At 43.4% G+C, this 117,500-nt stretch overlaps 11 protein-coding genes across 15 annotated transcripts in view; 7 read left to right on the forward strand and 4 right to left on the reverse strand.

Moving 5' to 3' along the window:
• Positions 1-12,647: 12,647 nt before the first annotated feature.
• On the forward strand, positions 12,648-16,239 carry cfap100 (cilia and flagella associated protein 100). Its single transcript, XM_084010243.1, has 15 exons — positions 12,648-12,698; positions 12,798-12,854; positions 12,932-13,041; positions 13,140-13,332; positions 13,411-13,475; positions 13,703-13,866; positions 13,956-14,036; positions 14,117-14,271; positions 14,371-14,455; positions 14,591-14,627; positions 14,715-14,869; positions 15,294-15,423; positions 15,507-15,709; positions 15,841-15,934; positions 16,009-16,239. The coding sequence occupies exons 1-15, from the start codon at positions 12,662-12,664 to the stop codon at positions 16,132-16,134; spliced, it is 1,692 nt and encodes a 563-aa protein (XP_083866369.1). The 5' UTR covers positions 12,648-12,661; the 3' UTR covers positions 16,135-16,239.
• Positions 16,240-17,063: 824 nt separating this feature from the next.
• ap1ar (adaptor related protein complex 1 associated regulatory protein) lies at positions 17,064-24,317 on the forward strand. The gene is made up of 10 exons (XM_084010383.1): positions 17,064-17,242; positions 18,744-18,792; positions 18,869-18,895; positions 19,296-19,321; positions 19,405-19,501; positions 19,674-19,772; positions 20,830-20,891; positions 21,177-21,250; positions 21,351-21,473; positions 21,886-24,317. The coding sequence occupies exons 1-10, from the start codon at positions 17,172-17,174 to the stop codon at positions 22,155-22,157; spliced, it is 900 nt and encodes a 299-aa protein (XP_083866509.1). The 5' UTR covers positions 17,064-17,171; the 3' UTR covers positions 22,158-24,317.
• A 1,743-nt stretch (positions 24,318-26,060) lies between these two features.
• On the forward strand, positions 26,061-36,616 carry smad5 (SMAD family member 5). Of its 2 annotated transcripts, none has more exons than XM_084008983.1 (7): positions 26,061-26,288; positions 29,470-30,408; positions 31,737-32,036; positions 33,156-33,263; positions 34,378-34,599; positions 34,709-34,965; positions 35,075-36,616. In XM_084008983.1, the coding sequence occupies exons 2-7, from the start codon at positions 30,006-30,008 to the stop codon at positions 35,216-35,218; spliced, it is 1,434 nt and encodes a 477-aa protein (XP_083865109.1). In that variant the 5' UTR covers positions 26,061-26,288; positions 29,470-30,005; the 3' UTR covers positions 35,219-36,616. The 2 variants fall into 2 exon arrangements, with proteins under 2 accessions (XP_083865109.1, XP_083865108.1); XM_084008982.1 differs by lacking the exon at positions 26,061-26,288 and adding an exon at positions 26,691-26,823.
• A 553-nt stretch (positions 36,617-37,169) lies between these two features.
• Positions 37,170-45,904, forward strand: syvn1 (synovial apoptosis inhibitor 1, synoviolin). Its single transcript, XM_084009443.1, has 16 exons — positions 37,170-37,364; positions 39,072-39,217; positions 39,326-39,418; positions 39,514-39,666; positions 40,033-40,081; positions 40,565-40,668; positions 41,331-41,457; positions 41,561-41,660; positions 42,358-42,423; positions 42,633-42,749; positions 42,881-43,032; positions 43,313-43,459; positions 43,568-43,714; positions 44,197-44,380; positions 44,637-44,758; positions 45,072-45,904. Exons 2-16 carry the CDS (start codon positions 39,086-39,088, stop codon positions 45,278-45,280), a joined length of 1,902 nt encoding a protein of 633 aa, XP_083865569.1. The 5' UTR covers positions 37,170-37,364; positions 39,072-39,085; the 3' UTR covers positions 45,281-45,904.
• A 554-nt stretch (positions 45,905-46,458) lies between these two features.
• On the reverse strand, positions 46,459-51,299 carry gpr137 (G protein-coupled receptor 137). Its single transcript, XM_084009450.1, has 8 exons — positions 51,175-51,299; positions 49,617-50,096; positions 49,416-49,465; positions 49,098-49,338; positions 48,583-48,732; positions 48,368-48,493; positions 48,145-48,263; positions 46,459-47,349 (listed from the first exon to the last, which is right to left on the reverse strand). Exons 2-8 carry the CDS (start codon positions 50,010-50,012, stop codon positions 47,253-47,255), a joined length of 1,179 nt encoding a protein of 392 aa, XP_083865576.1. The 5' UTR covers positions 50,013-50,096; positions 51,175-51,299; the 3' UTR covers positions 46,459-47,252.
• A 102-nt stretch (positions 51,300-51,401) lies between these two features.
• pld7 (phospholipase D family, member 7) lies at positions 51,402-58,270 on the forward strand. 2 transcript variants are annotated; one of them, XM_084009440.1, is made up of 12 exons: positions 51,402-51,721; positions 52,271-52,414; positions 53,605-54,570; positions 54,736-54,917; positions 55,003-55,177; positions 55,447-55,561; positions 55,935-56,062; positions 56,172-56,375; positions 56,525-56,664; positions 56,757-56,922; positions 57,017-57,116; positions 57,360-58,270. In XM_084009440.1, exons 1-12 carry the CDS (start codon positions 51,614-51,616, stop codon positions 57,560-57,562), a joined length of 2,631 nt encoding a protein of 876 aa, XP_083865566.1. In that variant the 5' UTR covers positions 51,402-51,613; the 3' UTR covers positions 57,563-58,270. The 2 variants fall into 2 exon arrangements, with proteins under 2 accessions (XP_083865566.1, XP_083865567.1); XM_084009441.1 differs by lacking the exon at positions 51,402-51,721 and adding an exon at positions 51,768-52,062.
• Positions 58,271-58,496: 226 nt separating this feature from the next.
• On the reverse strand, positions 58,497-59,777 carry smim19 (small integral membrane protein 19). The gene is made up of 3 exons (XM_084009453.1): positions 59,540-59,777; positions 59,027-59,151; positions 58,497-58,946 (listed from the first exon to the last, which is right to left on the reverse strand). The coding sequence occupies exons 1-3, from the start codon at positions 59,656-59,658 to the stop codon at positions 58,882-58,884; spliced, it is 309 nt and encodes a 102-aa protein (XP_083865579.1). The 5' UTR covers positions 59,659-59,777; the 3' UTR covers positions 58,497-58,881.
• Positions 59,778-60,843: 1,066 nt separating this feature from the next.
• fam199x (family with sequence similarity 199, X-linked) lies at positions 60,844-66,780 on the reverse strand. Its single transcript, XM_084009043.1, has 8 exons — positions 66,654-66,780; positions 65,388-65,556; positions 64,257-64,476; positions 63,947-64,105; positions 63,657-63,818; positions 63,345-63,528; positions 63,037-63,140; positions 60,844-62,925 (listed from the first exon to the last, which is right to left on the reverse strand). The coding sequence occupies exons 2-8, from the start codon at positions 65,552-65,554 to the stop codon at positions 62,752-62,754; spliced, it is 1,170 nt and encodes a 389-aa protein (XP_083865169.1). The 5' UTR covers positions 65,555-65,556; positions 66,654-66,780; the 3' UTR covers positions 60,844-62,751.
• Positions 66,781-66,800: 20 nt separating this feature from the next.
• commd5 (COMM domain containing 5) lies at positions 66,801-70,932 on the forward strand. Its single transcript, XM_084009044.1, has 7 exons — positions 66,801-67,032; positions 67,565-67,725; positions 67,992-68,020; positions 68,137-68,187; positions 68,371-68,466; positions 68,672-68,747; positions 70,269-70,932. The coding sequence occupies exons 1-7, from the start codon at positions 66,912-66,914 to the stop codon at positions 70,368-70,370; spliced, it is 636 nt and encodes a 211-aa protein (XP_083865170.1). The 5' UTR covers positions 66,801-66,911; the 3' UTR covers positions 70,371-70,932.
• A 3,421-nt stretch (positions 70,933-74,353) lies between these two features.
• LOC311013403 (LON peptidase N-terminal domain and RING finger protein 3-like) lies at positions 74,354-85,987 on the forward strand. Its single transcript, XM_084009442.1, has 12 exons — positions 74,354-75,421; positions 78,149-78,267; positions 78,345-78,467; positions 78,579-78,686; positions 78,778-78,976; positions 79,065-79,143; positions 80,012-80,126; positions 80,801-80,922; positions 81,275-81,433; positions 81,518-81,680; positions 81,768-81,917; positions 82,217-85,987. The coding sequence occupies exons 1-12, from the start codon at positions 74,743-74,745 to the stop codon at positions 82,373-82,375; spliced, it is 2,175 nt and encodes a 724-aa protein (XP_083865568.1). The 5' UTR covers positions 74,354-74,742; the 3' UTR covers positions 82,376-85,987.
• Positions 85,988-91,876: 5,889 nt separating this feature from the next.
• The window catches only part of LOC311013401 (uncharacterized protein), a 36,799-nt gene continuing 11,175 nt past the window's right edge, over positions 91,877-117,500 (reverse strand). For 2 of the 3 annotated variants that reach the window (XM_084009437.1, XM_084009439.1), the window contains exons 2-16: positions 107,927-108,009; positions 104,515-104,689; positions 103,586-103,712; positions 101,201-101,341; positions 101,055-101,120; positions 97,854-98,006; positions 97,707-97,779; positions 97,032-97,281; positions 96,420-96,930; positions 95,123-96,341; positions 94,918-95,015; positions 94,263-94,425; positions 94,063-94,181; positions 93,916-93,985; positions 91,878-93,438 (exon numbers count right to left, since the gene is read on the reverse strand). In XM_084009437.1, the coding sequence (XP_083865563.1) occupies positions 92,966-93,438; positions 93,916-93,985; positions 94,063-94,181; positions 94,263-94,425; positions 94,918-95,015; positions 95,123-96,341; positions 96,420-96,930; positions 97,032-97,281; positions 97,707-97,779; positions 97,854-98,006; positions 101,055-101,120; positions 101,201-101,341; positions 103,586-103,712; positions 104,515-104,689; positions 107,927-108,009 (3,721 nt within the window). In that variant the 3' untranslated portion in view covers positions 91,878-92,965. Of the gene's footprint in view, positions 93,439-93,915; positions 93,986-94,062; positions 94,182-94,262; positions 94,426-94,917; positions 95,016-95,122; positions 96,342-96,419; positions 96,931-97,031; positions 97,282-97,706; positions 97,780-97,853; positions 98,007-101,054; positions 101,121-101,200; positions 101,342-103,585; positions 103,713-104,514; positions 104,690-107,926; positions 108,010-117,500 lie in introns of all 3 variants that reach the window. The other variant, XM_084009438.1, reaches the window with a different exon arrangement.

The raw sequence follows: 117,500 nt of genomic DNA on the forward strand, positions 1-117,500 counted from the left end.
CCAGATTCAGGGTGCCGTGTGAGGGAGGAAGGCTTGGGGAAGGTGGGGCTCTGTGGCCCCGTCACGGAGGATCCGGTCGGGGCCCGACGGCCTCCGTCAGAGCAGCAGAGCTCGTTAGCCGGGGCTCAGACCGCCACGGCGAGATCTCGTTACCTCGGCGGACTCAGAATGGACCGTTAGACGACGCTGCAGAGATTCTGCAACAGTTTCATGGTGTTTGACCAGGATGTGTGCAATATATGTACTGTTGTGATTGCCGTTTGTTTATATGTTGGTTGTCATGACAGCGCATTAGGACAGAAAAAATAAATAAGTGAACGGAGTCGAGAGAAGGGGGCAATATTCAGAGAAAAGAAGTGGCAAATGTGTGAGTTTATAAATATATATAAACAAGTTGCTTGGTTCTGCTATCACCGGATGTTTGCCGTTGCTATGACAACAAGTGAAAGCATCTTAGCTCAACCTCCCCGATCAATAAACAACCATAAAATGACAATTTGTCCTCATATAAATAAAACCAACAATAAGCATCAACATCATCACCCTAAGGAGCTTAACGAATCACAACATTATTTAAAAACTGTGCTGCGTTCAAGAGTACGTGCATTTGTGGAATGGATCTTAATCTAGAACGACAGCAAAACCCAAATTAAGAAGACGTGCAGAGAGAAGTAGGAGGAAGAAGGGATGGCAAGATGAATATGAGGTTATTATATAAGATATATATGATAAACACAGCGTGGACATGATAGATGTTTGTGTTGCATATTTGATTGGAGTTATGGAGAAGAGGCGGGACTAGACAAGTGAAAACTTCTTCCGACTCCTCATCGGACAAGCTGTTGTTTTTGATAACTTCATATATTAAGTTTGGTTTTATGTAAATCAATTTTACATGTTCAAAATAAACTAAACACGTACGAATTGTAAAGTCACAACATTACTGAATAATCAGACGTCTTCTTGCTTCTTGTTGGAGCAGATAAGTCTGTCATATTTCCTGCTTGCTTGACTATCACAATAAAAGCCTCTGGCGACGGATCAGCAGGTCATCTCTGGCCTCGCCGTGATGGATCGCTGTGAAACCACGCGGCTTCAATCCACGCCGTGTGTGCATGAATGCAACATGTGCCTACACCAGAAACCCAAATTTGTTCTCCCGTCTGATGGATCGCCTAAATGAGTGAGTCGCTGTCAACACGCTCTCACTTTTGACAGAATTGATGTAAGAAATAAAATCTTTGTGCTATTTCTGTGCTGCATGGAGCCTCTGGTTTCCAGGCCGAGCTGCTGAGGAGAGAGCGTGATGGCCAGGTAGGGAGGGAAGCAGCTCTCTTGTGCTGCGGGTTACGATTGATGAGGCTCATTGTGGCAGCGCAGGAAGCTAATGAGTCAGAACCACGCGTCAAGCTGTCGGGAAATCAAACCGAAACAACAACAACAGAAAAACCCCAATCTGCAACACCAAGCGAATGCAGAGGGAGACAGACACGCAGCTTATGCCACGGATTCAACTGTAATCCACTTCCTTAACGTTATATTTCAGCTTCGGCACAAACTGAAAGTCAGCACATTTCCACTCAGAAACCAAACATGCCGCCCGGAGAACGAAGGAGCTCCTCTGACGGGAAACGATGCCGACAGAAACACAATGTCTGCTTCTTAATCTGCTTCTCAACTCTCCACAGCTCTGAACCATCCGGGACCAGACTAATGGACTCGCCACATCACAGCAGCGACCACAGAAACATCAATGCTTTCTGCAACATCTCCACTTTGATTGGTCGAAGTTTAAAGCTGCATTCGTTCACTGTTTTTGTCCACTAGGGGCAGCAGAGCAACCCATCAGACCCCATTCAGGTTCAATGTGTCCGTTTACAACCAAAAATCTGCAAAACTAATGACATCACCTGCTTTTTCTTAAAGCTTGTGGGTTTTGTTCAGTCATACGATGCTTCGCCCGACAACTCATACAGGAGCAACGCACACTTTATAGTCGTTTAGCTCGTTTTGTAGTAATTTAGTGTCTCTTTGTCCCTCCTTTGCGTCTCTTTGTAGTTGTTTTGTGTTTCTTTGTATTCCTTTTGTCTCTTTGCACTTCGTGCCGTAGGAAAACACGAGCAGGAAAATCACCCTTCAGCTGCAGGGATGTTGATTTGGAGCAGACCGTGACCTCTGACCCCCCCAGCAGAGGCGGAGGAGGAGTCAACAGGAGAATATAAAAATAACATTGAATTCCACACATGCATGTTCAGAAGAAAGAATATTGACGTAAATCCTTTCCTCCGGGGATGGCAGCCCACCTCGCTGTCCTCCAGCTCCTTTCTTTATTACGACTCCATGGAGACGAGGGGAGATGAGAATACAACACACGACTTCTTCACATCGAGGCCATAACCGGAGTGTGATTGACAAACGAACAAGCAGTCTGAAGGCTCTCCTTTAGCCAGAAGGTTTCAAAGTGTGATGATACCGAGGAGTCCTCCAGGAAGAAACAGCTTAATATCTTAAATCTCAGTTAGTACCGTCTCTTCAGTGCCGCTGCTGCCCACCATCCAAAGGAAGCATCATCCGGAACCATTATCCACTTGTGAGTCTGATTGGGAGTCATTTATTCTCTGCATCGCCCTGCGGGCCTCTCATCTACTTCGGTGAGCCTGCCCACCCGTTACAGGAAAGCACTCCACAACATTCGAGTGCCACTGTAATGCACAGATGACAACTTTTCCCCTCTTTCTCGACAATTCTGTCACTCTCACATGAAGGTCAGGGCTGTTTGTGATCTGGAAACCAGCCGGAGAGAAGCACGGAGGTCATCTTCATGGAGAGGCGACTTCAAAACTACTTCAGGAAAGGTAGAATCATAGACTGTTTATAAAAAGAGGATGAAGTCATCGTGATGTCACCCATTTTTAAAGCCTCAAATTCGGCGTTTTGGCCGTCGATTCCGATTTCCGTCCTGATCTTGGAATTTTTGCATCCAGTGAAGGAAGTGACCATATTTGGACTGTGTAGGAGCGACGGGTGGATCTGATGAACACAAGTGGCAGAGCGGCACCCTTACTGGAGCTGGATCCATGTGGATTCTGGTGTGAAGCTGCTAACAAAGTTAGCTTCATAATTAAAAATGTCCCTTTGTGTCCAGTCTTTATGCTAAGCTAGGCTAGTCTACTTAACGCACAAACATGAGAGTGGTTTAAAATCTAAGGGCAGAGAAAAAGCACTTTCAAAAATGCTTAAATTATTATCAGTTTTGATGTACGATATGCCAAATTAAACTTTTCTGAAAATAACTGTCAATCATTGATTTGTTTAATTTTAGCAACAACAGAGACACGTGACGTGATCCAGCATGCAGCTGTTGTAGGCGGTAGGCTTTTCTTTTTTCTTCTTCTTCTTGTTAAACAGGCGGAAATGAGGCGTTCACACATTTATAGATCATCTCTGGTGATTGTGAACGGCGTCTGTCGGGACGGTGGGAGACGTGAGAGGAGGCGTGCATGTTGGTGAATGTTTGCCCTGCAGCAAAAACGGTGTGTTTCTGTGCACATGTGTGGTTTTCATGAATAAATAACCACGGTGGAAACCTTTAAAGTCATAAAGGTGAAGAAACAGCAACGTGAGGAGGAAGAAAACATGAAGATGTTCTTATAATGATAATCAACCTACTTACTAATGAAAGCAGTGAAACAAGTGAGATATTTAATAAGAAGTAACGGGTTGTTAAATTAACGGAAATGTCTTTTATTTAAATGAACCTGTTTCACTGCAAACGCCAACATCTGAATTCATTCTAACTTTTCTTTTGTTTGGATGATTCATTTCATTTATTAGTCTATTTGTATCACTTTTCTTACATGTATATAACTAAGTATGTATGTACATATATTTAGCACTTCTTATTGTAATATACTCTATTTTAGCATATCATTATTTATTTTTATTTCTAAACTTTAGTTCTTTTTTATAAAAAAAGAAAATTGGGTTTGGGTTTGTTAATCTTCGTTTATCTTTTTATTTTATTTTATTTATTTATTCATGTATTTATTTTCTCAGGACCAATGTCAGGGAATTACGACGGCGTATCAGGAAGGGAAAAAAAACGAGAGAGGTGGGCAATACTCACAGATAAAAAGTTGATTTTGGGATTTGCTACTTTATTATTTTATTTTGGCATTTATTTTTCTAATTAATCCATTCCAACGTGTGACAACACCTCGTTAAGGTCCTTAGGGTGATGATGTTGATGCTTATTATTAAGTCAAGCATCCGGTAAAGCATCTATTATAAAGTAGCAAATCTGCAACTCTTTTTTCTTATAATATCACCCCTCTCTCTCGACTCTGGCCCTGAAACAGGGAATAATAATAATAATAATAATAATAATAATAATAATAATAATAATAATAATAATAATAATAATAGGGAATGCTCCGTTAAAAAAAAAAAGTTTCAAAAAAGAAACAAGTAAGATTAAACTAATTTCATACTGAAACTGTTTTCTTTTATTCTCATTCTTGTATTGAATCCCTTCAAATGACATTTTTTTGCTCACCATGCAAAACCAGAAAAGAATAAGAACTGTGTCGTCGGGACGAGGCTCACAGCGATGTCCCAGCGGCAGACATGTTGGGAACACGATCCCAGTGTGTTCCCGCTCCGCTTCCCCAGTCTTCTTCCCCGGCACCCCCCCCTCGCCCCCGACCGGCAGCAGCAGATGTAGCCACATAACGCTTTACGGAGCCGTTTCTGCTGAGCCATGACAGAAAACAGGGTGACACCAGATAACCTTGGCATCACTTTGACACAAAACACACACACACACACACACACACACACACACACACACACACACACACACACACACACACACACACACACACACACACACACACACACGACGGCATGTGTCACCATGTGTCATCGTTTTAAATCTCTGCAAGCAACGTGAAGTCGTGCGATCGGGACTGGAGGCCAATTTCAGGGTGCTGTGACTTTATGAAAGCAAATGATAGAGAAAATAATCCCTTTAAAAACATCTTCAGCACCAAGCAGACTGTTCCAGAGCCCTCCAGGTATTTTAGCCAGCCGTTAGAGACTTCAGCAGATAACAAAACAAAGAGTGCTTCCCAAATCCCAGAAGATTATTACACCTAATGGATCGTGTTGCTGTGACGAGGATCCTTCCTGTAATGTTCCCACTTTAAACCAGCATCGTCTTATTAAAGGGGGCGACAACATACACTCTTTTTATAAAAGAAGTGCACGTTGGTTTGTGGACCTCGGTGTTGAAGCCTCGAGTTGCAGTCCCAATCTTGGAATTATTGCAACCAGTGAAAGGAAGTGACCATATTTGGACTGTGGAGGAGCGACGGGTGGATCTGACCAACACAAGTCATCCTAGAGGCTAATTGCTCAGTTAGTGACATTCAGTTGTACATTACTTTTCAAGATGAATTGTGAGATACTCCACATAATAGGGAAAAATAATTATCACTAAACAGCATGACATCATAGTAATATTGTTAATTGAGCATTTTTAAAAGATATTAAAAGTTAAACATGATATATTTGTGAGTAAGCTAAAAGAAATTCAGCTCTTTATCAACCCATCATCTCTCCATTTATCTAGACATGAATGTGAAGTCATTAAAAAAGTATATATATATATAATATTATTGTTTAATATGTATTTTGTTTACTGCCTTTTCAGTAAAAGGGACAAAATGAAGGAACTCACTGTCAGACACCTGAAATTGTGACTAATTCAGCAACAATCTTGTGCTGAAATTTAGTTTTTACACTGTGCTCTCTCTCTCTCTCTGAATTATATTCTTATTTATATGTATGTTTTTATAGTTTAATAATGTTAATCTGTATTATTATTTTTAAACAAAAGCCCTACTAGGGACAAAAAATTAAGAAAAAAAATAGCTTTGGCTAAAACATCAGATGACTGTTTCCAGCTTATGTTTTTGTATCGGCCCCTATTCAAATAAACTGTATATATAATAAATAAATAAATATGGGACACTGCTGTGATTCTGGCAAGATAAACGTCCTATATAACATAAAATAAGCAGGCTGTTCCTGTTCTACAGCACTGAATCTGCTGATGGTTCAGTTTCTCCTCAGAGCATCTCCACATCAAGGTTACACTGAAGGATTCAAACCGACGCCTGTGGACAACCTGAGGACCGCCAGCATTACAAGGGAGCCGGTTAACGAGCAAAGCATCATTACCTTCGCTTGCAATCTGATGCTAAACTGGGTTTTCTTTGTCCCACACACACTTCCATACAAAACACTATGATTCTATTGAAACCGGCATGGTTTTTGATCCATCGAAGCTCCGCCTCCGTTTCCTGGCCTGATTGCTGCGAAGATCTTCGCTTCATTTCGCCTCTTTATTGAGGCAGCCGCTGTATAAATAGGCTGGCTGGAAATAGACCGTCACTCTCAGAGGAGCGTCTCAGGAGACGGCCTGGACCGACGGCCAGGTTTCCAACAGCGAGGTAGATGTAGGCCACATGACAGACACACATCTGGACTTCTGTGGAATCCCTTCACACGTCCAGAAGAAGAAGTCGTAGACAGGGAAACAGCCTTTCAGAGGAAACTTTGATGCACCAAAAAATGTTTTCCTTCCCTCCTGCAGCCAAAAAACATTTATTCATTTAATATCCATTTACTCTTCTATGCCTCATTTACCGTGTGCCATGGCGTCCATATGCAGTTATCCTCTGCAGAGTGTGCAGGTCTGTTTATCCCAGATCTGAGTAATGCTAATCATTACGTTGTACATGAGCGGACATGTTTTCCCCAAAGACTTACGTGTTCCTCACGAGGCGCTAAAGGAAAGATCATCTCAACAATATCCATCAGATATATCCGAAGACAATGCAACCCCTGGGAATAACGTCTGAACTTCCTGATTAGATTCATTTTTATTTTTTATTCGGCCTGCAAAGCGCCATCTGTGTATGTACATAAAAATATGTACCGTTTTAATAGGAAGGATGTTATTTTTTATGTTATGGTGGGAGCAGGCTGTATCATTTTATAATGTAAGAAAGGAAAACAGTTGCATATTTGATATTTTCAGCAGACGCAGAGCAAAATTCACATTAAAGTTCCAGTCGGCAACATGTTTTTGATCATATTCACTGAAGCCGACACTACGCTCCGATAGAACAACATAAATCATCAGGTTTTAGAAAAAAAAGTACGTAGAGCCGGTTTGTTTTGCAAAAAATCGACGGATCATCCTGTCCAATCAGCACGCAGGGCTGTGTTCGTGCACACAGAGAGCCCCTCCCCCCTCGGGTCGTACCACTATCACAGGGGGGAGGCGGAGGGAAGTAGCAACAAGCTTCCAATTCCTCGTTAAAAAGCCAAAGGAGGAGGTCCAAAACAACCAAGGAAAAGAAAACACCGGTGGAAAAGAAGGACAAAAAGAAAGATGGCGACGGTGCCCGTGATAAAACCAGAGTCAACATCGGACCCGCGTTTCAAAGGTGGCGTGATCTAAGGGAGTTCAAAGGGCACAAAGTCGAGGGGGAGGAGCTCGGTGGTCGTGGGGGAGGAGCTTGGTGGTCGTGGAGGAGGAGCTCGGTGGTCTTGGGGGAGGAGCTCGGTGGTCGTGGGGGAGGAGCTTGGTGGTCATGGGGGAGGAGCTCGGTGGTCGTGGGGGAGGAGCTCGGTGGTCGTGGGGGAGGAGCTCGTGGTCATGGGGGAGGAGCGTGAGAGTTGTAAACATTCAAAATCTGACAGAGTGCCCTCGATCCGCCAGATTTGCCGACTGGGACTTTAATTTGGAGTCATAGAATCTAATATTCATCTCTTTTAGCTCTATTTTGGTCTCCACCAACTCCCAAGGGAAATATTTTGCTCTTTGGCTGCTAAACATTCAACAATGTTCACCAGTTGCCCACGTCGATGCTGATACCGGTGGTCGGGCTGGAAGATTAATGCATTTACTTACTTACCAGAGACACTATTAATATTAATAACATTTTCACTTCCCACCTCCGTGTAAATGTTCCGGAGTTAGCTAATGAGCTCATTTCCATCCGTACTCCCTGGGTAAATTAGCCTCCGACTTTTCTAAATGGTGCTTTTATGCTGCATTTGCCAAATAAAAACTGCTTTTTGATCGTGGATTGGATTAATTTAGTGGTGGTGTCATGTTGGCACAAAGAGACAGAGATGGAGAGAAATTCTCAGAGGAGTAAAATGGCTGCTGAGAGGAATCTAACCCAAATCTCCTTCATTTTCCGTCCCTCGAGTGGCGCGGCGCATCAAGGGGAACTGATTTTCATGCAATTGTCTTCTGATTAAAATCTAATCTATTCTTACACCTCGGTGATGAGACCGTCTTCGTTAGAAGTGTTCCTTAAAAAATCAGGACTTTCAGCACCAGACGATGCATTTGAAGCATAAACGGTTTCTAAGAAGTGGACGTCGTCATGGTAACATCATCCGTTGGTTTTATGGACTGCGGGTTTGAAAGTTCGCCATCTTGGATTGTTTTGCAACCATGAAAGGAAGTGACCATATTTGGACTGCGGGGTGAGCGACGGGTGGATCTGATGAACACAAGCCTGCAGAGCGCCACCCTTACTGGATCTGGATCCATCTGGATTCTGGGGATTTAGCTCAGGTGCTAGACTGGGTCAGTTATTAATGGAAGAGTTGGCAGTTTGAACCCCAGCCCTACATGCCAAGGTGTCCTTGAGCAAGACACAAATCCCCAAATTGCCTCCGAAATGCAAATCAGGGGACTGTTCCCCTTAGAGATGGTTAAATGTCCACAGGAGCACTTTTTACAAGGTTAATCAGATTTTCTCTTTAATCCCACTGGAAAGAAAACAAATATCAAAGTAAAATCATTAAACACTTTTATTAACCTGAGGCAATTAAACATGGTTTAAATGAAGTAAAAACATTTTGGGCCAAGGTGAAAGAGCTCATTATCCTTCGTCATTAGAGGTTTTTGTCTGTGAGGTGGATCCTCAATAGTCTCAATGGCAGTTCATTTTCCTGAGGTGTGATCCACGTACGACACATTTGTCACCAAAGTGCTTCCTATTAGAGTTGTTCCGATTCTGATACCGGTATCAGAATCGGTATCGGGAGGGGAAAATGGTATCGGAACATCTCTACTTCCTTTTGTTGTAAACTGGAGATGGTAAGAGGAGGGAACTGTTGAACATGCCGAGGCAACGTTCCCACAACACTGCAGCCGGAACACAAAACTCCATTTCATTTCATTTCATTTCACACGTTAAATCCTTTCCCCCTTGAGACGTCCTTCTGCTGCCAAACAGTCACCCGAGTATCCGGATACAGACAGCATTTCCTCCAGACAGGACCGGTCCGCTGTCTGCTAACGAGTTTTTAATTATATGAGGATTAATTCTGTTGGGGATCAAAGCCGACAGGCATGGACGGACCCCCCCCCCAAAAAAAAAATATGCAGTGGTACATTCCCACAACCAGAAGAACTGTCACAAGAACATCTATTTCCAAATGGAAATGTTTAGTCATATTGATTTTAAATTTAGACGGTATCCTCTTTAAAGACTCTGTGTCAAATATGTTTATAAGTAAAGTAAAGTGAAAAGTTCTTTACATAAAAAAAACAAGCACTAACTGAGCTGGCTCTGCCAATAGATAGACATTTGGGGGATTTGAATAATGTCTCTGTTCTATCGGTTCTTTATGTCAAGCAGTAAATAATGATTCAGAGTAAAGCGGCTTCTGAGCGTCTTATATTTAGAACATGCGTTTCCAAATTCCCAATTCATGGTGCTAATAATGAATTCAATTAAACAGATCGTCGTCTTTGAGGACAGCAAAGGAAGAACATAATACCAATTATAATCAATTGGGCACATTCATTGAATTCTGAGGCTTTGCCAATAACAGCTGTTCCAATATTAATTTTCATAATACTTGACAAAAATACCCATGTGAGACAGAAAGTGAAGACTTTTAACAGCTGATGACACAAATGCAAAGGCTTTAGAGGCCAATGAGATGCTGTTAATACAAGAAACAGACGTGTCTCTGCTGGCTGTGAGAAAATATTACACCTGAGAATTTAACTAAATCAATGACAACCCTAAACTGGAGAAAATCAACCTCCACCGCTGCAATAGAACCACAATAGAACTACAATAGAAAGAATGAGTGTGGTGGTCAGCAGCCTTTATTCAAAAAAGGAAGAGGAGCTCAGATTGTCTTCATTGTGGAAGATCAGCAAATTAAACTTGACTTACATGGATGAAAAAGGCAAAAGCAGAAAGTACAGGACAGAAGGCCCCGACCTTTAATCCATCCATTTACAAACACTTTCTTCATGTATGTGAATCTGTTTCTTTTGGGATTATTTTAAATGAAAATCGAGCTGATTACATGCAGGAGGACACCTCCGGTTCTGAAAAGTGAAGCCAACACTGAAGTGCCTTAAACTTGCATTCTCTCTGCTGGCCACCAGGGGGTGACTGCTCTCTGATTGTATAGAAGTATATGAGAAAATGACCATATTCTCTCTTGATTATCTCCGTAAACATGAGTTTAAAATGATCTTTGTCGAGATTACGGTTTAGACTTTACACCTACAACTCAGAATAAGAGCAAACACAAATCACTGACAATCCTCAACTTCCCCTGTGTGACTTTATCCTGTGGCCTTTCGTCAACAGGTGAAACCTGCTTGGGTGTCATCATGTGACCAAAGTATCAGGTCATGTGATTAAAGGCAGTTATTTTTCTTGAAAGCTTGACAGCAAGCGAGCCTTGTGTGAACATTCAATTATCACATTCGCATTTACGGGGATCCCTGAACGGCCGACCGTCTTGTCAAGTCCATAAACGCATCACTTGTAATCAAGATTTAATTAGGACTAATTATTTTTGTATTCACACATGAGCAGACTCAAAACTAGTTGTCTGTTCAGACATGTTTTCTTTTATCTGGTCATATACAGACGTGCATCTTGTGTCTGTTTAAGGTGGTGGCGTTAATTACGTTTAAAGAACGGCTTTCGATGTCATTATGCACATAAGGCTGAATGTTCACCTCTTATATAACGCCGAATATCCACTGTCTTTGAGCTACAACGCGGAGGAGGCAGAGGCAATCTGTAATTCTCTAACAAGCCATGCAACGCTGCAAGAAACCAGCTGCTTACCAGCTTATCTTCATATCGTGACACACTCACACTGTATGCACAACAACTTCATGGGAACCGCCACTCAAAGGGACTGGCTTTAGAAACTTATAGAAAACTAGTCCGGCCACATCGTTCGTGAAGATGGGACAACTATTACGCAAAAGTTGGAAATGTAAAGCACCTAATGAGGTTGATTTATGTCGCTGACAAGCAACGGATTCTTAAAATCTGAATAAAACATCCTCTCTTCCTTACACAACGTGCCCTTTTAGCGATGTGGAGAGAGAGCCAACTCTTCCCCTCAGGTGTGTGTGTGTGTGTGTGTGTGTGTGTGTTACTTTAGCCTGACAATCTGACACCGGGATTTCCTACAAGCAAGTGTAGAGCGTGGGCTGCTTTGTTGAGCTGAGATGTGCAGGGTCATGTGTGGATGCGTGGGAGGGAATGTACAGTATCAGGATCTAAGTATACACACACACACACACACTTAAATCTGAGTTTCTCTACAAAGAAAAGTGAAGAAAAGACAATTCAACACAGCAAATATTGTTTGCCTTTGACAAATTGCATGATGTGTGTCTGCCATCTAGTGGAGAATGACTACGACTGTCCCAAATATTTATGTATGTATGTGTTATTGTGTGCTTGTGATCTCTGTGTGATTTGTTGTTTGACATGTACAGCACCATATATAATAATACCTTAATCACCTAAACGCACACAAACCATGAATTCTAAAGTAAAATAGGCGAATTACCGAGAGACCGTGAAGGCAACGCGGTTACCCAGGCAACAGTACACAAACAGAACAGCCGTCTTGAGTGACCTACATGTTGCATTAACAGCGTTATTACGCGGTAGGTTGAATTAATTAATTATTCTCCTAAAATGATGTTAGTGCGTAATACCGTTAGCTTTATGCTAATAGCTAGCCCTATATCCGTGTATCGCGAGACTAGAGCTAACGTGTAACGGTAGCTAGCTCGGCAAGCTAACGTTTTCGCATACTTCCATCGTAAAATGCGTCTAATGTGTTGTTAAAGTACACAGGAGCTCACGGGAATATCGAGTTAAACTGCTTTTATGCCTGTGCTCAGAATCTGTAGGTTTACAGAATTTGGAGGAACACCGGAAGTAACGTACCGTGACGTTTTACAAGTTTAAACTTTATTATTTATTATTTCTATAGCGCCTTTCATACAAAACTACTGCAATACAAGGTGCCTAAACAATGCAATGAAAATACAACAATATAAAGGAAAAAACAGCCGAACAATGAAAATAAATCAAATATAAATAAAAAAAAAGAGAATGCTAAACTGAAAATGTAAGTTTTAAGGTTCTTTTTAAAATGCATTGACAGATTGAGATGCCTTCAGCTCCCCCTAATTCAATTCAATTCAAAGCTACCATTTGGCTCCAGCTGTTTGTCCTCAAAAACAAATATCCATATATTTTTTTCTTCTCTAACCTGCAGGTAAATGAGCGTTACCTCAGAGATGTCGTCACCACCTCCACGTAAATATTTGCTCTAATGCACAAACGTCAGACAAGAAAGACGCGTTGCAAAAATAAATAAGTAAATCCAAAGTGATTGATTGATCATGTTTTCAACAGAAGGAGCAGAAATGTCTCCAGGCAGCGCTGTGGTTGCTGCCAAATCACCTCAAACAGGTACGGAGAGCAACGAGAGAACAGTGAAAATGTAGTGTTTAATTTAAAAAACACATTTTCTCCATCAGGTCATGCAGGCATGAGGAGGAGGAGGAGGAGGGGGGAGACTCCACAGAGCCCCTTCAAAGTGCCAGACAGTAACAGCATTTTCCTGCAGAGCATGAATGAAAAAGAGGATCGGAAAGAGGTACAAATGTGTTATTTTACACGCTCTGCAAAAAAAAAAGAGAAGAAAAGCCCTTCTTCCTGTGTCAAAGTCCTGCTGCGGTTCTCCTCCGTGCACAGGAGACGCAGAAGTTCCTGGCTTTGCCAATTGATGAGAAGACGGCCCACGCTGCTCGAATGAAGGCCAAGCTGAGGAAAGAGCTGGAAGGAGAAGAGGAGGAGGAGGAGGAGACGAAGAGCCTGAAACAAGGTGGGACGCTTCAGCCTCAACAAACAGGCAGACATGAGCTGAAGATGGCCATGATGAAACGAGGTGAGGGGTGGGGGTTTGCACGCCATCGCCATGGTAAATTTGCTCATGTAAATGTTAACTGTTGTCCTCTGTCTCCAGAAAACGTTACAAAGGAGAGCAAACATGACTTAATCTCCATGCAACGGCAGAAGGCCGTGTTGGAGGTAAATTATTCTGAGAGTCGCTGAGATCTTGATGAAAGTGGAGAAAATCTGGATTCAGTCTGTTTGATTTAATGTGAAAAATCAACCCTAGTCAAGGTCTAACACGGCTGTATAAAACCTTTTGTGGCTTTATTAAAGTCTGTGAAAATGCTTCAAGTGAATTCACTTCATTGGCTAAAGGCCTTCGAGTTCATGTTCTATCTTTGCCCTCGTTCTGCCCTCCTCAGTTATCTCTGATGACGAAGAGGTCGGAGATGTCGAGGATGGACGAAGCCCTGGCGAAAGAGGAGGCGCAGCTGAGAGAGCTCGAGAAGATCCTCGAGACGGACAACCTGAACTTTGAGGCGTTCCTCAGGGAGAACGAGAAGAAGTCGGTGGAGGCGAGGACGCTGTGAGAAGGAGCACCGAGACATCGGACACGTCGGGCGCTTTAAAAAGAGTTGCATTGAAAAAAACACCGGTCTCGTCTCTTGTTTCCAGGTTTGAACGGGAGGCCAAGTCCAAACAGGAGAAGAACGTGGAGATCAAGAAACGGACGGCTGAAATAGGGACGATAAAAAGGTTGCTCAGATAACGCTCTATAACAAACACGAACATGACTGTTATGTCATGTGGAATTTAATCCGTTTTCTTTTTCGTAGGGAACTCGCCAAGTTTGAAGAAATCCTGATCGACTACAAGCGATACAAGGAGCTCCTGCTGGAGTTGTCTCCTCCAGAGTGGCAGGAGGCCCAGAGGAGCAAGGCTTCGAAGGCTGAAGTCCTTTCTGATCCCGAGGAGTCGGCTGTTAGGAACGGCAAGTGGATCGACATGAAATAGATGTCCTGATATCCAACGATCCTGATATTCTAACCGATAACCAGGATGGTGTTTGTGGTGTGATTTGTGGACGCAGGTGTGGAGAGCAAAGTCTCCGGTCCAGGTGAGGAGCTGCCTTCCATCAGAGAGACCCGGATCTCCTCGGCCTGCAGCGACACACAGTAAGGAAACTACTACTATATACACCACTAAGTGTTCAGAATAAGGCCAAAGAACCACCAATATGCTTCAAAAAGACACCTAAAGTATATTTCCTGTGGAATGTCCGACACCAAACCCCTTCTTTGTCCTTTCAGGACCTCCAAACTGGACAGCGACAACTCGGAGTACGAGGTCAGTTTTATTCTGACTCTTTTCTTTTTCATCTCCAGGATTTCTTCGCCGTGCTCTCTTGCCCACGTTTGTTTGTCCTCTCTGCAGGATGAGCCAGTGCTGTACTTCACCCATCCCCAGCAGCTGCTGGAGCTGCTGACGGAGCTGACGGAGCAGAACTTGTCCCTGATCCAGAACACCACGAGGGTGGAGGAGACACTGGAGGAGCTCCGACAGTCCACGGAGAAGACCAGCAAGAAGATGTAAGCATCACGAGACGAGGGTCAACTCGACATTTTACTTTCAGACCTAGTATTGTTACCCTTTTGTCTCTTTAGCACACTATTTACTCTTATCCACTTGGCATGGGATGATGAATATTTCATCATGATTATCTGGCCAAAATAATTGTGATTCACTATATTATCGCGACAATCGTCAAAATGTGCCTAAAACTGTTAAAACGGCATCAAAACAACCAACAACAACAACCTTTTTTTGTGAAAAACAATCAAGTAATCTAAATTAAGATGATCATAAATCATAAGGTCTTTCTGTTTGAATAAAGGAATGATAAACTCTTATATATATTTTTTTTAAATCAAGCTCTATTCTTCACTTTCTTCATATTGTGAGTGTTTTTTTGTCCCAACCCTCCACTCTCCCAAATCTTCGTTCTGTCTGAAGCGAAAAGGACGAAGAGCAGATCACGCTGCAGATCACCGACCTGAACCAGAGAATCGCCGCGGAGAAGGCGAGAGGCACCAAGCTCAGACAGACGGTCCAGCTTCACGACTCGCTGAAGACCGCGGACCAGGTCTGGAAGCAGAACGGGAGTTCATTCAGCGGACGTGTGTTCGGTATCACGACTTCTCGTCATTTAGTTCCTCCTCCTTGCAGGACGCCATGCTGGACGCTCTGGCGGAGAAGGTGGTGGAGGTCCATCGCTGCTGCGTGGATGACAGGGTGACCAACCTCAGCACCTTGGAGAGACTGACCGGCATTGAGAACCACATGGCTCTGCTGCTGCAGGGCCTGGAGAGCATGCCTGAAGGGAGCTTGAAGATCATGAAGAAGATCAAGGACAGTGAGAAGAGGAGCAGGTATGTCTCAGAGAACATATAAAAAGTTGACAGGGCAACAAAGTCAAGCGTCTTCTGAAGGTAATCCCCCCCGGAGTGCTTTGCATTGAATGTTTTTAACATTTACTGTTCATGTCCGCATCACGTTGCAGGCAGCGGGAGGAAAAGCTGAGAGAGCAGACAGAGAAGCAGAAGGAAAGGATGAGGAAGTATATGGAGAGATCTCTGGCCAACTCCAAGAAAGTAGTACGTCCTTTATAATGCGTGGCACCGAGTCCTCTGAAATACATGAGACACTCACGGCCCCCGTTTTCTTTCAGTGTGCGAGGAAGCTCATGCCCAGATGCAAGCCTGTCGGCCAGCAAGTCAGAGTCAGGAACGTGGACGACGCGTCCGCTGAAGACGAGCTGTATGCCTACCTCTTCGGCTCGGAGGACTTTGAGTAGAAACCATCGATGTGTATATGACTGGATGACAAGTGTAGCATTATAGTGTGACATAAAAGACCAGAGCAATACTTTCAGGTGTAAAATAACTAATAAAGTACAACAAAGCAGTCTGATATGTTAAGTACAGAAATGTACTCAAAGTAGAGAGTAAAAAGTATCCATATAAAGCACATTTCTACGAGTGGGAATTGTCATTCACCTCACGATTCAATTCGAGTACGATCCAGAGGGTCACGATTTGATTATTTTACGATTCTCGATGCATCTCTATTTTGGATTTAAATATAATGCAAATTTTCCCTTCAAATCGTTCAAACCAATTCCTATTGTTGAAGACATTATAATAGATTGTAGATAAATTTAATCAAATGCATAAAAACTAAATTAACAAGCCTGATTTTAAAATGTGAGTAGAACATACAGATATTTGTTTTAAATGTAGGGAGAAGTAAAAAGTTGTCCGAAAAATAAATACCGTACTCAGGTTAAAGTACAAGATACCTGAAAATCCTACTTAAGTACAATAACAAAGTACTATTATTATTATTATTATTATTTAAATGTGTAAAGCTTAAAAACTTGTGTAAGGCTTGATGTATGCATCATAGGGTTTTTAGCCGAAGCTAATTAACGACACTTGTCCCCTAGTCGGGCTGTTTAAAATTAATAAAATAAATAAATAAAAATAGTACAGATTAACATTATTAAAAATAGACAAAAAATGGAAATGAAATCAAATGAAAAAGAAAATATGGTCCAGAGAGAGCACAGTGTTCAATATTGTTTTTATGTTCTATATATATATATATAGGTGTAATGAGTTCCTGTAACACATCATTGATCTGGCGTGTTACAGGAACTCGCCGGTAGATGGTGCTGTTGAGCATCGTGTTACTCACCGTCATCACCAGGAAGTGACTGGAACAGGACCCGGACTTGGGACATGTAGCCGCCGACACTTGTGCTCCAGCAGCTGTCGGTGGGGGGAGATTACTATCTTAGGCAGCGAGATAATAGTGATAGCTGACAATGCGATGGGTAACTGCTTCGCACAATGCGTTGGGCTCTTCAGGAGAGAAGCCAACCGGATCCAGAGAGGAGGCGGGTAAGTGAGGGAGGAAAAAAAGCTAGGCTAGTTGCTAGCTAACTAGCTTTAGAAGCATCACCTGAAGCGGCGAATCAGGTTAGCTAAAAGTTGGTTAGCCGCTAACTGACTTCACGGTGTTTGGGGCTTAGTGACAGCGGTGTGCGTCAGCCTGGTACTGATGTTGTCACCCGGAGATGAAGGCCAGTCAGTCGGCTACTAGTTGGGGTATTAAGGACGTCTTGCCCGGAGGGGGGGGCGTCTAACCTGGAGACGGCCGGTGGCAACAGGAGTCAAGACCCCACCCCTATTTGTAGATTGGGTTAGTCCGTTAGCATGGGCAGACCGAGCTACGTCTGTTTTACGAAGCATTTACACACTAAAATGTGTAGTTGAATGTGTCTTTAATATCAACAGTCTGTTTTTTGTTTTTTTGCAGGCCGTCATATTATCAAATTTAAAGTTAATAATTTATGTTTTCTTTTTTTTTAGTCTGGCTTTGCGAAGGACACCTTAAAGCGTCAATCAACCTTACCTTAATAAACAAACCAAAAAAGAGCAATATTCACATTAAACTTTTTTTTAAAATGTTCCACGACAAAACACACGTGATCAATACCAACAGTCTGTTCTTGCGTTTTTGAGGGTTTTTTTTTGCAGGCCGTCATACTATCAAATTTAAGGTAAATAATTAATGCTAAGGACACCTTTAAATGCTTTAATCAACCTAGCCTTAATTAAGGATACAAACCAGAGTCAGAGAAATGTTCACATTTCTCTGCAGATATATATTTTTAAATATCCCACCACAAAACACTTATGTAATAATCTTAATGATATGGCTGTATTTGTTTTCCTGGTTCAGGGTCCTGCTACTGTGCTCGCTGGCATCTTCTACGATCATTGAATCTTAGTTACACTTGTGCTTTTTTTCCCCTCTTGCTGTTGCAAGTCAAATATCTGCTACGATAAAGCTTCTTCATAACATTCATTGATTATTAATCCTTAAATACCTGCATGCGTTACATGCTACGAGTTAAAAGGCCTTTACGTGCACATTTATCGGAACAACAATTAATCCCTAAAGCAGATTATTTGTCATTTATTATTATTAATAATGTGAGAATGTTTCCATGTAGGCTTCTTTTCTCTCTCATCTTTGTATACATATTAGACATGGGGAAATAGGAAAATTCCATGTCGCCACCAATATTAGGAATCGTAATTATATTTGGTATAACCGCATCACTTATGAATCACAATTATGTTTGATGCTAAAGTTTTAGGATGTGATTAAGGTTGTGAAAGCCGCTGAGGTTGTTCCTTTAGACTGTTAGAGATGAGTAATGTATGTATTCACTTTGCAGTGGGTTTAATCTGTACAGTCTAGCACACGTCAGTCTAAATCAGCAAAGACGTCCCACGAAATTACAATTAAATGATCATAACGTTGGCATTAAGGTGAGAAAGCTACCGTGATCTGCCAGGAAGACTCTTCATACTCTCTGAATTGTTCCTGCAGGTCAAAATACTTCCGCAGCAGTACAACAGGGGAACATTATACAATAGAGGTATGAGTTGAACATTACACTAATATAATTGTGTGCTATAGAGATTATTCTGACTGTGTCTTTTTTAATTTTGCAGTTTGAGAATCTTGTAGAGAGCGATGAGGTAAGTCTGCCTGTCTAATATATCTCTAATAGAGCTTTTTAGTGGCTAAATACGTTAAATAAGTCAGTTTTCTCTCCACTCTGTTTAGTGTTCTGCTATTTAGGAACCAATTACATTTTAAAAGACGAGTGGGTCTTTTTATAAGACATATAGTCTAATTAAAAGCTCCATTACGCTGGCGGTCCCGGGATGCTTTTTGACTTCCAGAGTCATACTTGCTTCCTGTTAGCCTTCCTGTAATGATGGACAGATAACGATGGGATGCAGCATCACTGTGGGAGTAACTCGATTACTGTCTGCAGAGTCTCAGACTAGTAGCACTTGAGTCAAACAGCAGGGAAGAAGCATCTGACGCTGATTACTGATATGGTTAACAATCGCTGTGTTTGTTGCATTGCAGGCGGAGAGCCCACAGCCGTGCCCGAGGTAAGAGATCTGCTGCAAAGCTAAGAGATGAATAAATGAGTAAACGAGTGTTCCACGACTATGTTTTGTTGCTCTTCCATCAGGCCAATCAGCGAAGATGAGATCAAGCACCTCAAAGAACACCGCTACACTGCGCTGTCAGACAGCCAGGTCGTCATAGACCAGAAGATCCAGGCGGAGGTGAGACACGCTCTCTCGTCTTTGTTAGATTAACTGCCACCATTATTCCATTTTTACGTTTTAGACCCTTGTTGGCTTAATTTTTTTAAATATAATTTGCAGCACTGTTTTTTCTGTTTTTGTAATTTTCTGTTTGTTTGTGTTTGTTTCATTTGTTTTAATTTCTGCTCAGTTAGAGGCACAAGAGGAGAAGTTAAGGATAGAAGAGGAGGCTAGAAATGCCGCCCAGCGCGAGGCCGCCAGATTGGCGCGTGAGCGAAAATTGAAGGAGGTGAGGCAGCACTGAGCGCTCCCTTCTGCCAGTTTGACTTTCTGCTTGGCTAGAAACCAATTCTCCTCTAACCTGCTCGCCCTGTGCAGAGGCTTCCCAGCGTTTCAAGTCCTCGGCCTTCTGTCTCTAAAAAGGGACACCGTGATGTTTCCTCTGTTCACTCTTTTCTTTTTGTTCCTTGTCCTCGTTTTCCAGTCTGGTAAATTGTTTTCTGTCTCAGTTCTTCTATTACTTGACAAACTAACACTAACTCTGGCTAACACTCTTTATTATCCTTTAGTAGAGCCGATAATTGGCTGATATCAGCCTATCGCTGATATTTAACATACATTTTTTACTCTTTAAAGATATGAAAAAAGCCGCTAGAATGATTCTGAAATGGTGTCATTACATAGTTTGCCACTAGAGATGAAAATAACAAACAAGAAAAAATAGTGATAAAATAAGCAGGTAACATCAGGATATGTTTATGTATATAAATATATAATATATAGAAAAAGGGACATCGTAGCTGCTGTGGTATCAGTATCGTTATTTTATAGTAGAGAGGCAGAAATTGTCACTTTTATTTCCGTTGGAGTAATAGCGGCTAGATGATGTGTAATAAACAGCGAGGTGTGTTAATAGACATTAAACTTACAATGACCCTAAAGGTGTGTTCACCCCTTTTTATTCATGCGTACGAGCAGTGGAATGAGGAAAAGACGGCGAGGTCCATGCTGCAAATAATGCCATTACTTTTGCTAGACTTTTACGGTCATTACAGTCCCCACTTCATCAATAGAGGGATGTGGACCATTTGGAATATAATAGTATTGCGGCACAACGAAATATCATGGCTGTATATTTCCTGTTCTGCTGCAGGAGAATTGGCTTTGTAATGTAATGAAAAGTCCCAGCTGGGATTGAGGTTTCTTTGTTTTTCATGCCACATTCCACTGCTTCTCTGGTGTTGCTTTCATGAAAGCTCACATGTTTAGCACCAAGATGGTTTTTATTATTATTAATATGGTCTTCTTACTCGATCTGCGGGTGTTTTTTCTTTTTTCTTTTGCAGCTGTCAGCTCAGAGGACACGGGGGAAAGCAGATGGCTTCGGCGGTGAAACGCAGCAAAGAAAGTGAGTCGCTTAAGTTCATCAGACAACAGGAATGCTGTGAAGCCGAGGACACGCTGAGGTCATCAGGCTCTGCACATGAAGTCGATGCAAATAATGCAAATAATGCATCACAGAATCAGAAATGGAGACAAAACATATCGTAGCGGTCTGTGGTCCCCCAGAGGTCTAGATAAAACCTCACATTAGTCCAGAGACCAGACCAGACTATGTGGAGAAAGTCCCTTAAGAGTGACTGCTCTTGCTGGTCTGTTGTTGTTGTTTGATTGTTGTCGTGTCGCCTTTCAGACAAAACTCTGGGGAGGATTTTGACGTCTTCATCCAGAATGTAAAAGCCCAGTCGGACGCTTTCAGGGGCAACAGTGAGTGAACCATCTATCCTCGATGACATTAGCTCGTTATAGAGGTGTACGTGCAGGTGAGTTAAACCTGCAGGTGTGATAATTGACTCTTTGTTTCCAGGACTGCCATCTGACACGAATGTGGTGACTCCCAACACGGAGTACAGCTGGGACTTCACCACCAAGACCCGCTCCACCAACGACGACGGGACCTCACTGGATCTGGAGTGGGAAGACGAGGAAGGTGAGGGTTTCATTTGGTTCTCATCCATCTAACATCCTGAATTTACCTTCGAAGCCTTATTTTATGTCCGATCACACCAGAATTGTCAAGATTGATTTTTGTTTCTCAGCATCTGGTCTGAGTTCATAACATCTCCCAGAGGTGCTCGATGAATTTCACTTAGCTGTATTCACTGTGAATAACAAGACACACATCTGCTGGTTTACTACAGCAGTATGAACCCAACATAAACGATTTTCTCCTGATTTGATTGCAATAAACGGATAAAAAGGAAGTTGAAGTAACGTCATAATGACGACAGTTCAAAGAGCAAGTTGCTTGGATTCCCTCCGAGCCACCAGATTACCGCCTGCGGCCGTTTTTTGAATTTCTGCTGACAGAATGAAAAGCTAGTGTCCTCGCGTCTTTGTAGGAATCAATCGTGCGCTTCCAGCCTGGGAGAGGTCTCGGACGGAGGAGGACATCCTGCGAGCCGCCCTGAGGCCCGGCAGCAAGCAGGTGAACAGCGGCCCCACCTCGGTCTCGGAGGACTCCAACGCACTGGAGTGGGAGAATGATTTTGTGAGTACCCATCCAGAGGACAATGCAGACACTGAATTTCAAGGGTTCGTCAATCCCGTCCTCGACACTCCCTCCGAGGACGCGTCGGACTCCGGCCTCAGGACGGACAACCAGGACAGATAGTGTCCCACACCAAAGGAGACGTTGTTTTTTTGTTTCATGTCAAAGCTCACCAGCTTTTTGCCTCATGAAAATGGAACATTTACATATTCTGGTAACAGACCCTGACGCTGCGGGGATAGGTTGTGTGTCTGCACTACGGTACAGTTTAGTAGTGTTTTTAATCCAAAACTCATTTTTTTTCAGTGCCTTCATTTGCCATATTAACCGACCATGTATGCATTGTAATTTTAAAACAGATCGGCTACCATCCAGACACATTGTTCAATGAGTGCTTGTTTTTCAAGGGCACAGTGCCCGAGATGCCGAGATACTGATGGGTACGACATATTTCACTGGTCGGAGGGGGAAATCCCAGCATGGAAAACGTCATCAGACCTCAATATTTATCAGCAGCAGACCGTCACAGTGCAGGTCTGAGGTCAGTGCCTTTGTCAGCGGCAACACCAAGAGTATCCCAGCATGTCTTCTGGTGTGAAGAAGAAGAAAAAAAATCACTGAGTCTCTCTAAAGTTGTTGCATGGCGGCAAATAAAAATAATTCCATGTAAATGAATAAACCCAGAGTCATATTGCCAATGTGGAACCTGTCAAATATCAAACTGTGTAGCTGTTATGTGCATCTTTGGATCTTTGGATGTTTTAATAGATCTACAAAACATCTGATTTAAGGCGTCGACCTCTAACAGCCTCGTTTTCAGCAAAAAGATAAAAAAACAAAAGAAAGTCCGAGCATGAAAACACCGTCAGTTATATAAATATACACGTTTCCGTCCGTCGACATGAGCCAACACGAGTCCTTTTCTAAAAAATGACATAATGAAGCACATACACGAGACTCCTCTCCTTCTGAGGCCCAGCGGTCCTTCACAGGACGTCTGGGTTTTAAACTGCCATTTCTCTTTTTCTTTGTCGACACAGATTTTATTTATTTATTTATTTGATGCCAACAACAATAGCACAGAACAGCGACATCATTGCCAGACACCATGACGTCCACACCACCAACATATTCTGGATTACAAAGGACAGCAGGGTGTTCGTTATTATTTGCATATAATTAACCGTGATTGACTTTTTCATATATGGACAGGATATGATAACATATCTAATCATTAAAATATTCCCCCATTCAAGAAGCTGCAATAATGGATTCTGAATCTTGATCTCAGCATGAATGCACGTTTGTTATACTGGGGTAAAGACAAATTATTAAAAGTTTATTAAAGGTTGGGAGCGTTTTGATTGCCTCTCAATGGCTCTCATATTTGGAGACGGCGCTAATGACACAGAGAATGGAGAAGCTCAGATAACAACACACACGGAGGGAGAGAGCGCCTTAATTCTCTGCTCAGGTTTTTATTACTCCACTTAATCTTTACAAAGCAAACAGGTGTTTGATGCCGTCTTCATGCTCCGGGTGTCATATTTCACTCCTTTAATAATCTAAAATACAGAATATTATATATATATACCGGGAGACAATCGTCGCCTCAACAACAAATCACTTAATTGACCAGCTTTTAACAAACAAAGGCGCTGCCTGTTTCTGATTGGTCGGGGATATACCTGCTTTATACATAATGCATGTCCTGCTGTTTCTACCCATCATGCCGTTGGGACTTTGGGATGTTTTGGTCTGTTTGAATCAAAAGTAGTTGGTGTTTTTCGAGGACATTTTAACCGAAATGAAGAGCAAAGACACATCTGAGTGCACTGCTGTTGAAGTTTATAGACGAGACACGGGTTGATTTCTTTTCTTTTCTTGTATATTTTGAGTGTGTGATTTGTTTTGAACACATTTCAATCATTTCTTGCTGTGATTACATTTCAGATTGTAACTTTATGTATAAAACAACAACCCTGTGACCTAACATTCCCTGTCACACTGAGCCTGAGAGGGAAGAGAATTAAAATAAAATATGGATTAATGTATCACTGTAATGATGGTGGGATTCACACATGTTTAAATCATCGTCACATTAATCGGTCTGTGGATGGAAGTAGATTATGGGTGTGATTTTGTTATTTTCAAGGCTGATATTTTCACTTTTCTCACAAAATGAAGTTGTTGGTTGAAACAGTGAAACATCTTTTAATCAGGAGGTACGACGTGGACGGATTGAAATAAATACGGAGGGGCTGCCTGTTGTTTGTTACATTGCACTGTGTTTTATTTGTCTTTTACTTTGGTTGAACTTGGCACCCACCCCACCCTTTTTAAAATCCACCCTGTTAAAATACTGCTAGCTCATTCTCCGGAGCCTATTTACACTGTACAGCTCATCGTTTTTTATTAAAGATGATACTGGTATCTTATTGGTGAATTTTTTTCCCTCATTATTGTGATTCACAACATCATGTGACGACCAGGAAACCTCCTCAATTTCTGCTGAATGTAAGTTCACCCCAGGTTATTTTTTAAATACCTGACAAACTTTGGGGGTTTTCACAACACAAAGGTCAAAGTTCAAACAGAGATTTTGTTTATTTAAAATAAACCCTTTGAGCCTCTGACTTGGAAGCGAGGCTCGTTGTTTCAACATGTTTATAACCTGCCACTGAATGCCTCATTTCGCTGCTCTGTGTTTTAAAAATCCAGCATGTGATTCAACTTCCTGAGACGGTTGATGATGGAGGTGTTACTCATTGGCTGTTCTGGACACTCTTTGCCTGATGAGGTTGGGAAACAGGAAGTGATTCATTTCATATTTCTATCCATGAAATCATCTTCACAATGCTTTTTATTTAAACTGTCCAAAACGTTACTTCATTGCTGTTTGATCACCAGTTAGTCAAACCAGGTGATCTCTGGGTATTGTGGCGGCTAAATACAACGCAGAGGACGACAAAAATTAACAAAGTGGAATAAAACAGTAGTTAAATTTGTATGTTGGTGTGATAACCTCATCGTTTAACGAGGTGGTTATTTATTAATGTGTGTGATGCTGACTGTAATAAAGAAAATAATATGATTTTATTCAATGTGTTTAAAACATCAGGTTACAGTAAGGAACAGTGACCAGTTGATGCTTTTGGCTTTTCCATAAACGGTTTCTAAAGCTTTTTTTGTTGGTTGAGGACAGAAAAGTGCTTCCGTTTGTAATCGTGTGACTCTGGATGGTGAACAACAACACAACTCTTCTCTTTTACAACTTTGCACCAACTGAACCGCTCGACAAAGACCATATCGTGTGATCACTTGCAGCTCGGACTTCTTTGTAAATGAAAGTATTGTCTTTGCATATTGGCGTCGTGGTGGTGTATTTATTACAAGGGGGTGAGGCAGAGGGGGCTGGATTGCTATGTACTTGAGTAGAATTTTCAAGACAGGCGTGTTACTTTAGTATTGATATTGACCTGCTGCTAGCAAGGTGTGCCTAATGAAGTGGCATATATATATAATTTATTTTTATTTTATCCATTTGAGGGGGAATAATTCGAGGAGCTATGGCTTGCTAAATCAGTTCTTTTAAATTACTTCTTAAAACACATTTTTATAGACTTGCTTCCATATGATGTCGTCTTCTTAATTTTATTTTATTATTTATTCATATTATTTTATCTTATTGTTTTTCTACTCTTTTTTTTTAGCTCATCGTTTCTCTTAGTCGGTTGGTGTTCTGCTTTACTCCGTCAAATTGTGCAGTATAAATAAAGGTATAATTATTATAATTATTGTTTTGCATATTTATATAATGTAAGATTCAGTTAGACTTGCAAAAAAAAAAAAAACAGCCAATAGAAATGTCCTTTATATGGCTGTTTTTTACTGTATATCTTTTTCACAGCGCCCCCTCCCAAATCACTGGGTGTAGTTCGCCCCCTATCGGTTGAACGAAGTCATCGCATCTCATTCTGAATCTGAAGAAGACTGAATGAAGTCCAACATTCTCCGTCCAGAGACAAGCGGAGAGTAGCGGTTCGTCGACGGAAATGGCTGCGTGGAATAGTAATCATTAGTTCGTTTGGTCGCAGATAGATGGGTTGATAAGGCGGGCGGGGAGAGAAGTGTTACAGCTCGGAACGCGTGAGTACGAAGGACAAACAATACAGAAGAAACCGCAGCGCTCCAGACTGAGTGGAGCCGCCGCCAGCAACTTGCGAGACGTCCCAGAGCCGCAGCACGACCACCGTAAGAGCTACAACTTCACACACCGAGACGTCGTTAACGTATAAAAAAAACAATAACTCTACCCTGCCGATGGTTAATTTGTCTCACGCTAATTTGCTGATGTTAGGTTTATGATTGTAATAATCCAGCGGTAACTGTCAAACGTGTTTAAAAAAAAAAAGTTTGTTCACTCGTAACATTCCCTTATCTCTACGCGAGAAAAAGTGAAATTATGTTTTCGGAAGGTCATCCATTGAATGTATTATTTTTTTGTGTAAAATAATGATAGTGGAGTTGTTTCGGTTTGTGTTGTAGTTTTTTTAGGCCGTAATTCTGCTCAGCTGTAACACCCCAAAGCGAGCACTAATTTGTGTCGGTAACAGCGGAGTGATATGCACTCTGCGCCTCCCCACAGTCTCTCTACTTGTGTCCCAGGATCTGGGGAGGACATGGCGCGGGGAGGCGGAGGGAAGAAACGGTGGAAAAACGAGAGAAAAATCGCCTAAAAAAAACAAAAACATTATCATGACCCGTGTTCACTGTTTCTTTAAAACAGGTATGTGCCTATTTGTGTACTTATTTGAACTCCAGTTAGCTAACGTACATCAGCAGCGGTACGCTGGACAGAGAGGGAGAGAGACATAGAGCGACACAGAGAGAGCGAGAGGCTCGCCACTTTCCCTCGGAGGGCTAGGCTAACTGTTAGCATAGCTTAGCTCGCAGTTGCGAGAAGTTAAAAAAAAAGTTTCTGGAATGGAGGAAGGGGAGGAATGGTGAAGTAAACTAACCGTTAAAGTGGTAAAAAAATATCGTGACTAAACAAGTCACGTTTATAAGAGGAGGAAACAACATCCCGATCTGTTTAAACCTCCTAAACTCGATAGTTGTTGTGAGTAAAATGTAAAGTTAAGCTAAACAAGTTGTGTTCTGTAGCTAAGCTAAGCTAGTTAGCTTGCTTCATATGAGCGTTAACGTTTGACCAATGTTTTATTACGAATGTGCGTGTGTCCGTGGTTGTTGAATCAAAATGGAGTTTAATGGTATTTTTTACTGCTGTTTGGGGGTATTTGTGTAACGCTAGATCTACTTTTTTCCTCTTCTCTGGGGGGTGGGGGTGGGGGGGGTCTAACGTTAGTAGGCTACTCACCCGAATCCTCCTTCCATATTGTCTGTTTCCTGTACTTCATACTTGTCAAACATTTCGGGCAGATCTCGCAAAGTATTGTTCAGGAGTTTTTGTAGACTTTGTTCAAGAGAGGAGAATGACGGTGACGGCCTGTTAGCTTAGATTAAACTCTTGACTGTGATAAACAACAGCATGCAATGCCCCCCCCCCCCCCCCCCCCCCACTAAAATAACCAATATGTTGTTTTATAACAGCGATTTCTGTATGATGACTGTTTGCAGTTGGCCCTCTTTTTATCAGTTTGTTTACTTTGGCTTTTGAAAAGGAGTTTACAGTATTTATTATATGTGCACATTATCTTCAGTTGAACATAAACTGATTTAACATATATGAACGTTTAAAGACACTGCGCATGGGGGGGAGAATAGCATTTTGTTTGGTTGTATCAATTTGGAGAATACGTGACTGTTATTTTCAACATATGAAATATGTAGGTCATACATCCTTTTATTGTAAATGTATCTCACACACATGCTCAGGAACTCCAAGGAGGACCGAGACCATTTTTAATCATGCTTAGGCCAAAATTTGGCTTTGTGAAAAAAGTACGTTGGGATCAAGACTTGATTTGATTTTCAGCCTTTTTAATACATCTTTTGATGGTTAAAAACGGCAGAGCCATCAGCTTGAGCGCCTCTCACTTTTGTGGAGATGATCGGCTTTATCTGAAGAGTTAAGCTATTCAGATGCAGATCAGCTCTTTACGGATTGTTTGTCTATTCAGGCGAGGTCCGTCTACGACTCGAGCGATATGTTTCCGTTTGTTTCAGTGAGATCAGACGCGTCCTTATGTTGAAACCTCTTATTTGGCTTTGCTCACTCACTACAATGAACTGATGAATCACTGCCGATCCAGTCTAAAAGAGACCTAGCTTCATCCAGGTGCGACTGATCAGGTTATGTGGAAACCGACATGCTGGACCTTTTTTGTGTGTGTATGCCTACATGTTCCACTTTAGGGTTTCCCTCCGCTTTCAAGTTGATGCAGAACAATGAGTAGTGGAAGTGGGTGCAGTGCTGTTGGACAGCTGTGTGCTGGAAGGGAGGGATCGTGGGCAGAGATGGGATGAGGGAGGAAGCAGCTCTTTGTGGTCACATCCTTTTTGACTAAGGCCGTTTTCACAAGCCCCCAAACAGCTGCTGCAGGCTACATGTGTTTGACTGTCTGCTTGCCTGGGGATGCACGATATGGACAGAAGTGTCGGATATCACAGCATTTCATTAGCGTAGTTGTGCATCATACATTAATATGTGGAAGCAGCAGTTTGTTGTGGCAGCCTGAAGCAATAATACATACATTTTAAAGTGGTGATTCAGTATTATGTTTTTTGTTTTTTTTGTATGTGATTCATGGTTGTGCAATGAGAGATGGCTGATACTTTTATCAGCAATTTATATTATATCAAAGTATAGTTAATATACTGAGCTTGATTTATTTATTTCTCTCTGATTTTAGTCTTATCTGACCTTTTTATACACAGTTTAGTCATTTCCTTTTCCTTGCTGGTAGCAGACTAACCAGGCAGTCGTTTGCCTCTGGCCATGTTAGCATTTGATGATTTCCCCCTCCCCCATATCATCCACAGAAGCTTGGGAGAAAATATTGTTTTACTGTTACTTCATTTTAATTCAATTTAACTAACTGTATGTTTTCAAAAACATCCTTTACACATTTTGATACAACAGTGTTTCATATTCCTGAGTACATAGATATTGTTGGGAGCTGTCAGTGTTTCCCCTCATGTTTGTCTTTTCGTGTGTGACTGTCTGCAAGTCCTAGATATAACACCTATCAGATAATTGCGTCATCCAAGTTTCAGAAAGAGTCTCTTCATGGAAACGATGTGTCAGATCAAAAAGAGGACAAAGGGCTTTTTGATCATCCTGTCTGTCACATGCTGTGCTGAGCTTCAGACTTTATAATCAGATCTTTTAAAATATATTTTAATTGCAATGCCAGACAAATGAGCGTGTTGCTGATCTTTGCATGTATCTGCTGTCTTTCCTTTGTTGCAGAAAGCTTGTGGAGTAGAAGACTGACGCTGGACTGGTTGGAGAAGAAGCTGGGAGTTGTCGTGGTTTAGAAGCGGTGTCCTCTTTATTTCTTAGAAGCTTGCCCCGCTGAGACCTGCTGCAGCGTGTCAGTTCGACAGAGGTCCTGATCTCAGCTCCTGCAGCCTGCACCCCCTCCCTCCATCAGTGGTGGTGACCCAACTCCGGACCGCTTGCTGCAGGGTCCTTCCTGAGCAGCAGCAGCTGCGTCCTGCTTGCTGACTCCCCTCCCTCCCCTGCTTCCTGTCCTTGGTCAGACAAGGCTAAAGCCTCCTCTCCCCTACCCCACCCCTCATCTCTGTTGGCCTCTCATACTTTGACACACTCCCACTGACACATGTAAGTGGTTTCTCTTGTTGACCACACGTTCCAACACTGCTTTTAGACTACGGACACTAAAGAGATCAACAGCAGGGGACCTCCGGACCTCCTCGGTCCCCCTGGATTCATCAACCGCCTTTTAGAGGTCCTCCTTTTTTACCTACAGTACAGCATACAGCATGACCTCCATGTCCAGTCTCTTCTCCTTCACGAGCCCCGCAGTCAAACGCCTGCTCGGCTGGAAGCAGGGTGACGAGGAGGAGAAATGGGCAGAGAAGGCAGTGGATGCGCTCGTGAAAAAGCTGAAGAAGAAGAAAGGTGCAATGGAGGACCTGGAGAAAGCTCTGAGCTGCCCCGGGCAGCCCAGCAAGTGCGTTACCATTCCAAGATCACTGGACGGCCGGTTACAGGTTTCCCACAGGAAAGGTCTGCCTCACGTAATCTACTGCAGAGTGTGGCGCTGGCCGGACCTCCAGTCCCACCACGAGCTCAAGCCCCTGGAGGTGTGCGAGTACCCGTTTGGCTCCAAACAGAAGGAGGTCTGCATCAACCCATATCACTACAAGCGAGTGGAGAGCCCCGGTAGGTGCTCGCGTATTTTTCCGACTAGGGCCGTCAAAAAATATCGACTTGGCTTTGGGGTTATTTTTTAATACTGGAAAGTTAATGTTTAACACACAATCCTTACTACGTTATTTGTCCTGTTGATCAAATTAACATCGTTATCTCTCTAGATATGTTGTTTAAATCTAGTTTTCCCATGCAAATTTTAAACAGGGTGTTCAAAAAGACACAGTCATCACCAAATCTGTTCATTTTGAAATGTAGCATGCGTGTACATCCCTTTGCCCGAGCTCTGAGTAAACTGTGGAGCTGGTAAACAAATCCACAGAGGTCAGGAGGCTGTCATCACACACAGGCCTGTTCAACCCACCCCCTCCCTTTCTTAGAAAATCAATATCACTAGCTCTTTTGGAGTCTTATTAGGTTATATGCTTCTAGGCACTCCAGATTGGGTGTGGCATCAGAGAGTGGCTTACTAAATGCATCAACCACTCAGACTAAATCCCCAGCACTTTCTCATCACTACCGCTCCTCTCACTCTTTCTCTCTTTCTGTCACTCACACACACTCACAGATGACCTTGAGGCGACTGCCTTTTTGACATTAAGCTTGACTGCTCTGCTCTGTGTTGACCAGTTCAAGGATGTGGATCACACAGGGTCAGGACAGAATGCACGTCATAACATTTAAAAAGCAAAACCTCGCTTGTTAGCCTTGGAGGCATGACGCTTAGAATGTCACTTAGAAGATGATAATAAAGGCTGGGGGAAACGCGCTCTATCCTCTTGATGAGATTGAAAATGAAAATAAATGTGGATGGTCTCTGGTTATATCTTTACCAAGGTCTAAAGTGACTTTTGTAGAAATTTTTGTTCAACAAAACGAACTACTACTGATATCGGCTGCTTAAAAATTACGTTATTTGTTGAACTTTTTAGGATCTTGTGAGGGGCCTTTTTTTTTTAAAATATAATATATATCTGACATTTTAGAGGTCAAATGGTGAATCATCAAGAAAATAGTAGTTGCAGCCATAGTGTTATGCATGAGTGTGTACTATGGCTACTTTTCCGAGAACATGCCCATCAAGGGCTTCGCTTTCCAACGGTGTCTGCATTTCCCTGTTAGAAATGGAAAGGATGCATTATTAACAAGGAAACACATTTAAGAACGATATGTCCCATACTTAACTCATGTAGTTAACGACGTGTGTGTGGTAGACATGACTCCTTTACATATAATGATCCATTCGTTTAGAAGTTATTAGAAAATCCACCTTGTGTGCTGCTTTAATTTTCAACAGCCAACTCATTTTCCGCCCCCGCCTTCTTTGTCCCACCATCCAGTGCTCCCTCCTGTCCTGGTACCGCGGCATAGCGAGTTCAACCCCCAGCACAGCTTGCTGGTACAGTTCCGCAACCTCACCCACAACGAGCCACACATGCCCCTGAACGCCACCTTTCCAGAGTCCTTCCAGCAGCCACACAGCGGGGGCGGCAGCAGCAGCGGGGGCGGTGGAGGCGGAGGTGGAGGAGGTTCTTTTCCCATCTCGCCCAACTCTCCGTATCCCCCTTCTCCAGCCAGCAGTGGTACTTATCCAAACTCTCCTGCCAGCTCGGGGCCCTCAAGTCCATTCCAGCTCCCAGGTACGCCAAACACACTCGTGTACCTGACCCTGGGCAAGGTGCCAAACTATTGTCTTTTTCTCCTTGTTTTTTGTTTGTTGCCGTCAAGTATCCAACAACAGTCTTTTTTTAAAAACTTATGTAAGGAACATATTTAACAATTAAGTAACAACCTTCTATCAGAGATCCAGGTGAATTTGTTTTAATATATATTTAATATGGAAAAAACCCAGTCAAGGAAAGTCGTGGGTGGACTTCATTGAAGCATCAATTTGGTATGTGTTTCCTAGACTGTCCAATTCCCAAATAGTTCAAACCTGTGCATGATGCACTTTGTTATTATGCAGTGGAAAATGTTGTTAGTAGTACTCTAACCAGGTCAAGCTATTATATTAATTCAAATCAAGCTACACCCCTAAATGAGAACAAAGGAAATGCCAGCTAAGCAGTGTCCAGCAGAGCCAGGGCTGCTGGCTGCTGTCAAGCCATGAACTCGGTGGACCAGACTGCCTTTCTGTCTGTGAAACTGACTGGAGACAGAGCAGATACACCCAACATTAAGAACTGAGACATTCCTTTCTGCCATTCTCAGTAGTCTTGATATATATGAAAACATTTGGACTATCCAGATGGTGCTTGTGCTTTTAGTGTGTGTGTGTGGACGTCCCTGCTGCTGTATCTGTCTGGTGACTAGCGCTCTATTCTGCTCCAGTCCAGATCTGCTGACACATCCGGTCGCTGCAGGCAGTCAGGCAGAAAAAGTTTTCATGGCATCATAGGATTTTATTTGTGCTGAAAAGCCCATGATGGCTATTTGTCTACATTCTCATAATCATCTAAATGTTCTCAGTGCCATCTAAAGTGGAGTTTTTTTGTTTTCCCCCCTGCATTGTTGTTGTTTTGTTCCCCCCGTGTGCTTCGGTGTGGGCTTGGAAAGCTCATATTGCATCTCTGTTGGGAATGGGTTAGCATGTGGATTTGCATCTGAGGAATATGTGAAATCTGACCCCATTTCCGGGGTACAGATCCTGACATGATTGTCCGAGTCTAGGGAGGTGTGTGTGTTTGTGTGTGTGTGGGGGACTATTAGCCAGCAACAACTGGTCTCTTCCTCACTAACTGCTCTCTTTAATGTCTCAGCTGACACCCCACCCCCAGCCTACATGCCCCCTGACGAGCAGCTGGGCCAGGAGAGCCAATCCATGGAAACAAGCAGCAGCCTGGTGCCACCGAACATGGCCAGAGGAGGTGAGGATTGCTCTCATTGACATACAAGAAGTGCAATATGACGGCTTATCGGCGTCTGAGCGGTTTACAGTACACTTGAGGCACTATTTGATTACTCTGGAAAATTGAAAAATGTCCCCCTCCATCTCTTCATATTTGTTCGTGCTGCTGAATGGCACCGCCTGTAACAATTCACTGCTGCAAAAGTGAAAAGCCAGGCCCCGGCCCTTTTCATTGGCCTGCCCTCTTGCTCTGCGGTGGCATTTGCAGCTGCAGCACTGCAGTGGTCTCACACACCGATTCTGCAATACTGCCATAAAGAAGATCCGCCGTTACGCTGGCTTTGCTTTTTCACGCTGAATAAAAACAACGGCTGCTTAATGCCGCCCCAGTGTGTGTGATTTCAGATGGCATGCTGGCATGGCAGGATCACAAGGCGCTGCATTTAACCCATCGGCGTACAGTGTGATGTATAACATAGGCCGAGCAGTGTTACCGGTTTACATGCCGGTTGATTTGTAAGGATCTCGGCTGCTGTACATTAGCTGCTTTGTTTAAAATCTCGCTGTGGTTGGCACGAATGACAAGTCATCAAAATGTCACACCCATCGTGGCGTCCTTTTCATACAGACGTCGGCTCTGTGATGATTTCACCTCCTCTACCTTTTCACACAGTACAGCAAGCAGAATACAACAGTCCCGCCTTGCATTTTAATGCCACGTGTGCTGTTGTTAATATTGAATATTTGCCAAGTCTGATCAAATATTTATCATAATGTAACCTGACCATCATCTTTTCTTTACACAGTTTACATAATGTTTTGTGTCTGAGGAGAGAAGAGAACTGAATAACTAGTCTTTTCATAACAAATAGTTAACTTATTAATAAATAAATGAATCCTGTCACATACGTTTTAATATACCTGTATATTGAATGGTTTTATGAATGGATGGAGATGGGCAGCATGTGCTTACTGGTAATGGGTCCATAGTGATCACTCACCATATTGCTTTTGTACCACAAATCTTAATCGATGACTTATGCCTCCTAGGAGATGTGTGTGATGATGTCATCAGCTAAGTGTATGACTCATCCTTTATCAATCGAACCGTGTCGTGTTGTGCAATTTGTCAGACGTGCAACCGGTGGAGTACGAGGAGCCGAGTCACTGGTGCTCCATTGTCTACTATGAACTGAACAACCGCGTAGGTGAGGCTTACCACGCCTCGTCAACCAGCGTGCTGGTGGACGGCTTCACCGACCCTTCCAACAACAAGAACCGCTTCTGCCTCGGACTGCTGTCCAACGTCAACCGCAACTCCACCATCGAGAACACCCGCAGACACATCGGCAAAGGTACGGCTCAGTCACCGGGGAGGAGGCGTGGTGTTGTTGTGTTACGTTGTGTGTTTCCTGCAGAGTCCTGACCCCTCGGCTGTCTTGTTTTTTTCCCCCTGTTCACCAGGAGTGCACCTGTATTACGTGGGAGGGGAGGTGTACGCAGAGTGCCTCAGCGACACCAGCATATTTGTCCAGAGCCGTAACTGTAACTACCACCACGGCTTCCACCCCACCACCGTCTGCAAGATCCCCAGCGGATGTAGCCTCAAGATTTTCAACAACCAGGAGTTTGCTCAGCTTCTGGCCCAGTCGGTCAACCACGGCTTCGAGGCCGTCTATGAGCTCACCAAGATGTGCACCATCAGGATGAGCTTCGTCAAGGTAAGGGCCATCAGAAGGCAGAGGGGGGAGGGGAGGCAGTACATGTCTCATCCTTTCTCTGAACAAACGCCATAATCAGTCGTTAAATGTTTGTTCTGCCTCCTCACAGGGCTGGGGAGCCGAATATCACCGACAGGACGTCACCAGCACCCCCTGCTGGATCGAGGTGCACCTGCATGGGCCCCTCCAGTGGCTGGACAAGGTGCTCACACAGATGGGTTCGCCTCTCAACCCAATCTCCTCTGTGTCCTAATGGTGGACTCGTGGGAGATCCTTTCTACTATTTTTTTTATTTTTAACCTGTATTTTCTCCCCCCCACCCCCTAAGTGATTTATAATTTAAGGTGGTCTTAATGGCTGAACTGTTTACACTTAACTTTGGGAAGGGATTTTGAACTCTGGCTGGAAATTCAACAAACAGCAACAGCCGGAGCAATGTTGTTGAAACGGTGACGTGACACAAGCAGATACCCGGAAATCAGATGAGCTTCCATCGGGGCAGTAACGACATGGACACACTACTGCTCCACGATGCCACGACACCTGCAGGAAGCAAGGGCTCCCTTTTTTGTCACATTTGAATCTGTCAAATGTTCTTTTTTTTTTTTTTTTGCATCAAGTTTTTAATGTTTTCCTGAAACGTTTTTATTTCTCTGTATGTGTAGTTTTTAATGTAGCAGAACTGTTTCACTACTCTGCCTTATGTCCGACCAGACAAAATGGAATTTAACTGAACACTTTTTCTTACGTTGTCTCGACATCAGATATTTACAATTTAAGATATAGACACTTTTATGTTTACCGTTAGGCTCAGATATAACAAAATGCTTTCTTTTCATAGTCTCTACTGCTAGAAATGAACACTGAGCTACTGCCTTTTTTTAAAGGTTACGTATGCCAACCTGATAGTTTTTGACATGGGAGATCAATCACTGAACAAGTTTAACATGCCATAAGCTAACAACATTGTGAATGTTACACCTATTGCAACAGAATTAGTCATTTATGATATAATCGGACGACGGATATCATTTTTGATTCTTGTTTGTACTCGAGTTCAAGTAAGTGACTATTTTTTCCATACTCACTGTATTAACAATATTGTGCACTCGTGGATTTTGTGGAGGCATATTCAATTTTGACGTGGGTACCAAGGCATTATGTTGATAGATTATTGACTTCAGTAGCTCAATGAAATAAACAGGTTATGTGGTAACAATGATGTTTTATTCCTGCTTTTCCGTTTCAATTTTAGTAATACATGGCAAGTTGCAAATGAATTAGGATGGACATTTACTTTGATAGAATTTTCTATATTGAATATTGATCTACCTGTGATCACCTTGTTTGAATAGTTGGTATTCGATGTTTAAATTCAGCATGGGGACACATTCTTGAATTTTTTTTTCTGCTTCTCTTGATGCATTAAGGAAGTTGACATTGTTTTGTTTTAACTCCTTTTGAATGAATACAAAATTAAATATTAAATGCACGTTCCAGAAAGCCACACATGGAGCCAGGAGTAGCTATGCTTGGATTAGCTGAAAAAAGCCTTGAAAATGTCTTCAAGATCTAAAGATTATCACTTCTTTATCAGCTAAATTAAGGCCAACTACTGGTTTAATATTCATTAAAGAACTGACTATTTACATTAAGTTTCCTGGTGAAAAGACATAAACTCAACCCGGCAGATATTAAATTATAATGCAACACATCTATGTACTTAAAAAGTTACATTTCTGAAACTCAATGGAGGAATTCTGGGATTAAAGATGGATAAAATGTACTTAAAACATTTTTAACCACTTTTGTAGACTGATTTGTACTCATATTTGTATATTACATAATACCATAATATTTCTACTGGAGGTTTTTTTAACCTTCTACTGGATAATTCCCATTACAGTGCAGTACAGCAATGTGTAATGTAACCTCCAGCCTCTCAACTTCCTATTGGTCCACGTTTGGTATTTACCGTAAATCCCCCAAAAGATGGGCAAGGAGTTTCTTAACATTTACAAATGCGCACTGCAAAGCTTCACAAATACAACTGGGAAATATGTTGAATTAATAAAACGTTTAACAACGTCTCTTTATAACTGATTTATAAAATATTTTTGTTTACCGTTTGTCACAGTGATGTGTGAAATATTTCTTGCGCCATATTATTACCGTCGCAGCCGGATGTGATGTGGCTCCCAAGGAGCAAGCCAAAGATAAACACGTAGCCAGCCACAGCCAAGCAAGCAAAGGGGGTGGCGAGGATAATATATATTAGAGAGAGAGGCTGCCGTGACACGATGGGAATGGAGTAGTTGCCAAGAATAAAAGAGATCCGAGCAGGCAAGGAGACGTACGTCAAAGTGAAACAGGAGCGAGTTTCCGCGGACGTCGAGTCGGTGAGTCCCGCTGAGCGCTGACAGCTGTAGCTACCTGCTAGCTGGCTAGCTAGGTAGCTAACACTTAGCTAACTAAGTCTGGAGTACAGTAACGGCGAATACGCACACACGCAAATAAATGCATCTTTATGAGACGTCTAATCAGCTTATTGGCTTGTTTATATATATCCTGCAAAGCTATTACAAGGTTGTTTGGACTTCTTTAAAGATTTAGTTCTTACAACGTAAGCGTTAAATGTTAGCGAGCTAAGTTAGCTTCCTACAGCAAAGGTACGTGTCGGTGTTGAGCTACTTTTAAATATGCGGACATGAGAGATACGGTGGTTTATCACGTCGCATTCAGTGTGAGGGATGTAGCATTAGTTAGCTGTAGTAGCATCTGTGCAGGAGGAAATGACACAAAGATGCTAACTAAATAGTTGAATGGACATTTTACCGGCATTGCATGTTTAGTTTGGTACAATAGAAGATCAATAACCACATTCACCTCACTGTCCAGCTGTGACTTATGTCATGTAATGTCAGCTGTAAGCTTCATTATTTATTTTAACAAACGTGTATAATAGAATAGTGTACAACTATTGATCAAAGCTCATTTAATATGCTCATCAGATCAGTCTAATTAAGGGTTTAACACTTGTTCACCTGGCAGGTTGACCACTGACACTCAAACAGCCCAACAATAATAATATTTAAATTTTTTAAATGTATATAGCACCTTTCATGAAACCCAAGGGCGCTTTACACAAATAGAAAACAAACAATTTAAGCAGACAAACAAACAAATGAGGCAGGTGACAGGGTTAGGCTTTCTGCTTGAGGGTTTGGTTAATGTGTAAAAAAAGAAATGTTTATTTGACACATACTGACTCCTGCAAATATGCCCCAATCAGTAACAAACACATCACAGGGTTGCGGTCACTGGAGCCAATCCTTTCACTTCTGAAAACACTGCTTTGCATCAGTGACGTCGTGGAGTCAAAATCACATCTTCGTTGTCTTGAGATATGAGAAATGACGCACACGCAGCCAAATGACAAATTGTATTTGTGAGATGTGCAATTTCTCTTGGATTTCTTCAAATCCAGTGATTTGTATCAGCAAACGAAAGGCTAAAATCATTGCCATTGACTATATCATCCAGACAATCATCAAACTATGCTTAAAATTCTTAAAATTATAATAAAATGTACTGGAATTGCTTTACATTTCAGTAGGAATAAAATATTGTTATTGCTTCCCAGATAAGTTGTCTTTTTTTTTTATTACTGAGCATTATCTTTAGTGAAAAATAATCTTGAATGAGATGATCATTAATCTTAAGGTCTCTCTGCATAAACATACACTCCTCAGTAAGGGTGCTTCCGAATGCCCCATAAGCCTCAGATATCGTAATTATTTCCCTTTGATTATTATGTTTAACCTCCTAAAAGGTTAATCTTGCTGCGATGAGAGGCACCATTTATAAACTCACATGGAGTGGCATAATCTTTGCCAAAGCGTTCTTTATTAATGGATAACCACATAGTTTGCAGAGCAGATTTCTAATTATAGATGACTGACGAGGCGTGTGTGAACACACCTTTTTAAATATGTATTTGCAGTTAATTAAAAAAAATATAAATCAGTGTTGCTGTTAGAGTAAACCAAAAAGACGGCCTTCTTATTCTTCTCTTTCTCCCGTCATCTGTTTTTTTCCCGCCACAGTATCTGAGTCCAAAATGGTGCGTGCAGCGCTGGTGACCGCCACCAGTCTGGCTCTGACCGGGGCTGTGGTGGCGCACGCTTATCTCCTCAAACACCAGTTCTACCCGACTGTGGTCTACCTCACCAAGAGCAGCCCCAGCATGGCGGTAAGAGCACGGCTCAAGTCCAAACTATAGTTAAATCAGGTTTTACTAGTCGTATCTATTTTTTCTCAGTGGCATTGTGACCAATCAGCGTTTCCCTTCTGCTATCAGGTGTTGTACATTCAGGCCTTTGTGTTGGTGTTTCTGCTGGGGAAGTTCATGAGGAAGGTCTTCTTTGGACAGCTGAGGGCTGCAGAAATGGAGGTAGGAGCAGCTGTCTTTGTGTTTAATGACCACGGTTCGTCCAATCAGCTGTCATTTTGTTTACATACATTGATGTTTTTCCCGTCAACCATCAGCATCTCATCGAGCGGTCCTGGTACGCCGTGACCGAGACGTGCCTGGCATTCACCGTGTTCAGGGACGACTTCTCGCCCCGCTTCGTCGCCCTCTTCACACTCCTGCTCTTCCTGAAGTGCTTCCACTGGCTGGCCGAGGACCGGGTGGACTTTGTGAGTGACGGGAGAGGCGTCTCCCTTATCTTTACATGTTTACTTAATCCACTGTATTTGTGTTTCCTCCATTGATTACAGGTTTAATAAAAAAGGAGACGCGGGGCAAAGAATGGGCCAGATGGTGTGTAGCGTGTCAGAGCTGAACAAACATTGCTCTTTGGCAGATTGGTATTGATTTACAAATTGAGTGCCTTCCGGAGCCATTCTGTAACTACAACATGTACTCTTTAAGTGTAGTGAAGTGTTGCTGAACAAACTGTTGATATCAAGCAAACTGGAACATCTTAGAGGTTTCTGTGTAATAAATGATCAAAAGGACATAAGTTTACCTTGTAAGTAATGTGCATGTCTGTCTCCTTCCAGATGGAACGGAGTCCAAACATATCTGTGATTTTTCACTTCAGAGTGTTATGTGAGTACACGTTATCAGAGATCCTTCTGTGTTGGCCTTTTCTTTTCTTTAACTTCCGCTTTTATCTCTTTCCGCTGTATCGACTCCACTTATGAAACAAGTGTTCACGCTGAAAGAAACTGTATGCAAACCAGTGCTGCTTGCACGTGAGGCCCAGGTGCACCGCAGCCAGAATAAGTCCCATTAATAGACTTTAATAACAGTTTTCTATACGCTACTCCTAAAGCCTGTCATCTAAGTAGCTTACTGTACTCAAACTCTGGTTGCTCTGTCAACAGGTCCTGGACATATATCTGGTTTAGATTTCCAGAATCAGTCCCCAGCTATTAATCTTTAAATCCATCAGATGCATCTATAAATACTCTATAGATGTACTTGTTTATGTTGGGCCAGAAAGGTGCTCTTTCCTATGTTTCTGTAGAGCTTCTGCATGTAGAACCTGCAACCCCTCACTGATCAGTGAATATTGGTTGTTTCCTGCAGCTCTCATGGGACTGCTGGCTGTCCTGGACTTCCTGTTTGTCAACCACGCCTGTCACAGCATCATCACCCGAGGAGCCTCCGTCCAGCTTGTGTTTGGATTTGAGGTTTGTCATACGAGTATTTCTAAAGGGGCTTATTTAACCAAAATAAAACGGAATAAAATACCCGACATAGGGCTTGACATAATATGGATGAGGCATGGGACGATATGAACATTTAATATCACGATATAAGCCAAAATAATCAGGATTTATGATATTATCCTGATAACCATCAAAATATGCTTAAAACTAAAACATCCTGGTATCACTTTACATTTTACATGAGGTAACAGATAAGACACCTTTTTTATAGCGAACATCCTTTTTAGTGAAACGCAATCAAATACTCTGAACTAAAATGGTCATAAATCATAAGGTCTCTCTGCATAAATGAAGGATAAAGACATTTTAAATTTTTTATTTTGTTTCCTGTATTTTTTTAAAATCAGGCTTCTTGTGGTTTTAAAGGCTGGAAGGATTTTCTGAATTTACCAGACTTTTTTATAGCTGTTTTATTATTTATCCACATTACTGCTGATTATTTAGTAGAATAAAAAGATTTCATATTGTAAATATTGTACGACGGCACCAACAATCAACCCTACAGCATCATCTTAATATGAAGGTGTTGGGTCAGAGATCCTGTGATATTTGATTTTCCCCGTCTAACCAAACAATAACACAGGATTAGTTAAATCCTGCTCGTACCATGTTCTCGTTCTCAGTATGCCATCCTGATGACGATGGTGCTGACCACCTTCATCAAATACCTGCTGCACACGATCGACCTGCAGAGTGAGAATCCCTGGGACAACAAGGCCGTCTATATGCTCTACACCGAGCTCTTCACAGGTAACACGTTCACACACATTCATCCTTTAGATCAATACTTCTCTCTGCTGTTTGCTTCTACACTGTGTGTGAACTTCAAGACAAAAAACTGTTTTTATTTCAGGTTTCATCAAAGTGCTCCTGTACATCGCCTTCATGACCATCATGATAAAGGTCCACACCTTCCCCCTGTTTGCCATTCGGCCCATGTATCTGGCTATGAGGTGAGTTACTTCCACTACTCACAGACAGTAGAGTCCCCAGTGTCCCCCCTTTAAGGCCTTAAGTCCTGAACCCTCAGGGACTTAACTAACCTCACCTGGTATATGGTTTCTATGCAGGCCTACGGCTGATAGACTGAATAGACCGTAGCTTTAACTCAGTGTTTTACTGCCTGATTTGAACCAGTTGAACGCGACCTAATTATCAATTAATCTATTCACTTGTTTTAATTAAAAGTTATTCAAGTGTTGTATGTTCCATATTAAACCATATTTTATGTTACATTTTCTGTGCTAATGTGTTATATTAATTCCTCCGGGGACTTCCCCTGGTAACCTCCCTGTGTGTAACGTCATAACGCTATGAATTGTGGGTAATTTCTTCGGGCAATTTCTGCAGAAATGCAGACTTACAGGAAGTGTGTATGAAGTGCTCTAAATGTCGGGACAGATGGAAACGCTCACGGACTTTGAAGTGAGATCCAATCAGAAGTATTCTTAAAATGTATCCAATATGAGTTTGGTTTAATTTCCAAAATCTAAATTGTTATTTAATCTTTTAAGCCACGTTTCCAATCTGTAAAACTCAAACAAAGGTTTAATATAATATTTAGTCACTTGATGTTTAGGATTCATTTTTAAAGCATGTTTTTATTTATTTATTTATTTATTTTTCTCTCTCTCTCTCTTTTTCTTTCAGGCAGTTCAAGAAAGCCGTAACGGATGCTATAATGTCTCGGAGAGCGATCCGCAACATGAACACGCTGTGAGTTCAGGCTCTCCTGATTACACTGTGAACTCCTTATTTGTTATTTTAGTGATCATGTAATGGTGTAAATGTGTAAATGAATGTCCATTCCCCATGTCGTGTTATTGTTTAGACGAGCTCTTTCTCCGGTTGCAGTAAACCGATATACGTTTGTTTTGAAAGCAGGCAGTACGTTCACCTCTCCTCTGACCTTTGCCCTCGCTCAGATACCCCGATGCTACCCCTGAAGACCTGCTGGCCTCGGACAACGTTTGTATCATCTGCCGAGAGGAAATGGTCACCGGAGCCAAGAAGCTACCTTGTAATCACATTTTCCACTCCAGGTGAGTCTGACTCGGCAGGAAAAGATTCTGGTCCGCAGGACTAAAACGTAGCTGTCTGACGTTGTCGGCATGTAAACGAGTCAGTGTAACGAGAACCTGTATGTCTCATGTAACGTTGCTTCCCCCTCCAGCTGCCTGCGTTCCTGGTTCCAGAGGCAGCAGACCTGCCCGACCTGTCGCATGGACGTCCTCCGCGCATCCAACAACAACCAGGCTCCAGCCCAGGCCCCGCCCCCTGCCCCCGCAGCCCCCGCCAACGCCCCCGCAGCCCCACCCGCCAATGGTGAGAGTCCGGTACTAGATTTGGGGAAACTGCCTCCAGACGATCATGAGAAATTACGTTCACGACGATGAGATGGCCAACAGCGAGGCATAAAAATGGCCTCAAATGTTTGTTTCTAGAAAACTCAGACAAATGCTGATGAATGTTTAAATTCCACCCAGAGGGGCTCCAAGTCTTTACCGACGACTGGTTCAATGATGTTTTAGCGGTCTTTGCCAAATGCACATTTGAGCCCTTTTCCAGGCTGGTTAGGCTCTGTTTTGCTCCGTCTCCTCACCAGTGGCCCCCGGCATGTTACCCGGCTTCCCTCCCGGCGTCTTCCCCTTCTGGGGGCCCTTCCCTGCGGTCCCCCCCCCTGCTGCTGCTCCCGGTGCTCCCGGTGCTGCCGACGCCCCACAAAGCAGCACGGAGGCCTCGCAGGCCGCTGGTAAGGACGGATCACTCAACATGCAAACCCATGTTTGCATGTTCTGGATCATATCTGTATAGTTTTATGTCTCTGGGATAACGTGTGTGTGTGTGTGTGTTTCATCAGGTAGCAGCCAGGCCGCCGCGTCCACTGCGGACGCCGCTGCAGGTGCTGCTGCTCCAGGATCAGCAATGCCAGGCTTCCCCTTCACCTTCCCGCCTCCTCCCTTCCCCTCTGCACCGTGGCTGCCCATGCCTCCACCTCCGCCCTTCGGTAAGCCGTCACGCTTGTAAGACCCGAGGCTCTTATTGTGAAAGGATGAGCTGCTGCAGAGAGAAGCAGAGAGGGGAGGAAGTACGGTGCTGGTTGACTTGTGAACTTTAGATGCATATTGATGGTAATATTGTCTTACTTCTCTGTTTAGCCTTTGTTTTAGGAAGTGACAAAGCAACATATACTATGTGTGAAAGTCACCAGCATTTCCCACTACTAGACGTAAAAACCTGCATTTGTATTTATGATGGGATTCTATCGTGATTGAGTGATGATGAGTTGATCGTTCTGTCATCGGGAGAATCCTGAATAGTCACTAGTGACTTTAAAAAGCTGTCTTGAATACAATTTTGATGAGCATTCACATTAAAAGTGCAAACTTTAGGGTTAAATATTCCACTCAGACAGATGATGATAAGTTGTGGATCTAGTTTCTTTCACCTGGACCCGTTTGTGTTGATGCTCCTCCTCTTCTCCTGCAGTGTCCTCCATGCCTCCTCCCCCTCCCTCTCTATCCCGGCTCTCCGAGGAGGAGCTGAGGGAGCTGGAGGCGGACGGCCGGCGGGGCCTCGAGGCCCGGCTGCAGTGTCTCCAGAACATCCACACCCTGCTGGACGCCGCCATGCTGAACATCCACCACTACCTCAGCACCGTCACCACGCTCACGTAACGGCCTCCTCCTTAAAACGACACTTTAAAGGGATACTTCACCCGTTTGAAGTATAGTAGAAACCCGCTAGTATTTCCTAATGTCGTGCATTATTCCATCTTGCTAACTTGAAAAGTATTTTACATTTCGACTACATATATGACCAACTTTCACCGGTGAAGTATGCCTTTAAGCTCGAACTGATCCCAACATGCAGCTAGCCTGCTCACGCTATTTCCTTATTAATAAGCTAGAACTATTGTTTATCCACAGTCCTCGGGCCGGCGGCGGAGCAGCCAGCGGCGGAGCAGCCAGCGGGACCAACGAGGACGCCTCCCCTCCTGCAGCGGGCAGCAGCTTGGACAGCCCCGGCCAGGAGGAGGACCCTTCCAGCTGTAAGTGATGTCACGTTGACTTGAAATATTGAATTGAAAAAGCTGTCTGGCTTGTTATCGTGGTAGAGACGTGAAAAATAGACATTCTGATCATCTTGTTTAAGATTATTTTATTGTTTTAACAAAAAAAATCTGTGATACAATAAATATATTTGTTTGACAAAATTTAAAGCGACATCAGGATGCTTTGGTGCCATTTTTGAGTTTTATGATTATCGGGATAATATCGGCGAAATCACAATTGTTTTGCCAGGATAATCAACGTCAACCACGAAGACGATGATCCCTGATTCAGATTGATGTTGTTTTTCAGCTGAGCCGGCCGACGCGGCGACCGTCTCCTCTCAGCCGGCCGACTCCACTTCGACCGCCTCGCTCACGGAGCAAAGAGAAGAGTTGGGCGATGGAGCGGCGGCGGGGGAGGAGGAGGACGGAGAGCCTAACGCCGCCGAGCTGAGGCGGCGTCGCCTCCGTAAGCTGGAGACGTCCTCGCCGCCGTCCTCCCCCCCTCCGGACAACTGATGCACGCGCTCGGACTCGGACACATCGCTCTTGGACCGACAGGAACTCTTGGAGCCGACTGGATCGTTTTTTTCGGGGCGTCGGCTCTTCATCGCCGTCCGCAGGCTCGGGGTTCTGACTGCGTCGGGTTGGACTCCGCTCACCCGGACAGTTTCTGTGTCGGACAGCAATAGCACTCTATTTGCCCCCTCCCCCCCCTCCAGAATGACTCCTGCAATAAGAAGCAGCTGTTCAATCAGGTGGAAGACGAACATCAAACCCATGTATCGGCCCGAGAGAGACGATGTTTGGATTTGTGTTTGGTAGTTTTACTGTCGGTGAAGTCTTGATTTATTTTTTTTGTCTAATTCAGCGTTCTTCGGTGCCCCCCCCCCCCCCCCCCTCCACCAACATCAACACCTTACACCTGGATCGGCGTCGGATCCGGTGAATTCAGAATCAAGGGGGGGGGGGGGAGTCTCATCGGCTGCTTTTTTCGGTTTTCCTTCTCACCTTCGCCACTCTTGTTTTGCCGCCGCGGTCGCTGTAACATACTGATTTATTTGAATGTGTACATACTGTATAAAGAGTTTTAATAGGATGATCTGTACATAATGCAGAATAAACTGTTTGACTGATACACGGCAGCGGCACAACGCGTGTGTTGGTGTGTATGTCCGGGTGGAACCAGCACTCTGTCTCTGGATTAGAGAGCTGGAAGATTAAACTCGTTGTCTCTCGTCACGTTTATGATGAAGCCTTTTGAGTCTGTAAGCACTAATCTCAGCCCTCATGTCTGCTAATACAGAAATAATCTTAGCATTATTTATTCAAGAAGATTCAATCATCCAGTATTCCAGTGATTATTTTCTTTTAGACAACTTTCAAAATAATGTTTGATGTTCAGCCGACCTGAGTATCAAGTAAATTATTTCCCATATAATTAGTTCCAAAATGCTGTTCTTCTTTCTGGGAACCTTCCTTGGACAATATTTAGGAAATGATGCAGAGATCACAGAACTGTAAAGTGTAGCCAAATCTAAAATACATAAAATACAAGTAGAGCAAATAATCACCAATAAATGAGATTTAAGTCAATCGTTGAAACTAAACGTATACAGTAGTAGTTCTGTAGTAAATAAAGAGGGTGTACACACAGCAGGTACGTTTTCTGCCTAGCAACAGACCAAACAAGCTAATTTTCCATTTTTTTTATTGGTTTGTTGTTTACATAGTAAATATCAATCATGTGGTAAAATCAAATCTGAGTGACGCGTTATGAGGAAACCTCATAAAAAGGACAATTGATTTTTTTAAAGCTACAATTAGAACCGTAATCGTAAAAATAAGTTAAACGTCCGTCAGAATACAATCATACAGAAAAATGGAAGAAGAAATCAAATGTAACGTTTTAAAATTAAAAAATGATTCAAAACTTTTTAGTTTGCAAAAGTGACGATAGAACGGATGTAGCAGACGAGCAGCTGACGGAGCTGCAAACACACTGAAGGAGCTGGGTCAGTTTCATTTTGGTGTTTTGGCAAGATTGTAGGAGAAATGTCTTTATATGACGACTCTGAGCTGATTTCCTGCCAAACGTCAACACGACAGTGGTCGTCGTAGACACATGACGGAGATCCGTCACCTGTCTAGTTCAATGAGGAATGCTAACGAAGCTTAATGTGCAATCTTTAAGGAATTGTAAGAGCTAGTTTACCTGGTTTCATCAACAACAGAACAGTGACTCGTTTAAAATAACACATTCACTGAGTCTCACCTTTTTCCTTTTCAAGGAGATCGATGAGCACGCCACCAAGTTTGTTCCCTTTTGAGCCACAAATAAAAACAGTCAATACAATTCAAAAGCTACAAGGTGCATATTCACTGTTTGTTGACGACTTCCTGAGGTTTTTCAGTGCAAAAAAAAGTGTTCACGGACTACCGGCTGGTGTCCGACCCTGACGACCCTAATGGGGGGGGTCACAGGTCCAGGTCAGTTCTGGGGGGTGGAGTAGAACGTGTGGTGCTGGTGGCTCTGGTCCGGAGGTTTGCTGGCGAACAGGAGAGGAGCGGTTTCTGATCCGTACCAGCTGAAACAGGAAGTAGGAGCATATATACGTCACAAAAATCACTTTTTCATCTGATCTAGATTCATTAAAATCATGAGACGCCCCCTAAAGCATCCCCTGCTTTCTGGTCTTGTGGACTCTAAATGGACCTGTCAATCAGCAGATAAGCCCCGCCCCCTAAAGCATCCCCTGCTTTCTGGTCTGGTGGACTCTAAATGGACCATAATGTACTAAATGAACATCATGCTGGATTTAAGAAGACTTGAAACTAGAGATTGAGACCATAAACTCATGTTTACAATGTTTACTGAGATAATACATCAAGAGAGAAGTAGGACCATTTTCTCATAGACTTCTATACAACCAGAGAGGAGTCGCCCCCTGGTGGCCAGCAGAGAGAAGTAGGACCATTTTCTCATAGACTTCTATACAACCAGAGAGGAGTCGCCCCCTGGTGGCCAGCAGAGAGAAGTAGGACCATTTTCTCATAGACTTCTATACAACCAGAGAGGAGTCGCCCCCTGGTGGCCAGCAGAGAGAAGTAGGACCATTTTCTCATAGACTTCTATACAACCAGAGAGGAGTCGCCCCCTGGTGGCCAGCAGAGAGAAGTAGGACCATTTTCTCATAGACTTCTATACAAGCAGAGAGGAGTCGCCCCCTGGTGGCCAGCAGAGAGAAGTAGGACCATTTTCTCATAGACTTCTATACAACCAGAGAGGAGTCGCCCCCTGGTGGCCAGCAGAGAGAATGCAACCACCAACTTCCATCAAGTCATGGAATATCTGTGTGTTGTACTGACTAACTGGACGGCACCTTAAGTGTGTATTTGTACTGCGAGCCCACGGGATGGGCGCGTCCTCGTCGCTGCCCTGAGGGTCATCAAAGAAATACGGACGAGGTAGGACTCTGCTGCTAATGGCCGCGCTGCTCGTCTGAGAAAACCAGAAAGAAAGTAAACAAATGTGAAAACGACTTCCACAGTTTCATGTTTCATTTCTCACTTTCTTCACTCAGTTGACGTTTCTGTCTGACGTACCTCTTGAGCAGGCCGGCGGACTCTGAAGATGAGGATGAGCAGACTGGTGGGGAGCAGCTCCCATATGAAGAGGATGGCGCCGAAGGCCAGGTAGCCCCGGTCACCCAGCTCGCTACGCAGGTCGGCCTAAAAAACACACACACACACACATTTTTACATCAACTCTATCATGACGATGTGAAAAGCCACCAACACTAGAAGAGTCGGATGCTCACCTGGTCGGAGACGTTGTACCAGTCGAAGTTGAACGACTCCACCCGGTGGCTCTGGGACAGAATGAGCACCGCCAGGTTGTAGCAGGCTCGACTAGCAAACAGCAAGATCACTGCTGCTCCCAGAGTTGCAGTCCGGCACACCGTGGTCCCCTGATCGGGTCGGAAAGAAAGAAGAAAGACAGCGTTGGCCTGGAGCTCCATCAGAGGAGGCTTCGTGTTTAAAGGGGCATTTACGTGAATTAAGTAAATAATCAAAGTAGATGCAGCAAAATGGGTTAGCCTCACTTTTAGCCCCTGGTTTTGGATCCTACAATTCCCATAATGCAACTCATCTTTTCCTGGAAAATGTCCCATGGTGGTCCACCAGAGGGGGGCGGGACTTAGCCTCTGTTAGACCCTCCCTGACTGGTAAACACCCACAATTCCAGTTTGTGAGATTATCTCAGCAAAGTCTCTCCGAGCGCCATGCTGAGATAAACCCGATGATGTCATAGTGATGTCAACGCGACGCTCACCTTGCTGAGCAGGTAGGGGCTGGTGGAGCGAGAGTGTTTGGCCAGCAGCAACAGCAAGGCGGCCAGCAGCACCGCGTCCAGGATGAAGAGCGAGTCGTTGACCAGAACCCGGACCAGGACCAGACTCCAGGTCCGCTCCCCGGGCCCGCCGCCGGCCCCTCTGCCCCCGAGAACCGCGCAGGCGGCGTTGACGCAGAGGAAGACGGCGCTCAATGCACCATACGCGCACCTCGCCATCCACCTGACGGAGACACGGAAGTTCAAGTCGTGGGCCGAGTCTCAATCAACATAATCTGGGTTTCTTTATGTGTAACTTACACTCCTCTGTCAACGTCGGAGCTGTACGTCTCTCTCACTTTGAGCAACACCTGTGAAACACGAGAGAAGCAGCAGAGTGAAAACACAAACATCTGATGGTGAGAATGACACTGAAAGCAGTCTCTCTAAAGCTCCACACGGTTTTATTTAACAGCTGGTGACCCTGAAGGGAAAACCCCGTCCCGTTCTGTCCCGTCTCACCTGAGTGAAATACAGGTTGATGAGGCTGAGCGTGAAGAACTGCAGGCAGACGGGGAAGCAGTAGAGCAGCCAGTAGACCGCCACGGGCAGGTGGTTGGCCTCCAGGGCGTTACAGAAGTAGAAGGAGAACAGCGTGGTGCGGAGGGCCGCCCACAGCAGGCAGAGGAACAGGAAGACACTCTGGTAGCTCCATCGTTTGTGCCTGTAGAGGTGGAGGAGCCAGAGCTGGACGTAGACCACCAGGAAGAGTCCCGCGTACAGACCTGTGTAGAGGATGGTGAAGCCCAGCTGGACCGATGGGGCGACGGCCGGACGCAGGGGCACCGGGACGGGCCCGGCGGTGGTGGAGTTGGGAGGAGGAGGGGGAGGGGAGGAGGCTATGACTGGAGCTTCCATTGGAGCGACTAACTGTCCATCATCACACAGAGAAACTGACACAAACGTCTCCTCTCAGCCACGACGGCGGTTCACGTGGGAGACCTGAGACAAAAAACCACGAGAAGGTCAGGAGGTCATGAGGCGAACACTGAGCCAGACAGGCGACGTGGAGGGAATGTGTTTACCTCAATGACATCAATATGTTTGGACAATGTGACCTTATCTATGTTTTGCATCACTGCATTTATCGATAAGACCGATACCACGTCATGTTTTTGATGATCAATTCTAGTCTCAACAGGAACCAGTTCCTCTCCTCTACATTTCATTAATCATTTAAGCTGACTGTGCAAATAAATCATATGTTGTGGTGCACTCGCTTCTCCTTCTCCACCGCTGTCGATGCGTCACGTAGACAGTAATTAACAGTCTCACTCACCTTACAATGATTGTAACCCTTTAACAAATAATTAAGCAGTCATAACGTGTTCATAGTTACTCATGTTTTCCCAAACTGGGCCGTGTCATGAAACTATATAAACCTTATATAGTCATGTATCCTAATACACCCTGAAATAACAAGTGGTCATTAAAAAAAACTAGCGAGATCACAAACTACAGATAATTATCAATAACAGGTTATTCAATATCTCAGATGAGGATGAGCTCTTACTTTATCGGTGATGATATGTTGTGGTTTATTTCTTTCTACAAATGTACTTATTGTAAATCACAAGTTTTTTTTTTCTTATTTCAAATTCAAGTAAGAAATCTTAACTTTAAAAACCATGAATGACGTCACAACCGTGTGAACTTTCCCCAGCTGAGACGACCTTAATGTTGATTCACAGACAGTGAATATTATTATTATATCATTATTAAGGCTTTCTCTCTCATTGTTTTCGACGTTAACGCCTAAACTTTCCTTACATTAGTGGGACATTAGGCTGTCACGTGACGGGACATCTGAAGCGCAGTAACCGGCTTCCCTTTGCTCTTTGGAACATAAACAACCAGGCTCGACAAACGGCTAAAGCTAGCGTTGAACTGAAACTAACTTTGGTAACGCGAATCAATAATCACATAATTTCTGTTTTCACTCTGTTATTGTTTGGTTTTATCACAAATAAAATGAATTATATAAACAAGGCTGTCAGCGACCATTTAAGGAAAACAATACCTTTAAGTTAAAGTGAACGCCGAGCTCCCGGATAAACAGTACAGACGACGGCGGAGGGTAAATCCCTTATTTCCGGGTTGTGCGAGCCTCGCTCGTATTGGTCGCTGTGGGCACGTGGCGTGGCCTCACATTTACAGTGGGCGGAGCCTTCACTTTGAATCAAACCGCCAATCAGCGATGACAGGAAATGGCGGTTTCTTCAATTTGTTGTTATTGTTGTCGTCTGAAGAAGAAGAAGAAGGACGTCGCCTTCAAATCGGATTATTTTTTTAAATTATGTTTATAGCTCACCGGGAGAGGATAATTTAACTACAGTAGCAGCTGACCAATGCAAATATTTATTTTTTTATTTTTTAACCGTTAAGTCAGAGTGGACTTCACGTTCCGTCCGTTAATCTCGTTTTTTTGCGTTGTTAATAAAGTAGTCCCTCATCCAAAAATGTCGATGGTACTCCGATCCAGAAGATCCGTCCACCCCACTGAGGCAAGTGAGGTGCCGGCGAGGCGGAGAAGGTCGACCCGCCTGAAGCTGAAAACAACATACGAGGTGGGTTATTTTTTTTTTCATTACACCGCTTTTCCGCCTCCTCTCTTCCTTCCTCCTCCTCCTCCGCCGCCGCTGCTACTGGAAAACTTCACACAGTCGGCCACGTAGCGTGTTGCTAGCTGGTGGGGGTGAACGGCAGCGGCGATAGCAGGAGGCTAACCCGGGAGAAAGCGCTCCGAGGTGGGGAAGGATTATACAGATTTAAAACCCCTCCTTTTAGCACATTTGAGCGTATGTGCTGTTTAGCTTAGCTGGCTAGGAACCAGATAACGTTGGTGAGCGTGAACGCCTGCGCACAGCCGGAACTTATTACCGTTACCAAGCAAAGTTACTGCTTCATGGTGAGTTGTTTTTCTCTTCTTCATTCTGGCAGTTTATATGTGAAGAAGATTACGTCTTTACTTTATTTATATACGTTATATACATATATATACAAAATATTTACAATAATTATATTAAAAATAATTACATTATATTACAAGTGATGCTTCATGACAAGTGTGTCCGCCCTGGAAACTGAATAATTAAATGCGTGTGTCGTCCCATCAGGAGTCAGACGAGTCCGAGCCGGAGTCCGTCCAGAGCCAAGAGATGGAGACACGTGAACGTCTCCCTGCGGAGCTGGAGGAGGAGGAAACTGCGGAGCTGGAGGAGCTGGAGGAGGAGGAGGAGGATGCGGCGGCTCATGTAAAGGTAGTCTGTAATAATTCACCTCACAGAAAATGTATTGTATAATTTATTTATTTTAGTCGGCTACCCATAATGCCCTGGGTTATTATTTACCAGCCACGTGGTGGGTGACGGGCAGCAGCATGTAATCCCGAATAGGAAATATTTGTTCAGGCTGTAGCGGAAGTCTCTTAATCCCTTTTAAAGTAGAGCAGGAAAGAGAGTCCTATATTTAGCCTAGTTAGTGGTTTTCATGGAAACTGCTCGACCAATGCTCTTTTTTTTTTTTTTTTTTTTAGTTATGAGGCCAATATCAAACTTAATATTTGTAACAGGGCTAATATTATAATTGTATTTGTCATTATAACAATGTCACATTTGGTTTTTGTTTTCCATAATATCTTACAGTTGAATAATTACATTCATCACCAAAGCTAATAACATTAGCAATGGCTCTGCTTTGTTGACAGTGAGTGAGTCAGCATGCAGGCCTATTATACCAGCGCAGGTGCTACCAATAACATTAACGGTGCCTCGTTCACCCTGTAAGCCAAGGCTGGTCGGAGGAGACAGCATGCACAAAACCAGAGACCGGGGCAGCTCAGTGGGATCCAGCATTCATTGTTCAGACCAGGGTTTTCCTACTTTGCCTGTGAAAACATCCGTGTCATCAGACAAGAAGACATGAAAACAAATACCAAATACAAACATTGGAGGGGACAAAAGCAAGAGTCACGCTTGTTTGACAACGGAGCAGCTGCAGGAACATCACCAGTAGATTGGCCACGCCTCCATGATCCGTCCAGTTGATCTATTACAGAACGCTGAAAGACGGTTGCCAGGAGATATCCCTGTATTATCAAAGAAGCCAAGCAATATTAATGTAAAGTTACAGAATGTTGTAGCCGTGGTAACACTAAAGTATTCATAAACAAATATGACAGCCTGTGGTGGCCATAATTTGAATAGGTGTGGCTGTTCTAACTACTGCCTCCTGAAGCCTCTCCAGGTAATGCACCGTGTTATCACACTGTTGTCAAACAGCATCGAGGCGAGGAACAAAACACTGCATTGAGTTTGTGAGTCTGCTGGCTTTAAAAACAAGTATTTCAGGTGTTCTGTGCAACTACGCCATCTTGAGACCATCCCATTTTTATATATAAGCTACAAACCAAGAAGCATGACTTTTTCTAACTACGAGCCTTCTTCCTCAGGACCTGAAGTATTGCAGCATCGTGCTGGACCGCCTGCAGTTTGACGAGAAGGCTGCGAGAAGGGAACTCGAGGACAAAGAAGACATGAACCGCAAAGGTGGGAAACCCGTCTCACGGATCCCCACTTTTCATAAACGTCCGACCAACGCAAGCCAGCCCTCGGAGCTGCCTTGCCCCAAAAAAGAGACCCCCGTCCAAGGAGCTCAGCCTCTCGGGAAAAGTGGAAGCGTGGAGGCCTCCAAGACCAAGCCGCCCGATGTCCGAGATACAGCCCTCCCGCTGCCGGTCCGCCCCCCTAAAGTCGGCCTCGACGCCCCCCCTCCGTCCTTCAGCGGCGCCGAACAGGCCACGGTGACAGCCCGTAGTCCTCTTGTTGCAGCACCCAAGAACTGGAGTTTGTCTGAGTCGGTGCAGTTCTCTGCTATGACTGCGAGCCCCAGGCCGGCCCTGAGACCAGAGCAAGGGGCGGAGCAGCATGTGCCAGAGCACGCCCGGGGCCAAACGCTTGAAATCGAAGCTGAGGATGTCCAGGATGCCCCCCTGTCTCACCTTCCAGGCGAGGGCGCCGTCAGCCAAAAGCCCCCCGGAGACATGGATGAGAGGAGGAGCAGCATCAGCCCGTCGGCCTCTGGAGATACAGAGGAGCCAGAGTCTGCAAATCTCCTTCACACGACTGTGAGCCAAGAGGAGGCGATTACCGACGAGCAGCCGCCGTGGGAGACGGAGCCGACGACCGTGCTTGAATACAAGGACAGTAGATCTTCATCAGACGTCGAGTGTGAAGATGAGTTTGCAGATGAAAAGTCTGAGGGCCACGAGTCAGGGGAGGAGACGGAGTGCTGTGAACCACTCGTGAGCCGGTCCGAGGTCCCAGACGTTGCCGAGGAGAGGGCCGACGTCGACGAGGGGAGCTCTCCTGTAGCACCGGAGAAGCCGGCTAAAGCTCCATCAGCCAAGTCGCCTAAGGTGAGCTATGTGGTTCCGCTTGTCTCGGTGGTCTCACACTGGAGTCACACACAGAGGAATGTCACCACACCCTGCAGTAACCGCTCTGGTATGCAACACAACCCTCAGCTGTTTCCCAGGCGCTCGTCACACGTGAGGTAAACCTGTGCTTGTCTTGCTCTGTAGAGTTCAGGATGCTCCAGTTTTGCCCTCTTCTGCTTCCTGCCCACCACCCTGCTGCTCCTCGGGGGGTTCGGCCAGCACGTCTGGCTCTACGGGCTTCCCTCGTCCGTGGCTCAGCTCACGGCTCAGCTGGAACTGCACTTGCTCGAGGGCTTCGGCTTCGAGCCCTGCAGCACCGACTGTCGGTAAGACGCGATCAACAAAAGTGTCTAGTTTAAGATTACGCCGGCTTCTGTTTGGTGTGTAAGTGGTTATTCCCTTACTGTTCAGGGTGCAGCTGGTGGAGAGCATCCCTGAGGGTCTCTACCCGTCCTCTCCCTCGTCCGGACGGAGCATCGCAGACAGCTGGCTACGTCTGCTGGACAAGGCCAACAGCTCGGTCCACATCGCTGCCTTCTACTTCACGCTGCGAGACGGCGAGGTCGGGGACGCCTCTGACTCTCAGGTGAGTTCAGTGGAACGCCCCCATCTCACCATGCAGCAACCAGCAAACCTCTAAACCAGAGCCATGCAACGATGTCGTCCAGGGGCAACGTTTTCAATACAGTATCATAGATTCATGTATTAATTGCAGCTGCTTGGAGCCTCATCTGTCTGTTCCATAATGTTCTATATCTACGATCCGTGGAAGTATGGAAACCACGTAGAAAAGCCTCGTCTCACACTGCATTGTTATCAGTATTGCATTTTTCTTTTTTTACACCTCTTTTGCAGGGAAGAAGGATCTTTGAGCAACTTAAACAGCTCAAATCCAAAGGGGTGACTCTCCAGATTGCCGTCAACAGCCCCCAGACCTCAACCAAAGACACGGCAGAGCTGGCTGCAGCAGGTTCGTCGTGTTTAAACACACACAGTCTCGGTTGCATCAACAAGGATTTGTTTTATCTAAGATTAATCGGAGTTTGGCAAAATTTAAAATGAGTAAATCCAGATTTAAAATGAGGCAACACTCTGCTACAATTAACACCTGATATCTAGTTACTCCAAGTTTAAACCAGAATTAAATGTAATCAATATGGAGATAGTTAGCCTAATGTTACTCATTTTTGCCTGAATTAATGGATCGATGAGAGAAAATCAGCAGCGGCATCATAAACTCAGCTGGGTCGAGTCGTAACTTTCTTCAAGGAACTGGGTTATTTTGGCTCAATCCATCTCAAAAAGCAGCCATATTTAAAGTCATGACTGCACTTTTCTTTCAGGTGCAGAAGTCCGAGAAGTTGACCTCGAGGCGGTAACCGGCGGCATCGTCCACACCAAGCTCTGGGTGGTGGATCAGAAGCACTTCTACGTGGGCAGCGCTAACATGGACTGGCGCTCTCTGACGCAGGTAAAACGTCAGAGTGCCTGCCTATCATGAATGTGTGAGAAACGAGTCATATTCATACTGTAGAATTTTATTAATGGATACATTGAGTCAAATAATCTGTCAACACCAGGTGAAGGAGGTCGGCCTGTCGGTGGAGGACTGCGGCTGCCTGGCTCAGGACGCCTTCCGGCTCTTTGGGGTCTACTGGAGTCTCGGCGGTGACAACGGCGGCTCCCTGCCGCTCTACTGGCCCGCTCGCCTCTCTGCCCTGTCCAGCTCCCAGAATCCCCTGCAGCTGAAGTTCAACGGCGTGCCGGCTCAAGTCTACCTGTCGGTGAGTTCAGAGCTCCGCGAGAAGCTTCCTGTTAATGAAGCTTTCTCTTTTTTTGTACCGTCCAAGTTGACGGAGATACAAACTCATTAAGTTTGAGGATTTAGTCAAAGATTGATTCTCACCTCCCGTGTCGTGTCCGTTTCCTGCAGAGCTCCCCGCCACAGATCTCAGCCCGCGGCCGCTCGGACGACCTCGCCACCATCCTCTCCGTCATCCACGACGCCCGGAAGTTCGTGTACATCTCCGTCATGGACTATCTTCCTCTGTCTGAGTTCACCAAGCCGCTCAGGTGACGAGCCCCTCCTCGTCAGACACAAACCCTCCCAAAATGATGTGTTATTATTAGATTAGTCCCGTGATGCGTTGGTCTCCCTCCGTCAGGTTCTGGCCGGACATCGACTCGGCCCTGCGCGCCGCGGCGTGCACCAGGGGCGTGCACGTGAGACTCCTGGTCAGCTGCTGGAAGCACTCGCCCGCCGCCATGTTCCCCTTCCTGCAGTCCCTGCTGGTTCTCAGCAGGCCTCAGCTGAAGTGTCACGTTGACGTGGTGCGTTTTTTTGTGGAGATTCGAATCTTCGTGCTCGGCACTCCGTGAGCGTCACAGAACGGTGACTCATCCTGTTGTTCTGTTTTCTGCGTAGAAAGTGTTCGCGGTGCCTTCGACGGCGGAGCAGATGAAGATTCCCTTTGCTCGGGTCAATCACGCCAAGTACATGGTCACCGACAGAGTGGTCTACATAGGTGAGCTGCTACCTGTACTGTGTTTTTAGAACTCATCTGAACCTTTTAATGAAGTAAAAAAGATCCACAGTGACAGGCGATCTATCGATTGATCCATCCAAGATAGATCTATAGGGATATCGGTATATTTTAAGAAAGATGAATAGATGTATAACTAATGCTTCTGTCACTAAGTACTGTACTTTAGAGGTGACCTCGGCCCCATCTTCCCCTCATGCATGTTTTTCTGTTTCGGGGCTGCAGGGACGTCCAACTGGTCGGAGAACTACTTCACCCGGACCGCCGGAGTGGGCTTGGTGGTGAACCAGACCGGCTCCACGGTCGGAACGGGCCAAGAGACGCTGCAGAGCCAAGCGGAGGAGCTGTTCCTCAGAGACTGGAGCTCCGAGTACGCCAGCGAGCTCTCCGTGGGCGACGAGGACGTCTGCCCTCGCCAGCCACGCTGAGGCGCCGCTTCCTCAATAAAGCTAATCGCATACGAGACGCGCGCTAGATCTCGTCCGCTGCTGCCGCCCGAACTTTACCCGACTTATGCAGAATCCGCTTGCTGTACCGTGCGAATGAGCAATCTTTATTCTATTTGCTGTTTCCTGGCTGGCTGCCTGGTGTTTTGTATATATTTTGTTTTGAAAAAACTGTTATTTTTTTACGCTCTGTTGTCGTCCTGAAGACATCGGTTAAGACAAAGGGAACTCGCTTTGTACAATTTATTTTATGCCTGGAGCATTCTGTATATTTTCCCTACGCACACACACACACACACACCATGGCCGTGTTAAGAAGCTATCAGCTGTTCATGTTTGTGTGTGCTGATGAAACCATGTGTCGCTCCAGAATCCTTGTAAATAACACGCGCTCCATTCATTGCTGAAGGCTGGCTCATAAAGAAACCCAGTTTGAATGTGAACCGCTGCAGACGGAAAATAACTGGCTCAGGTTTAAAGCCAGCATGCTGTGTTCTTCCGTCCAAGCATTCAAACTCTCTTCTGGTGTCTCTGTTTAACGGTGTTGATAATTAGTGAACATGTTTGCTGCGTCGCTTCATCTCCATCCTGTTTGTGTCGTTGGTGGATCTGCTTCCTGAGTAACGGAGCGCTTCACTCCATGTTTCAGTATCAATAAAACTGGTTGGTGAACGTTGAGAGCTTCATGAATCCGATGAAAGCAGGTTTATTTCAGCCTTGGTGTGGGTTCACTAATTAATTTGCTATGTAGAGACATCGTGGAGTAAGAGAATGAAGTCACTCCCTCTGAATAGTGAAGCCGAACTGTCATTCTCTCTGCTGACCATCGGGGGGCGACTTCTCTCCGATTGTATAGAAGTCTCTGATTAACAGACCCAATGTTTAGTGAGATAATACATCCAAAGTATTGACTGACTGCTTTAGATTTGTGTCTTTATTTCACATTTTACTACCCAGCTGATAAAACATTTAATTACATTACACATTATTCAACAAAGTAAAAAAAGAAAAAACATGGAAATCTACGTTAAGTTTGAAGGATCTTGATCCGTGTGCAAAAAAAACCCCTCTTCATGCCGGGTTTTTCTTTTAATCTCATATCTGCAGTTTATTATTCCTGTATCCACGTTAAGAGTCTCTGCCACCACGCTGCTTCTCCATCCATCCAGCTGAAGACGCTTCTCATTCGGGGAAGGATGGCGGTCGTGCTTTCAGCTCCAACTCTGATCATCAAATCCATTTGCCATCCACGTGACGGGGAGCGTTTGCTCCGACAGACAGGGGCGACTTCCTTCCTGCTTTCATTCCATGGAGAGCTGCACGCTGTCGCTCTGGCCCTGCTGCTGATGCTGATCAAACTTCCTGGCTGAAAGACAGAGAGTCAACATTACATATATCTTGTCTTCAGGATGAGACACATTCTGGATTATGAACCCAGATCCTCACCCAGAGAGTACATCTCCAGCTGCTGACGGAGGCGGACCTTCTGCAGGCTGTCGTAGAAGTTGGGCTCGGGGGTGCTGCCGGCGGCCGGAGGCAGAGTGAAGATGCGCATGATCTTCCTCTTGTTCCTAAGTGACGGGTGAACAGAAGGCCACACTGCATCACGCACAATATCACCACTTGTTTCTGACAGTTCACAGCAATGATTAAAACTGGTGTTAAATTGGGCTTGTTTAGTTTTAATGCATGTGAGGTGAATTATGGATTATTATTTTTATTATTAATATAACCCAAGATTCAGCTAGCCTTGCAAAAAAAAAAAAAAACAGCCAGTAGAAAAGTCCTGCATAGTAATACTTTTTACTTTATACTTTTGAGTACCTTGTGTGTGTATTATATATAGCTAATATATATATATGTGTATGTATTTATTTCGTGCTGTACTGTATATCTGTGAGACTACATCTTGTTGAACCTCCATCATCTCCATCTATGCGTTGACCGGGCGGTCCTTACTTTCTGGCGTACATCAGCAGGCCGAAGCTGACCAGGATGACGAGCAGGTAGACGTTGGTGGCCTCGTTCCAGGCCTCGTGCACCGAGTAGTCGATGGACTCGGGCTCGTGACCGCCCATCGGGATAACGGCAACTACACGTAAACGTGTAAAAGTAAGAGAAACAGAGATTCTATCACATCCGCCTCCTCTGCTCAGCTACACTTGCGACTCCACAGAGAATGGTGTAAACACCGACGTCACATCCTTTTTCTTCTTCTTCATTTCTTCCTTTTTTTTTCCGGGTGGCGTTGCTGCCTCCTACAGTCCTGCCTGTGAACTACACACACAGTTTCCTCACCATAACAACATTTAATATCACGATTATGCCTACAAAATAATTACGATATATTCATCACGATATTGTCCAGATAATCACCATAAAAAAATCAGTCATCCATAGGAGGCGTCATCATCTGTCATCCACAGGGGGCGCCACAAATGGGCAAAGAAAAAGAAAAACATCTAAATATTCTACTTTTACTATTTTTTTCAATACTATAACTACTATTATTTCGAAATATTACATAAGCCTACAACATGACTACATGGCAACGCCTATTCATTAATGGAGAGGCCTTTTTTTCTGAGCCCCCTCCCCCCTTCCCGGCTCTACCACTTTACCTGTCCTCTGGAGGGGGGCGGAGCAAAACGAGGTATCTGATTCCGACGTGACCCCAGGAAAGATGCTAATACTTTAGCGTTATTAAAAAGTCAAAACTAATAAAGCTTCCTGGCGTCCAGGGAACGGAAATAAGGAAGAAGAACGGGGAAAGGTACAGTAACGTTTATGTGTTGAAATGGACAAAATTAATAGTTTAGTTGCTGTTGTTGGAGCGTTAACTTGCTAGCTTACTTTTGGACAACATAGCCAGTTACTCCCGCCTTAAATACATCCGGGACATTAGGGAAGTTAACGTTAGGGCATATTCAGGTGTTATTTTTAATCTGTTGACTGTTACTCATCTTTATTGACATATGTCCTGCCTGTAATAGTCAATTAATATAATATGAGAGAGGACAAAGGCATATGTTGTCAATGTAGACAAGAGAAACTATTAATAAAAGCCCAAGCAACAGAACATTTTAAATTTGAAGACACCTGCACCCTGTGATGTGAGTGCATGGAGAACTGGACTTTCCGCATAGAGATATAAAAGACTAGGAAAAATGGCAGAAAAGAGAAAGAATGTGAAAGATAAGATAAATAATTAAATAAAAAAAAACCTTCACACACGAAGAAAATGCCACCGTAGCTGAGAACAATAGGATGCAACAATGTAAGTTTATTTGTCGAGTTTACAGCCTCTTCACTGTGCTTCAGCCAGTGATAATACAACACAGGCAGCTGCTCCAAACCGGCTTGTAAGGAACTAAACACACTGGTATCAGTGTAGCTGATGGTTAACGCAACACTAACACACTCAAACCACATTAAATCAGGTCAATATCACTTCCTTATCAGCAATTACATGATATCGTACACACACACACACACACACACAAATACCTTTTGTTGCATCACGCTCTTTTTTTTCTTCAAAATTATCTTATTTTTCAAAATAGAGTTTTTTTTTACTAATTCAGAACTACAGAATACATAAAGCTGCATTCACCAATAATTGCTGTATTAAGAACATAAGACGGAGACAAGAGCCGAAGCTCAGCACACATAAAAGGATTAGAAATGACAGTAACTGCAGTGGTTCATTGTGTAACAGCTGTTGGACAGAAGAAAAAAACAACACACACACAAAAGAAACAACATCTCTGGTTGCTACTCCCAGCAAACATGAAGCCAGCTTGGTAGCGACAACTTCACACGAGTTGTTCTCGCCGCGTCAACGCTTTTAGATTTTTAAGCATAGGGCTTGATGTGAGAAGCACGCTGCTCAAGTTAAGCGCCGAAATCAACCCGGGCTGTTACAGTACGTGGACAGACGCAATATGATCTGTAGAAACTTCTTATAAAGACTCGGCCCAGGCTTGAATGTTATCACGGTGGTGAAATCATTCACAAATGTAAGTGATGGAGAACCGGTGATGAGTTAGGTCCGTCTCAGGCTAAATACACAGTAGGAGTGCTGGCAGAGAAACAAAGAGGGCTTTCTAAAGATGTCCGAGACGTTGACCAAACAGCTAAATGCTTCAAAATAAGACTCCAAAAGAAATAAAAACCACACACACAAATACAAACAAAATAAAGTGGGGGAAACAACTTTAAATCAAACCTTTTTCCCCCTCAAGGAAAAACCTGAAAACAAGCTGTAAATATGCTGTTATTTATCATTTATTTACAACACATAAGCTATTTTTTTGTATGCAAATAATGAAGCAAGCTGTTAAGTTATTGGCCCACACGGGGGACTCAGCATGGGTGACGGCGATTTAAACATGCAGATTCAGGGCTCCCTCTAAGCCTTCAGAGTGAAACGGGACCACAACCCTCAGCGGGTAGAAAGACAGACCAGCGCACGGCATTATCTCAGATGTGTTTGGGAGGAAACTGCTCATCAGTGCACCGTTTCAGTCTCGAGATGGTTTTCCTCATACGCGTCCCCTCTGAGGACTTTCATATTTACAGTTAATCTGCTGTCGCATCAAAACTGCTACCGATACGTTGCACTTGGACTGTTAGCCAAATAGCCACGCTGTAACAATAACAGAAGTTTGAACCAGTGCAGATACAGAGTGTGGGATGTAAAATAATCACCCATTTTGTTGGCAGAGCAGCATCTTCATTATGCGGCCAAACTGGTCTGTCCTTCTGCCAGCGGCGGCTGTGTTACTAGCAGTGGATATACGCTGTTACAGCATCTAGAAGCAGTCCTCTTAACTGTTAGGATGAAATAGCTGTCCCTAGTCCTGTATAGGTTTGTGTTTCTGCAAGGTTGCCGCAGCATTAGAACGAGCTTTAAGCAGGCTGAACGAAGTCAGCGTCTAATAAAAGCATTAGCGGTATTGAGCATTATTGCTGTAGCTATCGGTTTTTAGCGCGAGCGGTACTACTCTAGTGTTAGCAGGCGGACGTGTTAGAGGCGACTGTAAGTTATGACTGCACTACGCTTACGAAATGCATGCGGCGACGTGGAGCAGCGTGGTCTATGAGCTCTACGACTGCGGCTGGGTGGCGAGGGATGAGGCGTAGAGGGAGCACTGATCGGTTCACTGGTGTCACATCAGTATGTCCAGGTCGTCGCCGTGGTCGCTCTCCTCCGTCACTCTCAGCGCCAGCACCTCCTCGTTCAGAAACAGTCCACTCAGATGCTCCTTGCGGGCCTGTCGCTGCTCTTTGAGCTGCCGCTTCCTCAGGGCTTTCTGCTGAAGCTTCCGCTGCTTGGAACGTTTCTGAGAGAGAGAGATGATACCAAGATGTTGAGGTACAGACTCAGAGTAGGAGTGGTGGGGTCCAGAGGTGAATGTACCCTCATTACCAACACAAACGTTCACGTTTCTTACTTTAGAGTCTCGTATTCTCTCTGCTGCACTGGAAAGGTTGCCATCGCTGTGAGCTCTGCTAATGTTGGCGACACTGCTTCCACTGCAGGCTGATGCTGTACCACCTGGACCACCGAGAAATGCAAACAATATTACAACCAGGAACACTGCACAATAACTAAAGCTGTGCTGAAAATATACATTTGTTATTATTTCACTGGTAAAAGTTCATTTCTATCACCGTTCAGTGGGAACAACTGAGAACGTGGAGGACTGTTGCACACTCTCTAATTAAAAGTCTATCTATATTTCCATTGTAGCATTCGTACCTGCTACAGAGTTGGAGGCTGTGGAGCCGGTGGAGGAGCTAGCGGAGCTGACCATGCTGCCGTTGCTGCTGCTGGCTGCACTGACGCCGCCGGTGCTGGCGCTGCTGTGGCTGCTCCTCTTCCAGCCTTCTCTGATGCTGCTGGCGCGCTGCCGCGGGCTGTGCTCTCTAATGTAGTTACGCACCTGACGACATCACACAGGTAAAAGATAAATTACTTTTTTTCCCCCCTTCATGTTGAAATCTTAAAATCTCTTCTTCTTGTATGAAGTTGAGATCTCCTGGGTGAAAGGAAATCTGAGTAACTGCCCACCTGCTTGAGTTTCTCGTCTGTGAGACAGTTGAGCTCTATGATGAACTCGCTGTCGGTGGGAGAGATTTGAGCACAGGGGTCGATGATCTTGATGATGTCCAGCTGCTCTCTCAGGCCCATCTCCGTGCTGACCTTCCGACTCAAGTACTCGATGTACTCCACCTGGAAGTGGAGACAAGGGCATGTTGTTTTGAGTTCTGTCCAGGTATCTCTGCCTACACTGAGGACTCGAGGTTTAACGGAGCTTAAAAACACCATAATGCATAAAAAGATGTGTTGGCTTTGTTTACTTGTTCATCATTGGTCATGGCACTCCACGGTAGCTCATCCAGGTTGCGATGAGGGTGGGGCTTCGGCTTCCTCTTGGAAAACAGACAGGGTGAGCTCGGCACGCTCGGGATGATGTCAGAAAGGACATCGCTGCCGCTGGCAATGTCACTTCCTGGCAACTGGGAGGGCAGAAAGGAGACGATGAGAAACTACTGAGCTACTTACAGACTGTAACCCTCTGTGTTCTTCCCACATGAAGCACCTGAATTAAATATTTTCTTTCTTTCTCTTTCTTTTTCTATTCTAGGTCAAATAAGCTAAACGACCAACCTGCCACTCAAACTCGCTGTCGGACCAGTCCCAATAGGTGCTGATAGAGGAGGAGACATCACTGCAAACACTGCCCTCTGGAAACAGGTCCAGATTTGTTAGTTCTTGGTCATCCAGAAGGGAGTAGCAGTCGTCCTGATCTCCCACAGACACGGAGGAGAAGAGCTCTTCACTGCACTCTGAGCTGGCAACGCTGGTCCCACAGGAAGTGAGGTTCCACCTGGACAGACCAATGAGTGAACGTCAAAGTACATTCCACGACTAATTCCTGGAGTCCAAGTGGCGTACATGCAAGGTAAGGACACATCTCAACTATGTAAAAGCCTCTCTGTGAAACACAGAAATGCCAACAAAGTTCATCTTAACAAGGGATATATAAAGAATATACAGATGCAGGAGTCACTAAGGACAATGAAGAATGAAGCCTGTGTTATTTTCAGATAATTTGGTAAGAAACCACCCACTGCTGGCCTTTGGCTGTAGATTTGGATGTGAGACAATGCAAGTACGGTACAAATACTGTGTGAAATTCATAAATACTGCCAAAGCTGCATACAGACTTTTCTGGCACCGTCAACTATGATATGAAAATTTAATAATTATCCTGCCAATATAATTGTGATTCATGATATTATCAAAACATGCTTAAAACCCTTGAAACATACTGGAATCTCACACAAAAAATTTTTAATGCGCCACAGATATGACACTCTTCTTTTATAGTGAACATACTTTTTTTTAGTGAAAACCATCAAATTATCTTAAATACGATTATCTCTATATCTCTTCTCAGGATCAACTTGCAAATATTTTTAGCCAGCCGTGATAAAGCCCCATCTATATTAGGATGATATACCTATATGGATTGTCTCATCTCTACCATCAACCAGGACATGAGCAACGTGGAAAGCACATTGAAATGTGCGAGTGTGGTGAATGGCACATGCAGCAGTGTGTGTTGGTCCAGCTTTTGTCTCTTAAGTGGACATCGTAACTGAATTTCCAAAACAATGGCGATTTATTTTTTTCGCCCCTTTTACAAATAACCTTTGAAACTACATCCTGAACCTCGGTTCGCCTCCCACAGACAGATGACGCACACGTTAGAACACAAACACACGCTCTACTTGCCTGTTACTCTGGAAGCGGCGCAGAGGATCTGTTCTGTGACAAGACGAGAGTTGACAGCCAAAGTCACTGACATCCAGGGTTCCCACATCGCTGAGGTTGGCTCTTTGGGAGAGGAGAGGGAAGGGCTCCTCCGGGGCTAAAAACTTCTCGTACAGAGACTCGGACATGGCTGCATGTACGTGACAACAGAAACAAGGGGGAGGTACAAATCGAGCTATTACCATCAAATTAAATATACACAAAAAAGCTTCACAATAAGGTAGTATGCAATGATTGCGAGGGTATTGTATTGGAGCTGTGCAGCTGTCCACTGTTGTTTATCTTTGCTTTAATAAGGTTGGTTTCTTTACAACATGACTGACGCCAAGTCTCCACGACAGACACTACTGATAAAGTTTGATGTATTCAAAATTAATATCAACAACACTGTATTTATAATAACATTGAAGAAGCATGCATTAAATTATTTTCTCTTCAGGAAATGTTGGAAAGATTCAGGCAAAATATTTGTACGTCAATTAACCTAAGGGAATTAATACATCACTTATATTGAAATGCAGAGATTTATCAATACTAGTTTATTTCTTACATAAATGTCACCTTCAGAAATCCAAATGTACTGCTTTTTAACGTTTTGTCACCGTTCTCCAGCTATGTGGCACCTTAACTTATAGAAATAATGAACTGAAGAGCTACGATGACTTCAAATACTTCAATGGTAACTATTTATTAGTGTGCGTTTTATTGCCTTTAGAAAAAACAAAGATGTCGCACGCAATAAAACGTTCATTGAAAATTAGAAGCAACATTTTCCATTCGAGCTAATTGACGTTTTAAAAGTATTTGCTGGCAAAATTAAAATCCAGCTCTAATGTTGACGTTAAAGAAACTGCTCGTGCTAATGCTAATGCTAATTGTTGACACTAGGTGTCATCCACGTTAAGCATAATACTGCCGGTAACTCTTGTTCTACAACAACAGACTGGGATTTTTTAACATGGCAAAATGATAACCCGGCATTTAAGAAGACTTCTTTTTACATAAACACATTAAATTAAACGTCTTTGGTGAAGACGAGCTGCCTGCGATCGGAGCGCAACACACAAGCTAACGCCGTTAGCTAACGTTAGCTTCTAGCTAATCCTTCCAAATGTCCACGTAGCGTCCGCCAAGCCGCAAAACGAGCCCGAGCTCATCCCGTTTCCCGCTTCGTTCACACATCTGAACGCGTTATAAACCCGGCAATGACCAGAAAACGTTACAAACCAGCCTTCTTCTGTTGTGTGTCGCTCAAAGAATGATCCTTTCTGCCACCTCCATTTGCAAATCCTTTCTCTTTTTCTAGTGATTATCTAAACTGTCACCGCGAGACTCCCGGGAGCGAGCACGGCGCGTCATGCGGTCACGTGACGCGAAGCCGGAAGCTTGTCACATAAACACTTGGCTAGCTTTTAAAACTAGCTAGCTTCAAAGAGAGCACAGATTGTTTGTTATATATATATTTTAATTCGCGCATGCTGAGTCATGTCCGTGAACCACACACGGGACTCCAGCTTTCTGGGGGGCAGGATACCACCGGAAATCGAGTCGATGTCTAAAAACCTGAAGGACGTGGACCAGGAGATGTTCAGAAAAATACTGAAAGGTAAGTACACAGCTGACTGTTATTGTCCTCCTAGAACAGATTAAAATCTCTAGCGAGCTAATATAACACAAGTATAGCCGCTGCTCAATGGTCTGTATATTATCATAATAGTGTGGTACCAACAACCTTTAGTGCGACACTTTTTTTATAGAAGAGTAGCGTGAAAACAGCTCAAATAACGGTTTATGAAAATGTCACGTCACGATAATCCTAAACAAAATCATTGTGATTCATGGAATTATCACGATAATCATCAAAATTAACTTTAAACTCTTAAAAATGGCACTAAAACATACTTGAATCACCTCACATGTTGCTAATATTTTTATTGCATCCCACTATTTGTGATTTTTTTTAGAATCTTATACTACCTGTATGTTTTAAATCAGCAACACTGCAAATTAGTTTTCCATACGATACTTAGTAATACCTGTTAGTTTTAAATATATCTTCTATCGTCCCATCCCTAAGTTCTGGCATTAGAAGCCTTTAAGTGAGTGAGTTAAATGTGCCTGTGAATTACTGTGTCCAGCCGTGGTCAGCGCCCTGGAGGGGAAGGACTGTCGAGAGGTGATGAAGTCGATCGCAGAGAGCAGCGTCGTCCCCCAGGACAGGCTCTGTCACATCGTGGCGGGGATGCACCGAGTGCTGTCTGAGGCCCTCCGCATCCCCACGACATCACTGAAACAGGAGGTAGGCAGTTTGACATCATCACAGCACGGAAAGCATGTAACAATAATAATGGACGTATTCAGTTTTAGCATCCCTGACTGTCATGACTAATATGCCTCTTTCTATTTGCAAGACGTGAGATTTGTGTGGGAATAAATGTGAATAAAACAGTGATGAAACACCTGCATGGATATCCATGGCAACAAAATGCTCATTTCTACATTAGCATGGAATTGCACGTTATAAGATTTTATAAAATAATACTGAACTTTTGTGTCCCCGTTTAGGCCTTCAGAGAAGATCTGAGAGAACTGAGGCAAGTCTCGATGTTTTATCGTACCCTGAATGTTTGGATGCAGCCTCACTGCTCATACGTCACACGATTTCAACCTCAAATGCTGAATTTCTCGTTTCCATTTGTTTGTCAATTAGAATACCTGAAGACTTTATCACAGATTTCTCCAGTGTGGTCTTTGGTAACAGGTACGTTGAATTCGCAGCCTATAAATGTACTCTCTTTGTCAGTGTTGTGGTTTTCACCGCCACAGGACTGGGGTCAAATGTCACCTCAGGGGGACAGTTGGTGTCTGTTTGAACACATTCTCTTGAGTGTTATAGATGAATGTCAGCAACGGTGCTGTGTGACACCTCCCTTTGTATTTGTAGGCGTGCAGCACTAGACGCAGCGACCTCCGAGAAGGATCCGCACCTCCCTTCAGTAGAAGACTTTAAATGGAGAGTGGATGTCGCCATTTCTACAAGGTAATGTACTGAGGGAGGGAAGCTTCAACCTGAAACCAATTCATTAGAGCTTTTCTACTCGTTGGTGGTGTCCGCTATGACTTCCCAGGAAAACTTTAGTCATCTGCCAAAGAGAGGTCCAGAAAAAAGATGCAACAATGTTTATTGTGATTCCCATGTTGGTTGATGAAGTTCACGTGTTTCTGTGTCTCGTCCGTCTCCACAGCTCTTTAGCCAGGGCGCTGCAGCCTTCTGTGCTGATGCAGATGAAACTATCAGACGGGAGCTTTCATCGCTTTGAGGTACTTAAAATAACTGATTTGATCCCGGTGGCAATGTTTTTTATTATGAATGTTTGTGCCATAGATCACAAATACAATAATCTGCATCCTCTAATCATAATGTGCCTCAATTGTGTAGATAAAAATCATAGAAAGGACAGTCGTGAGAGTCAGTTAGTTTTGGGAGTTATTGTCTTGTTCAAAGGTGCAGTACAAAACTGTTGTACAATAAATGTACATTTATAAACTATTGCCTAATCTAGAACCTGGTTCTGATACACTGTAACAGCATTGTCTGTTTGGACATTAAATACAAAGCAGAACAGATACTATGGAAGTAGCTTTTGAAATATAGCAGCTTTTTATAAAAGTATATTATTGTAATAACATTTGTGACTTGTGTTATGCTCGTAAATAATGAGTTATTAGTGATTCAGAAATGGTACAAAGAGTGAGCAGACAAAATGAGAAATTCAGCAGCAGAATGGATGACAGTCAGTGAGGCGTTTTGCTCAACAGAGGGCGCCACACTCCATACCTGCCTGGTGATTTCAGGACTGCTTTTCAGAGTAGCCTATTAATGTGGACAGAAGTAGGAAGGAAGACTTCCACTACGGCTGCCGCTGTACCTACTGTCTACGTAATCAGATTACAACAGAAATAGACGATTAGCAGACACAACATCCGAAGATTCTATTGATGGATGCACCTGATGTGTGTTTCCAAGAATCTGCTCTGGGGTCTGCTGCTGTAATCCCAACACAAAAAACAGACTTTCTTTTAATCATCAGATGTACCTTTTATATATTTATTTATTTATATATTTATTAGAATGAGGACTCACAGTCGGCTTGAATCTTTAACACGGGAAAAGAAAAATGATATGAAACAGAAATGATAGCAGCTAAAAATAAGACCCCATATACGTGTGTTAGTTGAGAGCGGCCCACTTTCACCCTGTAGAGAGGTCAAAGGTCAAACTCAGGGTGAAATTCAAGGCCTGTCAGACAACCAAGAACTCTTTCAGTGACTATATATATGTATATATATATATATATATATATATATATATATATATATATATATATATATATATATATATATATATATATATATATATATATATATATGTATATATATATATATATATGTATATATATATATATATATATATATATATATATGTATATATGTATATATATATATATATATATATATATATATATATATATATATATGTATATATATATATATATATATATATGTATATATATATATATATATATATATATGTATATATATATGTATATATATGTATATATATATATATATATATATATATATGTATATATATATGTATATATATGTATATATGTATATATTATATAGTGGTTATGAGTGCTGACAGAATACAAGATCAGGAATCTAGATGTTTGTTTGCACACTGAATGATGTAATTTAATCATCCTACTCAGTCCAGTCCAGCCTTGATATGTGATAATGTTATACTGTAAACAGTTTTTTTGTTGTTTTCTCGTTCAGGTGTCCGTCTCTAAATTCCAGGAGCTTCGTTACAACGTGGCTCTGATTCTCAAAGAGATGAACGACCTGGAGAAGAGGAACATCCTCAAAATCCAAGACTGATTTACCACACAAGCCTGTTATTTAATTCAACTGTACTCTCCACCTTTTGCACCGAATGACTCTCATTTTTGATCATCTTTAATGTTGTGAAAGAAAAGAATACTCTTGTCATGTTGGCATCGAGCACAATGAACAACTACCAGGTTGCAAAATGAACTGGAGTATCTAATAATGACCACACTGACGACTCACAGCCTAGAGTCAAAAACAAGCCTTTGCCTTGCTGTAAACTGTACTTAGTAGCATTACCGAATGCAGTGGTTGAGAGATTTGATCCATTGTGCCAAAATACAAACGCGGTGAAGTGAGCGCTCTTACGTAGTAGCCATTTTAACTGGCGTCATGTGATCTGGTTTGTTTGAGACCGAACATGGCGTGAAACATGAGGATGTGCAATTCAAAGAAAGGAACCAGGAGATCTTTTTCTACACATGGTTTACTTTGTCTTCTGGGTTGTATCGCTATTGTAAAAAAAAAAAAATACATTTAGTATGTTTGCCATGAAATACATTTTTACCTCTTGAATCATTCTTCTTTAATAAAAAATCTGTCCATTCCTGTATTTGCAAAGACTGATTTGTTTTTGCTGTTTATGATCATGTAATTAAAGCTAAAAGCCTCTAAAACGACCCTTTGAAATTCACGTCTCTTGTGGGATTACAGTTTGAACAGCAGTGACTCAAACATCCATTGCCTTGAAAAACATTCAGGGTATTATATTTACATACAATTACTACAATTCACCCCCTCTCTTCAGACATCAATTTTTCAGCTTTCAAATAAGTTACATAGTATTCCAAACACCACAGAACTGCTCGTCCGCCCCCAAAAACATGTTTTTCATACCATTTAAAATGAATAAACAAGTACATAACTATCAAATATATGATGTAAACACAAATTGTGAAATAAAATCACACCGATTACTTCATTTTACCGCCTTTCTGATGATCTATAAAAAGTCCACGGTCTCTTTTAGTTGAAGTCACTGGTATGACTTTAATGTTGTAGAGAAATAGAATATATTACATAATACTGGTGTCACCTTCTTTAAGCTGTCACTTACCGGTATGTGTATTCATAATGTCAACAAGTCATGTAATGATGTGTATATAAATAATAAAATTATATTTTAAGACCACGCCATTTCAAAAGCGGAGATTTCTGTAGAACGACGCAAAGCACTAAATAAATACAAATAGGTTTAACAGAAATAGAAACAGTATTACTATTACTATTATTATTTTGGTCTTACTATCATAATGACCAACTAATGGGATTTCAATACTTTCAAATACTATATTTTACACAAACCATGTCATCTTTATTCTAATAAGTTAACAGATCTGATCCCGTCTTGCTCGACCAAACTTTCTCTCGATGCAGACGCTGCTTATTATCTATCACATGACTATATAAGTGTCCCCCCCCCCCCCCCCCCCCCCCCCCTTCTTGTATAATAATCTGGCCCATCATATGTAACACCCAGACCGTCTGCGGAGACCCGGCTGGACTGCATCATTTTCAGATTCACACATAACATTACAAGGTGTGAAGGGACATGAGGAGCTGAAATTATTTTTGTGTGTGTGTGTTTTATATAATGCTCTTGAGTGGCCTAATTTGCATATATGTCAGTGTGTCTGTCTTGTGTGTGTCCGTCTGCCTCGGTCTGCTGCTGATGGTGTGTATGTCCACCACCGCTCGTGTCTGTGCGTGGGATTGAGTTCATGGGCTAGACTGGCCGACCTATATTCCCAGCACTACTACTACTGACATGGACACTGATTTACCCGGCTATAATCTCCACACACACACACACACACACACACACACACACACACACACACACACACACACACACACCAGTAAACAGGTTTTACGTTGAGGCTTGCAGGATATACTACTTGTGTTGTGCTAATAATAGTATCAGGAAGATATAAAACTGTCTGACCTCAACCTACTTCTAGACTTCTAGTGAGTCTACGTTAACGGCTGAACACCTGATTTCTCCTCACACTACTAGTACCTGCTTCCAGTCGGTAGAGGACTCAAAAGTACACACTTTCTAGTAGAAGTACACGGACTTGTGCTCAAGAAGTACAACTTCTTTACTCAAGTTAAAGTGAAAAACTACAGGCTCTGAAATGTACTCAAGTGTAAAGTAAAAGTATCCGTATGAAGATTTTGAATTTCTCCTTTTTTTTTTGTACAAGTCTAACGGAATCTCACGTTTTATTATTAACAATAAAAACAAATTGATAATTCCACTAAATTCTTTAAAAGTAAAGTAGTTAAGTAATGAGTCCGTTTTGAAAATGTGAGTAGAAAGTAGAGATATTTGTTGTACATTGAAGGGTATAATAGTTCAAAAACAAGTTTTTACTTGAGTAAAAGTACACATACCTGAAGATTAAGAGTATTGTAGAGAATTGTAGTACTCTACTCTGCACCCATGGTGGGGAGAACAGATTGCAATTTTTTCGGCTAACAGCAAACGGAATGGACGTGTCTTTGGCTAATGCTAACGCAACTTGGCTAAGAGCTAACGGAACTATCAGTACATACAATACTCATACCTCTCTACTGCAGCTAACTTTCATTGTTTTATATTGTGTGTTTGGCTAAAGCTAGTACAAGTATATTAAATACTCATACCTCTTTACCACTGCTCAGTGGCTAACTTCTATTGTTTAGTACGGTGAGTTTGGCTAACCATTAACTGCTAACGGCTAACGGAACTACCAGTACACACTGTTTTTACGTCTTAATTACTGAAACATTTAAATGTGTACCACAAGAAATATTTACTTTCCAGATTCATTCTTAATTGTGATGTTAAAAATATTAGTATTTGGTAAATACTGTTAGTTATAGTTATTAGTTGTTAAGTGTATTATGTAAACAGTAGTGGAATGTCACTTGGTACACTAAAGTGCAATTTTGAAGTACTTATATTTGAGTATTTCCATGTTATGCAACTTTGTACTTTGACTTTGCAGACCAACCCCCACTTCAACATTATATATTCATAATATTTATTTGTATTTGACACGTATGTGCATATTAAACTATGGTACAGTCGTGCTTTAACAAATGATCTGTGTTTATTCTGATTTTCTGATGAGGTGGGGAAAGAAAGTATGTCAAGCGGTTTTGACTGTCATATAACTGTTATATGATGAGTGAAGCAACAGTCACATAACAGTCAACACTCATAACTTGCAGTAGGTCACATATTTGACATTATGCTTCCTGTATAGTCATGAGTCAGACGGGGGAAGTAATTAAAGTAGATTTTCAGGTATCTGTAATTTTCCTACAGTATTTAATTTTCTAACGACTGTTTTTTTTACTTTTACTCCCTAGATTTAAGTAAAATATCCGTACATTCTACTAAGTCTTAAAGTTGATGGTTCAGTTTTTAATAACTGACGTCATAACTGTTATATAAGTGAAGCAACAACCAGTCACATAAGTTAACACTCGTAACTTGCAGTAGGTCACATATTTGAAATGTTTTTCCTGTATAGTCATGTGGGAAGTAACTGTACTAAAGTAGAATTTCATGTATCTGAACTTTTACTTGAGCATTTATTTTTCTGACAAGTTTTTTTAAAACTTTTACTCCCTAAATTTTAACACAATATCTACAATATCACAATATCTGTAATTTCTACTCCTCAGATTTACAAAGCAGGCTCGTTACTTTAGTTTTAATGCATTTGAGGGAAATTTTTAGATTTTTACAAAATGAATATGACATATTTTATACTTAACTGGTACGTTTTCCACTTTTACTTGATTAAAAAAGTCAAATCAGTACTTTTATATAACTGAACCAACAACTGTAATGTATGACAAGGAAACAGATAATAAATCTTGTATAAATAAAACCAGGCTTCAGGGCTGTTTCTCCAGGATTTAAATTCTTGGAATAACTTATATGCAATATGACACTTATAAATGTTTTGGTGGTGGGCCCCTCCAGGCAGACCCCTGGCGGTCCGCCTCGCCCCACCCGGGCTCCACATTGACCCACTACTCGGGTTAGATCCTGGATGAGGTCAGCCAGCCTCCAGCCCCGCGTCACTAATCGGTTACATGGCAGATTGTTTTGTAACACTTTTCCTGAACTCTTCCAATGAGAACAGCTGGCCGGCGTCACATGACAAAAAAAACTTTTACGTAACATTTTTTTTTTCTTTTTTTCTCTCCTCCCGCAGCGCTCCATTGAGAATTAAACGGTGCTTCCTGGACGAGTGCAGCGGTCCATTCTCCAGGACTTCCCAGCGAGCAGCGGACGCAGAGATGGACGGCCAGATATGCGCCACATAAGTGACGAGGAGGACTTCACACCAAGCTGCCGAGGATGATGACGGAGACCGAGATTATGCTGCAGCTCGCAGCAGAGGCTTTCCAGTGCAAAAACTTCGACCTGGCCGCGGATATCTATGAGTGCCAGCTGGCGGGGCTCGGGGACCCGGGGAGCCGGCGGGAGCTGATGGTGAAGCGGGCTGACGCGCTCGCCTTTGGGGGCAAATTCACCGAGGCTTTCGATGTGTACCGACAAGCCTCGGTGACGGAGAGACTAAGACCGGTTCACCTCACGAACCTCATAGAGTATCTGTGCGGGAGCATCGGCAGGCAGGACGGCGGCGTCCACCCGAAGAGGAGGGCGGAGGAGGCGGCGGCTGCGGAGGTCGGCCGCCCGGGAGTCGGCGCCGCGGGGTTCGGCCAAGAAGACTTCTCCTGCCGGATCTGCCTGAGCTTTCTGTTCGAACCCGTGACTCTGCCGTGCGGACACTGCTACTGCATCAAGTGTCTGGAGCGGGAGAGGAAGGAGAAGGAGTGGCCGGCGACGTGCAGGGAGTGCAAGGACGGCTACATGGAGGCGAGCTACAGGGTCAACGTGGTGCTCAGCAACCTGCTGGCCAAGTGGTTCCCGACCCTGCACCAGGCCGGCCTTCTGCGGCGGGAGGGCAACGCGCTGTACGCGGAGAAGAAGATGGAAGCAGCGTTGGAGAAATACAACCAAGCCATAATGATAGGTAGGACACTTTATATGATTCCATAAAACTTTACAGAGCATGCTGGGATACATGCTTTCGTTTCTGTGAGTTAAAAACTTGATTATGTGACGCCCGTTATGTGACTTGGTTTCGTAAGCGTTACGCACGGCTCCGTGGCACACTGCGCCGGGGCGCGCTCGCGTCTGAGCGCCATGTGTTGGGTAACACTGCTATGTGGAGGCTGGGCCTGCTGGACCAAACATTGCGTAAGCACGTCACCCCAGCCCCTCCCCTCGCTCACTCACGCATTGTGTAACGACGAAAACAATGATCGGGCGAATGTGGAGCAAGGGTACTATTTCAGGTCACCGCTAGGGATGCTCTGATTGCTCTGATTCAACGGTGGTGGTGGAAACAAGTGGCCTGCAGGCGGGCGTTAGGAGTTAAATGACCAGATTGTGTTGACTTCCTAAGGCGTCCATGTCACATGTATGTTGTAGTCTGCTTTATAGGGATGGGAAGAACTAGGATTTCATCATGGACTATACACAAAAGTTATATGATGCAAAAGCTGGATGTGTTTAATGTAAGTTTAGTTTAATACCAGCATCTGATCAGACGCTTTGCCACACTGCTGAGATGGGGGCTGGTGTGACCGGGACGCACAACGTCCTCATTGACCTAGGTGTTTTGTGCTGCGGCAGCTCTGTCGCTTCGCAAGGTTAAAGTTACTTGTTTCGCTGACGGTTGAGTCCTCTGAGAAGTAGAACAGAAGTAGAACAGAGTTTCTCTCGGTTGACAGCCGATGGGAAACCGGTTTGACATCCCTGTTCACTGGGTCCACACCAGGAAACTCAGGAGGCAGCCCTCCGGTTCTGAAAAGTTCAGCCAACGCTGAAGTGCCTTACACTTGTATTCTCTCTGCTGGCCACCAGGGGGTGACTCCTCTCTGGTTGTATAGAAGTCTATGAGAAATTGGTCCTACTTCTCTCTGCTGACCACCAGGGGGCGACTCCTCTCTGGTTGTATAGAAGTCTATGAGAAAATGGTCCTACTTCTCTCTGCTGACCACCAGGGGGCGACTCCTCTCTGGTTGTATAGAAGTCTATGAGAAAATGGTCCTACTTCTCTCTTGATGTATTATCTCAGTAAACATTGTAAACATGAGTTTATGGTCTCAATCTCTAGTTTCAAGTCTTCTTCAATCCAGCATGATGTTCATTTAGTACATTATGGTCCATTTAGAGTCCACCAGACCAGAAAGCAGGGGATGCTTTAGGGGGCGGGGCTTACCTGCTGATTGACAGGCTAACTTTGTTAGCAGCTTCACCCTAGAAACTAGATGGATCCAGATCCAGTAAGGGTGCCCCTCTGCGGCTGAATGCCGAACTCGAGGCTTCAAAACCGCAGTCCACAAACCAACGAGTGACGTCACCATGACAACGTCCACTTCTTATATACTGTCTGGGGTTTTACATACGACCTGCGATCGATCTCCCAGCTGACTGGTGATGAGCTGTGAAGCTCCCAGTGGGATTGTCCTCGGATGTTTCCAGGATCTCTGCGTGCTGCAAGATGTCAGCTGAAGAAATTCAGCATATTTATCAAAAGTAGGATGAATAATGATTATGAAAGGGAGACATAATGGCCAGCATCAAACCTGAATGACTTCCGAGGACGGGTGAAAGGTGCTCTATAACCCGGACTAATCTTTGGTTATTAACTAAAGGCACACCATTAATTACTGCTTAATTTAAGAATGAATACAAATGAGTTTGTGAGCAGAAAGGCGAGAAACGGGTTAGTGGGCTGCTTGTGCAACGTTTTAGAGTTAAATGTAGTTCAATCGGGATTGATTTTAGATTAACGGACGTGTTTAGCCATGAAAGGGTTCTAATGAAGGTTACGGGAAGCCTCTGGAGAATTAATGCAAGTCATTATAACATCCAGTCATAATTAGCTCAGGTGTGTGTATGTCTGTTACAAAGGAGAAATCACAATGGAAAATCCGTATCGTGCAGTTATTATGATAAACAATTATCTGTCTGATACTGCATTTACAACCTGTAGGTCACATGAAACCAGTGAATTTGTCCTGTTAAATAATCCCTTCTGCTCTCCCTTTTCCTGTTTTTATTCTACAAAGTGATTCACTCCCCTTTGCCTGTATAAAATCCATGGAAATATTCCCCTCTGATTCCCACAGAGCTTGCTGCAACATTTGCATACGTTTTTTTTTTTTCTCGTTATGAAACCTGGAATGTGGGTGACCTTGATAGTGCTGCACAGTTTTGTAAGACAGCACTTTTTTCTTTTTTTCACTCCTTCGTAACGTGTTTTATAATGTGAAGGAGACTGATCCATTTTAAACATTCCAACATGAAACCTTTTTTATATAACCAGCAAATTCAGCTTTTTTTTAAGACATAAGAAAATAAACATGATCATGTATTTTTTTTATTTTTTTTTATTCTGCAGTTTGTTGAGAAGCAGTAACTGGGTATGTGATGGGTTTAAGCTGAAACTAAAATCCCTTGTTAGTCAATTGGTAGTACTTATTGACAATTATATTTTATTGTTCAAGTGATTTATGAAGCTAAAAAAATAACTGATTCCAGCTGCTCAAATGTGAGAAGCTGTCTCCTTTTTTCTGGCTCACATTGGTGTAAATGGAATATCTTTTGGCTTTCTGACAGTTCCTTCACCTCGACACACTGTCTCTCGTAACTCCAACAATCTAACCATCTCCCTACCTCTCCTCCTCAGCACCCATGGACCACATACTGTTCAGCAATCGCTCCCAGATCCACTCCGGTCTGAGACACTACGAAAAGGCTCTGAGAGACGCTGAGACGGCCTGCAGGCTCACGCCTCACTGGTCCAAGGTATGACGGACAAACTTATTTCCCTAAAATGCTGAGTAATAGTCACGTATTGTAACTAATTCTCCTCCTCCCTGCAGGGTCACATTCGTAAGGCCCAGGCCCTGGTGTCGCTGGGCAGGACTGAGGAGGCTCTGAGGGAGTACCTGGTCAGTCTGTCCATCGAGCCGGACTGCAGACTGGCCAAGACCGAGGCCCACAAGGTAAATCCAACGTTGCCCCACAAACCGAACAACTAGTCGTCGCAGCTCTAGAACACTTATATTATGATTGCAGGCAGAATAATCACATCGCTGTGTGTTGTCTTCTCTCAGCTCCTCTGTGATCTCCTGGCTCCAGTTACAGACCAGGTCCCTGAACACATCTCAGACTCGTTATCTTTCCGAGCACACATCAAGAACAGCATCAGCATTCCCTCCCAGGTAAGATTCTGTCAACGAAAAACAAAAGGAAGCTACTGAGGGGACGTCTGAGATCTCATATCGCCTCCTTCCATCCTTCTCCTTCGTTCAGATCTTAAACTCCAGCTCGTTGACCGGTCTTGCCCCCACTCCTCCTGCCTCCGAGAAGTCAGAAGGCGGTGAGGTCAAAGGTTGGGAAAAGCCTGAGGTCCTGAGAGCTGACCACTGTTTCCTGCTCAGAAGGAAACGGAAGAGCACAGAGGAGGAGGAGGCAGCGGAGAGGAGAGGCGATCACAAGAGAGCCAAGTCTGGTGAGTTTCTGGACACCGTGTGCTCAGTAATTCAATTCATTATTCATCGTTAGTGTCTTATGTTGTATCCGACAATCTCTCCATGCAGCGATGACCGAGCCACTGAGTTGTACTGCCGGTGGGGAAGTCTTGGACCCGGCCGATCTGGAGTGTTCTCTTTGTATGAGGTGAGGTGTCCTTGAAACGAAATCTTCACTCAGTCTCACGTCAGGAAGTTAGCAGCTGGCTAGTAACCTGGTAGTAGCCTGGCTAGTAACCTGGCTAGTAGCCTGGCTCGTAGACCGGTTCATAATCTGGCTACTAGCCTGGCTAGCAGCCTGGCTAGTAGCATGGTTAGTAACCTGGCCCGTAGCCTAGCTAGTAGCCTGGCTAGCAGCCTGGCTATTAGCCTGGCTAGTAGCATGGTTAGTAACCTGGCTCGTAGCCCGGTTCATAATCTGGCTATTAGCCTGGCTAGCAGCCTGGCTAGTAGCATGGTTAGTAACCTGGCCCGTAGCCTAGCTCGTAGCCTGGCTAGCAGCCTGGCTATTAGCCTGGCTAGCATGGTTAGTAACCTGGCTCGTAGCCCGGTTCATAATCTGGCTAGTAGCCTGGCTAGCAGCCTGGCTAGTAGCCTAGCTCATAGCCTGGCTCGTAGCCTGGTTCATAAAATGGCTAGTAACGTGGCTAGTAGCCTGGCTAGTAACTTTGCTAATAGCCTGGCTAGTAACATGGCTAGTAACCTGGCTAGTAACCTGGCTAATAACTTTGCTAATAGCCTGGCTAGTAACCTGACTAGTAACCTGGCTAATAACTTTGCTAATAGCCTGGCTGGTTACATGGCTAGTAACCTGGCTAATAACTTTGCTAATAGCCTGGCTGGTAACATGGCTAGTAACCTGGCTAGTAGCATGGCTAGTAGCCAGGCTTCGGCGAGGCTTGTAAAGTTGTAAATAGTAAATTGGAAATGTGTATTTATTTCTCATATTTTCCCACACTAAAAGATGAATTGATGACTCTAACAATAACAGTGATTGTTTTTTGTGTGTTTTCCAGACTTTTCTACGAGCCCGTGGCGACGCCGTGCGGTCACACGTTCTGTCTCCGGTGTCTGGAGCGATGTCTCGACCACAACCCCAAGTGTCCACTCTGCAAAGAGGAGCTGTCTGAGGTGAGATTCTCCCCGATGGTGTCCTATCGTACCGAAACGGAGACCTGGAGGGATCCAACTCCTCCTCCTCCGATCCTCTATCATATGAGTATATTTCTCCTGAACCTCAGAGTGGAGCTCATTGGGGTCACTATTATGTAAGGTAACACGACACCGGGCTTTTTTTAGCTACGCAGCTAAAAGCGGAGTTGGTGGCCTGCCATGACTGAATTCATTTTGGAATGACATTGACGCACACACTGTTTTATTTGGTTTGGCCGACGATGACTCAGTAAGGTCACCATCCCCAGAGAGTCCAGGATCCCCCACGGAAGAAGATTATGTTATGAGGGCTTAATATAGAGCAGTATTATCCAACACCTAGATCATAGACGCTCTGCTTTCTGTGATGCGGCGTCGTGTTGTAGTGACCGGCGGGCGCCACCAGAGGTGGTCTCGATAGTGTAGCGGGCGGCTGAGCTCGGGAAGATCCTTAAAAAGCTTTTAGTTAATTGTCGGGAGGTCAGTTTTGATTAATTTTGCTTTCGAAAGAAAAATGCTAATTGATGAAAACTTAGCCGTCGCATTTTGTGTCGCTGGGAGCCTTCAGGCTCGGCCGGCGTATAGTGTCATTTACCCATAATGTTCCTGCCACCATAAATGTATTTCTAATGTCTCTCTCTCTCTCTCTCCAGTACCTGGTCCAGAGGCAGTACTCCAAGACGGTATTAACGGAGCAGCTGATATCCAAGTATCTTCCCTTGGAGCTCAGAGAAAGACAGAAAATCCACCAGGATGAGATGGCGGAGCTCTCCAAGTAAGTCTGCTCAAAATCTGCCTTTTTACTTGTTATTTATGCTCCATCCATCTTCGTGACTCTGCATGAATATCACCTACTTGTGTTTGACCCACTGACCTACAGTAGATAACACACACACACGTCTGACACACTGACCTCTTGGCGTGCAACACCTCAGGCATCGGGTGTCACTTTTCCTGCAGGCCGGAAAACAAACTACAATAAGGAAGCTCTCTTAGGAGCGACACTCGATCGCTCCCACGGCATCTCAGTGGCCTTTTGTGTTCTTTTTGTGCGTTTCTGGTGAGTCATGGTGCAGATGGAGTTTGTTTTTCACTCACATGCTCCTTTTATCTTTGTCTCTCCTCAGTCTTAACAAGAATGTGCCTATATTCGTGTGCACCATGGCCTTCCCCACCGTGCCGTGCCCTCTCCATATCTTCGAGCCCTGCTACAGACTGATGATTCGCCGATGCATGGAGACGGGAACCAACAGCTTCGGCATGTGTCTGGGAGACGACCTCAAAGGGTGAGTGCTGCGATCCTTCCCGCTTCATAAGCGTCACATGTTCGGGATGTTCGGGGATGTCTGACGTCTCCTCCCCGTCTCCAGGTTTGCAGACTACGGCTGCCTGCTGGAGATCCGCGATGTGAAGTTCTTCTCCGACGGCCGGTCGGTCGTGGACACCATCGGCCAACGGCGGTTCAAAGTGGTCCAGCACCAGGAGAGGGACGGATACAACACGGCTGACATAGAGTACCTGGAGGACGTTAAGGTAGGAGAGAGGACGACGACAGGAGGGTGAAGTGATGGCTTGATAGAGAGATTACCGTTTGAATTCTAATAACGCGTGTTCTTGCAGGAGGAGGGTCCGGCCGAGCGTGAGCTGCAGTCGCTGCACGATACGGTCTACGACCAGGCGCTGGTCTGGGTCAACTCCCTGAAGGCCGAGCAGAAAGAGCGCATCGAGGGACACTTCGGACCCATGCCCCAGAAAGACCCCGAACTCCAGGTGAATACGCAGTTCATGAAGCCATCTTGTACTTTTACTTCACTCACAAATGAATAAATAAAATTGTGATGCGGCATCCACTGAAAACTGTGTGTTCTAGAGCCCAAACGATTTATCAGCCAGCTGATTTAATAATAATAATAATAATAATACATTTTATTTTTATAGCGCAGCAACGGTGTCATGACGTAGTTTGTCCAGCAGAGAGAAATTAAACCCCATGGTGACTAATGAAATGTATAAAAGGCAGGATTACTACTGTGTTTCTAAGCCCCTCCCCCGTGTGTCTGCTTTTACAGTACAGTCCTAACGGGCCGTCGTGGTGTTGGTGGCTGCTCGCCGTCCTGCCGCTGGAAGGCCGAGCCCAGCTGCCGTTCGTGGCTCTCACCTCTCTGAAGGATCGCCTCAGCGGGATGCGCAAGGTGCTGCTCTTCATGGCCCACAGCCGGCACCGGTGACACCCGCGCCCTCACCCGACACCCAACACCTTCCTCCAAAGCAGCAGTTGACCTGCTGTGCTTCAGATTTCGACTTCCATTCATAACATTCTCGAGCAAACCGCTGGCAGCCTTCAGCTCCGCTCGGACGTGAAGGAGACTGATTTTCTCAAAGCAAGACCGGATGTGGGGTTTGAAATCCGACCACACTTCACTCGTACCGGGGGGTTCCACCGTTGCCTTTCTGGACCCGCCTCCATTTTTGTAGTTCTATTGCTCTTCCTCCCTGCGCACAGACTTTGCACTCTGATATGAGTGATTCCTTCCCAAGAAAAAAGAAAAGCTGCCTGTCTGATTGTAGCTTTTAAAGTTCAGACATTCATCTAAATGGCAACTAATATGAAATCAATTCTGTTTGTCTTTAAATGTGAACTGCAAGAGACCAATGAATCTGCCTCATCGCTGCTGGGTGAATATTGATAATAATACTGATTTAGATGAATTGACACGCCCGATAAGTGTAGATATCTACATTATCTCGGCTGCTATTCTGTCTTCCTTCCTTCCTCGCTTCCTTCCTTTGTGTCCTCGTCCGGCTCGTCACGCAGCTGACAAACAAACTGACTGAACCTTTTACATCGGCGTGCTTTACCGCTCTTCTTGTGTTTTATTCATCCATGGATTTTCTTTTTTAATTTGTTTTTTCATTATTTATTTTCTCATTATTTATGCATGCAGTGACATTGTTTACATTTCACAGAAAGAGATGTTGAGCTGCTCACTTTCCAAAGGCTTTTAAAAGACAATTTGCCCCCAAACACCAGCGATAAAACCCCAGTAACTATTATTACTATATTATAACCAGCATTTACACAATCAAGAGGTAAAAAACTGTCCAAGTCAACTCTGGAAACTGGAGTTGGAGGTCAGATTCTCTCCACATACCTTCAGATCCCCGGTGACTCAAAGTCGGCGGTGTATTTCTATTGGCCGCTCCCAATCCTCCCAACATATTTGGGTTCCCTCGCCGTTTAGCAGCCTCTCTAAAGCCGAGATACTCATGATGAATGCCGTGAAAAGCAACATCTGGGTTCCTGATGCCGGTATGTCCTACACGTATTTATTCAGTATTTATTCTGACTTGTTTTGCACTTCCAAGTAAGGGAAAGAAACGGCTTTGGATAACCACAGAATCAAAGTCAAATCCTCTCCAGGAGGAAAAGGCCAGTCCGCCCGTCAACGCGGCGTGGAACAGAGCAGGTGTCCCACATATGTATTAATAAGAAAGTGAGGTTTGAAAACATATTGATGCTGTTTGAACACGGCAAGAGATTGACTGAGCTTTGCCTTCGAGATCTTTTACATCTGTTTTTACATGTTTGTATGTCATTCTGCTTCTTTTGTGTTTTTATCGTTTCTTTACTTGCGGGTTTGTCCTCTCCTTATTTTAATGTCAGGGACTGTTTTTTTATATTTTATTTACGTGTCACTCAGCGCTGACAGTGTCACGCTTAATCACCCACATGTATTTATTTCTTTTTTGATAAGGGCCAAAGTCATGTGACGCTATAAAGCTCCAATTTTAATATTTCCCCATAAGATGTGTTGATCTTCTGAGGCATTTGTTGCAGCGCGACACAGTCGAGCAGCAACGCTGTTGTTCTGATTCATTGTGCGATGACCCACGTGTTGAATTCTGCTAGGAGGTGTTGCTCTAAAGAGGCGTTTGGTACCGACGGACAAACAAGTGTCCGTGTGCACTGGTCGTGATCGTAGCGTTACCAGGCAGGAAAGGTTCCAGTGTGAAAGCGATTCCAATCAGAGATGAGACGTTGTGGGAAAATCCACCTTAAGTGAAATCGCTCACTATTCCTATTATTGTTACAATTTATGGGGAAAAAAACAGTAACATGATGTTTTGTCTGTAGCTTCAGTCAAATGAGGATCCATCCCTTTTTTCCCCATCATTACATTAAATTGAAGCCTTTTAAAAAAATATTATTATTATTATTATTATTGTTCATCTGTGACAGCAGTTCTAGTGCCTTAAGTTGGACTTCTTTTCTTTCGTACAGTTGGTTCCCTAAAACACCACCTTAAGACGACGTCCTTAAGACGTTGGATCTGAGATGAATTGTAAACGTGACACCAGTTGATGCTAATCTGGTTCCCAGAAACCCGACACATCCAGTCCAATTAAATAATAATAAGCTGATCAGGAGATCGATAACCACTTAAGCCAGTTAGCGTAAATTAGCACATAACTTCCATGGCACAGGTTATAAACGAGAACCAGCTGGGACGTTCGTTTTAAGGTCAAGTACTGAATCCTGAAAGTCCAGGATGCGTCTTGACTAGGGGTGTGAATCTTTGGCTTCACAGCGATTCGATTAACGATACAGAAGTTGGCGATTCGATTCAAGGACGATTTTTTGTTGTTGTAACGATTCGATTCGATTCTGTAACTTGTAACCAAAATTTTATATGCATGAAATAAACATGCAATAATATGAGTGAGACTATCTGTATTCTTCTGAAAGGGGAAAAATAACATATTTATTCTAGAAAAAAGTAAACCTGCATAATATTTTATGCTGAATACAAAAATGTAATTAAACATTGCTCAGTTATTTTTTAACATTTTCAGTAGACTACATGCTGGCAGGGGAGAGAGTGTCTCAAACGTATTAAAACATTAATCATAAGTAAGAATCACGATTCATCCTATTAAATGCATTTAGATCGATTATTGGTGAAGCCAAAACGATTCATTCTATTTATTTATTTTAGCAGATCGATTTAGTAGAATCTATAGGACTGACTATCGATTAATCGAATGACTCGTTACACCTCTAGTCTTGACAGCATCATTTCTGGCGTTCTGTAGCACCCGGGCCTCTCGATAATGTCCACCATGCTAACAAACTGGCAACCCCCAAACAGTCCAGTAACAAAACAATGATTTTCCTCCAGCTATGCAAAAAAACAACAAAAAACAACCTTTTGAGGAAGCGTAGCTACCGCGAGCGTTCGTCTGAGAACACTTCCACGAAGAGGGAAAGAAAACGTATGCTTCCTGACCTTTTTGTTCTCTTCCTGTCCAAATATGAGAGTCAAAGTAATGTTTATCATCATCTGATGTCCCATCACTGCTCCGAAATGTTTTCTGTTCAAATGTGTGATATCATCGACATCGAGTTTATGTCACTTGAAACTGCAAAACGGTCGATTCTCGGGCTTCTGTGTTTCGTATTTGATCCCAAATATTTGAAGTGTTTGGAGCACTTGAGCACTTTGTTTGGTGGAAACTGAGTGCCGGCCTAATTCTGATGCGACATACGTAGCTCTAAAAAACTTCCAGTTAAAAAAAAAAAAGCTTTGCCAAGCGCTCCTCATGTTTTCAAATATTTGCACTGACTTCGGTCACTTCGGTGGCCGGCTTCTTTCTGAATGTGTGCGGGGCGAATTTGCACAAGATGAATGTATTTGTGTCTCGGCATCTCTCTGGCGTTTTCTTCTGTCCAAGTCTGTTTTTTGACGGTAAAAACTTTTAGTAGAAATGTACTTTTTGCTAAATTTCTTGAAGCTACAACTTGTGAATAAACCAAAAAGGTTTGTGTTCTCGGAGCCTCACAGGTCTTTTTTCTTTGTGTCATTTGGGGGGGGGGGGGGGGGGGGGGGGGTATTAGAAAGCAACGGATCAGATTGCCGGTTGCCAATCAGTTTGTGTTCAATAATTAATGACGCTAATCAAAACCTTCAGTGTAATCTGAAGTCTTTCAAAGCACCACAGTCTGGAAGAGGAGTGATGAGGGAGGTAGTTTCAGTTTTCATGCAAGTATAAAATCGAATGCTAAGCTAAGCTAATAGTACTTTCATATGGAACGTACAGGTATTAGAGGATCAGGCTATCAGTCATACGAAGAAAGTGAATAAGCGTAGTTCCCATGTAGAATCATTATCATCTCTGATGGTTCATGTGTTTAAAACTATGCCCTGATTTATAATTAAAAGTATCACAGGTACGAATGACAGCATTCGTAGCACACATGACCTTATTATAATAAAAATGTTAAAACAAAGTTTCTATGTTGCAAAGTGTGGAAGGAGTTAAACAATGAAAAAAGCAGGCAGAAGAGTAAATAATAATGGGATTTGCACGTAGGAGTGTATGTTGTGAACGCAGAGGTTTTAAATACAGACATCCTAGTAGAAATACTTAAAGTGATAAAGTACAGGCTCTGAAATGTACTCAAAGTATTAAGTAAAAAGTGTCCCTATGAAGGACATTCCCACTCGCTGTTATTTTACAAGGCTAACCAAATCTCTAAAAACAAAATATAGATAATAATAATGCATTAAAACTAAAGTAACGATCCTGTTGTGAAAATGTAAGCAGTAAAAAAGGACAGATTTTTTTGTGAGGAAAAGTAAAAAAGTAAATACCGATACCTTAAAAATTTGATCCAAAAAGTATTCGAAAGTATTTGTACACATGCAGGCAATGTGACCCGAAGTCATTGTGTTTCATAAGTCCTGTTTTTTATAGCGGTTAGGTAACAGCTCACATGAAATATTTCCAGAGCAGAGTCACGGCCTTTATACTCTGAAACAACATTTCAGATTTAGGAGGTCAGTAAAAAAGCTGTAGGTCAGCAAATACAGTAAAGCTGCACTAATGTGGGTCACGAACACATCAAGAGACAGAGAGAGAGGAGGGTGTCCTATGTTCCCACAGCTTTATGTTCCCACCTCAGCCCTATGTTCCCACAGCCATATGTTCCCACCACAGCCCTATGTTCCCACAGCCATATGTTCCCACCACAGCCCTATGTTCCCACAGCCCTATGTACTCACAGCTCTATGTTCCCACCACAGTCCTATGTTCCCACATTTCCATGTTCCCACAGCCCTATGTTCCCACAGCCCTATGTACCCACAGCTCTATGTTCCCACCATAGCCCTATGTTCCCACATTTCTATGTTCCCACCACAGCCCTATGTTCCCACATTTCTATGTTCCCACAGCTTTATGTTCCCACCTCAGCCCTATGTTCCCACATGTCTATGTTCCCATAGCCATATGTTCCCACAGCCCTATGTTCCCACATTTCTATGTTCCCACCACAGCCCTATGTTCCCACATGTCTATGTTCCCACAGCCCTATGTTCCCACCACAGCCCTATGTTCCCACAGCCCTATGTTCCCACATGTCTATGTTCCCACAGCCCTATGTTCCCACCACAGCCCTATGTTCCCACAGCCCTATGTTCCCACAGCCCTATGTACCCACAGCTCTATGTTCCCACCACAGTCCTATGTTCCCACATTTCCATGTTCCCACAGCCCTATGTTCCCACAGCCCTATGTACCCACAGCTCTATGTTCCCACCATAGCCCTATGTTCCCACATGTCTATGTTCCCACCACAGCCCTATGTTCCCAACACAGCCCTATGTTCCCACAGCCCTATGTTCCCACATTTCCCTTTTCATAAATTTGTATCAGATTGTATCCCCCTTTCTACAGATGGAATGTGGCTTTTAGCTTAATCTGGAGGCCCATCTCTTTGTTTATTGCAAACATTTAATGTAAGTACACTTTATCCTTTTAAACAAATGATAAAACCCTAACCTAACCCTAAACGAGAAAAATCTTAGAAATGTGGGACCATAGCGCCCCGTTTATTCACACATACGTCCATCTGCAATATGTTATATATGATGAAAAACACATGGATGGCTGCTGAGAGAGCGAGAGACAGGAAGAGAGACAGACAGAGAGACAGACAGGAAGGCGGTGATGTAAGCGATGCAAATGTAGGTCGCTCAGTCAAACCGACGGAAGTGTCAGAAAAGTTGTGTCTTCGGGATAATTACACTGCAGATTAGCCAGTTGAGCTCGCCGCCGGGCCCAGGAGGATTCTGGGAGACCTGAAGGACCACATGGTCTCAATCTGGGTGCCTCTAAATATAGATAAATATGACAAAAAAAATGTCATATGCACCCCCCATGTTGTTTTTCTTTTTGAAGTTTACTTATTTTACTAAATGTATATAACATGTTATTGCTATTCTATTCTACTTTATTTCTAGTCTTAGTATTATCTCTTATACACATTTTATGTATTACTCTGTTTGTATAGGTTTATATTGTTACTGTATGATTCATATCATTTGTTAAAGTGAGCAACTGAAACTGTTCTGCTGTTCTGATGATTTAAAGCGTGTAAGGAGGTTTGACTGTGTGGGAGAGGAAAGCCTATTTGCTGGCTTCTCGTCTAACTTTTATATCCGTCATCCCTCGGGGCAGAAACGTGTCATATTGTCTGACACAAACACGATCAGACATCACGGTGAGTTCAGCGTGAAATTGAATTATGAGAAGTGTAATTACTTTCATCACTAAGAGGGATTTCTCACAGCAGGATTAGTGTTGATGTTTACACAAGTCTTAAAAAGTTTCTGTGATCTCTACTGATCGTGATGGCCGACATTAAAACCCTCCTCCTCCTCCTCCTCCTCCTCCTCCTCCTCGTCTCCTCACCTCTTAGATTCCTGCCAAGTTGGTTAGTTATATAACCTGTAAATGAGAAGGTCAGCACCCAACAGTCATTGCTATGGATACTTGGCACAGACACACACACACACACACACACACATTGCTGCACATCTTGACGGTCCAGTCGGAGCTGTGTGTGTGTGTGTGTGTGTGTGTGTGTGTATCAGAAGTAGGGCAGCAGCGGCAGTGTTACCTAACTCACCCAGAAAATACATCTGGAGAGTTTAAGCAGCGCTGTCACTGATTAGAGCTTCCACCACAAACACACACACACACACACACACACACACACACACACACACACACAAACACACACACACACACACACACACACACACACACAAATATGTGACTCAATTTCTGGCCACACATGAGGAGAAAGTCACACTCGACAGATTTGTGTACGAGTTCATGCCAAGACAGTGAGCGTTCAAGACGCCGCCCCTCTGAGTCCCGTCAGCTGATCACTTCAATAATTAGTGTTATTAGATTTGTTTAATTTGTGCTCTGTTTCATACATTCAAATTACGGGAGTGTGTCTGCGTTCCCTCAACCCTATGTTCCCTCAACCTTGTGTTCTCTCAAATCTATGTTCCTTCAGCCCTATGTTCCCTCAACCCTATGTTCCTTTTTCCTCAACCCTATGTTCCCACAACCCTATGTTCCCTCAACCCTACGTCCCTCAACCCTATGTTCCTTTTCCTTAACCCTATGTTCCCTCAACCCTATGTTCCCTAAACCCTATGTTCCTTTTCCTCAACCCTACGTTCCTTCAACCCTGTGTTCCCTCAACCCTATGTTCCTGTTTCCTCAACCCTTTGCTCCCTCAACCCTGTTCCCTCAACCATATGTTCCTTTTTCCTCAACCCTATGTTCCCTCAACCCTGTGTTCCCTCAACCCTATGTTCCCTCAACCCTGTGTTCGCTCAACCCTATGTTCCCTCGACCTTATGTTCCCTCAACCCTGTCTTCCCTCAACCCTATGTTCCTGTTTCCTCAACCCTATGTTCCTGTTCCCTCAACCCTATGTTCCCTCAACCCTGGGTTCGCTCAACCCTATGTTCCCTCAACCCTATGTTCCCTCAACCTTATGTTCCCTCAACCCTGTCTTCCCTCAACCCTATGTTCCTGTTTCCTCAACCCTACGTTCCTGTTTCCTCAACCCTATGTTCCCTCAACCCTGTGTTCCCTAGGGATAACCCCCTCGAAACACTCCGGATACAAAATCTGTTCAGTGAAATTGTGCGACTAGTTAACGTAACGACACTCATTAGAACATTTGAAGTTGCTATACACAATATTGATAGCATTTCCATTGCCTCCAATCCGTCAGTTTCCATCAGTTTTCAAAGAATTTACAGGAAAATTAGAAATACACTCAACAAAAATATAAACGCAACACTTTTGTTTTTGCTCCCATTTTTCATGAGATGGACTTAAAGATCTAAAATTCATTCCAGATACACAGTATTACCATTTCTCTCAAACATTGTTCACAAATCAGTCTAAATGTGTGATAGTGAGCACTTCTGCTTTGCTGAGATAATCCATCCCACCTCACAGGTGTGCCACATCAAGTGTTGCGTTTATATTTTTGTTGAGTGTAGTTACTTACTGTAGGCTAGCTGTAGTTTCGAGCACATTCATATTTATTTATATTCGTTTGTAAATATATGTGTACCTGGCTTTGTATTCTGTCCTTTTTTATTTTTACGTTTGCCTCATAAAGCACGTTGTATTTACAAGTTTTGATAAGTGTAAAAAAATAAATAACCTTTATTAGAGGTTTTTTTTTTTACGAAATATATAATTTATAAGATATAATTATTTTATGAAGAGGAAATGTTATTGACAGATTGTTAGTTCATATATATTTTGTAAAAAAAACAACCTATTGTTGCCAGGAGAAAGAGTGTGAATGTGTATTGTTGACTGTTTATTGTTGGCTAAATATGCATATTCCTGCCTATGTAATTATGCTTTGGCAACACATTTAAAATGTCATGCCAATAGTCTTGTGAATTTAATTTAATTTGGAGCAGCAGCGTCGGCTGGGTGACGCAGCAGCACGTGATCAGGGTGATTACCTGCAGCAGCACGTGATCTGGGTGATTACCTGCAGCTGCAGGTGGTCTGGGTGATTATTACCGAGGTTTTATAAACTCCTCAGGAGGCGGAGGAGTCGAGGACGAGGTCAGACCAGGACCTCGCACAGACCCGCTGAGGAAGAATACTGAGAAAATAGCTCATAAGATCTCTGCGTGAAAGAACCCGGATGGGCTGCAGTCTACGCCACTAGCTGAATTATGCTAACTAGCAGTAGCGCACATAAAAGACCTAAAACTGGTGACGAGGCAAACTGAACATGTTCTACCGTAAATCATGAAGTATACGGGCAAAAAGCTTTTCCGACTACCGTGAACCACCCAGTACACGCGCAACACGTGCGCCAAGCTTTTCATGCTACCGTAAACGCCGCGCGACACGTGCACCACGCTTTTTGCTAACTACCGTAAATCACCCAGTATATGTGCAACAGCAAGACTATTGTATTGTGACCTCGAGGAGCCCACAGGTTGGGTTAATTCAGTACTGTTGGAGACCAGAAACTATGCCAGAAAGAATAAACGGAAACACTGCTAAAATATATTCTTGTGGCGTAGAAAAAAAAACATGAAAACATGCATTATTTAGACGGAAGACATTTATGCCGATGCTTTCATCTGAGTTTTATACTCAAGAGATTTATCATGCATTAAAAGCATTTTAACTTTTAAACCTGAATGGCTGGATTCAGCTGAACCACTATCAGAAAAAATACATTTTCTTTATAATTCCTCTGCAGAAACTGCATTTGGACACACACACACACACACACACACACACACACACACACACACACACACACACACACACACACACACACACACACACACACACACACAGAGAGAGAGAGAGAGAAAAAAGAACCCAGAAAACCTGTTTTCATTTGTTCATTACAACACATTTTATGTACAAGACAAGTTCTCAAAAAGGCAATACAAAATAACACAAAAATGCATAAAACAAAATATATAGTTACTGTGCGATAGACTTAATTGATGCAAAGAAAAACAGCTGTGAATCTTGCTTTCTTTTAGCGATGCTTTGCATCCTGCAGCAAAAACCAACCTCCGAGTGATTAAATAGCAGTGTGCTGATTTCTGTTTGGTTCTAATTGGCAAACGTGTCACGGCGAAAAGTATTAAAAACACAAGAGTCAATGTGTTGAGAGTTCTCCTCGATTCCTGAACTTCCTGGACATGATGGAGTACTCGGACGCTGTTACGTATTGAAAAATATATATATAAAAAAAAAAAGAGAAAATGAAAAATATAATTTATATTGACAACCTGGAACATGTTGGACACGATCAGCAATGTTGGTGTCAGTGGAAATATATTTGTCTAATCAACCTGATACAAGCGGATCAGCAGATCTGACAGAAACCAGCTCGGGAAGTTTCCCTCCAGCTTTACTTGGATGTTTTTGACATTTCTCTCCGTGGTCATGATGTTTTCCACATTCCCCCAAATGTGAGCGTGTTTCACCACAAAGATCATGAACACAGGAAGGCTTCTGTCTCTTCAAACCAACAATCTGTCAATAAAGTTTCCTCTTTATAAAATAATTCTGTCTTTCCCTGAAATATTTAGTGGGCATCTGGTGGAATCATCTGAATTATTTTAGATTTAAAAGCATATTTTTTCCTCCTCTCCTCTCATTCAGGCACATTTGAACAGACTGAGACTGTTGAAAAATATTATGGATCCACTTCGAGTGAAACGCTTTAACGTTTGGGAGTCCGTCAGTGAGAAAAACGTGAACATAACGTGAAGACGTAAAGAAAAGAAGGCGGGTCTTTAGCTGTGATTGGAGGGTTTGCACCAATCTGAAGACTCAAGCCAGGAGAGAAACCAGGAAGTAAGAAACCAACAGAAAAACTGCAACTCTTTGTGTGCAAATGCATTCTGGTCCATCCAGACTCTGGAGCCCCTTTGAAACCCCGTTCACTGGACGATCTGGGGCATCTCACTCCAGGCTTTGGCCTTCTTCTTGGCAAGAGCCATCCAGGGAGGCTCATCCTGGGGCAGCGCTGCGGGAGGAAGGCCTCGCTGGGAGGTCAGGGTCTGGCTGGAGAGCCCTGGAGCTCTCGAACCGGACTTGTCCGGGCCGGTTCTGGATGAGAACGGCGGGGAGGTGAGCTTGGATGAGGAAGTGGCAGTTTTGGAGGGAGATGGCGGACTTGTGCAAGACGGAGATTTTTGGGGAATGGGAGTCGGGGGTGACAGAGATCTCTGGGGCGAGTTTGGTTGGGGCGGGTGTTTGGCGGTGGCGGGGGGTAGCTGGGGTTTTGGGGGGACGGGGCAGGGGAGCGACTGGGACTTGGGAGGTTGAGGAGGCACCGGAGTTGGAGGAGAGAGAGACCTCCTGGTCTCCTTCTCTATGGACGCTGACGGCCTACTGACCTCCAACGGACTCACTGGAAAATATAGAATATAGTGTTAAAACTGTCAATAGTGAACAAAATAAAATACAAATAAATCTACTACATATTAATTATTGTGCATATAATACACGTAAGGTGCCATCTCCATTGATCTTACCCCGTTGTACATAGGTGTATATTATGTATCTTACATATATTTTATTCTATTATCTTTATTTTCTCTTACTTGCTCTTTCCTTCTTCTTTTTGAGCTGCTGTTACATGTGAATACATTTTATATGATCTCAACATAACTATTTATTTCTGAAAAATGTTTTTAATCTGCTTACTTTTGGTTTAGTTTGGTTGCAGTAACAAACTCTGACCACATGAGGTCACAATTGCTTCACGTCAACAGTGTGTTCAAACATCTCACATTTAAAGCGAACCAAACAGAATAATACGAATGGACTTGAAATGACCGTGTGTGTGTGTGTGTGTGTGTGTGTGTGTGTGTGTGTGTGTGCTGACCTTTGCCCGTGGACTCCCTCCCTGCTGAGCTGACAAACATGGGCAGTGAACTCTTCCTCTCCTGTTCCTCCTGACGACAGACGGCAGCCGTCAGAAACATGCAGCAGTAGATTACCAACACCAACCATCCATCACACACCAGATTACCTTCCTGACGGAGATCTCCTCCAGGGAGTTCTCTTTGTAGATCTTCTGCTTCTGTTTGGCCACAGAGATCCAGCTGGGAGACTCGGATCCACCAGAAACACCACGGAGCGGAGCCGGGTCTGAATCAGGAACAGGATACGCCGTTACGCCTCGTTCCTTGACTTGATTACACGTACATGTGCACGAGATGGTGAACTCACCTGACATGCGCTTGTTTTTCCCTCCAGCGTCTCCCGGTACGTCTGGTTTCTTCGGGAGGGAGGGCTTGCTGCTGATTGGCTGACTTACGGATGGCTTGGTGGTGATTGGCTGCGGTGAGTCAACCCTGCAGCTGGTTGGCTGAGCTGGAGGCTCGGCGGGAGCCTGAACATTAAACAAATATATATATGAATTCAATACCAAGTGAATTATTTTTTGCCTGCATGCATTTACTTTTTGGCCACTTGGTGGCAGCAGAAACAAGCTACAAACACACAATACCACCTTATTTTTTTATTTCATAGTCTTCCTGAAATATGTTGGGCCCTAAAAACTAAATTTTTAACTTAAAGAGGCTAAAATGCTGTGCAGGTTTTAGAGAAACTCAGAATTCACCTTTTACATACATTCACTATTATTCTATATCAGTTCTATCCGCATTAATGACCTAGATTGGGACAATTGAGCAATAACTGCTGTGTTTTCATATTTATATTCTTTATATTTTTATATTTATGCTCCTAACAAAGTTGCATTGTATAACCTGAATGACCATAAAGAACTATATGATCTGAAGTAAGCCAAGTTGTTCTTATTTGAGAGAAACTGAACGCCTTCCTTGCTTTTTAAAGAACGGCGTTGTTTAGGGAATGTCACCTCTGTGTTCTCCTCCTCCGAGCTGAAGCGGTGCAGCGCCGACGTCTTCCTCAGCCGAACGCCGAACGGGTTGTTTCCCTCCACGCCGCCGGAGCGCTCTGCAGGTGGAGAAGCCGGTCTGTGGTTTAAACTCTCATTTTAACTCGTAGAACGAAGAGAAAACAACAAAACAAGAGCAAACAGACCAGAATAAGAGGCTCCTTACCTTCAGCGTTTGTGGAGGACGGCGAGCCGCTCCCAGCATTCCTCACTCTGCCGGGGCTCAGCACCAGTTCAACCTTGGCCGGAGTTGCCGGGTCCTCCTTAGCCTCCTCCTTCTCCTCCTCCACCTCCTCGCCTCCAGGCGCTGTGGCGGCAGACGGCGAGGAGGAGGAAGGAGAGGGTGAACCCTCCTCTTTGTCAGTGAACTGGTCTTTGCAATGATCCGAACCCCCGGACGGCTGGTTGACCTCTCCCTCCACAGGAGGCGGAGCTTCTCCCTCCACAGACGCAGGAGGCGGAGCTTCTCCCTCCACAGACAGAGGAGGCGGAGCTTCTCCCTCTGGTTCCAACTGTTTTTCTTCTTCTGGGACCTCCACGCTGTCGGCCGGTTCTCCTTCTTCTTCAGCGTGTTTCTCTGCGGCTGCTTCGGCGTGGCGAGGTGCCTCCTCTTCAGTGGGAGACTGTTGGAAGAAAGAGGCGGCGGTCTTCTCCGAGCTGGGAGACAGCAGGTTTATGTGGAGGGTACTGGTCTTACTGGGAGTGCTGGGTCCACTGTGTTGGGACTGAGTCTCGTCATGTGACTCTGGAAGAGACAAAGACGGCGGCTTGGATGCGACGGCTTGTTCTTCGGCTTCATGGGATGTTTCTATGACTTCGTCTGGTTCACTTTGACCTTCATCAGGTCGGTTTGCTTCCTCCTCCTCCTCCTCTTCCTCAGATCTTTGCCCCGTGTGTTCTCCTTCCTCCACCTTCTCGTCTCCACCTTCCCTCTCCTGCTCGGACTCTGCTTGACTCTCGTGCACCGGCTCGGCTTCATCATCGTCTCCAACCACAACATCTACACCCTCGCATTCCTCCCGCGTCGCCACGGCGACATCTTCATCAGCTGCATCGGGAAACATCTCTTCTGCTTCTTCTTCTTCCATCGCTTCCTCTGCCTCCTCCACTCTCTCCTTTGCTTCCTTCAACTCTGCCTCTTCATCCTCCTCTTCCCTCTTCTCCCGTCCCTCCTCCTCCTTCTCCACCTCCTTCTCCAGCTCTATCGCCTCCATCTCTCCCTCACTCTCTTCTTCTTCTTCTTCTTCTTCTCTTCCCTCTTCCTCTGCCTGGTTGACGGTGTTTCCTGTCAGCATATGATCTTCTTCCTCTGAGGTGACTTCCTTCGCCTCCTCTTCCTCCACCTCCTCCTCCTCTGCCTCCTCTTTCTCTCCCTCCTCTTCTTGCTGCAAGATAAAACAGAGGAACATGAGGAACAGTTCGTATTCGGAATTCTGGTGGAGACCAAAACAGGAGTTACTTACTCTGTGTGGACTGCTCTCTTCCTCTGCTGCTGCTTCTTCCTCAGCTTTCTCCTCTTCGTCAACATCTCGACAGGAAGGAGTGTTCAAAGTGGCCTCCTCCTCCTCCTCCTCCTCCTCCTCCTCCTCGTCTTCTTCGGTCTGATCTGACAGGAAGGAGGCGGCGGGAGCAGCCTGATAACCGACGGTCTCGTCCACCTCTGCATCCTCTTCGTCTTTCACCTCCTCCACGTCCTCTTGTTCCTTCTCCTCCTCCTGCTCCTCCTCTATCTCCAAGGTGACCCCCTCACTCTCAAGGCCGAGCGAGCAAGATGCCAGGGGTGTCTTCAAGGAGCTCAGCACTTCCTGTAGGAAGGAGCTCTCCTCCTCCTCCTCCTCCCTGATCTCCTGGACTCCATCTTCATCTCCGCTCAGTGTCAAGTCACTTTCAACCCTCTTCAGCTCCACTCCATAGGCAATGCCTGGAGGGTCCAGCAAGTACTCCCTTGGACCAGCAGGGGGCTCTGGCGTGGCCCTGGAAGCAGATATCAAGGGAGTCAGATTCAAAGAAGGAGAAAACAAACACAAGTCAGACTGAGAGGAGGAGACAACGAGGAGGAAATGATGTGTAATCACCCGGGAGTGTCCAGAGAGGAGGGTCTCGAGCCGGGCTTGGAGGAGGACTGGGGCTGGGTGTCTGGGCCTCCCTCCTCTGAGAGACCCGGCTCAGGAGGAGAGGAAGAGTCCGGGTCGTGAGAAACATCCTTTTCTGCTTTGGACTCTTCCTCCTCCCTCTCCTCTTCATCTCTCAGCAGGCGGCGTTTCTCCTCCTCCTCCTCCTCTTCGTCTTCTCCTCGCTTTGGTTTCAGCTCATCACCACTAACAACTGGACCACAGACAGAAGGGCTCAGAGGTCACCTGACATGTTACTGTGGCAGCAAGGATACGGAAGTCTCTGGGTGCCAATGTTAAAATTAAATAATAATAATAATAATAATAATAATAATAATAATAATAATAATAATAATACAAAAATATATATTCTATTTTTTGTGTTAAAAATGAAAATGAACATTTTGAGTTCACACCGAAGAAGAATGTACAAAAGTTGAAAACTAAATAGCAAACTTTTTGCATTTGAATTTCAATCAAATATTTTTTTTAATATTTAGTTTGCAAACACAAATGCATTCTAGAATTCCATTTTTGATTCAATGATTTCATTTGCATATTTGGCAGCAAGAGACTTCCGTACGGAATCGTCGATCTGAAGTACATTTAAATAAAGACGGTGTAGCGTGGAGCACCGACCTTCCGTCGCCTCCTGTCGCTCCTCCGTCGTCTCCTCCACCACCGACTCTCCCTCGGCCTTCATCTCCAGCCTCTGCACAGGACAGGACACATTAGTGATGACATCATCAACCCCGGCCAGGTCACATGTTTAACGTCTTTACTCACCACGGGTTTCCTCCGGTTGCAGGCTTTGAGTCTCAGGCCCAGCTTGTGTTTGGCAGCAGAGTTGTCCAGACAGCCGAAGGGGCTCGCCGGCTGGCTGAAGTCGCCCGGGACCACCAGGGGGCTCACGGCTCGACTGGAGGCAGCGCAGGACAGCTGGGGGGGGGGGGGGGGGGGGGGCGACACATTAGGGAGAAGGTGATTTTACGGTAAATGACGGTAAAGTGTCATCTTACTGTCATCGGCCCTCTGCTCATTCTGACTGAAAAACAATATTAGAGGTTTTCACCTTTTCTAAAAAACAAACCAGTGAGTCTAAATTGTACATAATTTGACATCTCAACACACTAAAAGGCTTCAAGCATCAGTCCTTTCTGTTTTTGGCAGAAGTCTCAGAATGAAACCCAAAACTATTTACACGGCTAGATTCCACGAGAGGTTTTTTTTTAACCGCGATCACGTAATCGTGTGATTTTTAAGGGTAAATAACTCCAACGTTAGACTCTGAGATTGTGTGACGGTTAGAAGAGGAAGAGCTTTCTTCTTTGTTGACATCTAGGTTTTCTGTTTCTGGACGTTTCAGGTCTGAGTGAATGAAAGAGAGAGACGGCAGAATTTAAACTATATAACTACTAGCAGACACGCTGACTGCCAGAGAAACCATTGGAATGCACACACACACACACACACACACACACACACACACACACACACACACACACACACACACACACACACACACACACACACACAGTATTATTGACAGAGAAAAGAGAAAGACAGTCAGAAAAACAAGGACAAGAAAGTGACATACAAATGTAGAAATGGTAAAGTTAGACTTTTATTTAAGGTTTGAAGAGCAGCTTGAGGGTGGGTTAAGACCAAACACACACACACACACACACACACACACACACACACACACACACACACACACACACACACACACACACACACACACACACACACACACACCCTGAGGCCCATCTTCAAGCATCACACAGAGCACATGACAGTGATTAGCTGTCTGCGTTTGAATTTTCTGTGCAAACCAGCGCTGCAGAAAATCCTCAGGTGGAAAAACAAAACTCATCAGACCCGAGAAGCTTCCAGACTTTAAAGTACACGTATGGCGTGTCATTATATACGCTGTTACATGCACACTATCCTTTCAAAATAAACTTCCTGTCTTCACAGTGTTATCAAACAGCATCCTGTCTGAGTTCATAACATCAGCCAGAGGTGTTCGGTTACCACAGCGGTATAAACCCCCCAAAAAACAGCATGATAACAACAATTAGTAAAAAGTCTGAAGTCATGCTTCGTTAGGTCTGTCTGCAAGACGACAAGCAAACAACCTTTAAAATGCTTGTTTTCTGAATGGAGTCTGGTTGATGGGTGCTAGGCTACGCTAACATTGTAGCTGCTCCATCAACACTCCAAATAAGGTCATCTAGACATGAATACAGCAGAGACCTTGTTGTTTGGACCACAGACGGTCTCTGGTTCCTCCACATAGTCTGGTCTGGTCTCTGGACTCATGTGAGCTACTATCTAGACCTCTGGGGGACCACAGACAGTCTCTGGTTCCTCCACATAGTCTGGTCTGGTCTCTGGACTCATGTGAGCTACTATCTAGACCTCTAGGAGACCACAGACTACGATATGTTTTATCTCAATTTCTGATTAAAAATGTAAAAATAATGAGTGCAGCTTTAAAATATTTAAATCTGAGAGCAACAAATTGAAAAATTATCTGACCTACATGTCAATAACAAAACCTGCACTCGGATCTTGATTTCAGACCCATGTGGACTTAAAACTGTTTGCCCTGCAAAGAAGATCAGTTTCAGAAGTCATTAAAAACAGAGCGACAGTGATTCATAAAGTCACTGCAGTTTTTCTCCTTGACTTCACACTTTTAAAGAAAGGGGGATATTTCAGGTTTTTGTGTGTTTGTCTTTGATACGGGACGTTTGTGGTTCTTTTCAGCGACGGGACCAAACTTCCAAAGAGCGCGACAGAAAACAGCTAAAACAGCACTATCATTAAATGTTCATTCGTCATACTGCTGACTGTGCTTTTTACCCACATTAAAGCCTAAATGGATCGTGGAGGAAACGGTCCTGTCCATCAGAAAAGTGTCGTACGGCGGGTCAACAGTAGACAATTAGAATTGTTTTATAATTTATAATTTGATTTAAATTACAGTTTTCCCTCATTCTCTGTTTCCCGCCTGGATGTAAATGAGTTTCTAGCTAACTCTGGAATAGCTAAATAAATTAAATCAAAATAAATAAATACACATGGAGATTAAGGGACTGAGAAAAAAAAACATAGTCGTATTTCAGTTATTAAATTGGATCACAGGATGTTTATCCCATCACAGTCACACGAGGGGAAATGTCACATTCACAGACGGTTCCTCTAAACACGCTTCCTTTATAGAACCCATATAAGATAATGAACGGTGGTTTGGCTGCTGACGGGGGAATTCCCTCATTGTATTTGAGAAGTTTTGCTCCTGTGATGCAGCGCAGAGATGTGGAAGTTTCACTGTCAATTATAAGACATTCAATTCTGGTTGTTTTTCATTTTTGGCGTTTGTCGGTTTCGAGCTTCCGTACAGTGACATTTATTTCTGAGTGAAACGGGAAGGACAGGAGTTACGTAACACTGTGGGGAGGGGATGATATCGAACTTTATCACAGATATCACAATAAAGTGATCGTGTTGAATTTCCAATATCGGGATAATCGTAATAATCGTCACAAGTGACTTGAAAAAACCGTCAAGCTCACCATCACGGTGGTGAAGTAGAAAATAAAACCTGATTTAAAAAATACAGGATACAAAAATATGTTTTTTAAAGTGTTATTTATGCAGGGAGACCTTATGATTTATGATCATCTTTATTATCATATAATCTTATATTTAAGATTATTTAATTTTTTGATGATAAAAAAATACCTGATCTGTGATGCAATAAAGATATTTGAGTTTCTTAACATTTGAAGTGTATTTTTGGTGCCATTTAAAGAGTTTTAATCACATTTTGATGATTAATGGGATAATAATGTGAAATACGTGAACAATTTGATGATCTAAAAAGGTTAAAGGGGCTTTTTAAAAAATATTTCAGCTCATCTTTAAACGCGATGTGACGAGACTACAACGTCCCACAATGCAACAGGTGTCCTCTACCTGGTCACTGTCGCTGTCGATGCCCTCCAGGCTGATGGAGCTGTCCCTCTGAGCCTGATTCTGGGACTGAAGAGACAACAACACTGTTAGCGGTGTGCAAACAGCGTGCATGCACACTTCAGCGTGGCGGCTATGACGTGTGTTACCATGGCGACGTGGAGCGGGGTGTATTCAGGTGGACTGCAGGGCAGACCGTCGTCCTCAGACATGGTCCCGCCATCGTCCGTCCTCTTCACGCACATCAGGGACGGAGGGGAGCCTAGTCTGATGGCCTGCCTCAGCTGGAGCTACGGAAAATATATAAAAAATAGATTTACTCGACTGTTCAAAATGTCTAGACACTTGACTTTAATAGGACCGGACATTTACTGTTATATTCTTCTTGTTGTACAGCACTTTGATGGAAAGTGCTTTATAAATAAATGTACGGCTATTGTTATTATTATTAATAATAACGAAATTATAATAGATTTGATTTGTAGTGCACTTTTCATTCAATGAATCTCAGAGTGCTTGCATTAAAAAAGAAAAAATAATAAAATCAGCATAAAAGCATCGGCATAAAAACATCACATCATATCACAGGGCGCACAATTTAGCAGTCAAAAGCCTTTGTAAATAAAAGGTTTTCAGGCCTGCTTTAAATATTAATTATTATTATATTTATTTGTGCCTCCGGCCTTAAAAAAGGTGTTTTGTGTTTTTTAATGTACGTCATCTACTGTACAAGTCAGCCTGTTTAATCAACTACAGCTTCACAAAACAACCGTGTACGTACTTTGGTGTTTACAAAGTCTCCCTGATCTTACGGTCCGAACGTAGCGATGATTAACAGAGAGTGACTTGTCAGCTGGCACTCCACAGAGAAAGTGTTTATTTTAGGCCTCGTGTGTGTTTGTACGCTTGGCAGGTATCACAGAAACTCAACTAACACACTTCGTTATCTCGGCCCCGTAACACTTCCCTGAAGGACTTACAGGTGCAAAGCTAACAACCGGACAAAACTGCTTTTTATTTAGCTGGGCGGGACACCAGCACACACCGAGACCTTGAACAGAACCGCAATTTACAACGTTAATATTTAAATACTGTCACAGGAACTCAAACAGCCAGGAACTCCAGCTAAAATAATGACATCTCACTGTTAGCAGTTGTGTTGCTAACTTGCTAGCACATGAAATAGCTAATTGTGGGTTTAAATGAGTAAATAGCTGCGCAAGATGTTGCATTATAGTCATGTAACTTTAAGTTTCTGTTGTGTGTGAGACTAAATTTGAGATGTAAAACAAGCTAACGTTAGCTTTTTGAAAAGACAAATAGTAGCATTTCCTTTCCAACTGTTTCATGCTAGCAAATCCGTTAGCATATAAAAGTTCTGTTAGCTAGCGTTGTGACTGTCTTTAATGGCAAAAATAAGAAGGTATTTCTCGTCATAATGACATCCTGGCACTGTGGTGGATGTACTGTCGTCTTTTTATTTATGTATTTTACCCTATTATCTGTTCATTTCAATTAATTCAAAGTAATTCATTTATATTTGTTTTTACTGTCTTTTAAAGGTGTCCTATATGTTAATTTATTTCACCATCTTAAAGATGTGTGTATATAGGTATATGTGTATATATAAATGTGCTTTTTCAGTTTATTATAATATTATTATTATATATGGAGATAAAATGCAGTATGTTGCATTTTAACAAAGAAATATTTAAAAAAAAAACGTATATCAAATCACACATTTCTTACAGCTGTGGACTCGGACCTTGTTAAAAATAACACCGTCATGTAATATACACTTTGCATTATGTTCTCATTCCTATTGATCCCCACAGTGTGTTTATATTTACCGTTCAATAAAAACCCCAGACCAGAGTGAGGATTCAGGATCAGGAAAATCTCCGTCAGGTTGTTTTTCTCACGGCAAGGTCACGTTTCAAATCAAAGGTCGTATCTTTATCTAATTCTTTTTAAATAATTGATTATTATCAGCTGTTTGGTTGCTGTCTCGTCTACAAACAGACCCCCAAATGAAAACATTGCTACGTGGGAGAAAGTTTCCCTTTTTAGCAAATCCCCTGTAAGGCGTCGTGTGTTCCTTCGTGGAGTTGAACTGAAGGTCTTCCCTTCGTGACGTTTGTTCCGTCAGCTTTTCTTATCGTCCGATTGCTTCATTTCGCTTCTGACAGACGCTTCGCTTGTTCACGTCTCTGAATGTACTGAACTAAATATATACAGCAGATCAGCTGCTCTGTCTCTTGCTATCAATGCTTTGAGGGTAAATACTGCTGGTGGCGGCTCCACACAAGGTCACAGACGCTCCCAAACGTACAGACTGTGATAGTGTATACGTCTGTTATTCCTGATTAGCCTGCAGGTCAAATAATCTCTCTCGTCTACTCTGGCGTGTCTCCACAGGCCGAGTCCGTCTCCGGGAAGAGGCTTTAAATACGTGTTGACACAGGAGCTCTTTTAGACTCGTCTCCTCCGGGTCGAACTCAAACCAGAGACCGGCTATTTATGTGTTAGTTTACCTGCAGCGATTTCACTTTCCCGTGAATGTTGTCCTGAGACGCCCCCAGAGCCTCGGTGGCCTCCGACGAGTCCGACACAAAGATGGAGTCATGTGACAGGGCCTTGCTGCCCAGGCTGATCTTTGACCTTTATGGGGAAAGAAAATAAACAAAAGGAGAAAATGATGTTTCGCAGATTCTAAAACATGTGTTCCACTCATGTTATTTATCTTCTTCTATCAAAGAAAATAATTTCAAAATAAACCGATATTCTCTTTTCCTGTTCTTGTTTTGGGCTTCAGTAAAAGTGGAGCAGACATCCTGCAACACCGAGGGGAAAAAAAGAGTCGAGAGTCCAACGAGACAGGAAGTGGCACGGCTCGGGGAAAACAAAAGGAAATTAGGAGCGTCCACAGGAAGACACATTCCTCTACTCGTAACGAAAACAGGAAGTGGCGCTGCCTCAGCTGGAGGAAGGACGGGGAGATGGATGTTAAAACACCATCTTCCTTTCTGGACATGATCTCGGCCCTTTTTCACACAATTCACAATTTATCAACAACAAACTGGTGTCTTCTGTCAGCGGCTCTGATTTGTTGGTGAACAATAATTTGCGTCTGAATAAAAAAACGTGGAGGTTTTGGGATATCTTCGATAAAAACAAGGTGATATTTCCAGAAATCGTTACTCATTTTTAAGGATCTGCCAACTCGCCAAAAACAATAGAATCACTTGGGTTTTAGTTGAATTTCAAAGGCTTTTCTATCCGAACACGAACCAAATTATGAGGGAAACACATAGCATTTGCACAAAAAGCCGAAAAGCTGCAAACACCTTTGAAGATTTGTGGCTAAAATATGCAGTAAAAAAAACCAAACATTTACTGAGCGGTTCTGGGTTTTGATTATTTCCCCAAATAAACCACATGTAATAGTATGTATGCATCTTACCCAGAGCCCTTATCCTTCTCCGATCGGGTGAGCGTGTTATTTTCGGATGTTTTGCTGACGTTGTCGGTCGATTGGCTGGCTTTAAGCCCCGCCTCCGCTCCGGCAGCCGGCGGCTCCTTTCTCTTCTTCCTCGCAAAGAATTTTTTAAATGTCTGAAACTTGGACTTCTTCTTTCCTGTGAAGACAAATGAGATCAAAATAACCTTGTTTAACCCCCCACACTTACGGTTTACCTTCTTTACGACTAAACGTACGTTTTTATTTGAATTACACGCAGCGTCTTTACACACTTCCCTCGTATGAACTCTGGTTTGAGCAATTCGTTGGCTGTAAAGGCCCAGGTAGGCAACTACACACCGAGATGGATGTGTGTTTACACAGAGGAGCACACACACACACACACACACACACACACACACAGTCAGTCCACCTCCATTAGCACCACAGTGGAAAAACTCAGCGACTCGTTTAAAACTCCTTAAACAGCTACAAAGTGCTTTCACTGCTTTCACTCAGCACGCCGCTCGTCCAGAACCTGAATGCCCACCGGTCCTCTCTCTCTCTCTCTCTCTCTCTCTCTTTCTCTCTCTCTCTGCCCCACATTAAACAGGTTCAGAGTAGACCAGGCAGCGACCTCCGGTTCTGAAAAGTGAAGCTAATGCTGAAGTGCCTTAAACTTGCATTCTCTCTGCTGACCATCAGGGGTGACTCCTCCCTGGTTGTATAGAAGTCTATGTTCATTAAGTACATTATGGTCCATTTAAAGTCCAACAGTCTAGAAAGCAGGGGATGCTTTAGGGGGCGGGGCTTACCTGCTGATTGACAGGTCGCTACCAATGCTAGTTAGCTACTAAGATGACTTTAACACTTAGCTGTAAAGCTGAACCTTGAATCATGAAGCTAATTTGTGTGAAAATGAATGAGCTCATCAGACTTCTGTAGCTTCCCATGCTGGCAGCGACCAAAAGTCGGTGGTCCAGTTGCTTTGTGGGTAATGTAGGAGAAGAATGCAAGTCTTTCCAACTGTCCATTATGAATCCAATGATGTTACAGGAGTACAAGTGCTGTACTCATGGACTGATCTGCATCCAGCCTCTATCAGTCAACTCGGTGACCTCTGACCTCATTATGGACAAAAGCCAGAGAGTCTTTCCAGAGTGACATCATTTTGGAGCATCTACAGCAGCGAAATGATCGTATATATCACACCAACATGCATGAATCCCCAGAGTCTGGACGTTGTCGAGACACAAACCAGGAGCACAAAACAAATGTGATCCAACTATGTTGAGAATTCACATCCCTGGGCTGCAAAAATGACTTGAAAATAAACACAAGGAGGCACATTCTTTTCAGGTTGGCATTTCTGTAATTTTCTGTGTTTCTCCCGGCGGGGAATCCTTCAGCATTCCTGCCTTTTTTCTAAAAATACACTTTCTGCTTGGAACTAAATCACGGCGGAAAAATGTCTGGAATCTCAACCTGCTGCCATAGATTTCTGGGTCATTCGCTAAAACGAACACGTCACCAAATAACTGAGCTTATTCATTTTTAACATTATAGATTTCACATTTTATATTTAGAATATTATATAGAGCATCAACAAACAGCACAAAATCCAAACAGTCTGCATGAAAACGATAAATATAGCAGCTGCTCCGCTGTTTTTGATGAGTTGCCATCAAATCGCAGTTTTTCATCCAGGTTGTGAAATGTTGGCTGAAACTCTCCCTCCACTCCTGTTTGGATGCTTCGGAGGCCTTTCTGCTCTGCCAAGGAGCAAAATCAGGGGAAACACCCGCCGACGGTGCCATTTATCGAGCTATTTTCATCACAATGCACTATTAAGTTAAAGGTCTGCCCCGCTTCAATGGAAGGTCAGTGCGGCTCCACGCTCTTTGTCAGCCTAAGGTGCTGCTAAGGTTCTCTCGGTTCTAAACAAGGCGACACAAGGCGAGCATATTTAAATAACATGGTGGGATTTCGAGGCCGTGGAAGGTCAGTTTCATGGCGCTGATCTCAGTAGATACAGTGGGAAGATGGTGATCATGGACAAGAGCTCGCTATTGTCAGGACACTTTTTCTGTGTGAGCAATGTTTGTATCTGACAATCACCATTTTCCCACGAGAAGACACGTGTTTTTTTACTGGTTAAAGTCGAGGAGCTCAGTCCCAAACTGTGCAAACCAATCAAAATATGGAATCAGAAACTGGCGGCATTTGCTTACGTCACCAATCAAACCTGATCGAGTCCCGGTGAAACTCTCTAATCAATTATTATGATACTACAGCTAAAGTGCTGTTTTATGACTAATTTAAAACAGAAATCCCCATTGAAACCCCATCTTTGTAGTCTCCAATCTGTGATGGCGCCCAAAAATAAACTTACGTTGGGATAGAGAAGTCTGTAAATCATCGGATACATTTTTTTAAAACACCTTAATCACCTTTATTTAAATCAGTATATCTTAAAGAATCACTGATCCACACTTTCATCACCTCCAGAACAAACTACTGCATTTTGTTCGTCATCCAAACTGCTCAATAATGTTGGACAGGAAGAACTAGATTTAAATGACATAAACTAAAACACAAACTCTTCTTCTTGCCTTCACACTATTAATCACATTTCAGTATCAATATTGTTGAGGTCAAAGAAGATTCTCACCCAGCAGAGAACAAAACAACACTGATTTCTCCACGGAGTAACGTCTACATTGTTTTCTTATTTACAGTATCATGCCGTGAAGGCAGCCGGCCTAAACTTGTATCATTTCTATTTACAGACTTAAACCGCCTCAAAGTGAACATCCAATTAAAAAAGACAGCACATTCTGACTGGCAACCGATCGGAGATAAGCCGCCGGTTTAACAGATGTTTCTGTTTCCCTTTAATAACGGGATAAAAATAAATGTGAGAATGAAAAGAGGACTTCGTTCAGTTCAGTGGATCCAACATCACGTCGTCTGACGTTCCTGCTGTGGCTTCAACAACCCACGTCTGCTTTGTTCCCTGTCTATCAGCAGCATGTTCTGTGTGTGTGTGTGTGTGTGTGTGTGTGTGTGAGGGATGATGATAAGCTTTTCGCTGCTCCTTCATTTCCTGCCAACAGCAGCGAGGAGATCCAGATAGTTAAAGCCGGCCTGATCTTCTCTGCTGTGTCCGTGTACACGATCTCTGATACGACGGCGGCTTCCCTCCCGCTCCGACGATCACAATAAAGTCCGTTTGTTTGTCACCCCGACATGTTTTACTTTATAGCACATGAGTTTATTTCTGTTCATATTGAGGGTTTATAAAGACGACGACCCATCAGAAGTCTTGGGAGTCCCACGTTTAAATGAAAACACTACAAATTCTTTTTAAATCAATCAACTTCACAACAACTGAACTTTTAAATCAAAGTGTTACCTGAGCACTCCTCCACGTCCTCAGCAGGCTCCTGATTGGTCAGCACGTCTGGAGGTCCTGACGCCATGGCGGCGCTGTCGCTGCTGTGAGACAGAGAGAGAGAGAGAGAGAGCTGGATCAATATGTTTGTGCAATAATAAAAAAGTAACGCGAAGAAAAAACGATAATTATTGGGATAATCGTAAATATCGTCATGAGTGATTTGTAAAAGCAATGAAAAGAAATGAAAAATAGAGCCTGATTAAAAAAAATGCAGGATACAAAAATATATTTGTATTTATTTATGCAGGGAGAACTTATGATTTATGATAATCTTATTTAAGAAAATATGATTGGTCTTTCACTAAAAAGCACATGCGTCTTATCTGTGACGCAATAAAAATATTAGTTATTTAAGAAAACATAAATATGTTTTAGTGCAATTTTAAGAGTCATCAGGCACATTTTGATTCATTTTCATGTATCTGTAGTTCATCTTTTAATGCATTTTATTGTTGAATATTTTTTTCTCATTAATATGACTTGAGATTCAGTTGCAAAAAAGTAGCCAATAGAAATTAACTTCACACTTTGTGAGCTCTGGAAGCGGCTGGACAGCGTCTGGTCGACGGTGTTTACAGACAGTTTGTATTATAGAAACAGATGCAACATTCCTGAGTGTTCGGTGACGCGCTTTCGTCAGCGTTGCCGTTACATAACCGTCATCACTAAACTGTCTGTGACATCCCTCCTTCCATAAACAGTACTTTGATATTATTGCAATATTTGGCCGTTAAAAAAAAAAAACGCCCCGCTGCTGCTGTTATGAGCTGATAGCGCTGGACGGATCCATTTCCTGTCAGATGCCCAGAAAAGACACAACAGCAGAGAGTTCACTACACTCACAAAGAGCCTTAATAATAAACAAACACACTCGTACAGCAGAAAGAGGCCGACCGATACTTAGGGCTGATATTTGAAACTAGAGACCATAAACTCATGTTTACAATGTTGAATGAGATAATAAATCACGAGAGAAGTAAAATTTTAATCATAGACTTCCATGCAATCAGACTTCTTTTTTTGAAACCAGAGGAGTCGCCCCCTGGTGGCCAGCAGAGAGAATGACAGTTTAAGGCACTTCAGCTCTGGCTTCACTTCTCAGAACCGGAGATTACTGCTTGGCCGAAAAGCAAAACCTCATGTCTAAAACAATTCACTATTAAGTTGAGGAATGCTATTTGTTAAGGATACCCAATGAATAATACACTGTTTTTGGACTACATTACTATATTATGTGTTAACATTTACATTTAGGGCATTTTGCAGACGCTTTTGTCCAAAGCGACTTACAATAAGTACATTTGTCAAAAGAAAGAAACCAATACAATACCAACTAGGTTAACCTTCCTTGTTCTCATCATCCAAAGTGAAATCCACCAATCAGAAAATCCTGCAGACACGAGGTTTTGCTTTTTGGCCATACTATCTAACGGGAGCTAAGCTAGGCTACAGCGAGCTAATCCACTCCCACACACATATGAACGTGGTTCAGTATCTTCTCATCTAATTCTCAGCGGGAAAGCCAATAAGCGTATTTCCCCCCCCCAAAAAATATGAAGGGCAGTTTCATGACTATGTATTAAGGTCAAGGTCAGGGGGTCAAACTGACTGACCTGCACCCACTCCCAAATCCGGTTCCCCGCGGCGACGGCCTCCGCCTCATCTATGAGAATAATGGAGGCGACGATGGGAAAGAGAGAGGGAGACAGGAGGACGTGGGGTGAAGAGAAGATGAGTAAAGTGGCGTGGGGGGGTTGAAGAAGTTAAAGAAGGCAAGAGTGAAGTAAGATGGTGAGAAAACAGAGGACGGGGGACAAACTGGAGGCGGAGGAGGGGAGGGGGTCAAAGAGAGGGGTTGTGGGAAAGAGCAGCAGGAGAGGATAGAAGAGTCGGTTAGATAAACAGACGAGTAGGAGGACGAGGAGAGGGACAGTAAACACTCGAAGACGGTACGAAGATCATGTTAAAGTGAGTCAACATGAGGGCTTAGCAACCAGCCTTACTCACTCAGAGATAATAAATCTAGTGTAGCTCATTCTGGCTCCCAGACTCTGTTTTTTTTGTAGTGCATGAAAAGTTCATGATGACTAGTGGAGCTCGCTCGCCCTCAGGTCAAACACTATAATGGGACACTGGATCAATATTAACCAGCAGATACACGTATAATAGTGGTTTCGTCTAATGCTACAGTAAATCCTGTCACTGGGATTTAAAGTTGGTGTGTATTACCTGCCAGGTGGAGATAACCAGCTAATCAAGTTGCAACTCGGCCAGACCTTTAGAGTTGTAAGACATACAGACGAGATCCCAAACAAATCGAGAGGTCACAATTCAATATGTGATACTATTGTAAGAAAGGTCATATATTGTGATTTTTTCAAATCAAATTTTAGGAAAACTGTAATTGTCTAAAGAACACGCCAACATATGCATAAAATCGAGTAAAAAACTAACTTTTCTATTCATCATAGTACGATCTGACATTGTAGCAACCACGCTTTCTGCAATCTGAGCCACTAAACTATTAAATAATAAACACGGTATCAATATTTTCATACACTCCTAATTAATAGGGCCCCTTTCAGACCTGCAACCCCTTAAAATGAACCTGCTGTCGTTGTTGGTATCCTGTCTGAATGAGCGTCCCGGCCACTTTCACGTACAACAGTAATCTTTCTAGGTCGGGCGAGAGACATTGACTGTGTGTGTGTGTGTGTGTGTGTGTGTGTGTATGTGTCCTCATTACGTAACAACGGATTACCAGGAAGAGGTATTCGGACCGGTAGGGGGTCTTCCTTTATTAGAAAATAACCTCATTAACACTGTAACACAGTGAACACACACGTAACACACACCTCCAGTAAGGATGGGTATCAATACTCCAAAACTTTAATAAAACAGTATCTAGAAGCATCCAAACTACCCAGTCAAACAATATCTGAATTCGAACTTTATGTACCCAGATCTAGATAAAAATTACCGAATGAGCTAATCAACACGCTTGATTTAAAGAGGAACTATTATACTTCTCTGTTTCTTCCCAGTGTTTGTTCATGTAAAAGGTCTCCTGAGTGTCAAAGCTTAAAGTCCACATGTATGGACTTCTGAAGGTAAACACAATCAGAGCAGACTTGGCTTTTTGGGGAGGGAGGGGCAGGAGCTCAAACAGAGCGTTTTAGAGAGAGGCTGAGAAGAAGAGCTGCTGCAGCAAAGCCTGATGGGAAATAAGTATGTGTAAATGTGTTCTAGTAGTGAACTGAAATACAAGTACACACCAGAAAAAGAGCACAGAGCAGTATATATTCAGATAAACACGTGAGTCAATGATGATTATTAATTGGGTTCTTGTCCTTTTGACGTAGAAATCAAATCTATTTCAGCCTCAATCCCTCAATTCAACCGGTCACCAGACCTGGTGCACCACGCTGCTGATTAATTGGCTCTTGCTCTCGATAGCCGATTGCAACAACGCTGGAGATCCCCCAATGGTACAGTCCGAAAAAAAGCTCTTAATACGGATAATAAACCCTTCATTCATGACTCTAAAATGATTTCATTGCACACAGGCACATGTATCTTCTTGTGCGACTAAAACGGATAATCAGGCCACAGGCTACTATAGTAAGTATATTGGACTTTGAGCTTTTACGACACAAATCCACTCCACTCCAGTCCTAATCCTGCCATACCACCGCCACTAAACTGGACTAATATGGACCTGATTACATTACTCGAGCAATTAGAGACCACAGGGTTCTAACCCTGGTATTTTGACGCTGTTGAGTAAACCCCCCCTGAAGCGCTGACGTCCATCGCTGCAGCTCAGCGGTTGTAACTGTGACCAGTCCGAGAACTCTTTCTGCTTCCTCCCTTAGATAACACGATTAAATTGCAGTAACTATTTGCCATTAGGGCCTTAAAGGAACAAAACCCTTCGCTGTGTGGCCGCGGAGCTAAACCTCAGTCATGTGAGAGCAGTTAGAGCAGCTAACATGTTTATGAATGAAATTCTGTTTTCTATCCCACAATCCATCCCTTGAAGGCCACTCATTCACATACCACCAGTGTGAGGTTTAATACGCTTCACAGGGTCTTTAGTGTTATCAAGGAAAACGTGAATTTTAAAAAATTGTGATCCTTTATGCCTCGAGAACAACCAGGCGGCAACCTTAAGTGTCTTAAACTGTCATTCTCTCTACTGGCCACCAGGGGGCGACTCCTCTCTGGTTGTATAGAAGTCTATGAGAAAATGGTCCTACTTCTCTCTGCTGGCCACCAGGGGGCGACTCCTCTCTGGTTGTATAGAAGTCTATGAGAAAATGGTCCTACTTCTCTCTGCTTGCCACCAGGGGGCGACTCCTCTCTGGTTGTATAGAAGTCTATGAGAAAATGGTCCTACTTCTCTCTGCTGGCCACCAGGGGGCGACTCCTCTCTGGTTGTATAGAAGTCTATGAGAAAATGGTCCTACTTCTCTCTTGATGTATTATCTCAGTAAACATCGTAAACATGAGTTTATGGTCTCAATCTGTAGTTTCAAGTCTTCTTCAATCCAGCATGATGTTCATTTAGTACATTATGGTCCATTTAGAGTCCACCAGACCAGAAAGCAGGGGATGCTTTAGGGGGCGGGGCTTACCTGCTGATTGACAGGTCACTACCACGGTCACTACCACGCTACCAATGCTAGTTAGCTACTGAGATGACTTTAACACTTGTAAAAAGTTGACTTTTAATTATGAAGCTAGCTTTGTTAGCAGCTTCACACCAGAATCCACATGGATCCAGATCCACTAAGGTTGCCGCTCTGTCGCTTGTGTTCATCAGATCCACCCATCGCTCCTCCACAGTCCTAATATGGTCACTTCCATCGTTGGTTGCAAAAAATGTAAGATAGCGAAACTCATAAACCGTAAACCACAAACCAACAGGTGACGTCGGATAACTACGTCCACTTGAGAACAACACACTGTAAAACTGGTGATGATGATTGTGATGGTTTGTGAAGTGGACTGTTTAAACACATACAATGCTTGGTCCCTTATTTTCAGTAGCTGGGATCACCATCAATGCATCACGATGCCGAATCCATGTGGGAAACCTACAAAGACCAGTCAAAGACCTATTTTTAGGGGCTTGGCCAGAAAACTTGAGAATTTATTTCCCCCCAATGTTTGAGACACAAAAAATGAGTCCTAAACTAGAGTCCCAGCAGAGTTCGGGGAGATGAGAGGCAGCGCCGATGAGCTGGCCGCGGTAATATGAGGTTAGCGGCTCTGTGACGGGCCGCAAGCCTTCAATTTCCACATTGAGAAAAAGAGTCAGGAAGAGTTTGGACGGAGGAGAAGGATTTTTTCAGCTGAAACTCTGAAGTTGGCCGGCCGAGATGAGCAACTGGACAAGGCATGCTGGAATAACACAGATTATAGGGCTAATCTAGAGTGAATCTGAAACCAGAAACCGTTTCACATCTACGAATCTTTGCTTTTAAATGAGCTGGACCAAAGCTTTTCTGAGAACAGCTGGAAATAAAAAAGTAACCTGAATAATCGAGATGCATATTAGCACTGAGGGAAGATGTGCAATTGTTTTTACATGAAACTAAAACACACAATCAAATGTTTGTTTGTTATGTAGTTTTGCGTATGGCACATACTGTAATCTTAATGCGAGTCCCTCGTCTCGAAGTTAATGGGTTTTAACTAGGGCTGTCAAAAGATTGATTTTTTTAATCGCGATTAATCGCATTTTGTCCATAGTTAACTCGCGATTAATCGCAAATTAATCGCATTTTTTGGCACATTTTTTTTTCTTCTTCTAAATGTACCTTAATGTATTTTTTTCATATTCTTAATACTTTTGACAACATAAGGGCAAATATACTTGATTTATGAAAATGTTTATTTAACACTTCAAATATCCCCTTACCAAAGCATGGGATCAAAACAGGGTTATAAGAATATATCACAAACAATTAAAGTGAACATGTCACAGGAGATAGTGTAACAGGAGATAAGTACAGTTAGGATATAAGTGCATTGGCTTGCAAGTGATATCTCAGACTGGACGTGCTTCTATGCTAGCTCATTTCATACCCACAGTACGCGCAGATGACTTTGGTCTTATCGACTGAACCATCTGGCAGTCTTTTGAAGGTGAATTTGCCGTTCACAAATCGATTTTAAACGCGTGTGGACGCGCCGCTTCCCAGTATTGCACGCTTGGTGGGCTGCCACTAGAGGATGATTGACAGGCGCTCTCCTTTAAACAACAACTTTTTGCGAGCGTTCGCGAGCGTTCCCGAGGCGGCGAGTCGAGCCCGGCGCCTCTGATTAGCATAAAGTAGATTCGACTTATACTTTAGGCAAATGAGGAGCGGCCAACTCGCGCGCCGTCTCCCGACATTCGCCGCAACGCCACCAGAATGCATTGCACGGCTTTTCACATAGACAATGAATGGGACGCGGGGAAACACCGCTGCCTGTGGACAGGCACCTTCCCTCTGGATCAAGACTACAGGTGCCACCGACGGCCATAAATCATACAATGCACGTTTTTTTTTTTTTTAAATACCGAGCGTTAATCGCGCGTTAAAAAAATTAACGGCGTTAAGAGGATGTTGCTTATTAACGCGTTTACTTTGACAGCCCTAGTTTTAACTTGTGTGGTTATCTATGATATCCAACATCAGATACAACTTATTCATGAATGAATTTTGTAGCTTTCACGCGTCTTTTTACTTGCAGTGATTGCAGGAAAAAAATATTGTTTTCTTTTTTGTTTAATCTGTATTAAAAACCAAAATGTAAAAATCAACGTTGTTACGGAGAGTTACGTCCTGGAACGATTTCATGGCCAGTTATTGCTATCAGTCTGGTCTTTGAGCTAAGCTAAGCTAAGCTAAACTAAGCTAAGCTAAGCTAAGCTAAGCTAAGCTGCTACATATTCAGTGTAGAGACAGTTGTCATCAATTATTTCAACAGTTTCCATAATATCAAACCAGACAAGAGTTTCAGACATGGTCTCTTCCTGGACCTGTTTCATTCGTGGCCGGATTATCGGATGCTACACGAGGTCCAGTCCGACTGTTTGCTTCTGCCGTCTTGTCACACGTCACGTCATCTAATAAAAACCTTAATGGGGAACAGCACGTACAAAGGGAAGCAGGATAAACATGGTTCACTGTTACTCCCTCCCCAGATGTTGAAAAGCTTTTACCAGAGTTTTTGTTATTGTCTAACGCATCTCCATAACTCCAGCCAAAGGGCCATAAAAGGATATGAGAAATATACGAAGAATGTGGCCAGATAACGCCAACATCATTCCTCCCTCCCCTCTTTGTCTCTTATTTCTCATCATCTCGCCGTCCATACTCTCTCTGTCTGTCGCTCTGTCTGTCGCTCTGTCCCTCGTCCAACCACACATACCTCACTGGGAACGTGGCCTTTAAAACCGCGGCATTTCCTCTTGACCCGTTTGACCGTTCAAACGTCTGCACAGTCAGCAGGAGACGGCGACAACCAAGGAGATTACTCATTACATTCCAGCTCCAATTAATGTGTCACCTTACTTTACTGTTCCTTATAAAAAAGATGCAAAAGAGATTTGAGAGAGTACCAGTAGTCAGTAGTATTAGTAGCGCGCGTTGGAACCCAAGACCTCCAAAGTGACCTATAATAACTGGAATGGATAATACTGCTTATATCACTACAAAATAAAAGGTGTGTTCATTCGTATTTAAATGAAAATCTTTGTCCACCTTAGAATAAAAGATTAGCTAAAAATGTTTCTGCTATTAAAAAGAGTTGTCAAAGTTCATTGTTATTTTCTTAATAATATGAGTAATATAATAATAATATGAATGAGGGAAGTTCTATGTTCTTAACTTGCAGCTGATGTGCACGTCCCTTTTTTAATGCTAACGTTCCTTGTTGATACCTACACTGCTTATTTATGCTAACGTTCCTTTTTTTAAAACCAATGTTCCATTTTTATGTTAACGTTACTTTTTAAAAATGCTAACGTTACTTTTTTACACTAACGCTACTTGTTTATGCTTTTCGTATGCTAACGTTACGTTAGCGTTATTTGTGTGAGAGGCTTCTGTACCCATGGATGCTGCCCCTTGATGTTTTGGGACACAGTTATTATTTCAATAACTTAACCTATTCTCAACGTATAATAATAATAATAATATATTAATAACAATATTAGTATAATATTCCTTAAAAGTTGCATTCCCAGCTTTAGATTTAGCATTTAAACGTGATGTTATCCCCTCGAGCGTCATAATGTGCCAGGAACATGTAATAAAATAATGCAGCACAAAGGTGCTTGGTTGATTAATTAGCAACACAAACAGTTGTCTTGGTAATGAGATTTGCTGAGAGGGCTTCAGATTTCATCATGAATACCGTTATTGTCCAAATTGCTCCCAAAGGCTCCCCCCGAGGTTTATTTACGATGTATAAACCATTCGTTCGGGGTTTCTCTTGTCTTCCAGCTCTCCTAACTCCTGCCACATTCTCTCCTCCGTCTCCTTCTGTTTGAATCAGCTTTGCTCTTAGCAACAACACGCCTTACATGGACTCAAGACAGAAACCGACCAAACACTCATCAGTCACTCTGCACGGTCGGCATTCATTTACAGCTGCATCACCCTCCCGGCCGAACAAACGCCGCCGTTACATAATACTGCTGGACCGGGGGAGATATTGGGAAAGATGGGGCTTCGTGAGAAAGTGAGACAACACACTTGTCCTCTGGTTTTAAGACTCATCTGCTTTCACAGTGGAGCTGTAATACCACAGGGATGAATATAAACCTGCTGGGTTTTCTTTTTGTTGCAAAAACTCAATTAAGATTAAAATACCAAGGGTAAAAAATGAGTTTGCCCCACTCTCTATGGATTGAAATATCACACAGAATTCTTAATCCTGTGGGTTTGTTCTTAATTTACCACAGAGGCAGACAAAAGCTGGCATTTATTAGCATGCAACTGCTAATTTGTGTCGGCTAATATTATTCCGCAGCTGTAGCTAGCTAGAAATTAAAGCTAATGTATATGACCATTTCACGTTATGATTATCCTGCTCCTGACTTCCATTCAGCCCCGTAATCATCAACGCTTAAGACTCAGAAATTCTATTTTAAGTGTTGACAGAGCAGCTACATCGTTAGCATAGCCTACCTCCGATCAATCAGAACTCCATTCAGAAAACAAGCATTTTAAAAGTTGTTTGCTTGTCGTCCTTCAGACAGACTTAACAAACACTTACACCTCGGCTAAACAGTTAATTTTGGGTTCATACTGCTCTAGTGAACCAGCCGATGTGTGTTTTGCTACATACAGTAAATACAGCTCAGTGAACTGGATGATGTTATGATTATTATTATTCCTTCATACATGTACAAAGCAGGGATAGTGATTTTTTCAGCTATGTTTGATCTCTCCGGTGCGTCTGGTGTGAATAAACACAAATTATCATGTGAATAAAAAAAATCAAACTCTGGAGACCACGGAGAGCTTAAGGA

The sequence above is a fragment of the Eutrigla gurnardus genome, assembly GCF_963514095.1.
Source record: "Eutrigla gurnardus genome assembly, chromosome: 5".
Taxonomy (NCBI): Eukaryota; Metazoa; Chordata; class Actinopteri; order Perciformes; family Triglidae; genus Eutrigla; species Eutrigla gurnardus.

What these genes read in the sequence shown, in the direction of transcription:
- cfap100 (XM_084010243.1), top strand. Translation starts at nt 12,662, where the DNA reads ATGAGCGTTACCTCAGAGATGTCGTCACCACCTCCAC. An exon ending in GGCAGAAGGCCGTGTTGGAG is followed by an intron (nt 13,476 to 13,702) that starts GTAAATTATTCT and finishes TGCCCTCCTCAG; the next exon opens with TTATCTCTGATGACGAAGAG. An exon ending in TGGCCAACTCCAAGAAAGTA is followed by an intron (nt 15,935 to 16,008) that starts GTACGTCCTTTA and finishes GTTTTCTTTCAG; the next exon opens with TGTGCGAGGAAGCTCATGCC.
- ap1ar (XM_084010383.1), top strand. Translation starts at nt 17,172, where the DNA reads ATGGGTAACTGCTTCGCACAATGCGTTGGGCTCTTCAGGAGAGAAGCC. An exon ending in AGCCCACAGCCGTGCCCGAG is followed by an intron (nt 19,322 to 19,404) that starts GTAAGAGATCTG and finishes CTCTTCCATCAG; the next exon opens with GCCAATCAGCGAAGATGAGA. An exon ending in GGAGTGGGAAGACGAGGAAG is followed by an intron (nt 21,474 to 21,885) that starts GTGAGGGTTTCA and finishes GCGTCTTTGTAG; the next exon opens with GAATCAATCGTGCGCTTCCA.
- smad5 (XM_084008983.1), top strand. Translation starts at nt 30,006, where the DNA reads ATGACCTCCATGTCCAGTCTCTTCTCCTTCACGAGCCCCGCAGTCAAA. An exon ending in CAAGCGAGTGGAGAGCCCCG is followed by an intron (nt 30,409 to 31,736) that starts GTAGGTGCTCGC and finishes CCCACCATCCAG; the next exon opens with TGCTCCCTCCTGTCCTGGTA. An exon ending in AAGTCCATTCCAGCTCCCAG is followed by an intron (nt 32,037 to 33,155) that starts GTACGCCAAACA and finishes TTAATGTCTCAG; the next exon opens with CTGACACCCCACCCCCAGCC.
- syvn1 (XM_084009443.1), top strand. Translation starts at nt 39,086, where the DNA reads ATGGTGCGTGCAGCGCTGGTGACCGCCACCAGTCTGGCTCTGACCGGG. An exon ending in TGAGGGCTGCAGAAATGGAG is followed by an intron (nt 39,419 to 39,513) that starts GTAGGAGCAGCT and finishes GTCAACCATCAG; the next exon opens with CATCTCATCGAGCGGTCCTG. An exon ending in CCGAGGACCGGGTGGACTTT is followed by an intron (nt 39,667 to 40,032) that starts GTGAGTGACGGG and finishes GTCTCCTTCCAG; the next exon opens with ATGGAACGGAGTCCAAACAT.
- gpr137 (XM_084009450.1), bottom strand. Translation starts at nt 50,012, where the DNA reads ATGGAAGCTCCAGTCATAGCCTCCTCCCCTCCCCCTCCTCCTCCCAAC. An exon ending in TCAACCTGTATTTCACTCAG is followed by an intron (nt 49,466 to 49,616) that starts GTGAGACGGGAC and finishes CGTGTTTCACAG; the next exon opens with GTGTTGCTCAAAGTGAGAGA. An exon ending in GCCCCTACCTGCTCAGCAAG is followed by an intron (nt 48,733 to 49,097) that starts GTGAGCGTCGCG and finishes CGACCCGATCAG; the next exon opens with GGGACCACGGTGTGCCGGAC.
- pld7 (XM_084009440.1), top strand. Translation starts at nt 51,614, where the DNA reads ATGTCGATGGTACTCCGATCCAGAAGATCCGTCCACCCCACTGAGGCA. An exon ending in ACTGGCGCTCTCTGACGCAG is followed by an intron (nt 56,063 to 56,171) that starts GTAAAACGTCAG and finishes TGTCAACACCAG; the next exon opens with GTGAAGGAGGTCGGCCTGTC. An exon ending in CGACAGAGTGGTCTACATAG is followed by an intron (nt 57,117 to 57,359) that starts GTGAGCTGCTAC and finishes TCGGGGCTGCAG; the next exon opens with GGACGTCCAACTGGTCGGAG.
- smim19 (XM_084009453.1), bottom strand. Translation starts at nt 59,658, where the DNA reads ATGGGCGGTCACGAGCCCGAGTCCATCGACTACTCGGTGCACGAGGCC. An exon ending in CTGCTGATGTACGCCAGAAA is followed by an intron (nt 59,152 to 59,539) that starts GTAAGGACCGCC and finishes CCCGTCACTTAG; the next exon opens with GAACAAGAGGAAGATCATGC. An exon ending in GCTGGAGATGTACTCTCTGG is followed by an intron (nt 58,947 to 59,026) that starts GTGAGGATCTGG and finishes TCTGTCTTTCAG; the next exon opens with CCAGGAAGTTTGATCAGCAT.
- fam199x (XM_084009043.1), bottom strand. Translation starts at nt 65,554, where the DNA reads ATGTCCGAGTCTCTGTACGAGAAGTTTTTAGCCCCGGAGGAGCCCTTC. An exon ending in AGCCTCCAACTCTGTAGCAG is followed by an intron (nt 63,141 to 63,344) that starts GTACGAATGCTA and finishes TCGGTGGTCCAG; the next exon opens with GTGGTACAGCATCAGCCTGC. An exon ending in AGAGAATACGAGACTCTAAA is followed by an intron (nt 62,926 to 63,036) that starts GTAAGAAACGTG and finishes TCTCTCTCTCAG; the next exon opens with AAACGTTCCAAGCAGCGGAA.
- commd5 (XM_084009044.1), top strand. Translation starts at nt 66,912, where the DNA reads ATGTCCGTGAACCACACACGGGACTCCAGCTTTCTGGGGGGCAGGATA. An exon ending in CGACATCACTGAAACAGGAG is followed by an intron (nt 67,726 to 67,991) that starts GTAGGCAGTTTG and finishes GTCCCCGTTTAG; the next exon opens with GCCTTCAGAGAAGATCTGAG. An exon ending in GATGTCGCCATTTCTACAAG is followed by an intron (nt 68,467 to 68,671) that starts GTAATGTACTGA and finishes CCGTCTCCACAG; the next exon opens with CTCTTTAGCCAGGGCGCTGC.
- LOC311013403 (XM_084009442.1), top strand. Translation starts at nt 74,743, where the DNA reads ATGATGACGGAGACCGAGATTATGCTGCAGCTCGCAGCAGAGGCTTTC. An exon ending in CCAAGACCGAGGCCCACAAG is followed by an intron (nt 78,468 to 78,578) that starts GTAAATCCAACG and finishes GTCTTCTCTCAG; the next exon opens with CTCCTCTGTGATCTCCTGGC. An exon ending in GCAAAGAGGAGCTGTCTGAG is followed by an intron (nt 80,127 to 80,800) that starts GTGAGATTCTCC and finishes CTCTCTCTCCAG; the next exon opens with TACCTGGTCCAGAGGCAGTA.